Genomic DNA, 141,866 nt, shown 5'->3' with positions numbered 1-141,866 from the left:
GCCTAGTGCCACTCTTGTTGAACGTGGAATGCACTATGTATTGGCGGCGCTTGTCTTAATTGGCTTGGATGCCGAACAGCCACATCACTCATCCAAGATTCCCGACGTCTCACCGATATCCCATGGAGCTCGTACCGCGCTTTCGTGCTGGCAACACTACAAAACGCTTTCCTCCCTCCGTTGGGCCAAACTCGGGGCGAAGCGTAGTGAAGCAGCTGTTGACGGGTGCATTGAAGATCTTGACAAACTAATTGCGACTATCTACACAATGGTGGAGACATTTGCCAGTATATGGGCATCTACTTCTCTGAAGACTGACATCGAAGCAACCCAAAACCTTCTCATGGGAAGACAACAATCTGCCGAAGAAGTAGTCAGGTTGACTGTAGGCTTGGAACGGCTTCAAGAAGCTTACAGTGAAATCAAAGTAGAGTATACTAACATACCAGCCCTAGTCGCCTTTCTCTGTTGTGGTGTCAAGGGGTTGATGATCTACCCTACGGATATTCGAGTATATAGTCCTTTACGCGCCATAAATTTGCTACTAGTGACAAGCCACCTTGCCCAATGTGATCAATCAATCTCCGAGCCAATGTGGAGGAGGACTCAATCATACATAGTCAGTTTTTTGGAATCTATCACTCAAGCGACGGACAAGTGGGTACCGCAAGAATTGAACCGATACCATCTGGCCAAGGCTCTCTTCCTCGATTTCGCAGACTACTGTATCTCACGTAAAATGACGGAAATTCATATTCCCAAGTGTAGAAACTACAAAGTAAACACCGGAACATACATTTGATATGTAATTTCATTTCTTCATTTCATCCTCGATTCTTGTGGTACTCTTGTTGAAAGATGTATCCGATCTTCAATTTCTAAGATCTTGTAATCATCTTTACCACACTTTGTGCCAAGCGATCTTGAAACTAATCTATTCAGTAAAAATGATGTATTGGATTGTAGTTGATCCTTTTTTGCGTTTGCGCTTTTATCTCATATCTGTGTTGCGTGACTAAAGACCCAGATGCATCATCTTTCATGATACGCCGAAGATCATTATACCACTTATGCTCGACCATGTGCATCATTAGAGCCTAAGCCACAATCTTGGCTACATGTGTGACCCTACACTTGTGAAATCTTCCTCAAGGAGCTAGCATTTGGACCTATTTGGACTTCCGACGGAATTGGATGGTCACGGTTGTCGACAACCGGGGCCATCATTTGTCAAACTTGGACTCAGTCAACTCGGGAAACACTGAGTTTGAGTGAGACGTTGCATGTCTGAGATATGAAAAAAATTACTACCTGACATGCCAGTCACAATGGTCAAGTAAAAGCTCGTAGGTTTCATGATTGATCTAGTTTAATGAAGATTGTACATCATGCATGGCTCTTTAAAATGTGGTTTATATAGTTGTCTGTCTAGTTTCTTCTCCACTTTCTCTTTTGCCAAAATTTTTCTCATCCGATTGTTCTGTTGTTTCTTATCTCATTATTTGCCAAACATCCATTCAACCCATAGCTACACAAAGTCGCCACGACAACAGAGTTCTCATTGAAGAGTGATTGGACTCTACAAGGGTTCTAACAATTTGTTTTTGGTTTTTAAGTTACTCATCTCTCAAGTCTTGTTTGTTATCATGTTTGCTGCAAGGAATATCTTTTATTATCCAAGTTCTACCGATGATGGGTCTTTGTCGGGAGAATGATGTTTTGCAACTTTGATGACCATGTCGTGGTATGCATCATGCTTGGGTTCACTTTGCTCTGTTTACCCTGGAGTATCAATCTTATTGCTGGCATTGTTTCTTCTGATTTCCGCGTCCCAGTTTGTTGGGTTTGGTTTGTAACAAGGAGGTGTCTCTTACTGTTTGTATATGTTTGTATTCATTTGATAGGATCGATGAAAGAAGGGTGAAGGAAAACCCCGAAACCCGAGACGCAACCCCTACGCGTAATCGATTTGAAGCAATTCACACCAACACTCACTTTGAACACGGGAGACCTCCAGGAGTGAGTTCGCTTTGATAACCTTTCAAAGTCAAGCGTAAGCATTCCAATCACTACAAACAACACATGAAAATCAAATGATTAAGCACTCATCGATCTTTTCACATCGTCATAGAAGCTCCCCCAGCTTGTCTTCAAGTCCGAAACGCCTTTGGCACCCAATTCGACAACTATCGCATGAACAACCAAAGCAGCTTTGGCCGGCGAGTGGGTCTGGCAGTCCGACGCGCGATATACCATCTTACGAAGCACACAGCCACTATCGTAGCTGTTGCAGCCCTTGCAGTAGCATTGAGTGTGTAAACTGCTTAGTCAATGTCTTCAATGGATACTAGGACCATGCTGACATCAACCTATCGACAGAAAGTTTTGTTCAGTTGCAACAGATCGATCAAAGATCGGATGTCATAGAGAGCCGGGTTCAATGGGTTGAACAGAGCTATAAGATGCTTATACTTAACACGTTTGCGGAGGATGACCTTGTCTGGCAAGGTGAAATGGATACCAACCACTATCACGCGAGATGGGGGCAGGGAGACATCGCAAGCTTCATCAAAACCGCCAAGGATGTGAAGTTCATGGCGGAAGAATGCATGAAACAATGGACGAAGGACAGAAACTGGCGCCGCGATTTCGCCTTGTGGAAAACCGGAGGTTATATTATCTCGAATCTAACATCAAGCTCTGTGAAGCCCGATACAATTAGGGTTTGGGCTGGCTTCTCCAAAGCAGCCTCAAATTCAGTTGGGCCTGAGATGGCACTACGTGGTGACGCATCGATTGGTGCCTGCTGGGCATTTCCTGGCGTGGTTGGTCAGATTGGAATTGGCTTGAGTCATCAAATTGTAGTCGAAGCAATCACAATCGAGCATATTGGTGCAAAAATGGCGCAGAAAGACATAACCTCGGCGCCAAAGGAGTTTGCCCTTTGGGGGTTACCAGAAGAGGAACAAGATAATGCCGGCCTATTGCTTATCCAAGGGGTCTACGAGATCACTAGCTCTTCAACTATACAAACATTTGAGGCCAAAGAAGGTATTTCCTGGCCAGCTTACCGAAAGGTCCTTTTGAAAATATTATCCAATCATGGGAACGCCGAATACACATGTTTATACCGGGTCAGGGTTCACGGAAAAGAGGTTTGAGGTTGTCGAGATGTTCCAACAACACAATCAATGAAAGTAGTAGTCTGACAAATAATTCAGCCCAAATGATGTAGACTCAACAATCGCCTTTCCTCGTATAATTCTCCCCTACGTGAATTGGTCATAACTTGTCTGGTGAAGATGATAAGGAACTGTTTCATATCCTTTTTAGTGTGTACTATTACTTATATGCTGTGTTCAAGCCGTGCTCAAAGTCTTTCAAAGAATGTCAAATGTGTGAGGGAACAAAATTATAGTGATCATTATATATGAATTGAAATCCAAGTTGAATGGTCAAATGTGTTATTACTGCAAGATCAACTTATAGCCCAAATATTTTAACAAACTAGCCTACGATTCTTTGCACATCTTTTTGAGTTCATCCTTCCACATCGAAGGCGGGGAAAGACCAAGCTTGTCACACCAGTGACTACATTTGTGCATCTTGATGAAAGATCTGAGCCCGTCAAAATTAGTATTTCCACTGCCCCAGGTTTTGCTGTCAAAAACAATTGATTAGCTTTAGAAAGATTCCAGATGAGAAACAGAGACACTTGCTCAAGACCAATCATTACTGGGTCCGTCAGTGTCGCACCAACCCCTTGAAAGTCGCACAGCATTGAACGCCCTTTGTGTTGATGAAGATGCCAATGAGACAGTGTATGGAGCATTAGATGAAGTTCATTACTTGAGTCTTTCACAGTGAAATCCACATTTCCAACATATTTCTCATACTTCCCGATCAATTCCTCCTCAAAGTACCACACTTCCTTTCCAGATTGAACGACAAAGTGATCTACAAACTGTATTGTCACATAAAAATTGTGTGAGAAGTAAACTCTAGGAATGAATGCATGCATTTGCTACGACTCACGCGCAATTGAGCCACTAGTTCTCTCTCTAAATTTCCAAACTTCCTGCTTTCGAGAATGGTGTTCTTGAAGTTCTGTACAGCATGGCTTGCAAGTAAGTATAGTTCAGCCTGTTCCAGGTAATATAACAAAGATGCATCTTTAGAATCCGATTTCTTTGCAACAACCTGATGGACCTTGTGCTTGATTTTGATTTCAGCCTTGTAGCACCTCATGAATCTACCACAACCGATCAAGTTGTTGTCTTCCACTCGGAATCTAACTGGATAAGGCTGGAAAATTGGATTCTTTCGACCTTTCTGGAACATGAGCATCAGTAAGTCTCCATCTTTCCAGCATATGGCAGGCGTTCTAGGAGGCAGGATTTCCAGTTTAATTTTGTTGGACTTCAAACTTTCACTGTCAACCAAGAGATCTGCGTTCCTTGCTAAATGAGGTTAAGACAGAAAAAACCTATTCAGTTTTCCTCATTGATAGTATTAAAATGTTGATTGCGCTGAGGACTCACATTCTCCTTGTATTAACAGTGAGTCGAGTGAATCTGCTAGACTATCAACTTGGCTCGTCAAATCAAATGAGGTTCCTAAGTCATTTTCAGGTATCAATTCTTCCTGTTCGTCGTCTGAGAATGAGATCGTCAAGTTGGAAAAATCAATATCGCAATGGACAGCGATACTTCTTAGGAAGGTCTAATATGCTCACTTTCATCCGTCTCACTGGCTTCAACAGAGGCCAAGCGCTTTTTGCAGCGAGCGCAAACGTTGGACGGCAGTTTCAAAAACCGACAGCTGCACATCTTGCAGGGTACATGGGTGTCAACGGAGTCTGGATGTGACCGATTCCACTTGCAAGGATTGCAAAGGATTGGCTTGAGAGAGGTGGGTGATCTTGCAAGGTATGGGTACTCGATTTTGCATGAATCACATTGAAGCGCATTTTTCTTTGAGGAATTCGACATGGTATACTGATTGCTGGACTGACGATGATTGATAAACAAGATCTAACTTGGATGGGCTTATGTCGCTGCGATATATTGTATAAGGTTGAAGTCCAATGATGGTTTGATATAAATTGACATCTGGGCAGCTGTCTATATATACTTGATATTGGGAGCTGAAGCAGGACATGGGCCGAGCTGGCTGTTTGCCTTTCGAGTAGAAACAAGGGGTGATACCTGAGGATATCAGCCTAGGTGATTGGTATCGCCTCCTCAGGCTCAACAAATGTGTGATTCCAATTCATGTTGAGCCCCATTCGGACTCGATAGCTCAGACCCAACAAAGGGCTTTACTCTTGCGAACCCTGTGAGTGAAGAACAACGGGAAAACCCCGATCAACCAGAATTTGAAATCAGATAACCAAGGGAAATGAGCTAAATAGCCCAGCGGTGTCTTTGGAATGAGTTAGAATAAGTATCAGATGCCTGAGCTCTCTGTCAAGCAAGCTGACAACCTTTCTCTAAAGCATTAAGGAGATCGATCTTTTGATTGAAAACATAGACTCAGACAGTGTTGAGTCTTAATAGGCTCATTCTATATTTATTGCGATCGATTCAGCTTGATGAGTATGCAAATAGGCTCAGTAATCATTTGGGTATCTTTCCAGCCTCAAAAGGGCCGGTATTTGAAGTCATAGTGTGTTTGAACATATCTAGCACCCATAACAGCTTTTAAATCGACGCTTTTACAAAACAAAAACAAAATCAATCTGATAACCTTCATTCATCTAATAACCTTCACCTCTGATGGCAATAAATAATCATGAAGACAGTGAGTTTTCAGCATCTTCGACCATTATGAGAAACAAATATTGATTCTTCCAACTCTTTCATGGAAATCAGAAAAGGGGATGGACCCGACTGTGGTTGAAGTTACAGTCTCGAAAGATAGCCATTCACTAGTCAGGTCAGGTATGCATCCATTTCTCAAACCCTTGTGATTAAGTATATACATATTATCTTTCCAGCTGATCCATCCATCACCAGAAAAACCCTGTAGAAAATCTGAAGAAGAAAGCGCTGGAACTGAGGCTGAGCAGACCTCTGTTATCCTGGCTTCTAATAAATTTTTATCAAAGGAAGACATCGACGTGATTCTGGACGCCTTGCACTGTAAATTACTCGTGATGGAAGCTCAACCACAACTACAGTTGGGACAATTAATTTGGAATGCTTTCAGTTTCTTATTCCTAACTGTTTGTATAGTGGAGAAGATCAAGTGTGCTTGTGATGATTTTGATATTGTTTACGACGCCTTTTCATTCCACATTCTCCTGTGTTCGATCTTTTTCTCTTTGATGATGTGGGTGACAGATACCATGGGCATTACCATAGACATGCTTGTGCTTTCTGATCTGATCCAGTTGTTGGTCAATGTTTTTGGGTGAAACAATTTTCTTATCTGATTACTTCATCAGATCATTCATTCTTGAAATCTTTTTGCAGTCAAATAGATCACATTTTGAAATTTCATATTGCATCGCTTGTTGTGGTTGCCATGAATGCTTTACATCACATGTGCAACAAGCGATACAAAGGTTTGAGTGGCACAGAGGCTAGTGATGCATCTCGATCTCAGCGACATTACATCACATAGAGATACATCACAAGGGATTCATGTGATGTGGAATCACAGCACAGTTGAATCACATGAACCCTTGCCATCCAAACTCACATGCGATGTTGGATCACATCCGGAAAAAGTGACTTAAAATCACATGATCATTACATCACACAGCACTAATGTGAATCAACATCACAAGTCTGAGTGCTTCGTGTTGGTGCATACCACCATGCCATGCAAAAATGTTGCCGGTGTATGTATAAGTATTTACACAGGTTCATCAGCACGCTCATGTTCCAATTGTACACCTCAAATATGTACAAATATCACTGCTCAAGCATCAATCCCACTATAGCACTTTGAATATGAAGAGTTTTGGGTAAATACCATTAATATAGAAGTTGCCTTACTTCAAGTTGAACAATTTCCATTATGCATTTGGTTATCTATCTCTTCATCTTCATCACTTTACATCATGTTTCTCATATTTGGTTATCACATTCTACACTCAAATTTGTAAAAAGTACCCAGATCAAAGGACTATAATGCTTAGTCTTCTGCGTGGGGGATGGAAATACAAAAAAAAATGGCTAGTTTGTTAAGCCAGAAATTTGATTGCTCTTCATCTTCACTGGTTGAGCCCACTTTTTGAATCTTTAGCATTTCCCACTCTTGCCCCAAACTCACCAAAGATACTATTTAAAACTGCAACAGAGGCTGGTTTTTCTCAGGGTAGATAGAGCTGGTAATTTGATGCACAGTTTGATATTGCCAAAAATTGATGGCACCTCATCTTCATGCCTTGTTTTATTTTTTTGTTTTTTGGGTACAACCTACCTGCTCTGAAAGTCGAAGGTGGAGTATACAATTACATATAAGTTCATATGTATGTATATATATACATATGAACATTTAACATATGTTCATATGTATAATTCAATGACGTAAGTTATGTGATACTATTTCCTTTGATATATCAATATTGATATCATCCCGATTCCTAACTTTCCATAAAGATCTATAATTGAAAACTTCACAAACAAGAGTCAGACAGTCAGTTCAATCCCTTCCATCTACTCTTACCGATCATCTCAATTTATCATTTCTAGCACCTTTGATAGACTCCCTATCTCATCGAATCAAATTCCTCCTTCTTCTTCAGATTTCTTCTTCAGATTTTCTTCTTACCTGGCTGGATTATTCTGGAATACATACATACTCTAATGTCTCAAATCGAATGATCGATTCCTTCAAAATTTCCTTTTTAACTAACCCGGATGCCATTAGAGTCAAAATTTCTCCCTAATCAATTGAATCAAATCATCTCTTCAAAAGTTATATTTGGCTTACTAGTTTACCAACTATATCGTGAAAAATCAACCTTTACCTTTTTTCAAGTGAAATAGTTTTGTGCAACTATCTAGTGTCATATTGCTGCAAAATCTCCCTTTTTATCAAATCATCGAATCTTCAATTTCTACTTACTAGTTTCGTATAGCTCAAAGATTGTCAAATTTAACAAATCAAATCAAATCATCGCTTTGTCAAAATTCCATTCTAAAAGTCTTCTCCGAAAATTTGTTTTCAAATTCAAATATCCTACTAATTCCATTATAAAGTCTTATCTAAAAATTCCTAATTAAATTTAGACTTCCTTCTTCATATTACAATATCCAGAATGGCTCCTCGCACTCGGAAGAAAGGAGTATCCGCCGCTTCCAAGTCTTCCAATCAACGTACCCAAGCAGAAGATTTGGCTCCAGGCCCCATTAATTCAAACACCTCAACTCGTGCTACTTTGTCCAAGAGACCTCCACAGGCTGCCCGCTCTACTAACCGATCTAAACGAGTCCGTAACAACACTACCAACCCCGAAGAACCTTCTACCAATGATCTGTCTACCGGTGCCGGATCAAATGACGATCAAACACTCGGCGACACTACGAATCAACCTGAAATCCTTCCAACACTTGACAATTACATGACTATGATGAAATTGTGGCCTCTTGGCCGTATCCGTGAACATCTTGAAGAACATAAGGCCTCGACTCAAAATCGTCTGCCATCTGAAATTCATGATCGTGTCAAATTGGTCTACAATCAATTCAAGAACGAGCTTCTCATGCTGGCTATGATTGGTAAAGTGAGCGAAGCCACCATCAAGTCCTATATGTAAGTATTCATATGTATTGTGAATTTTCTTTTTTTCATGTTATTGATTGTTTTGCATCTTCCTTATCAGACCCGAGATGTCGGCAACAAGAGCAATTAGCCGTTATACCATCTTCCTCCAGTACTGTTTGGATTGCTTATCCGAACCAAGTAAGTGGGGGTCTTGATTTTGAAATTAACATACAAGTGACTGACCTGTTATTGTTCGTTTGAAATTGTTAGTGCCGCTGAGAGGTCAAGAAGAAGGCGGAGATTTCCTGGGTGACCGTAATTGGAAGACCGGGGCCAGGTGGCGAGCGCTCTCAGACGATGAGAAAGCAGTCTTTGAGCCCATTAACTTTTACGCATTGGCTGGTGTGCCTAACCTGTTGTTGGACCCCGAAACTGGAGAATGTGTGGTGGACGATCATCCAGAAGAGCAGGAGCACAGCGGTGACTCCTTTATCCCGATTCCAAAGGTTCACAAGCTGACCGTTGAAGAGGATGAGCTCTATCGGCCGATATATGAACGGTTAGTTGATATGGTCAAAGTCGACAACGAACTGGGCAAGCCTCCAACCAGTCCTTCAACAGCTCAGCTTCAGCGCAAATCCAAGACGGCTATCGAGAAGATTGCTCATCAGGTAAGTGACATTTAGATATATTCATTTCATTTTCATAATACTTACTTCGCTTATATCAATTAGCTCTCATGTGAAGCTAATCGTTTAGATTTTGCCTACTACCTTGTGGCGACGAGCACCGTGACCCCGAACAAATCCTCCGAGTTGGGATGGCTCAAGCAATACACGACTCACCCGCAAATAGGAACTTGGGCCAACAAAACCTGTCACTTTGCAACTGTCTTTGCTACATACTCGCAAGGTGTCTCGATGGCGAAGGCCATTGCCTCGGTTAACAACAAACCAAAACGTCAACGTCCTGATAAACAACAGCCTAGTGACAAGATTAAGGTGGATTTAGGACGCCTCTTGGCAGCTCTTACACGTAAGTTACTTTCCAATACCTTACTAACTTTGTCTTATTTCATATCTGACGCTCTGCTTGTATTGGCCGTCAGACAAAACCTTAGGGTACACTCCCCCACAATCTTTCCCACAGACTGCTGACCCTGCAGCCGAATCGAAAAAAAGGGTGTTACCAATATCTATTGTTCTTACAGAAGGATCAAGACTTACCGACGAAAAGCTGCAAGTTGGATTCAAGAAGATGCAATCTGCGACACGAAATGAGTGGCTCAACGATGTTAAAGACGGTCATTTTCGCTTAACCAAATTGAGGGTCGGGTCTGATGAGGCTATTGGCGAGCCGGTGGTTTTAGATGCGACAGATATCGAAGCAGCTTTGACTACTCCTCCTCGCGCAAGAGACAATGTGATACAATCAAACAACAACAGTGATGAGCCTATTACAAATCAAGCAGCAAACAATGAAAACAAGAAGAAAAACGGAGGTGAAAGTGATACCACTTCAGAAAGCGATAGTGATGAGGAAGATGATTGATTGTCTAACTGGAGAAAACGAGTTTTAAGCTTAATTACACAAATTACAAATCTGGTGATAGAATCAGAATGATCTTTTTGTCTTCTCAGTGTTTCTTTTCAACTTGGTTAAAGGATGCGAAGTTCTATATTGCTACTTATATCAGAGCAAGCTATCGTATATTACAAATCTGCCAATACCGAACTTGTTTCTTTTCAATGATTCGTTTTATATCTTCTTTTTTTTAACTTCATCAAAATATGCAAGTTTTGGATCTTATGTTAGATCAGAGCGCTATCAGAAGTTACAACTCTGCCGATACTGAATATATTCTTCTTTCTTCTCAATGTCTCTTTTTTTATTTTCTTGTTTTTTTAACTGAATCTCGAACGGGAGGGAAAGACATCCCTGGCGATGATGCCATCACGATCAGAGATTGGATTCCGGTAAATGACTTGACGAACGAATGGCCGGAATGGGGGAAAGTTATGGAGAGAGGAAAGGGAAAGCAAGTGTCTGATCTTAAAGAAGTACGATACACTTCACTCTGAAAGTCAAAAAATTTCGAGTTTTTGACTTTCAGAGTAAAATCCGGTGACAACACCACTCTTCAAAAAAATGCCGTTAGATATTACAACGGCTGTACAAGTTTTGGATCTCATGTCAGATCAGAGCGCTATCGGATGTCACAATACTGTCGATACTGAAAATTCCCATTTCTTTTCAATGTTTCTTTTCCTACTTTCTTGTTTTTTCAACTTCATCCAAGGATGCAAGTTTTATATCTTATGTTAGATAAGAGTGATTTATCAGATTCCATCTGATGATACAATTGATTTTTTTTCTTTCATATTTTTATAAGATGATTAATGGTATTTGATTGATGGGGAGTGCAAGAGTGAGACAGCAAGAGATCTAAATGTGAGGGTGGCTGAGTTTGTTTGTGAGAATCAAACGTACAAAGGTCTTATAAAGACAGATGAGTGTAGATGAGAACCCCCCTGAAATCTGTCTGTACAGACGCTTGATCAAAGCTGATGTGTGCAGATGAGGACAGATGAGTTTCCCCCTTGTTTGTTACCACGTGTCAGAAATTTTGGGTCATGTGTGATCAGATGAGTGCAGATGAGTTTTCCCCTGAGGGTAATATGCAGTACACTTGATAATTGAATTTCGAGTGAGAAGTTGTGAGTCTCATCTGAGTTGATAGTGCAGTTGGTGGCAGATGAATCTGTATGCTGGTGCCAGATTGGTCTGCTGCAGTCATAGCTGTGTTAATAGCCGTGACTGTAGCAGATGAGTCTGGCTACAACACGCAGACTCAATCTGATGTCAGGTTTGGCCAGATTTGGTCAGATGAGCCTGACTTGGGCTGTTCTTGTGGATCTTGCACTGTTACAAGTGTCTCAAGGTGTTAGGGGGTAAAGTGGTCTCTGAGACCTTTTTTTGAGTGTTCAGGACATGCATGAACACTCATGAAATGAAGATTAATCATAAGGAAATTTTGATGGAATTGACTTCTGATTTCGAAAGATTTCCTCAGATGACTCTGGCGCATCTGTTCTCATCTGCAGGCGGTTTTTCGGCATCAAGCCGTTGATAATGCGCTACAATATCCTCGGGTATAAGCCGGGCAATCCCGGGGCCACAGGTGATAGAATCATGCACGCTTGTATCATTCTTCATAATATGAATGTGGAAGACCGTGAGGTCCGAGATCCACACATAGATGATTTTCCAACAGACACCAAGATCATTCTGAATCATCGAGATCCTTGATTACGGCTCTCTCCTGCAGCTTTGATGTCAAACTACATTGATTTACAAGATGCAGATATGCATCGTTGTCTGATGAACAATTTAAAGATCCACAATTGGGTGGCTTGAGGGGGGAACAACACAATGCAGAAGAAATTTAGTCTTGAAACTACTTGGATTTCTTTCAAGATTCTTGTATACAAACTATCAGAAATTGATTGATACAAAAGAGATCAATATGATAACTCTTGAAATCATAACAATCTTTGAATTTCATTACAATGTTTGATTTGAGAGAATGTGTCACACCAAAAAAAATGAAACTTCATTGATTTGAAGATATACAAACCATCTGAAACCTGAGATAAAAGTTGATAACCATTTTAAAATGAAATTCTTTGAAACAAGGCTGGCACGCTACACTTTGAAATTTGATTTGTGGAGCAATTTTTCAATCAATTAAGAACACTCAATTTATTACTGTTGGCTCACTGCCTTTGAACAAAAAGATTGACTCAGTAAAAGATGTGATGAAAGTGAATAATATTTGATTTATTGCTGTTGGCTCACTGCCTTTGAACAAAAGGAATAACTTGATGAAAGATATGATAAAGAATAGAGAACATTCAATTCATTGCTGTTGGCTCACTGCCTTCGAACAAAAAGAATGACTCAATAAAAGATGTGATGAAAGTGAATAATATTCGATTTATTGCTGTTGGCTCACTGCCTTTGAACAAAAGGAATAACTTGATAAAAGATGTGATGATTTGAAGCCTGGTGGAAATTTGTTGAGGGCGAAAACAACTTCAACAGGACAGTGTTCATATAGAAAAAGGTTAATCATTGTCGCTTTTGATGGCTTTGCAGCAATCAAAAGCAAGAATGCTATTGATTTTTACAAAAAGCTCTCCAAAGCAAATTGGCTGTGAGCTTTCCATCTCCACTTCAAGATATGATATTTGCTTTTGGCTAAAAACTGAAGCAATTGAAATCTAATGCTCTATAAGCCCAGATTCAAAGGGCTATGTAGCAATCAAAAGCATAAAGCCTGTTGCTTTCAACCAAAAGCATAAAGCCTGTTGCTTTCAACCAAAAGCTCTCCAAACCAAAGCAACTGCAAGCTCTCCATATCAATTTCAAGCAATTACTTTTTCTTGGGTTTGAAGCGAATCTAAAGCAATTGCAAGCTGATAGATCCTTTGAGAACATCTTGGCACTTTGGAATCTGCTTTAGCAAAAAGCAGACGCTTTCAACATGAAGCATTGAAAAATTGATCAAGAATGGTATTATCATTTCAGAAATCAATTGACACAGTAATCATTAATGATGACTTTTGTCATGAATATAAAAACAACTTCTCATTTGATGTCTTTAAATAAACCTGTGACATTCATACAAATTGATTAGAAACGTGTCTTACCCCCCAGTTCCCAGCAGATCAAAAAGTCTATTTGGTGTCTTCCCAAGCCTCATTAAACCCCCAAAATAGTAAAGATTGATAGCTGCCTCAATCAAGTAGCACCAAAGGCGCAAGAACACCAGACCAAGATGGACCGTGCACACCCATTCCTTGAACCTCCACCTTGCCACCATAGTCCAATTTGGTTCCCTCACAATATGGAACATGCTACACAAAACTCACAGTTGTAACACCATGCACAAAACACTCTGATATCATTGCGCACCTCATTTACAAATAGGAACTTTAATTACCATCCAGGTGATACCTTTTGAGACGTGCCGTCCATATACCCCCCAATTGCTCCCCAACTGATACTAGGACTGTTGATACACCAGCCAACAAACAACAGCTACTGAAAATTCAATCCCTGTTAAAAACGATCCACAACCTTAGCAATGTGGTGATCAGACACAAATCGTGAGCATGCTTACCAATCATGGACCCTTCCACAAACACCGAGCAGAATTGAACCTGTTCAGTAACCTTGACAATTGGGCTCGCCCAATATATTCTGTGAGGGGTCGATCCAGACGGTTAAAACTGACCAGTCCAGCTGAGCAAAATCAGAGCATGCTCACCATCATATCACAATACTCACACTGATGCCTGAAATGGCATTGTATCTTATACTTTGCAAAGCAATCAACAATGGCTGGGTCTTGTACTTGATTCTCATACATGATGAAGACAATATGCTTGAAATTAAAAGGCTTTGAGACCATATTTCCATCCCCAAATTGGCTTGGAGGATCCCTTTGGTGACTTGCTTAGAAGAGAACTGGATTAAGAGGAATAAGTTGATTCAGTTTGTAAAATCTGAATTGATTGTTCAAGTTATATAAAAAAACTCACTTCAACTTTAACCACTCTGGCCTTATCAACTTTTTTACGTTTCTTCTTATTAGCAACAACCTGAGGTACATCTGACTTAGGTTTGTTTTCAGTTTCTTCTTTGCTATTGAGTATCACTGTGGCTGATGATTTGGACTTTTTGTAAGTTGGTTTAGGAGGGGCTTTGTCAATTGACACTCTTCGGCAGCTATCAGGAGAAGGCACACCATTCAAGGATTTGAAACAGGATGCTGGGTCCTTTGAGGTCAACTAGGAGTGCCTTGCGTTGAAGAAGGAAATCCTTGTGATTGCTGAGAGCTAGACGCAACAGATAATCAAATGAAGACATTGCTAAAAATCTGTTTGAACAGTCCAATGAAGAATCAATGAAAGAATATCATAATGATGAAGTCGTGATTGGTTGAAGTGGAACAAATGAATCAGAGTTATAGAAAGGATAAGGAAAGAAAATAAAAGATAGTATTATTAGCGAAGTCTTAGATTGGTTGCTTTGATTGGGAAAGGATAGAATCCGGAAGGGGATAACTCACCATCAAAAACATGAGGTCCAAGTGGCTTTGAAAGCCTCCCCTTGTGTCCATCTTGGGACTTGATTGTTCTTGATTGGGTGATTGGTGGCCAAAAGGGTTTCATACAGTGTCTAAATGGGGAATTGCCTGCCCCTGTGTTACATAGGGTTACATAGTTACTTTAACGGGGAGCGGGTCTGGTATGTAGCTTGAAGAAAAAATACCCGTTACCCGGAAGCAACACCTGAACCGCACCGCTGCAATCCGCTTTTCCGGCCAATTTGTGTAACGGTACATCAACCCGCCACAGACACCATCCGCTCTCGCTCCGCTTAGTTTTAAGACCCACTACAGAACTAAGGTAGCGCCGCGGGTTCAAGAGGCGCTCGCGCTCCGCTCACGTTTTTTTAGTGTCATCAGAGCGGCCAGGGTGGTACTATTCACAATTTTTTTTTTATTAAATATGCACAAAGAAAGTTATACATACACGAAGAGCGAGGTAGAAGTAGAAAACACAAACAGGCACCATTTTTCTTGCCAGAAACAGGAACACAGAACAGAAACATATTAAGCAAAAGAAACAAAGGTTACAAAAGCACAAAACTTTTCAAACAAGTGTAGAAGATGACACACAATCAAAGGAAAGAAAAAGAGAAAAAAGAGAACCAGTAAAGAAAAGAAATAGGAGACTTGAGGTAAACTGAGCACGCCCAACATCTAGCCAAGCAGAAGAAGCCAGAATAAAACAGTGACAAAAAATAGAGAATCGATTGAGAAAAACCTATAAGAGACGTAAATGATGTAACAGTCTAATCCGCCTTCTTTTTCTTGGTCATATTGGCTGCAAAGGAGGACACATAAGCAATCGCATCAGCAAATCGGCCCAATACAGGAATGTGTGAATGTAGCCATTGTCTACATCCAACAGCGCGTTGGATAGTCCTGGATTTCAAAGAGCCACGTGCAGGAATTGCAATGTCCGCTGCAGAGGAGAACGTGCGTTCAACACAGCACAAGGTAGCCAAGATTGAAAGGTAATCTCGGGCGATTGTGGCCAGAACAGGGAATTGAGCGGAATTTTCCTAACAAAATGCAACTTTTGATCAGTTTCATTTGCTGAGCTTGAAACTTGAAAAAAATCTCACCTTCCACCACGTGAGTTCACATTGGCCAGGCGTAATCGGCACAGTGCCTTGGAGATAGATTTTGAGCTCGGATGATTGGATGGAATTGGAGGATTGAAAAGTAGCCGACGAGGTGAATATGTCAAAGTGATCAAAAGGGTTACTAGATGTTGTTGGAATGGGAGGAGGAGTCAAAGGAGGAGTTACTGGCCAAGCAGCCAAGAATCTTTGAAACAAATTTTCCATAAGATCTTGAGCCCTCTCGGAATGTTCGCGATAGTGAAGGTCAAAGAAACGAAGCCAATACTTGGGGTTCATGATGGTAGCCAGTACAATCACGTCGGACATAGCAGCTTCTTCTCGATAGCCAGCCAGTTTGCCCAGCATTGTATCAATCATGGTGATCAAGGTGGGGAAGTTGGAAGCATCACGCAACTGGCTAAGCACCTCGGTCACACGCAGGTATTCGGCCAGGAGGACGGAACCCGAAGCAAAGTCTCCCTCCATTCTCTTGGTGGAGAAGTGGAATACCTGAAATTGTAAATTAAGTAGAGTTAGTTTAATTATGTTTGATGGAGATAGCAGATATCAAAAAAGGAAACTTACTTTCAAAACCTTGCATAGCTCCTCCACCGCATCCCATTCCTCCATTGTCATCATTGCCCCTTGATAATACCTTGTCTTTCGATTGGCGATGAGGATGGAATCAATCACCTATAAAAAGAAATTGTAATTTGAGCTGATAGGTACAAAAAAAAAGTGACTTACATCTTGAGCAGAAACCAAGTTGGAATACATTGCTAAGTCAATGTTCCAGCGTACTCCCCATCCAGCAATAGGAGCTGGACCTTCATAACCCATTTGAGCGGCTCAAGCAGCAAATTCGCCCCGTCGAGCATTACTTTGGGTTAGGAGGGCATTGATGTTCTTGAGCTGATGTATAGGTTGTTTTAAGTCAGCATACACCAAATTGGAAAACGGTTGACCAAATTAAAAAATGGAGAGAGACACACCTTGATAGCTCCCTGAACCACCAAGCAACTTTGAGAAGGGACATAATCGTAACCAGGACCGTCTTCGACATCGGAGGTGGTCTCATCATGAGCCTCTGATGAACGTGGGGCGAAGATATCGTCATCTGAGTCGTCTGAGTCACATAGAACCTCGGTCATGTCGTCGTTGAGTACAATTGAGGGGATTGGGATGGAGGTGTTAGGAGGAGTCGTTGGTTTTATATGGCCAGCAGCCAAACCTAAAGAATTCAAGCCATGCTTTACAACCAGTCCGAGCTTATGGGCAAAGCATCGGACGTGATTCTTGGCCGAATCCCATTGGACCTTCTCTTCAGACTGTAAGAACAATTCTTCCATCTCTTGAGCCATGGTGTTGTTGTTGGACCCAGAGTCTGTTGTTTGAGCTATCATGTAAACAATTCAAAATCAAATTAGTTATATGTAAGGATGATAAGCTGAATAAAAGAAAATACATATCTTGGTATGGAGCTTGTGTGCAATCAAGTATCGGGCCACCGGTCTAGCAAGTAGAAAACCCATCTTGTTCCACGCTACCAACTTGAGAGTGAGGTGAATTGAGTGGTACTTCCAATCGTCGTCGATGAAGTTCGCCGAGACTCCAATGAAGGTGTAACGATTACCCTTTGTAGTCCAAACATCGTGGACAAGGGAAAACTTTCCTGAGTTATTCTGAAAACAAAAGGAAATTCAGATAAAGATTCAACCGATTTAAGAAAGTGAAAAGTAATAAAGACTTACGGCTACTAAGTCAATCGCCGCCAAGCTTAAGTGAACATAGAGCTCCTTTGAAATCCCAGCAGCCCATGTTGGGCTCCTCAAGTCAGCTCGCCTATTGGCTAGCTTGAAAGCCGCGCGAAGAGGACAGTCATAGAAGCAATTAAATGGGAGAGCATGCCATAGAATCCAGATGACTAGAACTATGTTGCATAGTTCTACACTGAAGGTGGGTTGCGAGAGGAAAGCATCGAGAGTGTTCTGGCCGTTAGCTTCGGTCAAGAGTTGAGCGTTATCAGCTTGGTCTTGAGCCCAAGTGTTAGGCAGCTTGAGTCCGGATTGAATCTCACGAGCTCGTCGGGGACACGCAGCTCTACCTTTAGCTCCGTCTCAATGAGCATACACGTTGTAGTGGCTACAAGCTCCTCGAATAAAAGTCCCCTTACACCAGCGGCACTTGAAGCTTCGGGGGTCATTCCCAGACTTCAAACAAATGTTGCGGTATCATAGTCAGAGCGTAAACGAAAAAAAGAGATTAACCAGGGAAATAAAACTAAAGAAATTATGTGAATCAAAATAGAAACAACTATCTTACCTCGCCTTTGACGTGAGTCGGGGGAAAGTAGAACTCCAGCAACTTGCCAACTCGTTCCAGTTGAGCACGTCGGACACCAGGTGTTTCGACAATTTCAATCTCAGACTCTTGATCAACATTGATCACTTCGGGAACAACAGCCTAAATCCATCAAAATGAAGCATTAGTAGGAGCATTTGACCTTTCAATCACAGCCCCCAATCACAAGTGACTGGCAGCCCAGTACCTCCCGGCGACCTCAACATGTTTGTAATATGTTATTAATTTGTTTTGAATTGGTTGTTGAGATTTTATCAGACAGTCTTTGACAAGTTTTTGGTTGACCAGTAATCAGGTACATCTTGACTGGTCATTGTAATGTCCTTGACCAGGCATGGACCAGATCTCCACAAGTTGTTAACCCGATCTTGAATATATATGAGTCACAATGAGCTGACAGATTCTATTCACCATATGTGTCCTCTCCAGCAGCATTGGTGAAGTCCAGATAGAATGCCTCTCAAGATTTTAGATACAAATTGGCATCATCTACAAATCAAGAGTGTTCAAACAGAAAGGATACCCAAGCGCAATTGGGTCAGACGATTTACATCATCCTATGACCGTTCAGCAGCAATCATCCATCCATATCCATGCCATCATCCTCATCTCCACCTTGCACAAATCCCTGGTCAAACCAGAAAAGTCAGTCAAAATCCAAAATCCCAATCAATTTGAAACTCAACAGATTCATCAATTCAACTGTTGAGAGTGTTTCGCTTTGAATATCAAAAGTACCTTTTTTGTTCTTGATGAAAACTAGCTGCCCAATGACCTTGTCGCACTCAATGACATGATATCCTCCGTGCTTGTCATATAGCACTGAGGCATTCAGCAAGTCTGGCAAAGAATAGTACGGACTTTTGTGTTTGTCATCATCAGAAAGAGGTAACAATGAATTGACAACAAGGAGTGGATGTTCAGAATTGGGGAGCTTGATAATATCCGTGATACAGCCCTTCCTTTTGCATGAGTTGTGGAAATATGAGATGTAGCTATTTCCAGGTGTCTTCTTGTGAGTACTATGTGGCTTGGTTGAAATGAGGATCCTTGTGGTCACATCAAATGTTGAGCGTGCAGTGTACTCTGCCCCTACATGACCATTCTTTCTAAGGGTCTCAAAGGCAATAGGACTGAGTTGTCTTTCTTTCCACAATGTCTGTCGCTTTCTTAAGAGGTATTCTCCAATAATAGGATCATTCTTGAAGGTGGTGTGATTGTTATTGATCATGGCTTGAAAGAAGCTACGTCTGGAATAGTGCTGAAGTAACGACTCGCCCTGCCGTTCTAGTCATGGAAAAATAAGTTCAGCCGAGTATGGATAGGCCCAATTTTGAGATAAAGACATACCCTTCTTTCCATTTTTACATGCTCCAACTAGGCTACCAATGATCCGCTCGCCTGCCCAGCTAGCCATATAAGCAGGCGGCCCAAGAAGTGTTGAGATGGAGCCTATGTGTTCAGCAAACTGCAAATTGGGCTTTTTCATCATATGGGGCCATCCATCTCCAAGGCTTGCTTGGTGCTTCTCAACCAATTCTGTGAGCTTTTCTCCGTCACCATGTTTGAAAGATTGCAAAGTACATATGTTACCAATTTGAATGAGCTGCAGGAGGCAGTCAAGTATTTTGGCAGAGGTGTCTCCAGCCTCTCCAGAGCTGAAGTGAGGTACCCAAGCAAGTACTATATAGACTTTAAATAGATATTGCCATTTGGCTGCTTTGGGGGTACCAGCACTGGCCATTCCAAAGTTAGGCTTAGGTCGAGTGGTCCAAGAGGGGGCAATGGCATGTTCAAGACAGTGCTGAAGCAGATCCAGTTCGTAGGGGGTGACTGATGGCACAATAGCGGGTACAGGTGGTGGGGGTGTTGGAGATCGTTCCACTCTTGCTCGCTTCTTTCCTTTGATGGTGCGGTCAGATCCACCTGAAGATGATGGTAAATTATGAAGATCTGACGGTGCTGCTGATCTAGTGTCGTGAGAATGGTGTGATTGAGGTCTGCGCGGGGGGCGCATCTCAGATGTCTCTGCTTGCTGGCTGCAAGGTGGGCTAGGAGGAGGAGGTGGTGATAGTCGAGTATTGTACTGACGCCAATTAAACTCCATCTTCTCCTTTTCAGCTGCCAAGCCCTTCCCAGCAGCAGGCACTTGTAGAAGTAACAACTCGCCCTGCTGTTCTAGTCATGGGAACAATCTTTGTAGGTCAGATATTGAAATGGAGACATGCACTGATTTCTGTGTTTACGTGCAGCAAGTTGGCGGCCAGTTGAAGTGATTTGGGTGTTTCCGTCAAGGGTGTCACCTTGGCCTGACATTCCAGAGCTACTCTGATGAGTGGATCACTCTAAAAAAAATGTGATAGTTATGGATGTGGAGCTTCCATAGCTGTCAAACACTTGTTCAACACTCTGTTGAGATCTTGCCGGTAACTGATCAGGATATTTCTGATGACTGGACGAGATCTCTATGATAACTGGTTAAGATATGGTAAATAGCATATTGAAAACAAACCAAAAAAAGGTTGAGGTCATCGGATGTACTGGGCTGCCAGTCACTTGTGATTGGGGGCTGTGAATAATGTCGAAGTGAAAAACTTACCTCAAGTCGACCTTTTTTAGTTTTCTTGGACGGGCGTCGAGACAAGCCAGCTGAAGCTCCAGAGCCACGAGGATGGCCCTGTCTTTTGACAACGTGAACCCTGGCCTTGGACTTCCGAACCGTCTTCTTGGTTTTGGAGTTTGAAGGACCTTCATTGCTAACCACTTCGACACTTCCAATACTTCCGATGCCATCTGTGGTGTCGGATTCATCGTCACTGATCTCGTAAACACTTGGTTCGTCTTCAGACGCAACCAGTTCACGAATAGGAGACGGTTGAAGAGCAGATACACGCAGATCAGGAGACTGAGCGACAAATCCAGGTCTAGGGTGTGTGGGAGTTCTTGGACGAAGAGTGGGACCAGTAGTAGATGGAGCGATAGCAGAAGTTGGGGGTAACATGATGTTTGGTGATTGGAGAGTGGGAAAATAAAAGGAATCGATTGGCTAAGTTTTAACAGAGGATTCAAATCAGCAGGATTTTCAATGGTCAGAAAATGTGCAAGTGAGAGGGTACGAAAAAGTAAAACACTCACTTTATATATACTATCATGGACACAAATTTCAATCATCATCATGGGGTAAGCCATGACCCCAAATTTGAGAAGGCCAACCCCTACGTGATGAGGATAGGTCAAGAAGGTGAACTAGTCAAGTTATCGAATTTGAATCTAAGATTAATATGACAATGAGGTGGGATATCTTCAGCTTCAGCCAAGGCAGGAGAGAAGATGATGGAAGACTTGAAGAGATCAAACTCACTTATAAGGCTGGTGATGGGCGTTTGGTTTTGAAGTGAAGGTGAGATTGAGAGAGTGGTGCGCAGAAAGGATGGTGGAGGTGGTGGTTCCTTTCAGGTCTGATATCTGATATCGGACGATATCCTGAAAGGAATTGGCCTATGTCAAAGGAAGTGACATATGCCGATTTAACCCGCTACATGCAAGATGTGACAGCATGCAGCGCTGCGGTATTTCCTACCGCCCCACTATGTCCGCGCTCCCCTACATCGAAAAAAAATGGGGAGAGCGCAGGCGGGGCGGGGATACCCGCTACACGGGTTTTCCCAAAGCGCGGGCGGGGCGACCCGCTCCTCTTGCGCTCCCCTTCCGCTTTTTGCGGCGGGACGCTTCAGGTGTTGCCGGAAGTGCTAATGTAGCTCATCTGGGGTCAGACCTGTTACGGGGATCTGTGAATGTAACTCAGAGTTACGTTGGTGGTACGCTAGCATTACGGCGAGCGCTGCTGTCTTGGTGTTGACACAAACATGAAGTCTTTATATAGCGGATTATTTCTCTAGACATAGGTTTAGCTAACAATAGTGTTTTGTGAGTCTCATGTGCCGCTTTGGGAAAGGTAGCAACAATGCTCGATTGGGAAAGAACAAGAGATGAAACACAAGTTGGTGAGCACAAGTAGGATAATAACTAGTGTAAAGAGAGAGAGAGAAATACACAACCTCAATAAAGTGCACATGGAAGGAGTGCTGATAACTGGTATGGCTAAGAAGAGATGGTCCATCTTGGAGAGGATGGAGAGATGGTTATGCCAATGCTTAAGTGAGCCACAAGTCCAATCTCCAATTTTTCATTTCAAAGTCATAGAAGGGATTTCATGAATAGTAATGAGTCACATTCAAACCGCCAAGTGTCCAGTTGTGAAGCTGCACAACTGGACACCAAGTATGACTCCAAAAATGATGAGCCATGATAAAATTTCAACTTTGGCTCTTGATAAATTATAGATACATACAAGGACTTCTACTGTGACTTTAAATTGTGTGTAGAATAAAACAATACCTACAGAATCAGTTTGTATCTCTAGTCTTAAGATCATTCAGAAGAAAAACAGTAGACCCTTCAATCAAGCCACAAAGAAGATGTTTCCTTCAGAGAACATTGATTATTACATAGTTGTTGATCTCCACCACTTGAAGTGGGCAACTGAATGCCTCCCCGAGGGAGAGGCAAAGAGATCTCGGCCTCTGAGTGTAAAGGTTCCTCTGGTGGCGTGGAGAACCACACTCGGAGGTGTCTTTCAAGTTGGAAAGGTGATTGATATCTTGCTCATTAGACCCCATTGGTCCTTTGAATGAGATCCATTGAAGGAAGCGCCTGTGCAGCTTACAATATTGTAGCAATTCACGTAATCCCTAAAAAACATTCTCAAATAAATGAGTAGATTCAATTCATCCCAGGTATGATTGCTCCACTTACTTTGAATTGCCTTCTCAATGGCATTTTAACATTAATGCAGATATCGCGATGAATCATCTTCTTAACGTTAATAGATGAGCGGCATAGAGAGGTTGACCTTGGTGACCCCTTAGCAGAATTGGATCTTTTTTCCTTTGAGTTGAGAAGTTGCTCTGGTGGCATGATGAAATACCCTTGGAACATAGCACCAACATATCAAATATTGTTAATTGATCAAGCCGCCAGGTTAATTTAAAGAGACAAAAGATTGGCATACTATGCACTGGGAATTGAAGTATGGTTAAATAGAGCACAAAAGGAATTGTTTGATTGAGAACAAATATATTTTACATGAAATCAAACTGTGACTTACGATCCATAATATTTCCTAGGGAAATTCATTATTGAGTAGTTATCATTTTGGAGAATTAGCTGTACAACAAGCGTTTCCTAAAGATTTTTGGTTTTGTCAGTATGTAAACAATGTCTCTCTGATATTGGTCAAGATGGACTTATCTCATGAAGGCTTTCATGTACATATATATATATATATGAACAAGTTTGTTCCTGTAAAGATCTTGGCTATTGTTGATCAAAGAGTATTTGCTTCAAAGGTCAGCTTGTGATTATTTGAAGCTAGATCAATTATACTTACCATGTCCTCTTCCAACCCATGTAGATGGTATATTTGGAGTCTTTTCTGGACTACATATCTTCAAATTTGCGCGTGCACTTTGATTCAACGGGTGCAATCAAAGATGAGCACAATGAAAGACATTAATAGTGAAGCTGGAAGACATAACTACTAGATTTTCCTCAAAAAATATCAGAGAAAGAGGATCCATAGAGAAAAGTAGGAGAGTGTTGTCAAAAAATGCACAGGTGTCATTTTGTGGCTTTAGACGAAGAGGACTGGATTTTTCGATGCGGATTGAATTTTCATTTTGCACTCTCAAAGACCTCCTTTTATACTCGTATCTCTAGCTGCACGTTCGCACTAGCACCAGCAAGGATAAAGATGACCTGATAGATAACCTTGTAAAGTTGAACTTCTGATCACCTCACATGTTCATGAGCAATTTGTTTGTGGAACTATACGATATATGGCACACAAACACAGGAACATGAGTCGCGAACTTTGACCTCGTGATTCATTTCTTTGGTCCTGCATTAGTGCTGCCTTCTTGACTCCCCGAGAACAAAGAGACTCCACGTGGTAGGCAAGTATTTACAATGTAAGAATGCTGAATGTACACCATACGCCGCAAGCTTGCAAAAAGAGCTATCGAACGTTCACACCTTGATGTCGATGATTGCTCCGGAAACTGCGAATAGGATTTAATGCGCAAGTGGGTCAATTTGAAAGGTTAATCGAGACAGGTGAGGTGGAGGCTGGTGGAGGGATAGCCTTCATCGATGACCTCACCCCGTAATCGAGGGAGTAGAGACCCGATCTGCTGTACAAAGCTCGGACTGCTGTTTGACTCGTTAAAACCTGATGTAAGTTTTGAGTGCGGAGTGTGACTTGGACCAAGAAATTATTTAACCCAATCAACAACCCACCAAATCGACTTCCAAACCACCAAACTATCGTCTTTCTTCCAACTTACCTAACTTATCAAACTATCAACCATGGTCAGTCAGTTTCATTCACTATCATCCTTCCAATTTACGCGTGACTCATCTATCTTGTGACTCTGCTTTTCTCTCTCTTTGTCCGTTCATTCCGTGTGTAGCCCGCATCAGAAGCAGGTCAGTCCATTTTCCTTCATCAAGACTCTCATTCTGTATCAATATAGTCTTTCAAAGCCCTCGAAACATCGCATAACTGACCGCTCGATCACCTTATCTATCTATTTATCTTTAACACCGATTCGAATTCCGGTCAAATCGAAACCAAACAGAGATCAAAGAAGCTTTCGCTCTTTTTGATAAAAAGGGAACTGGTCATATCTCTCGTGAAAATCTTGGGGATCTACTTCGAGCACTCGGACAGAACCCTACACAGGCAGAAGTGGCCGACTTAGCAGCTAGCGCACCACGTGATAGTGAGTGTGACCCGGTCACTCGAATCGACTGGGATTCTTACCAAATCAATTCCGATCGAAACCATATACTCATTGATGATTCGTAATTTAACTTCATTTTATGATTATCTAGTTGATTTTGGAACTTTTGAAGCCATCTTAAACCGACCTGGAGGATTTTCACCTGCTGGAACGGCTGAAGACTTCATTCGAGGTTTTCGAGTGTTTGATAAAGAAGGAAATGGTTATATTGGTGTAGGAGAACTTAGATATGTATTAACGAGTTTAGGAGAGAAATTGAGTGATGAAGAAGTTGATGAACTGATGAAAGGTGTTCAGGTCGGAAAGTTCGTAATAGTTTTTTTTCGTCTAGATCATCGGATCATTTCTTTCGTTTTTTACCTTCTACAAGACATCATTACTGATATGATCTCCCCTCTGCTTTTCTTCAATTATTCATCTAACCGATCGACAATCTGTCCAATCATCTTCACATTTCAAAAACAAAGTGATGGAAACATCGACTACGAGAAATTCGTCCGGAGTATATTGCAACAATAGTCATTTCATCATCGTTTCTAATGTGCTCACTTGATATTTCAAACTCTACCATGTCTTGAGGCCATGTGGTCTGATCAAGTGAATCAAAACGTATCACTCTTTTCTTTCAACACCACCAGCCCAAAACAAAAACTCACTCTTCATAGATGAATGCGATCGATCTAAAGACTTTCTAAAGGATCAATCATATCTAAGAAGCCTTTTACATTGTTCTTTTTCTCTATTGTTTCTATGTACTTATTTTCTAAAATCTCTTCCCTTGAGAGATTTTGTTTTCTTCTTCTTTTGTCTTGCTATCGTTTAATGAACTCAAGCTTGCCAAGAAATCTGACATTTTGCTCAAGATATTGTATCTTAATTAGATGAAAGCCTATCTCAAGTCAAGCACGCAATGATTGGAGATGAAGATATATCATTATAGACTTGATGACCTTTAACGTTCGAGAAGTTTTTGAATTGTTTGGTGTTTCAAGATTCAAGGATTTGTTGACAACACGACTTGTATCTGAAATACAACGGTTTCTCCCAATTCGCTTATCATAACGGAAGATAACTTGGATTTTCTGTTGTCAATTCCTCATCCTCATGGTGTTATGTCAGTTTGGCGAGCTGTTATCTATTGCATTCCGATTTATGAAAAATGCGGTGCCTTGCATTTAATCATATCCAGATGCAGAAAAGTTTTTGACGTCATCACCTCTGTGAACGTATGCATATATCAACTTATCTCCGAGTCCACAAGTCTCTGTATCTTGCTTTGGGGAGCTTAGAAGGTCTCAAATCTCAGCAATTTCCCATTTATTGACAGTACCAGAAAAGATTAATGCCTCATCTAACCCACTTTCTCAACTTCCGGAAATTTTCTCCGCTTGGTTTCCCTACGGAAAGAAGTGTATCATTTGCACAGATGTGATCACAATCTGTAGGAAGTCCACGTATTGGATATGTGCAAATTCTTGTGTACCATTCCATAGAAGATGGCATTGGAGGAGGTAAAGCTAGATAAATACAAAGAAATTAGATCTGGAATGGAATTCATCATCTAGTTTGATTTCGATTTTGTATTGTTTTCTCAAACCTGTATGTATTTCTATTTATACAAGTAAGGCTTTTCTTGCTTGGGACGCTTAGATTACAGTCAAATATCATTTTGAAGTTCGAACCCTTGAAAAAAAAAAAGATGTTTCAAGTTTTTTTGAAATATTTGTCGAGTGTAAGCTCAAAAGAGTTCAAGATGAGAAACATGAATTTTTCCAGAATCGAATACATAAAAAGTTGAACCCTTTGTTTGCTTGAAGAGATTTGATTCCGTGAGTTGATAATCAGTTTCACTTGTAGTTGTCACATTTTACTTTCGCTAACTTTGACTTCCGTTCATCTTCATTCTAGTTTTTCTTTTCATACATTTCACTTTCAAAGCAATATTAATCTGAGTTTTGATACTTGAAGTCCGGATTCTCAAATATATCTGGTGTAGCCTGAAGGGTTTCTTTTCAAAGCTGAACGTATTGCTCCATCGTCGGATTCACTTTGAAGTTGAAATCACACATTGCTCAAAATCACTCAAGGTGTTCTATCGCACAAAAGCATTAACAAATCACTGAACTTGACGAACATTAAGTCTTGATGCAGCCATCAACTCCACCAACTCCCACTATTAACGTTCGTGATGGTAACCAAAATCAACAAGAAAGCTATCGAGGTGTGATTGCCAGTTCGATTGATTTGGTACACAGTTATAGTCGAAGTCAAAGTTTTATAAACGAGAATTTACCAAGTAGTTTCAATTATTCAAGTTTTAGTACTAGTTATCAAACTAATCGACTTCAACCTGATGTTGAAAGTCAATGGGAAGCCGATGATGAGAATGAAGAGAATGAAAGTCTTGCATTATCACATGAAGAGACTGGCTACATTTCGGATGAAGAACCAGATTTATCAAGTATCGATGACCATCAACCTGAAGTTCGACAACTCTTGGAACCATCAACACCTAAACCTAGACGGATGCGACATAGCGCTTCTCATAATCCTCAAACATTGAGAGGTGGATTACAAGATTTTTGGAGTAGAAGGTTATCTATTAATTTTAGAAATCTTAAACCATCCACTTCATCATTAAAAGCATCAAGTCATCTTACAAATTCATCACATCTTGGAAAATCTTCAGAATCTTCATTACGACCTATTCAAAACCTCGAAAGATCGGGTTTGTTAACATCTCCTGTTTCTATTAAACAATATAACACTTTATCCGATTCATCAATAGATCGACAATCAGTTATTACAGATTCTCAATCTGCTCAAGCTTTTCGACCGTATCCTAAACGACGTATAGCTAGTGAAGCTCAACCCGCTTTCAGTTCATCATCAAATGATACAACTTACCATAATCATGTAGAAGGTGATACTTTACCAGCACCACCAGCGATCGGAACAAGTACATTTGGTCAAACTCTTTTCAATAGTTTTAATGTACTTTGTGGTGTGGGATTATTATCAGAACCTTTAGCATTTTCTTCTGCTGGTTGGGTTTCTAGTATATTCCTTTTTTTGTTTTGTGGATTAGCAACCAATTATACGTAAGTTTTTCACAAACAAAAAAAAATGAATTGATTTTGATCGATTTGGTAAACTGATAGGTTTAATCTATGATATCCTTTTCTTAGCGCGAAGATCTTGGCACGATTGATGATGGAAGACAGAACTCTTTTAACGTACAATGATATTTGTTGTAAAGGTAATACATTTATTTTCACTTTCTAGAATTATTCAATGAGCTGATTAATTGATTGGGTCTCTAAACTGATTCTTATGTATAACAATAGCCTTTGGTCGATCAATGCAATACCCAATAGCTGGATTATTTTGTTTAGAACTTTTTGCCTTATCAGTAGCCTTAATGGTAATCTTTGGAGATTCAATGTCCACAATCTTTTCAAATCAATCTCCCACCATCTTTAAATTAATGGCTTTCTTCTTAGTGATCCCTACAATCTTTATGCCATTTAAGATTTTAAGTTATACTAGTTTGATTGGTTTATGTAGTTCTTTAACTTTAGTTAGTGTGGTCATCATCGATGGTTTTTTAAAATCTGATTCACCTGGTAGTATTTTCTTTCCTGCCAAAACTAGTTTATGGCCTAATAGTAAATGGGGACTGAGTGCTGGACTCATGATGAGTGGTGTAAGTAAAGACAAAAACATCTCTCACAACTATACAACATGTGAGTTAAGTACAGGATATGTTCTAACGCTCCTTCTACCCATGTGTGTTTTGCTTCTGATAGTTTTCAGGTCACTCTGTCATCCCAAGTTTGGCTCGTGATATGCGTAACCCTCAAGAATTCAATTGTATGATTGATTACGCTTATTTATTAGCCGGTTCGATGTATGCCATCATTGGAGTAGTTGGATATCTAATGTAAGTTCTTTAACTTTGAATCAAATTAACTACCATCAGACTGATTTGAAACATACTTGAATAATCAATTTTGGTTGAGTTATATAGGTTTGGAGACTCTGTGAGCCAAGAAATCACTCATGATATACTTGTCACCCCTGGTTTTCCGGTTTTTATCAATCAACTTGCTATTTGGATGGTGGCCATTAATCCAATAGCCAAATTCGCACTTTCAACTCGGTCTGTAATATTTTCTATAACTAACTAGCATGACAGTCTTACTGACAATAACTTCAAATCAATTAGTCCTTTGAATTTAACAATCGAACATCTTTTATCACTTGGTACTGGAGAAGTTGATGATCCACATGCAATTCAATCACAACCTTCTAGTTCTGGTACCCATCAAACTATCGAGCATCAAACCGTTTCAAGATCTCAAGATACAAAATCACATATTCCTAAAAGAAAAGCCGTCAAACTTACCAAAGCATTTGGTCGTATTATCTCACGTATTACTGTTACTACACTTGTGGTAGCTGTTTCGATCATCATACCTGATTTTGATAGAGTAATGTCATTCTTAGGAGTTAAGTTAATCCATTTTTTTAAATGATTTGATTTTAATCTTTATTAACCTCAAGCTTTTGTTTTCTTTCTATTTTTTTTTTGGAAAATCATTTTAGGCTTTCGCTGCATTTGTGATTTGTATCGTTTTACCAGTTTCGGCTGAATTATTATTAAACCAAAATCAAAATCGTCATAAGTTTTTTATTGGTTTAGATTTCGTTTTATTAATCCTTTCAATCTTGATGGCTATCATAGGAACTGTTTATTCATTTTTACCCTGATTCATAGATTTATCATCGTATAAATCAATCAATTAGAAACTCATTTACCTTTTTATTTTTCGAATAGATTTTTTCTTCTTTTTATATTACAAATTAGATTTTCATTTCATCTTCTTGGGTTCTTTTCATCTTTGTATGATGATTGTATTTTCACATTTTAAAACAACAGGTTTCTCTTGCTTTTGCACCTTCTTCTTGTTTACTGATGATGATTAATTGAATGAAAATATTTTACGAATTTTGTTTCTGGTTTATGTTGAATGATAAAAATGTCTCAAAAAAATCATCGATCACTAGATACCCGGCCGTCGTGGGAGATCGTAACTGAACAGCTCACTTACAGCCCCGACAGCCAACAAAAAAGAATTCCGGATACGGGAATCGAACCCGTCTCTGCCGCGTGAGAGGCGGCCATACTAGCCGATATACGAACCCGGATTACGTAATTCGAACTTCTGTCTGGTATTTGTACCTGTTTGCAACGATTGTGACACACTCGATCAAAAGCGTCACGACCAAAAGTCGCGTCTTAGCTAAATCTACACAAACATGGCTTACTCTTTGAATGAATCGCCAAGATCAGTCTGAATAGCAACGAAGATTCATTCTCAAGTCAAACTTGCATTAAAGTCTTTGATCTTCAAAATATAACTCAATTTTCATTAATAAAGACTAGAATCAACTTTTAAAACTGATACATATAAGACTGATAAGAAAAACCAATTAAAGAAAACGTCAAGAGAATCATAATTTTACATTCCTAAAGTATTAAAAGTCACCAAAAAGAAGTCCACTAATAGAAAAAAAAACCTTATTGATGGAATTTAACCAAAGAGAAAAAGATAGAATGGTAGAGAAAGTACGAAGAATGTTCCAAAAGAAAACCAAAAAACTAAGATTCAAAAAGATCAATCGAGTTTAGTAGAAAGATATCCCGTTTTCCCAAAAAAAACATCAAACAAGAAAGATGAGTGTTTAACAAGCAGTTAATCTATCCAAGATTTCTTTGACTTCTTCGAGTAAATAAATCTCTCCAAGTCTGCTCGGATCAACGTTAGTACAACGGTTAAAGCAACGATACGGGTTTGGGTTCCCATCGTTAAAACGTGATCTCCAGTCTGTGTCTAAGCAGGTTGCGCAAAAGATATGTCCGCACGATAGATGAATCGGTCGTCTATCTGCGTTTGATGATAATGATCCATATCGTTCGCAACAGATCGGGCAAGTAATCACTCCTGATAAGTTTTCTCGAATCTGATTGAGAAAAATGAAATTAGGATCCATGATGATATACCAAAACAAGACGAATTGAAAGACCTACACTTTGGACTTCAGCTTTAACTTCTGCTTGGGTAGAATGATTCATAGCTTCTAAATCACCAATCCTTTGAAACAAAGCTTCAACAGTTTGAACTTCAGCTTGGATTTCTTCTTTCAAGGTACAATTCTCTTGATTTAAATGTTTTAATTGATTGGTAAGGATCGTTCTTTCTTCTTCTAGTTTACGTGATTGATGCGAATTTTTACTTGAGCATGGTTGGTTTTCTTTTAGTTTTTCACATTCTCCTAATACTCTATCTCTTTCTTGAGTTAATTCTTGAATTTTCTGTAATTTGTGAATAGGTAAGAATTGGTTTTAAGAAAATGTTGGGGTTGAAGAATAAAATTGAGATGGTAGAAAAAAAATACTAACCTTGACCAGGTTACTGATTCTATTTGAAGATGAAAAGCGTGTAGTAGTACTCGAACGCCAATCCATTGATTCTCGATCGGAGTAGTCATCAACACCACTGCTGCTGGAGCTACTATAACTGCTGTAAGCGCCACTGCTGGCACTTCTACCGCTTTCACTACTAGCACTTGTGACAGTCCTGGCGGATTGATTGAAATGTTGATAGAATCCCTCATCGTATGCTGATTCGTGTTCAGATGGACTGGCCATGATCACGGATGGAATTGGTGTAGGAGTTTTAGGTGAGTATCCGTGGGGTCCACCATGAATTGTTGAAGTACTTGAGACTGAGTCAACTGAGAAACATGACGCGCTATAAACCTAGAGGATCGATAGGGAAAAAAATCATCAGTGATTGTTTCCATTGGTCAATATTGGAAACACGAGAGAAAAAAACATACCTCGATTTCAGATGTACAACGGGTTCGATCACGATTTTGAGAAGCAATCAATTTATTCAATCCAGCGGCATCCCAAAGTCTAAACATAAGTTGAGGAGCAAGATAACCTTTGTGATTTGGATTTACATTTGAAAAAGGACCGGAAGAAGAAAAACTAAGGAAAGCATCATGACGATGAGATTCTTTAACAACTAAATCTTGATTAAAACCGATCCCAATGAAATAAGAAATCAATTGTTCCAAGGTTACATTCCAAGTTAAGTTTAATGCTAACCAAACTCCTGAAGGAGATAAAGGAATAGACTCTGGCATTTTAATAAACGTCTTGAGTGATGCGTTTGTATATACGAATAGGATTGATGGTAAGTTAATACCGTTCTTAGAGTGTAATCGAGTGGTTTCATTTGCACTTGGGGAAACTAATGCTAAGATATTAGAATTGAGTGGTACCATCGAAGCCATCATGTGATCGTGTAACAAAGTGCCTCTGCCTATATAAGCAAAGCAGATTAGAATTCAAATAAGGGAAAGACAGAAAAGAGTGATGAGAATATAAAAGAAAGAGTAAACTAACCATCAGGGATGATAAGTGTGATACGAGATGGGTCACTTAGACTGGGGTATCCTTTTTTAATGATAGCCTTCTTGAGTTGACCGATATTAAGACTTTCACCTTGAGTCTTGACTCGAACTCTAAGACGTTCGGATTTAATCTCAGGTCTCTGAGGGGAACTAAAACATTCGTCTATCGTCAAGATAGATTCAGACATATTTGATTAGGTAGTGGTGATAGTGATAGTGATGAGAACGATGACGATACTGATGACGAAGAGGAGTATGATTATTCAAGAGGAATGAAAGAGTATGTTGTGGTAGTGCTTCTAATTATGTTTTGGGAATGGAAGTCAAGAGGATGTAACCTAAGCAAGGAGGCAAGGGGTTTATATATGATCGATAAGAAGTAGAAAACCGAACGATTGACCCAAAGTGATAAAGGTAAAGAGCGATTGATAACCGATCAAAGGAAGTAAAAAAAAATGAGTCAAATCGTTCAGGACGCGACTCAAGAAAAAGTCAGTTGATGAAATTTAATTGTGAAAGGTGTCTCTTTGAGATTCAGAGGAATGGGTTCTTCTCCTTTCTTCTGATGAATTCGAAGTGGAAAACTTCAAGTTCACCTGTTCAAGTCAAGCGAAAGTCAAGCTTCACAAAGGTAATCACGCGTTGGAAGTGTTTCATTCTCATCAAAGAGGTTAATCAAACTGTTTTTTTGATCAGCTTATTTGATCAGTTTCGAGGTTTGATTTTGATTCTTGATGAGGTGAACTTGATGAGTTTCAAGTTGACCTAGTTCAGTTTTAATTTTACACTCGTCCTCATCTCAGCATTTATGTAAAGGCTCATCAAGACAAGTTGACAAAAATCAAAGAACCTCATCAAACAACGATACTCAATCATTCCACCTCATCAACTCAACTGATCAATGCTTATGTAAATTCTTTCGCCAAGACTCTCATCGTAACTCGAAATCACAGTTGCATACAACTCAAACAGAACAAAAGGATCATAAATGTAAGGTTCGATGAGAACCTTCACTGAGGGGTCCGGAAACTAGTCCGGCACGACTTCTCACGAGAGCGATGGACTTGGAACTTCGGTATAAATTACGATCTAGCTCCGAAAAGTCACCCAGTTGGCTCTCTGAGGAGTCAGCAACCATCCAACAACACAAAAGATAAGAAGAAATGAAGAGAACTGAAAGAATCTCACCTAGCTCCGAAAAGTCACCCAGTTGGCTCTCTGAGGAGTGAGGACCTTTCGAAGCCGGGCGTTGAGAATGAAAGGTAAGGAGTTCCTATCTAATCCCATACTGTGTAATCCCATGCCTACTTGTCACGTGTACTCCTTACACCCCCCCTTTCTAAAAATAACTTCTAGCCATCCCTCAAAACCAAAATGAAACTTAATAAGAGAAAAAAACAAAAGAAAACACACCATTGGCATAACTCGCCCCAAAAAGAAAAACTCAAATTAATAATTTGTCTAAGTAAGAGAAAAAGAAGTAGAAAAAAAAGAAAAAGAGGAAACATAACCAAATTGAACTGATAGAAAAGGAAAGGAAGAAAAAAAATTTTCGTCGAAATAAAGTGAAAAAAAATCATTTATCATTATCTGGAAGTCTTGAGGTAATTTCATTATCTTGAAGTCTTGAATCGCTTCATAATATATTGCGTCATTTAAGTTAACTTGATCATGATCTTGAAGTCTTGAGGTAAATTATTTGATCTCCTTGATGTCTTGCGTTTCTTGCTGCATTGTTGTCGTCGTGATTGTTTGAATCTGTATTTTTGAAAAGAATATTGCTTGCCAGCCGTTCACAAAATTTATAGAGAAAAGGTTGATTATCGCACTCACATTGCGGGGGCGTTATTGCATCATATGATACACACCCCCTTGTCAATTAACCTAGCGTGCCCCAAGGGCTCCAATTCAGGACCTGTCGGGGTTGTTTTTGGCCTTGACAAACCCAACTCGGTGGGTGCAATTACTCCGAGATCTTGTTTAGTTTTCTTTCGTCTTGATGATTCGTCCAAAGATGTTAAACTGTTATTTTGGAGAGAGGAATGCTTGCCCAGAATTTCTTTACAACACGGATTGAAAAAATTAGCACACTCACATTGCGGGGGTGTTAGCGCATCAACTTGAATGCACACCCCCTCGTCACAATTCCTAGCATGCCCCATGGGCTCCTCTCGAGTCTCTCCTGGGGGTTGTTCCGGTTGTGACGAGACCAAACTCGTGGTCGCAATCTCTTCTGCACTTGATTCCTCGACTGACGAATGATAAAGTTTGAGCTTGGAGATATGAAAGACCGGATAAGTGAGATCGCCTGGTGGCAATTGAAGGCGGTAGTCTCGGCCTGAATTTAGGACTTCTAAGATCTCGTACGGTCCGTCGTAGCGTGCTCGAAGCTTGCTAGTTCCTTTGAACTTGCCTCCGACAATCTGTTGTCGGTCCGTGCTGTCAATCATGACCCATTCTCCCGCTGAGAATGGTTTACCTTCTCTTCGTCTTTGATTGTATTGAAGTGCTTGTTCTACTCGATTGGTCCACAACTTATCTCTCCACATGGCCCACTCTGATTGTCGCCTTTCAATCCAGTGTTTCACGTCGGCGCCGTCCTCTTCCAATGGGTTTTGAATTGGAAACAGTCGTGGTACGCGTCCGTATACGAATTGAAAGGGTGATACACCCGTTGCCACGTTGACAGCAGAATTGATTGCGAATTCAGCAGAGGGTAAAGATTGAAACCACTTCCTGTGTTTCTCAGCTGCGAGGTGACGCAGGATCTGACCAACAGTTTTATTTGAGCGCTCGCTTCGACCGTCGGACTGAGGATGATAGGATGTTGAGAGATTAACTTTGACACCTAACAATTCGTGCAGCTTTTGCCAAAAGCGCGACGTCCAAGCTTTATCCCGATCCCCAATAATGGAAGCAGGGAGACCAAATACTGATGACCAAGCAGAGAACAGTCTAGCTGCGGAGCGCTCAGCCGTATCACGTTGAGAGGCTGGAATAAGGCGGACAAAACCCGTTAGTCGGCATGTACAAGTAAGAAGCATGTCATAACCTGAAACCTTCGGGAATGGCCCAACACAATCAATCGCAATTGACTCCATAGGGCTAGTAGGTACTTCAGGGGTTTGTAATTTTCCCGTTGTTGACGTTGTTCGTGCCTTGTTGCGTTGACATGAGTCACAGGTTCGTAGTTGCGTTTCCACTTCTTTGGTCATTCCTGGCCAAAAGAAGTTCATTCGTAACCTTGCTAGTGTCTTGAAAGTGCCTAAATGTCCCAGCGCACTGTGAGCTTGTGAAATGAAATCACGGCGAAGGTTACCATAGTTTGGTACCACCAGTCGTCCATCCAGATATAAAAGATTATCCTGTAAAACGCAATCCTCCCGCAAAGGCAAAACTTTGCGAAGCTTGAGACAAAATTTATCCTGTTGGTACCCGTCACGAATCAATTGCAGTTCTTCAGGTGCCAGAGTTCCCCGCACTTCACACAAGGCTATGTCATCTCGGCGAGAGAGAGCGTCGGCGACCGAATTATCTTGACCTCGTAGATATTTGAAGTCAAGATCGAATTGAGACAAGGTTTCGAGCCATCTTGCTTGGCGACGGCTTAGGTTACGCTGTGTCAAAAGAGTAGTGAGCGAATGATGATCAGACATCACGTTCACTCTCATACCCAGAAGTAAGAGTTTCCATTTATTCAGCGCGTTAATAACAGCCAAAAGCTCTTGCTCGTGAACTGGATAGTTCTTCTCAGCAGGATTCATTGTTCGGCTTTCATACGCAATCGGAGATGATGTATCCCACTGCATACCTTGGAATAAAGCTGCTCCAAGACCATTGCCGCTAGCGTCGGTGAAAAGCCATAACGGTTCTTTTGAGTCATAATCCAGATTTCGTAATACCGGCAGAGTTGTAATTAAGCGCTTGATATTGTTGAACGCATGCTCTTCTGCATCACCCCACTGAAATGGCTTACCCTTCAGAGATGTGCTTGTCAAAGGTGTAAGAGTCCCTACATAATGTGAAAGCCCGTCAATGAATTTCTTCATCCATTGGACGGTGCCAAGGAATTTTAGAAGTTGTTTTGAATTCGAAGGTGATTTCCACTTTGAAATCTTCTCTACTTTCTCGTCATCAGGACAGACTCCATCTCGGCTGATTTCATGGCCCAGGAATTTTATGCTCCGTCGAAAAAACTTGCTTTTCTTTAATGAGCAGTATAATTTAGCTTCTCTTAACCTCTCCAATACTTGCCGCACATGTTTTTCATGTTCTTCAACTGTGTCCGAAAATATCACAATATCATCAATATAAACCACGCAGATCTTTCCAATTAATTCTCCTAATATTTCCTCGTTTCTAGCCTGATGAGTTGCTGGACCGTTAGTCAAACCCATAGGCATGACAACCCATTCGTGCAATCCCCAAGGAGTCTTCACTGCTGTTAACGGAATGTCTTCTTCCCGCATTCTGTCTTGGAAGAAAGAATTAATTTGGTCGATACTGGACCATATCTTTCCCTGTGCTACAATTCTGATGGATTCATCCACATTGGGTAGGGGAGTACGATCCTTGACCGTATATTTGTTCAACGTCCGGTAGTCGCACACCCACCTAGGCAGCTCTGTCGGGTCCTTCTTTGGGATAATCATTGAAGGAGAGCCGTATTGACTATGAGACCGTCTCAGGCGTCCTGCCTTTATATGCTGATCAAGAAGTTTACGCCACGCGTCTCGGTGTTTCAACGGATAGCCGTATTGTTTCTCGTTGATCGTGACATTAGGATCAGTGAGAACAATTCGGTGCCTTGCATGCCGCTTCACGTCTGGTAAGCCATCAGGAAAAACTTCATCCGGCCCTTCACCGTCTTCAACAGGTGGAAGTTCAGCCGGGAACATATCTTCAAACTCTCTCAAGATTGACGCCTCTCGCTCACTCAAGTCTTGAACCTCATCAATTTTGTGCAAATTCTGAATAACACAAAGCAGCCTATTCAACTCAGATTGCATTTCTTTTTCATAAAGGATTTTTCCCGTTGTTGTATGCAATACAGCTCGACGATGAAGAGAAACATCCAACTTGAATTTTGTTAAAAACGGTGATCCTAATATCATATCATAGTTTGAACCAAGCGGTGCCAGCTTGAAAAATACGGCTCCAAAGCGAATACTGGGTTGTTCAGATTGCAAGTTAGCAATTGCAAATTCTTGCAACACCAAAGGTGCGCCTTCAGTTGGGATTGCTAAGCGTACCTCGACAGGTGCCACCAACGGTCTACGGCATACACGTAACTCACGCGCCATCTTCTCGGATAATAGATTGGTGCCCGCTCCTGAATCAATCAAAGCCCGTACCCGTTTCCCATTACATGTCAGCTCTAGGATAATAGGAGTGGTTGATGATGCAGGCACGCACCCTTCATCCTGATCCGCTGCGTCTTCAATTAATTCAGCTCGACATCGATCGGCCTCTTCATATGCTGCGATGTCTTCAGCTAACAAGTCCGGGAAGGTTTTGACGGCGGCAACGCGAGTGGATGCAGCGGCTGGTCGGCCTGCAGGTTTTTGAGTTGGGGCTCCTGGGGGCGCTGATGGTGTACTGCTGCCGTTTAATCGAGAAGGTCGTGGGCCGGGGTTGAAATCTAATGGAACCGAAATGAACCGCATGCTCTTCTTGTTGCAGTTCAGATTGTTGCATTTGTCTTTACAAGTTGAACAAATTCCTGAGCGTCTGAGGTACTCGTGATATCGCCACGCGTTGTCAGCGCGCTCGTCATCTGATTTAATTCTGCCGACAGGGGTACGTGTCGACGCCGAGACAGATGAAGAGGTGGCAGTAGAGTTGCCTACAGGTTGTTGTCGTTTCAGTGTTGCCTCAGATAACAGTTTGGCATTCGTAAGAAATCTCCATATGGCATCTGCCGCCTCTTTAAATTCCGGAAATGAAAAAGGGACCTTGAATAGAAGTTTGTCCCGGTCTACCATGTCTCTGAACAGTTGAGGAGCTCCCCAAGTAATAAATTCAGCCAGGTTGTGATCGGTCACTCTCCCCACTCGCTTCACTAGTCGGTGCAAACTTTGCGCCCGATTTACGAAGGCATCAAGGGATTCGGAGGGTTTCATCTCGATTCGTCGCAAGGCTACTTCAGAGTCCGTCAACCACGCATGAGGCAAGGTACCTAAAGCCATCGTTTTCATAGCTTCATTCCATGATTGTTGACGCAGATTTTCTTTGTTTGACCGATACCATGCCGACATCTCTTCGTTGTTGAGAAGCGAGCCGAGTAGTTTGAGTTTTTCGCGATCATCAGTGAGGTTTTTGACTTCAAATGTCTCTTCAATCATATCCTGCCAGTGAAATAGGTCGGCAGGTCGCCCAAATTTGCCATTAAACTTCGGTAGATCGCTCAACTTAATCCGATCAGCCGTCACAGGTGTTGGAACAGAAACCGTTGGCATCCCTTGAAAAGGTGGATAATATGCTTGCATGTAAGGTGCGTACATCGCGGCTGCGGCTTGTGGTGACAGGGGCGTGGTTGGTGGGTATGTCATTTGAGGTGGTGCATTCGGCGTTGACTGATGAGCCTCTCGACCAACTTGCCCAGCATATTGATCCTGAGCTTCTCGTGATCCATCCTCAAGCCCCGCAGGTTGACCGTTTCCAGGTGTCGACATGAGATTGACGGTCGCCGCTGGGTCAGAGGTGGTCGGACCTTGTCTGGTTTGATCACGAGGTAACGGCGAGGGCGAATCGGGCGTTTGGCGTGTGTACTTCGCGAAAGGGTGCGTAGCACTAGTTGATGGGCCCACCGTTTCTTGGTTACCCTCAGATCGAAGACCAGTGTTGGTTGCAGCAGCCGATTTTTCTGCCATAAGTTCTCGTACTAACTTTTGTAAACTTAAGGTCTCCTGTCGAGTTTGAGCCAGCGTTTCGTTCTGGAGTTTAAGGCTCTCGACTTGTTGTCGTAGAGACTCAATCGTGTCTTGATCGTTCGACATCGTGTTTGATGATACGCACGTCAAGGTTGGTGCAGATAGAGTCGCGTCGAGAGGGTTAGATTCAGGAGTCTCGGTAGAAAAATGACCGGGTGGATGAGGCGTTTCGGTGAGCTGTTGTGTCCCAAAGAGTTTCTTGAAATGTGAATGATCAACGGTTCTTTCTGATGCTGAAGGCGAGATAAGCGGGGGCGAGAAATGAACAGCAGAGACCGTTGCAGGACTGGGGCGATGGCTTGACGCGTATAAAATACGGTCCGTCGGTGCTGGGGATCCCGATACGAACGCTTCAGGTCTCCAGGAAAACCTTGCTGGAGGTGGTGCTGGTGGCGATTCGACTTCGACTGATTGTTTTTGTTTTTGTTTTTCTTTTCGAGCTTCTCGAAGCAAAACGTCAGGGTCGTCAAGAAAGTTCTCAGGTTTCAAAGACGCGCCGCCGATCATCCGGATAGTCCACTGTTGGACAATTGCGCTGGTTGTTGACTGGACTGAGTTTAGACCGAATTTATAAGGTTCGATCGACAGAGGTGGATTGATGGCAGATTGGCAGATTGACAGGTGGCAGATTTTGCAGAGTGACAGAAAAAAGGATAAAAATAGAGTGAAAAAAATTGTGAAAGTGTGTTGTTGTAGATGATTTAAGTTTTGATTATTATGTTCGAAGTGAACAAGTCAAAAAAAGTGTAAGGTTCGATGAGAACCTTCACTGAGGGGTCCGGAAACTAGTCCGGCACGACTTCTCACGAGAGCGATGGACTTGGAACTTCGGTATAAATTACGATCTAGCTCCGAAAAGTCACCCAGTTGGCTCTCTGAGGAGTCAGCAACCATCCAACAACACAAAAGATAAGAAGAAATGAAGAGAACTGAAAGAATCTCACCTAGCTCCGAAAAGTCACCCAGTTGGCTCTCTGAGGAGTGAGGACCTTTCGAAGCCGGGCGTTGAGAATGAAAGGTAAGGAGTTCCTATCTAATCCCATACTGTGTAATCCCATGCCTACTTGTCACGTGTACTCCTTACAATAAACCAACGAGATAATTGCATACATATCTTGATTAGCCCTTTGATGCAAAAGTCATCAATTCGGTTAGCCACTCAACAACTGATTTCAATGCTGATTCATAATACAATATCAAACTCATCTCCCTGGACAAAAGAGCTTGCAAAAGCGCTCCCTGACGCTTAGAGATGCACAAAATGCCATTGTTCAGATTCCTACAGGCTCAGGTGACTTGTTCACGTTTGATGTACTCTTTGAAGTCGGTTTCAAATTCTAGTCATGAGGCACTCCACCCCGAACTTCCTTAGCTTACATATCTCTCCCAGAGTTGCTTCCCTTTGTTTGGGTGCAACTGTTTCTATCTGCACTAAAATTTACATAAAATCAATACCAATAGGAGGTGAACTGTTTGATTGCACCTAAATGTGAAATGTTTTAGTATACCTAAATAGTCATCACGTTGATAAGGAACATATATCTCACAAGAAGCTAGAGTTAAGGCAAATGAAAGAGCCACTCTGAGTGGAGAGAAGCTGCTACAGATTCCAAGCAACAATCAAAGCTTGGACGGTGACACTATGACCATATGCAGAGACAAGAGACATAGTGGCGAACAGGAGAAGACAAAAAGACATCAAGAGCATATAAAACAGTGGGTGTAAGCTTCACTGCTTCGTACATAGAGGGTTCAAAAATATTGATCATGAAGGCAGTTAAAACTTTGATTTTGGAAGCTCTGTTGAGGTCTCCTAGATTCTAGTTTCGTAGTCCATCTTCTAACACAAAATCATCATCCACAATTACTGCAATCCTGAATTCATAACTCTGCCGAGTTGATGGTTTGTTTTCTTGACCTTTTAGAACCACAGCAGCATGTGGCACATTCATTCCATGCTCTCCTTGTCCCTTACTGTCATGCTGTACAAACACAAAGACATCTTCTGGTTTCTGATGACTCATATAATACCATCTTTGATGACTCCCATACTTCCATGGTTGGACTGAATTCATCAGGTCTGTAGGCTCGATTTCTAAATCCGGAAGGTCTGTTTTCTTTAGCGATTTCCAATCACAGAAAGCAAGTGGATTATCTTCGACAACTTTAACCGGTCTCCAAACATTGAAGACAACAACACGCTTTTCAGCTCGGATTGCTTCCCAAGTGTCAAGATCATCAAACGAATAACGTGTTGAGCTCTTGAGTTGGCTTTTCAAGTATTCTGCCCCTTTTGGTGATAAATCAGAGTGTATGATTGGTGTAGGCGGGATAGATTGTTCACCAGAGCGACCTCTGATAGTCATTGAATAACAGAATGCGCTACGTGATCTTGTCCTGAGTAAATGGCCAAAACTGGTAAGTCCTCATCCTAATTATGTATTTAAGACAAATTTTCAAAGGAAATTTCCTTACAGTTGCTTGACGAGTGCAACAGAATCGGCTTGCAGAGATTCTGTGTAGTCATCCGAGAATGGTTCGTAGTGACGAAGCCATGGTATATTCCGCGTCTCAACAGTGAATCCGTTTGTTCTCAGTTGGGGATCGATTTCATGCTGATTCCTAAGGTCGTGAAGCATGATTTTTTCTCGGGAAGGGCTTTTTTCAAAATGATTATTGCTCACCCCTGTATAAGAGTGAACGTACGCCTTAGTCAAACTCCGATCTAAACAGAAAGACTTCAGGTCAATTTGAATCATCATGAAAAGAATTGTCCTCTGCTTGGGTGAAGAACTTGGTGAAAGCTGACCTGACTTCATCTTTTTGAAGAAAGGCTTGCATTCTATAAAAGAATGACAAGATAAAATGAGAAAGAGGTAAATACGAATGGACGATAAATGCATAATGATTGTTCAAAAATGAATGATTATTCTCTTGGAGGTACATTAGAGAGCTGAAAGGATCGTGGACTTTATAGTTTGTATGAGTTAAATTTAACATGAAACTCCAATGTGTTTTGTTGCAAAAAAATTGCGAGAGGCGCGACAAGCGGAGAAAGTTGTGAATTTATAGGTCGAGCTCCGAGTAAAGCCTTTATGAAGTTTTCTGGAAATGAAACCGTTTGTAGATGACTGCATAATTGCTGTAGAAAGATAAAAAGGATCACAAACGTGTACATACCTCACACGCCGAGATCTGACTCCGGAACCACCTGTGCGGTGGTTTTGTATCAAATCTCACAAAGGTTCAAAGCCTGCGCGCAGGGTAGAAGCTTTGCGCGCAGAAAGTGAAACATTATTGTTAAACAAGCGAGGAGATATGATATTTTTTTAATCTTGATTAGTCTTGTGGGCCTCTGTAAGGTTCGATGAGAACCTTCACTGGATACTTCGGACGGGACGCTGTGAGGCACAGCGGTAGGGTTTTCTAGAACCCAAGAGATCTAATCTTTAATTACTAAAGCCTACGAGAAACCAGCTGGTTCCGAAGGATAGAGGGCGGATGATTAGTCCCGATATCTCTCGACTACAATAAGATGATAAAAGATAGAAAGAAATAAAGAATGAAAGAAAACTGTTCTCATACCTGGTTCCGAAGGATAGAGGGCGGATGATTAGTCCCGATATCTCTAAGGAACCATTCGAGATGAGATGTGAAAAACAAATATATATGAATCTAATTTAGGTCTAAGTAGTTTTGTATTAAGTGTTTGTACTTGGTGTTTAAGTAATGACCAAAGGTCTTACAGTCTCCCCTCCATTAAAAGAATCGAGCATGCCTTGTGAGTAAACCAAAGAAACAGAGAGAAAATTGAAAAAAAAGTAAAGCGCTGCTAATGTTGAAAAGTAAAAGAACAAGGAAAGAAAAAAAGAACTGAAAAGAAATTAAAATTAACATTGAAAGCCAACCATGTAGCTGCAAAGGAAAAAGAAAAGAAAAAAAAAGGAAACAGAGAAAAAAAGAAAAGAAAGGAAAAAAGGAACTTGAGGTGAAAAGTTGTTGATCGTGGTCAATGGTCGTTGAATTCTATGCTTGCCCGCGTAATCCTAAGACGTCGTCGCCACCTAGGGAATGAAGTCGAAATGTATGTGCTCACAAAGTGGCCTAGGTATTGTTTTCTTGACAATTTTCGTAGTATACTACGGCGGTGCATACAAGGGAGAGGAACTTACTTCCGTACCCTTTCAACTAACGTGTTGACCCCGTCGCCATTGCGTTCTACATACGCCTTGACCTTCGAAATGTGAAAGACGTTGTGCCGTCGATCCCCCTCTGGCAATTCCAACTCCACATTTTGACCATGGTTCGTTGATTTGACTACCCGATAAGGCCCTTCGTAGCGCTCTTTCAATTTATTGACGCCTCCTTGATGTCTCCCCCGCCAGTCGGCTGAGTCTAGAAGCGCCCAGGAATCCGGTTGAAGCGGTTCTGCCGAGCGACAATGCTTGTTGTGCTGCAACGCCTGCTGTATTCGGCTAGTCCACAACGCGTCACGTGCCGTTGACCACGCGTCGTGTCTCATACTGAACCACTTGGTGAGAGCCGTCGGGTCTGATTCTTCAGCATCTTGGGTCGAAAGTAATCGTTGTTGACGACCGAAGATCAGCTCAAAAGGAGATTTGCCCGTCGCAATATTAAGCGCGCCGTTGATGGCGTACTCTACCGCCGCCAAGGACTCTAGCCACTTGCCTTGTCGTTTGGCGGTGAAAGTCCTCAAAATTTGACCAACTGTACGATTCGTGCGTTCGCTTCGGCCATCTGCTTGCGGATGAAAAGCTGTTGACATGTGAAAATTTGTACCGCATCTTTTCATAAGCGTTTTCCAGAATAAAGAAGTCCAAGTCTTGTCTCTGTCGCTGATGATGGAGCTAGGCGCACCGAAAGTGCCGATCCAGGCCGAAAAGAATCTGGAAGCCGTCTTCTCGGCGGTATCAGTTTGACCACAAGGGATGATTTTTGTGAACCCTGTCAATCTACACGTACACGTGAGTAACATATCATAGTTATTCACTTTCGGCAGCGGTCCGACGAAGTCAATGGCTAGACAGTCCAATGGTAGTTGTGGAATGGCGGGTGTTAGCATCTTCCCCACCGGTGCTTGCGTTGGTGCCTTTGTTCGTTGACAGACATCGCAAGACCGCACGAATTCCTTCACGTCCGTTGCCATTCGAGGCCAAAAGAAATCTCGACGTAAGTCTTCAATGGTCTTCAGATAGCCAAGATGTCCTAGTCGGGAGTGTGTCTCGTTCACTAATTCCAATCTCAGCTCATCAGTACATGGAATATATAATCTGTTCTCAATAAATAATAAACCTTCAACTATCACACAATCGTCTCGTAGCGGTAGTACCGATAGAATAGTGCTATAAAATGAATCCCCTTCATAGCCGTCCTTGATCTTCTTACGGACTTGAGGTGATAAAGTCGGACCTGCTTCCACCAATGCTGCCACACACTCTACACCCACCTGCTCTATGCCTTCGTCTTCAACATCTTTCCGCGATAATGCGTCTGCAACTGAGTTATCTTCCCCTTTTACGTACTTAAATTCAACATCAAAGTCTGCCAATGTTTCTATCCACCTAGCCTGACGCCTGCTGAGATTCCGTTGCTTGAGAAGGTAAGTCAATGAGTGATGATCGCTCATGACATTGATTTTCATACCTAAAAGTAGCATTCTCCATTTATGTAACGCATGAATGACCGCGAGCAGCTCTTGTTCGTGTACCGGATAGTTCCTCTCTGCAGGAGTCATTTGCCTTGATTCATAAGCTACCGGTGATGCCCATTTCCATTCTTTACCCTGAAACAATGCCGCTCCTAACCCAGCACCACTCGCATCCGTAAAGAGCCATAAAGGATCTTCAGAATCAAAATCAATATTTTTTAAGTGAGGCAACGATGTCATGAGTTGTTTAATATTGTTGAAAGCATCATCTTCTGCCTTACCCCATTTGAATTTTTTCGGGTCTAATTTTGTGCTTGTAAGAGGTGTTAGTTTATTGACGTGTTTCTCGAGTCCCCATATGAATTTTTTCATCCATTGTACGGTCCCAAGAAACTTCTTGATCCCTTTTGCTGATTTAGGAGTTTTCCAATTCAAAACCTGCTCTATCTTTTCATTGTCTGCTCGAATACCTTCACCTGAGATCCAATGTCCTAGGAACTTAATTTCGGTCCTGAACAGCTTAGTTTTCTTCTTGCTGCAATATAGATTTGCTTCTCTTAGACGTTGAAGAACTTGTCGGGTATGTAAAGCATGCTCCTCGGGTGAGTTGGAGAAAACTACTATGTCGTCCAAGTATACGACACAGATGGAGTTGAGATAGTCTCCTAGGGCTTCTTCAAGTCGACCTTGATGTGTGCTTGGTGCGTTTGTAAGACCCATCGGCATAACGCACCATTCATACAATCCCCAGGGCGTGTGGACTGCCGTCAAGGGAATATCTTCACTTCTCATTCGTGTTTGAAAAAATGCGTTGGTGAGATCAATAATCGAGAAAATTTTTCCAGTTGCTACAAGTCTGACCAACCTGTCCACGTTGGGTAACGGCGCACGGTCCCTCACGGTCAGGCTATTCAAGACGCGGTAGTCACATACCCATCTCGGAAGTTCGGAAGGGTCCTTCTTCGGAATGATCAAGCTCGGAGAGGCATACTGGCTAGTTGACCGTCGAATTCGTCCTGCTGCAAGGTGTTGATCCACAAGCTTTTTCCACGCATTCATGTGTTTTGGTGGGTAATTATACTGTTTTTCATTGATTACTGCTCCTGGATCTTTCAATACTATCTTGTGACGAATCCTTGAGCTTTCATTCTGCAGTTTCTCAGGAAAGGAACCATCAACAAATAATCCCTCCTCTTCTGCTTCATCAGACACCGCTGGTATGTCCGTTGGAAAAAGGTCTTGAAACTGTTCAAATAATTCCAGCTCAGATTGTTCATAGTCACTCAATGATGTCATTCGTTCTTTCTCCGAAACCCGGCTCTCCCAGGTGGCACTGCACTCTCTCGATGGCTCAGTGAGACGAGGAATTAGCGCCTTAGCGACTTTTTCATTAAGCTCTTCCATCACACGATAATCATAAAGTTTAACCCCCGTACGCTCACAAAACACAGCACGCTGATTAATTGAAACAGATAATTGAAAAAGATGAAAGAAAGGTGTCCCGAGGATCATATCAAAGTCTCCCCCAACATCTCCCAACTTGCAATACACCCTATCGAATGACTTCCCCGAATTAGGGTCTGATAAGCTTATTGTCGTGAAATGTGTTAATGTTGGAGCTGGTGAGTCGGTATTGACTGCAAGACTGAGTTGTGTTGGTCGTACAAGCTTCCGGCGTCGAAGATTAAGCCGCTCGGCCGCCTGATCTGTAAGGAGATTGATTTCAGCGCCGGGATCAGCCAATGCTCGGAGCTTCTTGCCGTTATGATTGAATTCAAGAATCACTCGGGGAGGTTTGGGAGGGGCGACGTACCCTTCAGCTTCAGCTAGGTCGAGTTCTTCGTCTAGAGCTTGCAACGCCGCTACCGACGCTTCATCCAGGTCTGGGAATTCACTAGCGGCGGCGACCTTCGCATAAGAAGGCGTTGGTCGTCCAGCAGGTCTTTGAGTAGCTCGTCCAGCTTGATTGTACCCGGCTGGAGGCGATGACTTTGCTCGTGGAGGTACGTAGTTCGCCGGCTTAGGTGGTGCGACGTACCCTGGCGGAAAAAAAACTTTCTCTTTGACATACGGTCCCTTGCATGCGCGATGTTCACTGCCGCAGAAGCCTTTGCAGAAATGGCACTGTCCTATACTATCACGATAAGAATGAATCTTCCAAGTGAATTCTTCATCAGATAGTCGCTGAGGAGCACTGGTGGTAGTGAAACGAGACCGGTTCTGAATTGTCGCAGGAAAGCTCGGCGTTCGCGTTTTCTTCGTGATGGCGTGAGATGCGACTAAGGAGTTGTAGAGAGTTTCGCAGTGATTTTCGAAATCGTGGTAAGTGAAGTCTTTGGTATACTTAGAGAAACCCCACAATACAACTCCAGCCTTCAGTTCATCTATCATGCCATACTCTACATACTTCGCTAATTGGTGATCATCCAGAGCGATTGTGTGGAAGTTGATGAGGATTTGAATTCCCCGGGCACGAGTACTATAAGTTATGAAGTCTTCGTATGGCGACATTTTAAGGTGTTGGGCCTTTTCATACAATCGATCTTTCCAATCACCCGGTAGACAAGAGGCGAAGAGCTGATTGAGAAAGTCTTTCCAGCTACCTTTGATAAATTTCTCAAAACCGCCTTCGTAGAAGGCATGAGCATTCGGCTCTTCTAAAAAATTGCCGACTAGAGTGATTCGATCTTTATCTAGTATGACACCTTTAGTGCGGTAAAAGGTTTTTAAAGAAGAGTACCACGTGAGGAATGCTTCCGTCTCACGGTAAGGACCTTTATAGATCGGTCCATCTGAGGTGCGGAATTTCGTGAGATCGATCTGACCATCTGGCTTGGACTCTGCAGGTGTCGAAGTACTCTGATTCGATTCGTTCTCCTTTGAAACGAGAAGTTTCATCATGAGGTCCTCAAACTTCTCCATGCGTCGATTACTAGCGATCTGAGATTCGGCAATGGCCTTCATGAGGTCCGAACCCGAGGTGTCGGCAGCCGGTTGTTTGTCGGTCATTCTGGGGAACAGAGTATTAGATGTTGTCTGGCGTGTAGGAGATGGAGGTAAAGATGATAGTGGAGACGACTCGTCGGATTCCGGCAGAGACGGTAGCGTGGTCGATTCAATACGAGCCTGTACTGGCGTAGCTTGCGGTGCGAAGTCTGTTCGACTTCGTGATGGTGTAGCTGGCGGTGCGTCTAGAGGAGCGACTTGTCTGGCGATATTAGGTCTAGAGAGTTTTTTCTGGCGATTATTTGCTCGGATTATAGCTTCTGGGTCTGGCAGTGGTTGAGGCGGGCCTGGCTGAGTGGGTTGAAGAGCTTGATTTGATCGTCGCGTATTCATGCACGCCGATCAATCGAGGTGTGGGGTAGTGGTAAGATTTAGCGTCAACGATGTATGATAAGTTCAGTACGATCGGAGTGGCGCATTTGTAATTGAAGTATCAGAAAGTTTAAGTGAATTGAAAAAAAATTAAGTTTCGAATGAAATGATTTAAGTTTGAAGGAGTCGATCGATTTTAGTCTCAGTGTGGGTTTGAGAAAAAAAAAGTGTAAGGTTCGATGAGAACCTTCACTGGATACTTCGGACGGGACGCTGTGAGGCACAGCGGTAGGGTTTTCTAGAACCCAAGAGATCTAATCTTTAATTACTAAAGCCTACGAGAAACCAGCTGGTTCCGAAGGATAGAGGGCGGATGATTAGTCCCGATATCTCTCGACTACAATAAGATGATAAAAGATAGAAAGAAATAAAGAATGAAAGAAAACTGTTCTCATACCTGGTTCCGAAGGATAGAGGGCGGATGATTAGTCCCGATATCTCTAAGGAACCATTCGAGATGAGATGTGAAAAAACAAATATATATGAATCTAATTTAGGTCTAAGTAGTTTTGTATTAAGTGTTTGTACTTGGTGTTTAAGTAATGACCAAAGGTCTTACAGCCTCTTGATGACCAAGATCAGGAATTCAAAGTATTCTAAATCAAATTAATTGCTCAAATGATGAAGCTGGTGATTTTCATCACATTGCACAACCATGGATCCTTGCTTTCTAGCTATCCTGTCAATACTAAATCTCAACTATCACCATCCCATGAAACTTCAATCTAGTTTTGTCATCAAAAACTGATCTCCATCAGTTGATGATCATAAGTGATTATTAATTTGAGTTGATTTCAATAGATTTTTTTTCAAAAGCCCCCCGTCGCTCGTAGAGATACACAGCACAAAGTACCCTTCAAGATGATCCAACTCTGGACTTGAAATTCGCAGGCTCAAACTTCCATTTTCTGCATTGCTACATGCTCGCGAGAAATGAGCTGTGCATATGTTGATGCTTTGATTAAAGCTTTCTGACCATAAGCCCCGCATCCAAACTTCATGGGTTTACACTTCTTCTCCCAAAAGGCTGTTTCTATTCTCAAAGGAACTTAGAAAATCAATACCAAAAGTAGGTGAGATATTTTCATGCATCTAAATAGTCATCACAACGTGTAATAAGAAACGCATATGTCACAAGAAAGTCACATCATGGCAAATAATTATTTCAATCGAAGAGAAGCTACTTCAGAGTGTAAGCATCAATGAACTCATGGAAAGTCACACAATGACCATATGTAGAGACAAGAGATGCAGTGACAATGGGGAACAATAGAATTATCCTTGGACACTTTCATACGTAGAGAGTTCAAAAAGTTTGGTTACATGAGAAGACGGTCAAACATTGTCCCTTCTAGTCTTGGTCTTTCAAAGAGCAAATTTTTGAAAATGACAAAAGAAGTTTGTGGAAGAGTCCTGGTTCATCATCCATGATGACTGCAATCCTGAATTCATAGCTTTGGCGGGTGGATGGTTTGCCTTCTTGGCCTTGCAGGACAACAGAAGCATGTGGCACATTCACTCCATGTCCTCCCTTTCCCTTACTGTCATGCTGCATGAAGACAAATGCCTCTTCCGGTTTCTGGTTTGACAAGTATGCCCATTTTTGATGATCCTTGAAATTCCATGTCTGGATTGCGTTCGCACGGCTTGTAGGCTCGAGTACGAATTCTGATGTATCTCCTTCCTTGATTGAATCCCAATAACAAATAGCAAGAGGATTGTCTTCCACGATCTTAACAGGTCTCCAAACGTTGAACACGACAAGACGCTTTCCATCCTTGATGGCTTGACCAATCTCATTCTCATTGTCATCAGATGACCCATGATAACGATTCTGAAGGTACTTTCTCACGTACTTTGCCCCTTCCGGTGACAAATCAGAGTGGATGAGTGGATAGGGCTCAAAGGTGTGTTGACCTGGAGCACCTCTATGTCCATATGAGTAGCAGATCGCCATGCTTGCCCCAGTCCTGATTAGATGACCAGAGCTAGTAAGTCACCGGTTTAACTGTGTATTAGGAAACATTTTGCTTTGAAATTTTCTTACAGCTCTTTCACCAGACTGACAGAATCATCTAGCAACATGTTCATGTAATCATTGGAAAATGGTTTGAGGTAGCAAAGATATTCTACAGGCCGAGTGACCCAAGTGAATCCGTTTTCTTTCAGTGTCGGATGTGGTGCGGCCGACTTCCGAAGGTCGTGAAGCTTAATTGTTGTTGGAGCAAGGCTCTTTATGGATTGACGGTCTGACCCCAACTCTGAACAGGTTTTGGCAAAACCCCAAGTAGTCCCAGGATCTGATCAGAAAGAATTCATATCAACTGGACATCTTGGCGTCAATCATCCTCAATTCGGGTCAAGAATGGAAGACAAACCTGGTAAATTTTTCTCAGAGATAGGCCCGCATCTTATAAAAGAATGACAAAATGGAAGCAGAAAAATGTGGATCCGAATAAACGATAAATGCATAAAGATCGTTAAGTTGCCTGGAAATGAATTATCTTTTCTTCTGGCGACGAATCTTATAGATGTAAAATCATCTTGAAATAAGACGAGCTGGATTCAAGATGGATCTTCACTGTATATGTGATCTGCCTCAAAACTGCGAGAGGTTCGACAAGCCGAGAAACTGGTGGATCTACAGGTGCTGTTCCGAGTCTGAAAGCCCTCGGCTTTGCAAGGTTTTCTAGAAGTGAAACCACTTGGAGACGACTGCAGACTGTTTAAGAAAGATAAAGCAATGATGAAGTTAAAGTGATAAGGACCTCGAGTCCCATGGATCCGATGTGAGCTGTTGCAAAGATACTGCGAGATCAGGCTCCACAAGCCAATCGCGCTGCGGGACCCGTCAAGCCTGAAAATGACGCCCTTTTTTGGATCCCATGAAAACGTGAAACAGTCAACTCAGACCCTTCTGAGGAAGATAAGATGGAAGAGTAAAAGATTCAGAAGGAAGAACACAACATGGAAAAATCCAAGATGGATTGAAGTGTGTTCTGTGGATATTTTCTCCCTTCAATTGTGTTAAAAAAATCTTATGATGATATCATTGGTTTTTGAAGTAAAGTTAAATCCACATGAAACTCCTAGCAGTCAAATTAAAGGAAAGAAGACATTTTCATTCAGATTGATACAATTTTTTAGATAATGCACATGTCATATACAACTGGGACACCAACAATATAAGAATCATCAAATTGTTTGAAAATATCAACTCATTTGCACCAGACCAAAACCTGACAAAAATGGCAGCTTTCTTTCGGAGTTTATGTCAATCTATTCTATGAGAAGGCTTATCATTTGAAGTGTTGCAAGTGATTAGTTCTGGTTTATGTCAGATCACAGGAACAACAGTAGCACCCAATTGGAAGTACAGTCAAACCTGTTGTATGGCATACCTGTATACATATTGGCTTAAACTGCCAAATTGCATAAATTTTGGCCTGGACAAGCATAGTCAGGGCCAAATTATGCCTTCTCTGTCTAATGCCTTAGAGCATCCGCAACCGTTTGCATTAAATTTGGAGTTAGTTAACTTTAGGTTAAAGATCTTTAGCCGGAGCTAAGTAATCTGACACAAAATTCCACAGTGGCTGTCTTTAACTCCAAGTTAAAAACTGGGCCTACAGTCGTCAGCTCTAGCTTGGAGCTAAGCTGTCCTCACTTTTGAAGCCAACCCAATTGGTCCTTTCTGATTGTCTGTGTGCTCAAAAATGTTTGACTTCGCATCTGATTGACTGTTTTGTTTTCATCAGAGGCCCCTTTTTATAACTTTTCATCACATATTGATTCTTTACAAGTGCTCCTGTGTTTGTATTTCATCCATCAATGTGAGCTTGATCTTTCCCTTTTGATCAATTACCATCTTCTAATTTTGATCCCACACATCCATTACTCAATCAATTCCATCATGAGCATGTTTTTTTGAACAACTCTATTATCATCTAAGATAACATGCAACTAATTGATTGAGATTGATGCAAAAAGAAAAATGAAATTGAGGTGAAACTTGAAGTGGGAGTCATGGACAAAGAGTCAGCAAAGCTTCAAGTTGGGATCAAGGTACATTGTTGAAGTTGTGTAGGGTTGGTGAGTGACTTGATGTGTGGAAGTGTAGTGTGGTGGGTGTTGTGTTTTCAAAATTCGAGGGCACGGAGTTAGCTACCGCGTCGGTAGGCTGGGATAACTTTGTCCCAGCCTACTGATTTTTTGTCAAAAAGCTAACTAACGATTGGTTGAAATTTGACCATTGTGGAAATTTTGAGATCGGTAAGTTAAATACTTAGCTATTCTCGCGACTTAACCCAACAATTGCGGATGCTCTTATGGCATACTTTTTTTTTGGACATTAGTATGGTATTAAGGCATAAAATACCCCACAAAGTGTACATAGTGTGTAAATACATATGTTATGTGTACTTTATTTGATCCATCTTGTGTGCCCTTGATCCCATTCCCATTCAAGTATCATGAAATGGAGCAATTAGGCATACTCAAAAGCTGTGCTATCAGAAAAAACCTGTCTTATGACATGAAAATATGTGATTATAGAGATAATTTGAAAGGCATACAATTATGCCATATGACATAACCTGCTATAAGGCATGCCAAATTGGTTGGACCAAGGGGTATGTCTTAAGACAGGTTTGACTGTATCATGTTGACTTCTGGAACAAGTTTTGAGGAATCACACAAGTTGGTCATAACAAATGTGTAAGGTGATCCAGAAACTCAAAGATGAAGATTGATTAAACAATAGAATAGACTGTAAGCTGTGTTGTGGGTTGGCTTACCCATATCATTGCACAAAAACTCAGATAAATTATCGATGTTTCAGCTTAATACAGGATTAGGGAAATATGGTGTATGGAAGTCTGGTTGGTGAGTGTTTTTCAGTAGATCAAAAGGCCCTGTTTCAATTTTGGCTACATGGGAAGCCTCCCTATGATATAGCATATTCACCCACGCTCTTCACTATTACAGTGGGCAATGTGACAGCTGAATGCCTGATGCCTAGTGAGTTACATTACACCAGATTGCAAAATTACCACTGAGTTTAGAAAAGTAAGAAAGCATAGGAAATTATACACAAGCAGGAAGGGGTCAGAAAAATATGAAAAATGATGATTGAATCCTATAGTGCATTTCAATCATCTTGCACATTTTTGAGGGTACACAAAAATTAAAAACCTGTTCCAACCCATTTGAATTTTGGGTTTTTGCATAGAAATCTTGAAATTCAAACGGGTTTGCACAGGTTTTTGATATGGGTTTTTGATGTTTGTAAATCCTCAATATCAGAAAGCCAATTTTGGTTCAAAACCGGCAGGCATTGAAACAGTGAACTTGCAAGACATATCAAATTGCCAACTTTGCTCCAACACATGTAAGGCTTTGACATTATGAAAGCCTCATTTTGGCTCTATAATCTGCATCCAAGGATCATTTGTGTGTCTTGAAGAATGAGTAATTTACAACAAAAGCTGTACACAGCAGGAAACCTAGAATAGCTCAGAACATATTACTTCAATGCCTTTGGCACCTTGATGAACATTATAGAAACATTATTTGGCTTTCAAAACTTGCAAGTATTTGATTGATTGAACAAAAACTCTCACATCTGTGGGTGTTCAAGGTTTTTGCCCAGATCTTGTGTGTTTTGGACATAATTTGAGTTTCTGACATGATATTCCCTGTGATCATTTTTCTTAAGGCGCTCTTCAAAACTAAAGGTAATGGGTACATACATATGTACATAGGGCTGACACACACCTTGGAGTTTGATTCAAGCCTGAGAATTCTGAAACATCCTTCTTCAGGAACCTCAAGGTGACTAGATTGAGCCCAACTTACACATTTGAGTCCCTAATGGAGTTAGTCACTGACCATCTATTGCTTGTGTTGAACAATGAGATAACTTGACACAGTTTGACATCATAAGAGCTGAGTTATGATATCAACAGATGTTGACTTTTATTATTTGTCAGAAAGACAGTTTTTGGGTGTGTCACGTCTCACTGGGGAGATCCCTGTGCAACAGTAAGCACTGATTCGTCAGAAAGAAACACTGTCTGACCAATGGAGTATAAATCTAGTGTTTGGGGCATTTGGACAAAGGGCTTGGAGGAAGGGGGATAAATTGATGTTATTTTGTCAAGTGGATTATCCCATAGGCAGGCCTTGGGCGCCAGCACCCTTTCAGAAACAAAGTGTTGAGGTTCAATGATCGGTAAATTAGGAGATGTGGCCTTTTCAGGGATTGCCGCATGGGCTTGGTCTCTGATGGTAGATGAGTCTAAATTTTTGAAAGGATTCAAGGTGAGGGTGATGAGGTGATCATTTGGCAAAATAGCTGATGGTTTCCAAGAAACCCTTTGAAAAGTTGTTTCAAACGTTTCAAGCAAGCATTCTGCAGACATCATTACCATACAGTTCCTGCTACTAGTACTAGCCTTATGGGGAAAATTGATATTAACAGTGCCACAATCAAAATGTATTGGGGAATTAAACTTTGATAGACTAATATGGCCAAAAGCATCAGTGAAACATGTCTCGTAATATATGGACAGCCATTTAGTTAAAAAATTCACACTGAGGGGAAATTGAATCAAACACAAACTCCGATATGGATTGTGAGAGAGTCTGGTACATATTTAGTTGAGCATATGTTGTTTCAATTCTGTGCAATCTAAGAAGGTATTCTGAATTGGGGTTCAATTTCTCATCTCTTCTTGAAGCTTCTCATAATAATTATCCATAGTTTTTTCAAGTTTTTTTGATTTCTTTTGATCAAGCTCACAGTTATATTATTGGATAGTAAAAAAACAGCAGCTGAAGTCCTTGAGATTGGTAGGCATCCCTATTGACATTCTTCTATCATTTGCCACTTCTTCTTTAAATCATCACCCTATAAATTTTTCTCAATATGCCATGCATGAGAACTAGTCACAGATCAACTTACAATCCACTGTTCTTTCATTTTGTCCCAATTATCTTGAAAACTCCAAGATTGTCCAGCACCTATATTTGTTTAAGAAAAAAAAATTGACATATTCTTCTCAGATAGGATTGTAAGTAAATTCAACCCTTTTTATCACTTGATCTTTTTCTTCATTGACATTCATTGAATGTGAAGTCTGTTGAATTTTCTTCTCCGCCCTAACCCCTCTAGATTTGTCATTAGACTTCAGGATGAGATTCCAGCAGATATTCATTGGTCTCAATCTCTTGATAGATCACCAGGTTTTTGGACGCTTTGTTAGCATTCCTGAAATTTCTCATTCTACAACAAGTAACACACTGTATAGCCAAAAAGCCACAGAATCAAAAAATACCGTGGTATTCCCTGTTACACATGAACAATTAGTGAACAGGATAAAGAATTCTAAACACATCCAAGAAGAGGTAAAGAAACAGTATGGAAGTTCATCAACTCTCAGTTCATCTACACCAATGCCAGAACCACATCCTAGAAAGTTGGGCCACTTTGACAAAAAAGAGGTGGCGGTTCCAGTGTCACCACCCATTCAGGATTCTGTACCCAAAGGAGAAAATACATCCATGGCACCAGGAAGTTCATTGCAACCAAATATATTTCAAAGAACAACTGCCACAGATCTAATGATTGCATCATGCCAAATTTTCAGAGGAGTGTTGGTGGGGTGGCTGGCCCGGGAGTTGTATCAAACTTGGGCACCAGACATTAATCGACTTGTGTATGGAATTCTCTAATCTGAATAGGTTTGTAGCCAAATACTGATAAGCCTTTGATCTATATATTTATATATATAGTGAAAAAGTAAGAAGAATTGTGTGGCCTAGTAGACGGAGAGCAGAGAGAGCATCACAGACAGGTTGAGGTAGAAAGTATGCAAGCATCAAACTCCAATAAACCCAATATATCAAGTACCATTAAGAGACTTGGACTTATATCATCTGTTATTCATGAAATTGAGGGAAATCACCTAGATTTTCATAGTGTCCTTTTGTCAGGTCTTACTTAGATATACAATCTCACAGAAGATCTGCAAATGTGGAGTTGTTCACCTCCAGAGTTATCTATAAATAACTGTAGTGCTGAAATTGAATGTTTTTCACATGTGGAATGAGACATAGATCTCACATTTTGAGATGCAACTCAATATCATTCCCTAGAGATTTCTTGCAGCAAAATGAATATTTGTATCACACCTGGGAGTGACTATTTGGGGGTTTTGATTTCTAAACTTTTTTGTGCAGGACTTCTGCTGCAAGATCTGCAAGTCTAAGCTCTAGAGGCAGTGTCCTGCAGACATGTTGCATTTGGCTTGGCCATTTGAATAGGCATGCAACTGAGCTCTGTGGGTGGTGAGGAAGTGATGGTCAAAGGGAAGGAGCCAGTCACAAGCACTGAGCCTGTACCTTTTGAATTCTAAAAAAACAGCAGATTTCAGCATCAAGCTGGGTATCAAGTGTTCCAATTTTTTGATTTTAGGTGGTGGCTTGAGTGAAATCAAACAGACATCTGGAACACTGTAACTCAAGTTGTGACTTGTGATGTTGTGCCAAAGATTGGGTGAATTGTCCAGCTACATTGAGCTCGAATTCATAGAGCATATTGACTTGGGTATTCTGTTAGTGCTGAGCAATTGATTCAGCTTGATTGGCGCAACCCATATCATTGGTAATTGGGAGTTGGTGATTCAGGTCAAGGCAGTAGACGCATCAATTGGGCAATGAACAAGGGAATTGTAAATTGTTTTTCATTGTGCCACCGGGTTAAACCAATAGTCAATACTCAGAGTGAGAAAGGATGAAAAAAATAAGAACATTTACACTTCACATTGGTTGTGTAAAAGCAAAACCAAACCGCTATAGCTAATATTGTAGTAAGAAGCCTTGTGAGCACTTCCTTTTCAATTTACAAATCATTGTTGTTGAACATGGGAGTGACTACCTTGAGACATTGTTGGGGTCTTGTGCCCAATTTACAGCTTTCTGGAAAAAGCAAGATTGATCTCATTTTTGTTCTTGGGTTTAGCTCTGGTTTTTTGTAGACAGACTAAAGACAACCAAAAAGTGAGCCTTATCAGTGAATGAGAAGATCCAATATTGAGGTAAAAACTTACCTTGATATCTTGTGGGGGTTGTCTGCACATCATTTACCTTGCTTTACAAAGCAGAGTTGGTCTTGTTCTTGCTTTTGGGGTGGAGCTGAAGCGCTGCAGCAGAAATTGTCTGTTTCACTGCTCTGAAACAGACAAATGAAAAATAAAGGAAAAATCAATTTACCTGGCAAATTTGTTGGGGTCGCCTGTAGAACCTCATTGTAATCTGGCTGGCGGGAATACTCAAGGAGGAACTCTTGACTATTGTTGCTGAAAGATTGCACATCCGGTCTGACATTGGCCCAATTATATTGTGGAACTAGGTCATTCCAACTATAAGAATGAACCAGAGTCATGGCCCTACTTGGTAAGACAACATTGAGCAACCAGGTAGTTTGTGTTGGTGCAACTGGAAGCTCAAGCACACAGGCACACTAGCTCCATGACGTGTGGTGAAAAAGCCAACCAGCATCAAGTAAGCTCAAACTGAAATCCAACCAAAAGAAAACCACAAATCCAAAACAAGAACAAAATAAAACAAAAAAGGGCTTATGGGTTGGCGGTTGGAGAGGACCTCATCAGAGGGGGTGAGTGTCTTTTGTTCATGATGTTGAAGGTCTGGCCAACAAGCAAGCGGTGAAACGGTTGGATTTTTGATTTGGAAACTGATGATGGAGGTAGTTGGTTGGTGGTGCAACAGCAGCCTGGCCAAAAAAGTGATCAGGCCTTCCATATTGGTCATCTGGAAGGAAAAGAGTTGAGTCATGGTTAGAAGAAACACAAATCTTTGGTTAGAACTAGGGATTAGTGAGAATGAATTGAGATTTCTTCTAGCCATGGTATCCAACCAAAGGACCAGGTGGTTTTGGTGGTATTAGGCTTGCAGAAATCAGGCTACATGCACAGCTTGCACAGACCACATCACCAAAATTATTTGGACGTGTTTCAACCCTTTTGAAAACAACTGTACAAGGTACACAAGGGATCTCAAGGTGGCTTTACAGGACACAGGGGTCCTAGAAAGCTCTCCTCAGACATGGTCTAAGCAGTATCCAAGAAATGTTCAATTTCAAGCCAACCAATTCTGTTCAGATCCAACAGTTTTCCTTTCATCATCTCACATTACCAAAAATGATCCCAGCATCTCCAACTTCCAAACTTGTCCAATTTGCTAAACTCCACAAAGGTTTTCCTCTTCCCTTTTGTCTTTTACTCATTCAAAAAAAAGATTACTATGTATGTACATCTTTTCATTCCAATTCAAATTCTCATCATCACACACGTTTATGAAACTGCATTCAACTCACAACATACAAGACAGAGATCTCAAGTAAGAAATATAAAACTTCTTGTTCTTCCTTTTCAACTAATTCAAGAAAGTTTTTCTATTATGATTCTTTTTTTAAAGGATTGGTGAAGGTAAAAAGTCTGCAGAGCTAGTTGGTACACTAACAACTCTCATAGTCTAAAAACCGAAAAAAAAACGAAAACAAATCAATTAGCATTTACTTTTCCCTGTTCCCGAACCAACAAAATCAAGACCAAGGCTTTCAAAACAAACTGAAAAACTTACGTTAGTATGAGTAGAACCAGATCTCCATCCTTGAATAGCAACAATTTGATCACCAGGTTTAACAATCCCAAGTGCCAAGGCCTTTGAAAGTCCGTATTTAATTCGATTATCTACATCAGCTTGCCATCCTTCTGCATTGGTGGGTCTAGCATCTTGATAATAAAATGGATAGCATCCTCGATGTAAATGGATCTGTCGTGCTGTTTGAGCTGATCTGGTGATGGTGATAATTGGGCACGATGGTCTGTATTTTGATACAAGTCTGGCGGTGTTTCCACTGTAAGATTTCACGATTTTCGAAAAAAAAAACGTTCTTGTTAGCTCTTTCTCCCGAGTTCGCGATGAGTTGGTTGTAGTTAAATTTACTTACGAGGTTGACATAACAATGATAGCACCGGCGCTTTGTTCTAAGCTTGCGGCTACTGCTGCCATGGCTACTGTCTCAGTAGTAGAAGTAGGTTTAGGTTGTAAAGATCTCAAGTTGTTGAAGAGAGGTGAATAAGAGATTGTAGATTCAGCCAAGTAACAAGTCTCAGCCATCATCGCTACCGCAAGTTCCGGATATGTTCCTTTGGCGGTCTCTCCTGAAAGCATCACACAATCGGCTCCATCTAAGACAGCGTTGGCCACATCGGAAACTTCAGCACGGGTTGGTCGAGGGTTGTACTAACAAAGCAAGTTGATTCAGGGTGGGCTTGATAAGAAGAGTGTAGAGAAGATTACTAACAGTCATGGATTCGAGCATCTGAGTAGCACAGATACAAGGTTTTCCAGCCAAGTTACACTTAGCGATCATCATCTTTTGAGCCATAAAGACTTGACTAGCCGGAATTTCGATTCCAAGATCACCACGAGCGACCATGACACCATCAGTTTCTCTCAAGATTTCATCAAAGTTTGCACAACCTTGTAAATTTTCAATCTTGACAATGATTTTAATATTTCGACCAGCTTCTCCCAAGGTTGTTCGGATATCAATCACATCTTGAGCTCGTCGAATGAAAGATGCAAAGATCATATCTACATTATTCTTCACTCCGAATAATAGATCATCTTTATCTTTTTGTGAAAGGGCTGGTAGATCGACATCGGTACCGGGTAAGTTGACACCCTTCTTGGATGATAAGGTTCCGTTGTTAATCGCTTCAACATCAATGGCATGTCCTGATGGATCTTTACCAATTACCTGAAAAATCAAACCCTCGCATATCAGTATCAATAAGTAAAGTGGTGAATGATGAGAAAGCAACAAACCTTGAAACTCAAGATTCCATCATCTACGTAGATGGGTTTGTTGACCTCAATGATGTTAGGTAAGTTATGATAATCAACATACATGTATTCAGCATCACACTTTTCAGCATAAGCAGGATCAACAGTGATTTTCATTCGATGACCAGCATTGATTTTGATCTACAAACGAAAAAGTCAAATCCAAAGCAAAAATAGATCAGAATGGATGAATTGTTGAAATTCGACGATGGTGAAACTTACATCAATTCCGTTGACCATTAAACCAGTTCTAATCTCTGGCCCTTTGGTATCAAGAGCAATAGCAAGAGGACGACCAGGAGCAGCTATCAAAGGAGATTGGTAAATCAGTTAAGCTATTCGATCGCCAAGATGAATTGAATTTTATGATCTCACCGGCTTCAGCTGCTCTTGCGTTATCGATCACACTTTGATGGTATTCGTAAGATCCATGAGAAAAGTTCATTCGTACTAAATGAAATTCAAAGTCATTAATTAGTGAAATTGGTTTTTTGATCAAAGGAAAAGAGAAAAGTATCTTACCAATGTTGAGACCTTGAACTCTAAGTTTGTTCATCATTTCAACTGAATTAGTGTTAGGACCAATAGTACCAATGATGGCAGTCTAAACAAGAAGAAAAGATCAAAAAATAAAGAATACAATTGGCTACGTTAATACAATATATAAAAAGATGAATGAAGAACAGGTTTTCTTTACCTTTCGTAAGTTTTGAGGGTTTAGGTTAGCTTGAGGGACAGGTGGGATTTGTAAACCAGCAATCCATTCCAATTGGGTTTTGTTCTAAAGAAAGAAAAGATGAATAATAAGGAATAGTTTAGTGATCTGTTGTATGAGGTTCAAGAGAATGAGATCAAGACACTAACCTCTGGAGCAGAATACATTGTTGATAAGGTATATCTGTTTGATTTGATTTGATTTATAAAAGGGTATAAGGATTGTTGATTATGATTTGTTATGAAGTGAAAGTCTGGTTGATTTCAGGGTGAAGTTGAGGGAAAGAGGAAATCAAGAGAAAAGGTTTTGTAAGTTTGAAGGGTGGGTGTATGGGTACTAAATCTGTCCAAGTGTTAATCGTTTGGGGTTTCAGTCGGGTGGGGTCGGAAGAGTCAACCTCAAACTTAATTTGACCATACCACACTTGGCAATCTGAAGAAAATACACATCATCCTTGCCAAGGATCATTCTAAAAAAATGCGAGGTTCGGTTTCATGATCGAACCACTTTTTAACCATTCAACTCAGTCTCACACGTGGACCCTTCAAAAAATCACTCAAGCAGATGTAGATAAACCCACTGAGAACAAAACACGTTCAACCTCAGAGAAACATCAACATTTCAGGGTTTAGAGTTCATTCACTCTTCCAATCGAATCAACTTTCACTTCTATCAACAGAGCTTACAACCTTTAGAACCCTGGATGAAAGCTAAGTCAATAATCTCAATACTTCTTGAGAAATTCCTCCAACCAATGCTGCATGCGTGTGCGGATTTCAGGAAGCTTGGGAATTCTGATTGGTTTGATTCTTTGTTGATCATCAATCTTCACAAAAAGTCTTCTAACATCATTTCTGCTCCTATTGTCGACAAATTTTTGTCTGGATTGATCATGATGGACTCAAGTAAGTCTACGTACCGCCCCGGCGCACGGGCTGGTTTGATGGTGGGACCGCCACTGGCAGTCACGTCCGAATGTCAAAATGCAGTGACCTTTTTATGAAAGTGTGGCAGTGGCACCACATAAATTTTGTGATGACATGTTGATGTGCACACACAAATGAATTGTTATAGACACTGAACATAAGCTTAAAACAGTCTTTGGATGTCATTTCACATAGAAAGCCTGATTGCCCTTGTTCAGATTTTTTTCTGACAACTGGTGTGCTTAAAAGTTCCATCAAGTTTTCTAAAAATCAAATCACACCCAATAATTATGGTGTTCAAACCTGTGCAAGACCGACGTGCAAGATTCATGCAAGATCTGTGCAAGATTTTTTGCACTAATCTTGCACATTATTTTTTCAAAAAGTATGTGTGGTGGATGACTTACTTGTCCACCTTGTGCTTGGCTCTATCTCTTCAGTCTGGAGAATTGACTTGATCTATTTGAAAATTTCAAAATATTACTTCTATGTAAATCTGTGTGGATTGCAGATATTGAGAATAGCACATTTGACACAACTTATGAGAAGCAAAAATTAGAAGTTGTTTTGGGAAATAAACCAATGACACTTGCTATGCTTCCTGTCATCTGGAAAGAGATGTACACCAGGTTTTCATCAGACTAAACCTCAAGCTCTACAACACATAGCAAGACTGGAACTGATTCTTGATTGGGGATATTTCTTTTTGTGTTGAGCAAGCATCATCTTGAATCAGCTACTGACAATAGGGAGGTTCAAGTTGGCCACAAAGTGCCTAAAAGCTTGTGCACTTTGGACCTACAAAACCTTCAAAGTTTTTCTTTTTGCAAGAGAAAAACTCAGCATTTGCTTCCCAGGTGGTGCCTTCTCAGGGTATTTTGGAGCTTTATAAATTTCAAGAAGCAAATGGAAGAAGATTTTCAGGTTGGTAGGGAATTAAATGATGATCCTCTCAAAGACAACTGATAGAGTGCAAACATGTCTTGAGATTTACAGCAAAAATGAGTTGAATTTGAGATGAAATTCTGCTGGACTCAAAGTGATTGGTTTTGAGAAGACTGTGACAGGCCCAACAAAACGACAAGCTTGAACATTCTAGGACAAGCTTTGAGTCTGGAAACCCTGGTTTTTTGAAGTTTTCTGGAAATCAAGAGGATCACAATCAAAGAACTATCAATTGTTTCTGAGATTGACAGGCTTCTTGTATTGTTTATTGTAAACAATACCGTTCCACTTCTGCACTTTGGGTAGCCTTAAATTCATTGTGAAATTTGATAGGAAGCTGGTGTTCCACAATTAGATCTTGGCCCTTGACTTGTTGTACAGTTGAAGACAAGGAAGCTAGCTTTGCAGAATTTGGCAGTGATTGGCTTGTGACAGCCTCTTGCAATCTTTATGTAACAGGTCATCTTTGATTCAGTGCAACTCTGACATTTCTGCACAATTTTGAAGTATGAAATAGGATCTTTTTTGTCTTTAATGAGGCAAGGAACTTCATGCAAGCTTGAATGTCAAAGTGGAGGAGATCAAATGGGTTTCAAGGGGATGCAGGACCTTGTGGGATTGGAAAAATCAGACACAAGGGGGTTGGCTGTACCACCACCACCACTGAAGTTCTTAAGGACCATGAATACAAACACTGTTTGTGATGACATGTTGATGTGCACACACAAACAAATTGTTACAGACCTTGAACATGAGCTTAAAACAGTCTTTGGATCCCAAGACCAAAACACCTTTGTCTTTCTTCTCAGACAACAAAACCATTTCACATAGAAAGCCTGATTGCCCTTGTCCATTTTTTTTTCTAACAGTCGCTGTGCTTAAAAGTTCTGTCAAGTTTTTTAAAAAACAAATCACACCCAAAATGGGTATAAAAAAAGGAATGGTTAAATGAACTATGTTGAAGAAAGGCCATCACAAATCTTTCTAGATGTAACTGGCAATCAAGTGTCATTCACCTGGAATTATTTTTAATTGACAGAGGACTGCTTAGCCTTGAATCTCATTCTACTAATACCACCACTGATGTTCTTAAGGACCACAAATACAAACACTGTTTACCGTCTTCTTTCACTCTTCCTCTCAAAAAAACAAAAAAACTACAAAAATCACCTTAAGACATGTATCAAAGAACACATGTACCTAGGAAACCACACAAGGTGAACACACTCTTAGTACCAGTCCTTTTCCTTTAAATGTTCAGAGGTGTATTTCAAAGCTATTTATATTATATTATGTTGTCAGCTTTACTTTGTTGAGCTTTGTTGTACAAAACATTGGAGTAGCTAGCAATTTTTACTCTTTCGACTGTCATCATCTCAAAAGTTTAAATAACAAGTAGAATTATGTCGCATGTAAAATTTACACCAATTTACATACTTGAAACAAGTTAATCTTTGTTGTCAAAGTTTCTGAAGATAAATATTGAGATCTTTAATATTTATGTCATAAGTTCAGATTAAACTTACATTATATTCCATTTCCGTGATATTTAAAATTTTAACAATAACAAAAAAGCATGTGCGAATCAAGAGTGAAACTGATATTTTTTACTTTAACCAAATACTTTCACGAGTATAAGGATATGTTGCCAGGTTCAAAATAACGCCTACCCAATCAAATCCATCAAACCATGGATGATGTGAAACTTGAAATAAAGAAGAATATCTTGTACTTGAATTTTTATTTGTTAACTTACTTATCAAATCGATTTCTTGAGACGTAATTTCTTTTGGATATGAAATTTTACCATGAATGATTTCTTTAGAAATTCCAAACACGTCGTGATTATCTATACCAATGAAAAAGTATTAGTTATTATACCATCAAAGTAGACAAAAGAAGTTGATAAAGGAAAAGAAGAATTTGACTTACTTTTACCTTTAAAAGGAGGTTCACCAGTTAGCATTTCAAACATAATAATTCCAAGTGAATACCAATCAATAGAATAAGAGTAATCATTACCTAATAATATTTCAGGTGCAAGATAAAATGAAGTACCTATCAAACCATTTGTTCTATGATTTTTGTTGCTGAGATCTTTTGATAAACCAAAATCTGTTAGCTTTATATATCCATCTTTACCTATTAAAATATTTTCTGGTTTTAAATCACCATGTAAAATCGATTTATATTCTAAATAGTCTAGTACAATTGCTAGTTGTGCGACATAAAATCTTATCAAGTTCTTATCAAAAGTCTATAAATAAAAACCAATATCAGTATGTTGAACTTTTATAATGAGAAGAAATTATACTTGGATTTTTATCGACTGACTTTTGATCGGATTTTTTGTAAGAGGTTTCCATCTGGTAAATAGTCTAAAGAAAGAAAAAAAGCATGCTGATTTGAGAATTGACTTTTTAAATTAATTATCCAATGATGTTTAGATAACTTTTTTAGAATATTTATCTCGTTCAATAAGTCTTCATGAGCCAAAGTTTCGTGGAGATAAGATTTAGTGATAATCTAAGAAAAAAATCAACTTAGACTCGAAAAGTAAGACTGAAGGATTCAAAGATAGAAGAAGATGCTTACTTTGATTGCGGATGTCTCTTGAGTCGTTTTATTTTTACAAAGCCAGACTTCTGATGTTGTACCTTTTCCTATCATCTTAATAAGTTCATAATTGGTGATTTTATCATACTGCTTCTTCTTCAAGACGAAAGTAGAATGATACATGGGTGTTTTTGAGGTTTATCGTTGAAATTAAGAACGTGAGGCGTGCTTTTGAAGAAGTGTTGGAAAAGGCGTGGTGAGCAATCATGAAGCGTAAAGGGCAGCTGGACATAGTGAAGGATTATATAGAAGATTTCTTCGAAAGCTGAGGAGTTCATCTTCAGCTTTTGCTTTATCAGGATTTTTAAAAGCACAAAAATGTGAATCGTGAAAAAGGCCTCAGTGAAGTGTTCAAAGACGTAGCAATGTTTCGTATTATAAATGAGTAAAACTTGTTGATAAAATTGGTCAAAAGCTCCGTCGACTGCCACATTTCCACATTTACTACTTTGACATTGTTTTTCAAGGCTAGATGTCATAGATTTAAAAGGCTCAAGATGAAAATGATGTAACTTCGCAGCTGACTAAGAAATAGATTGTAAATAGTGATCAAATCATTGAGGCGAATTGAGATGCTGGAATGGAATTCATCATCAACATATGCTTGATATAACTGGGTCGAGATATATATTTTCGTAACATGTGAAATTAGTTTACGTTGTGGTATCGTAGCAACAACGTAAATAAACTCGAAAGATGCCAGACCAAGGTGAGGTGATTATCGAAGATGCTCGAAATAAATGATGGCTTTGTTGAGGTTCTTGGTTATCTTTAGAATATCACAGCTTTTCTTCATATGCCATTTTCTAATGCACTTTGTTCACCATGCTGATCAATTTTTTTATCTTATGATCCACCAAGTTGTACCAAGAACGGGTGATCTACTGCTATCTGACGGATTTTCGGGTCAATTCGATAGGTTGGAACCCTTGCAGACGCGTTGATTCCGCACAGTGGGCTTTTCGAAACCCACTCCGGGTCCCCTCGTGGGTCTGACTCTGACTTACCAAAGGCCTTCCTCCTCCAACGGGGGACGACTCTGCTTTGGTGGGGTTTGTGTTAAGCTAGCTCGTGGGCCACGGGTAGACTGGGTAGGCTATATCTGGCCGGCCACTCACCATCGGCTCTCGGGTGTCTCCTGACTGATCTCAGCACCACAACCCAAGTGCAACTGGATTCCCCTCGTCCTTTCTTCCCCCCCACACGCATCAAGCGCCCGATGGACTCCTGTTGGCTATTCTTTCCATTTGTTTCCTAGGTGAAACTTTCAAGTGGCTTGGAAGGCGGTGTATCTCGGTGTATACGTGATGCTGACCGCAATCCTTCAAATCCTTTCTGCTATAAGACAAGTTATCTAGGATGGAAACACTCCATTACATTATCTGACTATGGACCCACATCATATGGATTCTGATTATGGCGGAAGTTTTGAACCAATCGACGGCAGAGTACGTCAAATCAACCATTTGCTGTTCAGTTTCATTCTCATCTGATCCAATGTTTCTGATAGGTATGGCAGCCACCTACGTGTCCATCCTTGATTGCCCTCTGGAGGAACTGAGCCTCTTCGGGAACACCGGCCAAAAAGGCAAGTTCTTCCAGCAATGCACCATTTTTTGAAGGACATTGTGATTCTCTTCTACCATATCGAATGATACACTAATTTAGACAAATGCCTTACCGCAAATCAAAGAAGGGACTCGCCAATATTTTCGCGTGCTGTCTGATGAAGAAAATAACCGAGTTCTTCAGTCTCGATATACGCAATCAAAGACCTGGCTTGCAGAAGCTGAGAACTGGAGTAATATGCCTAATGGAACGGAGGAGCACGATGCTGAGCTCCGAAGAATTATTGCAGTAGTCAAACTAGAGGAAGTTTCAAGTTTCTTGAACATATCTTTTTGACTGACAAAGCCCTACTGTCCCAGCTCTGACCAACTCTCAGGGATACAATCCGCGTAATCCAATACTGGTTGGTCTCAGACTCTCCGAATGGCTCATAAGGAGGTCCGTATGATGCAGAAGGAACAATCATTCTTGGCGGAGGATTATCGCGAAGCGTTTGCAACCAAATCTTCCCGTCGAGCCCACTCGGAAGTCAAAGAAGGAAACTTTATTGCGCCCAAGGGTAAGAAAGTGCAGCATTCAGCTTCATCCAAGGCAGACACGTTCATGCACAAAGTGATATCAATCACCGGTGATGTGGGTCGCGCCAATCGAGCTGCATCATTTGCTCAGCACAAACAGAACACCCGAGTCAATATGCTCTATGAATGTGAGCTTGATGTAGCTAAACAATCCGCCCAATCTCTGGCACAGAATCGCAAGTCGGAACTCGAGCTACAGCGTTCCAGACGTCTGTTTGATTCCACTCAAGCCACCACCTAAAATTGTAAAAATTGGAGCACTTGATACCAAGCTTGATGCTAAAATGTGCCGGTTTTTTTAAAATTTGGAAAGTACAGGCTCAGCGCTTTTGACTGGCTCCTTCACTTTGATCATCACATCCTCACCACCCACACAGCTCAGTAGCATACCTATTCAGATGGCCAAGCCAAATGCAACATGTCTGCAGGACGCTCCCTCTAAAGCTTAAAGTTGCAGATCTTGTGGCAGAAGTTCTGCACAAAGATTTTTGAAAATCAAAACTCCCAAAGATTCAATCCAAAGAATGAAACTCAACCCAGGTGTGATATGTACAAACATCTATTTTGCTGCAAGAAATTTTCAGGGAATATTGAATTGCATCTCAAAATGTGAGATTTATGTCTCATTCCACATTTAAACATTCAATTTCAGCACTACAGTTATTTATAAATAACGTCACCTCTGGAGGTCAACAAATCCACATTTGTAGATCCCTGGACCACCTCTGTGAGACTGTATATGTAAGCAAGACCTGATAAAAGGAGACTATGGAGATCTAGGTGATTTCCCTTAATCTTCATGAACAACAGATGATATAAGTCCAAGTCTCTTAATGGTACTTGATATATTGGCTTTGTTGGAGTTTGATGCCTGTATACCTTCTACCTCAATCTGTCTGTGATGCTCTCTCTACTCTCTGTCTACTAGGCCACACGATTCTTCTAACTTTTCCGCTACATACATATATGAAAGTCTTATCAGTATTTGGCTACAAACCTATTCAGATTAGAGAATTTCCATACACAAGTCGATAAAAGTCTGGTGCCCAAGTTTGATACCACCACCCCAGAAACATTCCTCTGAAAATTAGGCATGCTGCAATCATCATATCTCTTTTTTTTGTTCTTTGGAAGGTATTTGGTTGCAATGAAGCTCCTGGTACCATGGATTTGTTTTCTCCTTTAGGTACAGAATTCTGAATGGGTGGTGACACTGGAACCACCACCTCTTTTTGGGCAAAATGGCCTGAATTCCTAGGATGTGGTTCAACTTCTGGGATTGGTGGAGATGAGCTCATAGTTGATGAACTTCCATACTGTTTCTTTACCTCTTCCTGGATCTGTTTGGAATTCTTCATCCTGTTCACTAATTGTTCATGTGTAACAGGGAATACCACAGTGTTTGTTGATTCTGTGGCCTTTTGGCTATATAGTGTGTTACTGGTTGTAGAATGAGAAATTTCAGGAATGCTAACAAAGCGTCCAAAGACTTGGTGATCTATCAAGAGATTGAGACCAATGAATATCTGCTGGAATCTGATCCTGAAGTCTGATGATAAATCTAGGGGTATGAGGGTGAAGAAGAAGATTCAACAAACTTTACATCTGATGAATGTCAATGAAGACAAAGTTTAAGTGATAAAGTCTAAGAGGGATGAATTTACTTACAATGCAATCTGAGAAGAATATGTCAATGATTTCTTCTTAAACAAATATTGGCGCTGGATGATTCTGGAGAGTTTTCAAGATCATTGGTGATAAAATGAAAGAACAGTGGATTGTAAGTTGATTTGTGACTAGTTCTCATGCACAGCATATTGAGAAAAATTTATAGGGTGATGCTTTCAAGAAGAAGTGGCAAATGATAGAAGTATGTCAATAGGGAGGCCTACCAACCTCAAGGACTTCAGCTGCTGTTTTTTCACTCTCCAATAATCTGACTGTGAGCTTGATCAAAAGAAAGCAAAAAAAAAACTTGAAAAAAATATGGATAATTTTTATGAGAAGCTCCCAAAAGAGACCAGAAATTGAAATCCAATTCAGAACAAGTTATCAGATTGCACAGAATTGAAACAATATATGTCCAACATGAACAGAATATGTATCAGACTCTCTTAAAATCTATATCTGAGTATGTGTTTGATTTCCCTCAGCTTGAACTTTCTAAATGAATGGTTGTCCATATGAGACATGTTTCACTGATGGTTTTGGCTATAGTACATCAAAGTTTTATTCTCCAATATCTTTTGATTGTGGCACTGTGAATACCAAATTTCCCCATAGAGCTAGTACCAGTAGCAGGCACTGTAAGGTAACAATGTCTCCAGCATGCTTGCTTGAAACATTTGAAACAACTTGCCAAAGGGTTTCTTGGAGACCATCAGCTATCTTGCCAATTGATCACCTCATCACCCTCACCTTGATTCCATTCAAAGCTCTAGACCCCTCTACCATCAGAGAAAGGAATGCTGCCATCAATTTAACATGGACAACAGGTGTACAACTGCTGTGGTTAGACCATCAAAAACCCGACCAAGCCCTTGCAGTGATCCATGGGAAGGCCACCCACCATGTAAATATCCTTGTAGCACGCCAACGTGCACACACAAAAGACTTTCTTTAGACCCTGTAAAGACCCATCACACAGGTGCCACAACAGGTGCATCTTCCCCTTATCAACTGGGACGTTGAAAGTCAGTTGACCCCAGCTGATGACAAATGATTCTGAAAATCCTATGAATAAACCACTGTTCATAAAGGGCGCTCAACAAAAATTTCAGTCTAAATCTGACCAAAAGACTTTGAGATCTGTTTCAGAACTCTCTGTGTGTGCACGTCAACATGCTACACAAATATTGACACGGTGACCATTCCTAATTCTGCTGTAATTGAACCTCAACACTTCAATTCTGAAGGGGTACTGGAGCCCAAGGCCTGCCTACAGGATAGGTCACTTAACAAAATAAAAGCAATTTATCCCCCTTCCTTCAAGGGACCAATGAAGAGGAACTTAAGAATTATAGCTTTTTCCCTTGCAGTTCAAAACCTTTGATGGGAATAGACCTTTGGTCATCCCATGGGTCACCAGAACAGATTGACCTGTGTGAATTTTGCATGTTACTCATCCTACTTTAATTGGCAATGGTGATCTGTTTTCAAATACCAGAGACAGTCTAGAGTAAGATGATGAATTGAGCTATCATCCCCATCAGATAATCTTAGAACATATCACAATCTTTTGACCTATAAAACCTGAGTAGAGAGTGGTTTACATCCTTATAAGATTTGTCTGTATCTACAGCCAGCAAAGATTTTTATGAAATGGAATTGAAGCTTCAAGAGGCTATGTGATACACTGACAACTCTTCAAGTCTGATGCATTTCTCTCAGATACAGAGGATTTCAGCACTTTAGTATTGGTCTTTTGGCCTCATTTTTTTCCAGATAAAACTAAGAGAACTGAGAGACTTTTGTCTTTCAAAAGTCTGGTCTTTCACAGTTATGGCATCTCATTAAACTTCCAAGAATTTTCTTTTCCAGGTTGATGTGATTTGCTTAAAGTCATAACTTGTAAATGGGACACTGACAGCACTGCAAGATCATCATCTCAATGGTATACGAATCAGATTCACACAATGATCACACTCTTGATCAAGGAGTCTGAAGGACAAATCAAATCCATATATCTATATATCTGTCTCTTTCAATGAAGTAGATAATTCATAAGTTTTCCATGTTGATGACATCAAAGTGAAAAGATCCCAAAAACACATTCTATTATCACGATCAACAGGTTGCAAACAGTCTAGAGTTTCACAGAGAAAAATATTATTACAGTATTAAATTTTTCAAAGTCCAGAAACCATACAATTAAGACATGTTGAATGCAAAAGCATTTGATTTCTCTAGGGTATGAACAGAAATGAAGACGTCGCGTTGGATTACCTTTGATGATGATCATCAATCTTCATCATCCGAAGCAATGATCAATAATTTCTTCTTACTTCTCTTCTCTTCAACTTCCTCACCTCTTCTATCATCATCTCTCTCGGTTCTTTTCTTCTTTGAAGATTGTTCTAATCTTTGATCAGCCAATTCAAGGTCAGTTAACCTATTTCTAACCGATTTACTTGGTGATTCATCTTCAACAATCTCTTCTTCTTCTTCTTCTTCCTCTTCTTCATACTCATCTTCCGGTTCTTCTTCTTCAATTTCTTCATCAGCTTCTTCAGATAAAACAGGAGCATTAAATCGATTGGTTCGACTTTTACCAAACGTATCGGTTTGATCATTAGAATTCGATTGGTTTCGATTCCGTTTACTTTCTTCTTTCTTATTCTTTTTAAACTGTTTAGATTCTTCTAATTCTTTTCCAAGTTTTTCCATTTCTGGATCCACTGTGACCACCACACTTTGAGTTTGTCTTTGTGAATAAGTTTTGTTCATCGATCGATTGGCTACCAGGTTTCGATGGGTAATCGAATTTAAACTATACGGTCTTAGACTGATCTGTCCTGTGATGGAAGTTTGTGATTCTAAGACTTGTGATTCTCCTTGTCTTACAAATAAATAAGTTAGACCTTGTGTGTTGGGTGTTAGATCGGGTTTAGGTTGTGATAATGATCCTGGTTTCGAATCATGTTGTGGTGTGTTTTGGTTTTGATGATCGTGAATGAAAACCATATCGAATAATTCCGATCCGACTTGTAATGACTTGGATCCATCACTCCAAGAAACCACTCGACTATTAGATTGTTTAACCTAAAGATCATCCCAAATCACCATCCAATCAAGTCATCTTGTCAATTCCTTTGACCCAATCCACAACAGATCTGAAGAAAGCCGTAACCATCTCTCACCGGTTTTCCATCCCGACCCATCACCCAACGCCAACGAATCGTATTATGATCAGGAAACACTGAACTCGATTTCGATGGGTTTCCTTCTTCTTCCGTTGTAGAACGTTTCACTTCATTTAAAAACTTTTGGTCGGTAAAGGCTTGTGAATCAAGTTCCAAAAAGTTAGGTAATCGAAAATCCCAATACTAGATTTGTTTTCCAAAAAAAATTCATCAATTCAATCAACCCAAAAAAAGTTTTGAATAGATTTTTCGGTTTCTTTCGACTTACTTTTTCATCTGATGCATATGGTAATGGTAAATTTAAAAGTGTAGCTTCTGCAATCAATCGATCACGAGCTTGATGTTGAAGCTGTGAAGGATCTTCAAGATATTCCATTTCTTCTCGTTTCTTAAGTTCATTTTCATCCATCATCACTTCTCCTTCTCCTTCACCTCCTTCATCTTCTCCATCTTCATCTCCACCAAACAAATCTTCTTCTAATTCTTGATTGATCTCATTCACATCTTCACTTTGATGATCTTCTGTTTCTGGTGCTTCTTCGTTCATTTCTGTATCTTCTACTTGAGATTCTTGATGGGTTTCGGTTTCTTCATCGGCTTGTGGTGCTGGGTTTAGTGGTGGATTGGATTCGCCACTGTGAGACATGATGTGCTTTTTTGAATGATGATCTAACTGAATAAGTTGATGAATTGGCTATCAGAAGAAATGTTCAAGTCAGTTTGATTGTTATTTGATTGATAAATACAAAATCCAATTGAAACTTTAAACTCACTTTCTCTTTCCTCTTGAGGACGTCTTTTCAAATCTGACCTTCATGAAGAGTGCGTGAACTGAGGTTGGCCCCGAAACTATCCGCCCAATTCAGCTCGGACCGGGTTATGGAGTGGTTTATTGCCAGCAGTTGACTGGACTCTGGAGTGGGTGAGTGCCATTGCAATGCTCTGATTTGATGTTCTCTTCAAGAAGACCACCAAAGTAGAAATGTAAAGAAAGAAAGAAATCAAGAACAGAAAGAATGTCAAACCCATCAATTCCTCAATCCAATCAAAACATACCAACATCTCAACACCATTTACTATCACTAAAAGTCTTAAGAGCAGCAAGACCAACATTCAAACAACCACCACTACATCCAACAATCAATCCAATCAACCCATCAAACTCAATCTCAACCATCACATTCGAATCAGCACCCAAGAGTTCAACACTCACTTTACCCGATTCCTTTGGTGTCATCTATCTTGGTCAAACCTTTCATGGTTTATTATCAGTTCAATATGAAGGAAATCAACTGGATTCAATCGTAGAGAATGTAGCTTTAAAAGTCGAATTACATACAGCTTCTCATAAAGCTTTTTTGGATGAAATTAAAACTCATCAGATCGGATTCGGTCAAAACGGATTAGAATTATCGGTTAAACATGAGATTAAAGAACTTGGTATGTTGAAGAGAATTGGATGTGTTTCTAGATTGTCTCATGATGATTGATGCTCAGTTTGAATTGGTCTGGTTTCATTTAAAGGTCTTCATACTTTGGTTTGTACTGTTTTTTATGATCAAATCCAATCTGTAAACTCTCAAGATCTCGACCCAACGAATCCTTCTCCAGATCCTACTGTTCGAGTCCCAAGAAGTTTTAGAAAGGGTACTGTTCAGCTCTCGAAAATAAACTCTAATCTAATCTCATTGGACACTGATGGCTTGCTTTTTCTAACAATCCAACTGATCTATCACGATCGTATCCCCGATCACTTAAATTTCTCGATCGACTTATGAATCACTTCCAGTCTACAAATTCCAAGTTTTGAATCCATTATCAGTGAAAACCAAAGTTCTAGTCCCATCAAGCGCTCAACCCTCATTCCAAACAAGTCCATTACCTTCTACAATCAATGCGATCTTTTCACCTACAATCCGTGAACAACTTTACTTAGAAGTTCAAATCCAAAACCAATCCACCCAACCTATCATCTTCCAACACGTCAAACTGATCCCACCTCAAGCTGAAACCAATCCAGAAGAAGAAGCAGAAGAAGACAAACTAGAATATCTTGATTTAAACCTAGATTCTAAAACTAATTTATTATCCAACTCATTGACTCATCTATCAACAAATGATTCCAATCAATTCTTATTCCTAATCATCAGTCAATCAGTCAACCCTTCTTCCTTAAAGAAACCCATTCAAATTCTAGGAAGATTAGAAATTTCTTGGAATAGTATGATGGGAGAATCAGGAAGATTAATGACCAATCCATTAACACGAAAACGTTTACCAGGACCGATTCCATCAATCCCAAATTGGAAACCTGAAGAAACCCGTTTCAATCGATTTGAATCGATTAAATTTGATTTGCTGATTGAAAGTTTAAATGAATCTTCAAATATAAAAGTAGGAATCCCCTTCAAAGTGATTTATTTAATTAACTTATCATCTTTACCTATTTTAGAAAACCCAAGTTCATGGGTTTTAGTTTTCCAACATTTATCAATTGATGATGATCATTCTTCAATCGAAGTAGATCAAACCCCCACAAACCTTTCCAATGTTTCTTCTAATCCTGATTGGTCATTAAAAGAAAGTCTGGTTTCATTCTCATCTAATTTATTATCTAACACTAGTACCAAAAGATCATCTACCATTGAAACCAAAAGCCCAAATAAATCAACTTGGAACGACCCACCTCAAAAACCTAATCGATGGACCCTTAATGGGAACTTCAAACCTAATAGTCTTACTACTGATTTATCAACACCTCGTCCTTTGATTCGTAAGGATCAAATTAGATCTGATCAAGTTGGAATGGTCAGATTAGGACCTGATCAAGTTCGAGTGTCGGAAATCGGGTTGGAGAATCGGGTTTCGGTTGAGTATTTAGCTTTGGAAGACGGATTGAAAGCTTTAGGTGGGATTAGATTGGTACTTGAAGAATTGAATGATGATACTGAAGAAAGGTCTAGAAGAAGTGTGGTGGTGGGTGAATGGAATGAAACTGGTTATGTTTGGTGTAAATTATAATTAACTAGTTGATGTAATACATATCGAGAGTCTTGCTTATAGAATGCCATTTGTTTTTTGGAATGAGAGTCTATGAGAGTTCAAAGTGCTCATGAATTGGATTGAGTTTGAGTTGTAGTTTGTTAAATTCAACTACGCGCTACTTCTCGCACGCTTCGAGCGCATACATACAACTTTGTAGTTTTCGAGTGAGGTTCAATTGCATTTGAGTCTTGAGATAAGGGTTAGGTTTGAGAGTCTGAGTGGTGCTACTCAGACTCTCACTCCTCAGACTCACTCACTCAGTCTCAACACTTCAACTCAGCATTTCAATCAAAACTACTTAAACCAATCCATCTCATTCTCAATCAAATCAAATCATTCATCATATCATTCATCAGAAACACTCAATCATCATGTCAAGCTCAACCCAACCTAATAGAGCCATGTACGAAACAGTTCATGCGCTCAAAAAACAACTAACAACAGCAGTCTCAGCTTCAAACACTCAAGTAAGTCTCATTTCATCTAAACTCCTTCTTGCTTGATCTATCACTCATTCTTCTCTATTATGAATTTTATTAGGAGGTTAAAAATATTTTGAATCGATTACGTAAAGAAGTGGTACCTACTGAAGAATTAATTCGAGTTGAGTTTTTGCAAAAACCCTCCCTCCCCCCCGCCGAAAAATTCCACCCATTAAACTTTTTGGGTTTATTTGATTCCGATCGGACATCGATTTTCCTTTTCCTTCACATGATAAACCACGTGATGATCATTTACTGAATCGTTTTTTTTTTTTTTGTTTATACATCTCATTAGACTACGAAGATTGGAATTTCAGTTGGAAAACAAAGACAAAATCCTGATCATGAGATATCTAAATTAGCCAAATTGATTGTAAACGAATGGAAGAATGGAGTGAAGAAAGAACCTAATCATCCTACACATTCGAGTACTCCTACTCATCTTGCCAGTGGAAGTCAACCCCAAAAAAGTTTGTTTTATTTCCGAAAAAACCCACCCAACCACATGATTTATTCTTGTATGGATTAACATGAACTAAATGGTTTTTGGTTTTGGTTTTTTGGGTTTTTATAGGTCCTACACATTCACTGAAAGATCTTAAATCACCACCCCCACCAGTAGCGATGGCTAAAACATCGATTCCAAGTTCATCAAGTTCAAAAAAACCATCACCATCAAGTTCAAGTAACCTAACACCTAATCCATCTAGTACTAAACGTACTGGACCAAGAAGTTCGAAAACCGAAACTCATTTGAAATTCGAATCTTTACAAGATAAAGTTAGAGATGGAAGTATGAAATCCGTCTTTGATGCATTAATCTTTGATTCAGATGCTCGTGAGTTTTTTTTTTCTCAATCTTCTGCCTAGTTTCTTTCGGATCGATCGTTTCCAAGAGGACCGGAATCGATCGAGATTTCATGAGATGGAATAGGTGTTTTGAGAACGCGTTTATGAAATGAGCCTCGCGTCAATCTTTACCATCCTTACTCTAGACATTCTTATGTTGATGAGAAAAGGTATGGTAAAGGTTGAAGCGAGGCTCGATCTGCGTTTAAGAAACTTGACTCTATAAAAACCCAAACCAAACCCACGTTGATGAAAAGAAAAAATCAATTGATTAATTTCATTCCTGTGTCTTTTTCTTCTTTTCGATAGCTGCTGATTTAGTTTATGAAAGAGCTAAATCGATCGAATCAGAAGTCAATCGAACAAACGATTCAAACGGATACAAAAACAAGATGAGAAGTTTAATTTTTAATTTAAAAGACAAAAACAATCCAGGTTTAAGAGAAGCTGTGGTAAGTGGAGAGATCAGTTCGATGAAGTTATGTAGTATGGGACCAGCTGTAAGTCAAACCATTCGCTTTCTCCGAGAGAGAGTGACTGATTTTGTTGGGGGGGAATGAATAGGATATGGCAAGTGAAGAAAGGAAAGCTCAGGATCGGAAATTGGCTGAAGAGAATTTGTTTAAAGCTAGAGGTGCTGGACCTCAACAAGCTGAAACGGACGCGTTTAGGTGTGGTAGATGTGGTCAAAGGAAATGTACTTATGTATGTCATTCGATCCGATTCGATCATCACTTTATCATCTTTCGGTTATCTTACTTTGATCTGTTTGGTTGATGATTTCTTTTTGGTTTTTTTAGTATCAAATGCAAACTAGATCGGCTGATGAACCTATGACTGTAAGTTTTGAGTTCTTTTTTTACATGACATCTTTTTTTGGATATTATATTGACTGATGTGATGATGGTTTTATCGGGTTTGTACACAGACTTTCGTGACGTGAGGATTGATTTCTTTTGATTTTCTTATTTTTTGAGAAATCGTCTTAGGATAAGATGGATTTTTTCTTTATTTGAATTCGATTACTCACGGTCTTTTTGTTTTGTTTTTCTGATTCCGATTCGGATTGAATGATGACCGGAATTGATGATGATTTTTTTACAGATGTGTGAATGTAAGTAACTCGTTTTTTTGAAACTCTTCGGTCTAGATTCTGATGTGAGATGTTTTTGAATTGGTTTTTCGTTTTCTGATCATGTTTTGTAGTGTAATAATAGATGGAAAGTAAGTAGATTCAATTTCTTTTTTTTGGGAATCTTGAGTTTTGAGTTTAAAATTGATTGGGATTTGTTTTTTGGATTGGTAGTTTTCTTGAAAACGATCTTTCAAACCAAAGGAATCAAGAAAAAGATGGAAAATTGATCAGTAGTAGTAGTAGTAGTTGATAAGAACTCATTTTACATTTGTTTTGGGTTTCTATAAAATTTGAACTACATACATACATACATAGGGGTAGATGCTATTGAAAATTTCTGATGACTTTAAAAGCAACACCTCCCCAAAAAGAAATAAAATCCTTCGGTTTTCTTTTTACATAACCGTTTCTTTTTTATTTTATTTTATACATATATATCACTTTTTTGTTTTGATTCTTTGTATGGGTTTCTTCTTTGGTTTTGGTTTTGGTCTGTGAATTCTGTGAAGAATGTATGTGTTTGTTTTTGATTGATCTGTGTTTTTTTTTTCTTTCCAGAGGGATGGTCATGGGGTTTTTGGTGTTTTGAACTTGATCATCATTTTCTTTGGTTTTGGTTGAATTATGAAATTTGTTTAAAAGAGTTTTGAGATTTTTTTTATAAACACACCGGCATGAGAGTTTGTAAGTTTCTAGGGTATTTTTGAGAAGTTTTTGGGTTGGTTTATGGGTTTGATTTGTAGGTTTGTGGTTTGTTGATTGGAATTCTTTTGGGATGAGGTTTTGATTTGGTTTGACGGCTCTTGAGCAGTGAGACGTGAGTTTTGTGAGGTATGTATAACGACCGTATTAAACTTTTCTTTTGATCAAAATGGTATATACAATGAGATTTCTAGTTCAGGTTCTTTCTGCTCACTTGAATCTGATCATCATGTTCTAAATAGCGAGCCATTTCCTCCATTCAATAAGCTTTGTTTTTTCTTTCGGAATAAGATAAGCAAATTCTATGAAAACATTTTGTTTGAATGGAGTTTGAGCTTTGGTTTTAAAGTGAACATATGAGAAATGAAACTTGCGTTCCTGTGACCAAACCATTCAGTAGATTTGTCTTATGATATTTATGTACCAGGAGGAAGTCAAGAGATTGCAAGAAAGATATTTTGTAGTTTGGATTTGAGCTTAAGCTAGGATTGATTTGAGGAGTCAGAATTTTGGAGGTTGTGATGTTGAATCATGGGTTATTCAGAAGCTAAGTATGGTATTAGAAAGGTATTTCCAGTTTACTTCTTGATATATGCATATTTCGAACGGCTCACTACGGGTTTACATATCGAATTCGAGAAGACCGAATCCACCTTTCAAGAACCAATCAACAATCAACTTTCAATACCAAACCAACTACACATCCAACTTCCAATCTCATTCATATCATATCGGTTTAAAGAATCTTCCAAGGAGCAGGAATGGGTCTATTAACTTATACTGCTGGTTGGGCAACTGTTGGGTTTGGAGTACGAGTTTATCAACTTGGTGTGATGCGAAGAGGTTTATTCGAAAGTGAGTAACTAAGAAATCTATATGGTTTATGATCTATATAGATACTAATTATCAACTTCTTCAAAATGAATGAATGATTGGGGTTTTCTTAGATCTTGGTGGTCATTTTGTTGCTGCTGGTGTATTTGGTTCGCTTGGTTATTACTTTCATGGTCTTAAAGAACGTCAACGTATGTCATACATTCAAATCTTTCAAGAAAATATATCTTATAAACCGATTTGAAATCATTAAAACTCATGAGATGCTTTGGGGGTTTCTTTTGTTTGTGTTAGGTGAAATGTTAAAGATCAAGAGAGAAGAGGTTAGACAGTATCAAGAAGCACAGCATATTAGAGATTCGATTCGAGATAATACAATGTTAGCTTAGATTGATGAACTTGATAAACAACAACGACTTTTTTTTTGGTAATACAATCTTGTGGTTTTAACTTTTGCAAGACTTTTTTTTGTCCATTTTGGAACTGAGGGCCATATTGTATTGAGATTATCTTTAGGCCCGGTTCAAGGCAAAGAACTCGATCGATTGCACCAACTTGACCGATGAAGCTCCCTTCGACATCTTCAATCTGACTATCATCCATCACTTACGTCATCACAGTTTGATCCCTGCCTTAAGATGGTCTTTTGTTGGGTGGTAAACAGTGTATAAGAATCGGGGAGCTCGTACCTTCGCACCTGATAACATAATCCTAAGCTGTGTAACGATACCCTTTCCTCTCTTCACTGACATTCACGGGCCTTTCAAACTGGAGCACAACTTTGTAATGTATTGAGACGACTTTTGCCTAGATGCAAATAGATCATCAATATTGAACAGTGGCAATCTTGAGATTCTTTTGAGCAGCTAATGCCATCAAAGTTATGTGAGGGAATCGGCACAAGGAGTCTAATGGTTAGCCAAAGTTGAAAGAAATTTCTTTTAGAATGACAAGAGATGATCATGAGGAAAAAGTAGAAAACTTGATCAGTCCCTCTGGTCCAACCAACAAATCGAGATTATGATCAGTTTCACAAGTCGGTAGCTCAAGACCGATAGGTAAGATTTGTTCAGTTAGTCCTAAGCCAACTAGTAATGGCATTGGTGTTTGGGAATCATTAGAACTTGCTTTGAGTTTAGAAAGATAACGATCATAGTATCCACGACCATGACCAAGTCTTCCACCTGATCGATCGAAGCCAAGACCTGAAATCAAAGAGAAAGTATCTCGTCAGTCACAATTCTATTTTAATGGTTTGTTTATAGTTTACCTGGCATCAGAAGTAAATCTAGTGATTCATCGACCGATTCTGAACAGAATGAAAAAGAATATAAGGTGATTAATAAAATGAAAGAAATCAAAGACAAGGATAGTAATAATTGTATACCAAAAGTAGAAACCTGACTAGGTAAATATTCTCGAACTCCCCATCGATTGATCAATAGATTTGAAAATCCACTTTGGTTTTCTAATCTTAACATTCTCATTTCGGTTTTCGAAGAACAATATGGAATATAAACTTCTTTACCTAAAAAATTCATCATTGAGATTCCATCAGATTTAAGAAATGAGTCACACATGAAAGTTTGAGAGAGAATTGAGGAAAATGAGACATGAACCTGAAGAGAATGCATCTAAAATTATTTCATCGGTTCTTAATTCACCATTTTTCATGGAAAGATAACAACCAATTTTTTTAGATGAGGTATACCAATTTGATTCTTTTATAATCTTACAAACTGATTTAGCTATTCAATATCGGAAAACAAAAAGAAAAAAAAAAAAAACAGGAAATGCAGATACCAAGAACAAAAAACGATCTGAAGATTAGCTTGTGATAAGAAATAGTTAGATTGAAATGGAAAAGGCTTGGGAACCGTTACCGACATTGTTGAATGATTGAAGTTTCATCTAATTGTGATAAATTGGTTCGGATTTGTTTGCGTAAGACTGATTTTAGAGTAGTCACGCCCATGCCCATGGCGGATGATGAGGTAGCCATTGATTTCTCAATGATTGAGAAATAGTAAGAAATATGAATGTTCTGAAGGGTATTGTGGAAATTAAAAGTGGTGAAACTGTTGAAACAAAAATGCTTGAGAATTGACTTAAGCCAATATGCTTATAGAATGCTAGGATGATGTAAGGTCGAACCCCTCAATATCCTTCAAATCATCAAGAACTTGTCAACGAAGCATTTCCAAAATCAGGTGATTTAAGCTCTCTCCCTCTTCTGATGTCTTATACAAAACCCAGCAATCTCAGTTGCCTCACACCAAGATTTCTACATTTGTCAAAATCTAGCCTCAGCTCTTTACAATCAAGCTAGACCAACTTATCCACTTCAATCAATCAATCAAATCTTTGGTCATTCACATACCTGATCATGATGCTACTTTAGTTGATCTTGGAGCAGGAACTGGGATCTTCACTCGAGCACTTTTGCACACTGTAACACTAGAAACACATGTATTAGGCTGTGGCTGTGAACTCTTGCGCCCTCTGCGAGTCTTGAGGATTTCTTGAGCTAAAAGAGTCAAAGATAATCACACTTGACTGACACAGGAGGATTCTTGAAACAAAGACCTTGTGTTACTTGGGTATGTTGATGTGCTTTGAAAAACTTATGACCAATACCAACATGATGAGCATATAAATGTATGTAAAGCTTCTCTTTGAAAAGGATACCTAAATTTGATGAGTATGTACCATGATTTTGTAGGATTATTGCTTGAACATCTTTGGGTTTCAAAGTCACATTTGAGTCTTTATAAATCTGGAGGACTTTTGGATGCTTCATGGTAAGTCAAAAGTCATGTGTTGGCAGATTTTTTGAGGCACTGAGATACTTGGAATCAGGTATAAATATCAATCTCATCCCTTGAGACATCCTTTTGAATTGCTGCATTAGAAGCATCGTCTTCAGTCAGGTAAGATGAAAGATGTGCAAATTTCCATCATAAAATACTTGGAAAATCATCCAGAAAATCAAAACATTCATTCCTCCAGCACAAAAATATCTTCAAACAAATCCAGACCAAAAAATTACTTCAGCCGACTTTTTGTAGCAGTTATCCTCAAAAATATATGGTTGATCTTGATTGACTTCTATTTGGTTCATATTCAGTAAGTCAAAATTCATGTGTTGGCATAAGTTTTGACGCACTGAGATATTTGGAATCAGGTATATCAATCCTTATCAATCCTATTCCTTGAGGCATCCTTTTGAATTGCTGCACAGATGCATTGCCTTTAATCTGGTAAGCTGAAAAATGTGCAAATTTATAGCGAAAAAACATTTGGCAAATCGTCCAAAGCATGAAATCATCCAAATATTCCTGCAAAGATTCGGACAAGCTCAGACAAAAATTCACTTCAGCCCACTTTTTGTAGCAGTTTACCTCCAAAACCTTTTGTAGATCATGACTTTTGTTCGGTCCAAATTACTTCAGAGGATTATCATTGCAGGACGATCCGGAGTTCTGGGTTTTTTTCATTGTTAATTTTTCATTTTATGTAAATGTGAAGAAATTGAACTATTTTGGGAAAAGAGAACCAAAGGTTGTGAGAAAATGAACCAATCGATTCAAAGCCACTGATAATTTGGACTACACCCTAGTTCTTTTTTGTGTAAAGCAGCAAGCTCAGTTTAAAATTCAAATCAATAACCAAACTTTTTAGTTCCATTGATTGAACTTTCTACTTTCTTCTACTCATTTCATTCAATTCACACACAAACACGTATTTTTTTTTTCGCTAAACCTTTGACCCGCCATTAACGAGATTTGTGTATCAAATTTGTAGAAAAAACAAGTTATTTGATTTGATCCTTACAAACAACAGAAACTCATTTTTGTTATCTTTTGATTGAGCTTTGAGTTCGTATTTGAAGAGTTCATGATCATCAGGCTTTATACTTTTCAAAACTTGAAGCCTTTATGTTGAAAAACTTGATTAATTTTATCAACTGATCTCCTTCAACATCGATTTATCAAAACATCTTAAAACTATCGAATTTACAACGACCAAAGACCTACAAGGAACCGCCAAACGAAAACCCCCAAGCGAACCTACTTATTCACTATGACACTCTCTACTCGACTTATCACTCTTATCACTCTCATTGTCTCAACCTCAATCTCTTACACACTCGCTCTTACTTGTCCTGAAGAAGCTCCATTAGAAGAATCACACGATGGATACTTTGATCAGGTTTGTCGGCCATTCTCTTCTTGATCTTGACCAATGAAACATTCATTCAACGGATGAACCTAATCTTTGATTTTATGTTGGTTTACTTTAACTTTTTAGAGTCTACATATTCAATGGGATAAACATCATATTGGTTGGGTAAATATATGACTTTTTCAAAGATTAGGGTCAATGAACAAGTTTCTGATTTGATTTGATTTTTGCCGATCAAAGACTATTGCAGGTGGAGCTGCTCTATTGGCAACACTTCTAAGCTTTACCAATATCTTGTTGAGTTCTTTCCCTTTCTCAATTTCTCTTTTACCTTTAATATACACTAATACCTTCTTTCGTTCTTGATTCTCGATTTTTTTTATCAAATTAATAGCTTACATTGTACACATTATCAAAAACCATTAGAACAAAGACAAATCGTTCGAATCTTACTAATGGCACCATTATATTCGATAATCTCTTTCTTCGGTTACCGATACTACAAAGAATACATATCATTTGGGATCATCCGAGACTGTTACGAAGCATTCGTCTTAGCTTCATTTTTGATTTTATGTTTACTTTATGTTGGACGTTCACCCTTAGAACAACGTGAAGTGATGACACGTAAAGAGAAAACTAAACTTTCTTTTCCGTTCTGTTGTTGGTATTTTAGACCTTCTAAACCTTACTTTCTGTTTGCTGTCAAATGGAGTGTGATGCAATATGTGATCTTAAGACCGATCATTTCACTCGTTTCGATTATTACTAATAGTTTTGATGTCTTCTGTGGTGCTTCTTATGATTATCGTTTTGCTAATGTAAGTTTTCTTTCATATAGTCAGTTCTCTTGAATTGATTCGGTTGACTGATTTATCTTCTTTTGCTTTTCTTGGGGGGTTTTGGTTGTGTTTGTTTAATAGGTTTGGCTTACAGTTATCACCTTCATATCTGTATCTGTTGCACTTTATGGGTTACTTTTGTTTTACCATCTAGTAGCAGATGATCTAGCAGGCCATAGACCAATGATGAAGTTTTTATCTATCAAGTTGAGTTACTTACCAAACCTCAAACTCCTTCCTCATCAGTATCATATCTAATCAAACGTTTTGAATCTCTTAGAGTGGCTATCTTCTTGGTCTTTTATCAAACTTTTGTTTTCTCGGTTCTTAGTGGACTTGGTTACATTAAAGCTACAAGGTCTTGGACATCTGATAATATTGCAGATGGACTGAATGCACTTTGTGTGACGATCGAGATGGCTATCGTTAGTATCGTTCAACTCTTTGCTTTGTAAGTCTTTCGATGTCTCTTTTTATCATTTCTCATGATCAATCTGATAATTGGCTTTTGTAATCGAATTAGTCCTTATACAGAATATGCAATTGTTATTAAAGGTTCTGGAAAGGATAAAACACCATTTTGGTCTAGTTTTGCTCACTCACAAGAGTTTGTTTACCGTTTTTGCTCTGTTCAATCCTCATCTTTTTTTCGAAGCAAGTATTGATCTCCTTTTTTTACGATACTTTGTATAGTTATCGTGATTTTCTTTATGATATTACTTCTTCTATTCGTTTCTTTATTGATAGATGGAGAGGAAAAGCCTACACAAGATCACCTAGTACACAACAACAAGGTCATGCCCTCGATTTCCAAGCAGCTGTAAGTTCTCTTTTCATGTGCTCTAATTGCTTTCTTTAGATTGACTAACGTTTGTTTTTTTCTTGGGGGGAACTTTAGTTTGGATTAGGTAGAGGTCTGAGACATGTGGGAGGAGGATTAGCCGAATTCGCTTTACCTAAAGTTCCATTAGAACGTAGATCTGATGAAGATGAATTTGATGATGGATCTGAAGATTTCGATCAGACTAAAGAAGCACATCATTTACATCATCAACATACTTATTCATCTGTTTCTAAAGATCATAATCATCATGAAGTTTAAACCAAATTCCAGAAAAACCTAATCACTTTTTGAAAACTTGGAATGCATCGTAAACTGAAATTATGACTTGGTTTCTTTCTTTTTGGTTGAAGTGTGGGTTCGTTCTACTTGGATTGTTCTTTGATTTTTTTTTGTTTTGTAATAGATTTTTGTACGCATCAATATCTTTTTTTTTCTTTTTTCATTCTTTATCACTCTTCTGGAATAGAAACCATCTTTTTCTTATCTTTCAATTAGACTTTTTCTTTTTTTCTATTCAAGCTTTTGAGCATGGTTCTTTTTCTCTCTCTTTCTCTCTCTTACCTTTTAAATTCTCTAGAATAGTTTTTTTTTCTTATCTGTTTTTTTTGCAATTTTTAAATCAAGAAATCAATTACAGTATGTTTTGTTTTTCTCATGCTGGTCATTTTTTTCTCTTTTGCAAAATGTTTAATTTTATGTCTGTTTTTTTTCTTTGGTTTTTTGGAATTGTTAACATTTTGTAATTAATCTTGCATACAATGAATCCTATTAAAATTTCATCCCTTTTTTGAAGAAAAACAATTGACACTTGAGCTTACACTTGTCATTGTGCAGGTCTTTGAATGTATGTTTCAGGTGTTAAAGTAGATGCATCAGTGGATGGGGGCCAGAAAATCAAAACTCGAATCCAAGGCTTTATTCGTTCATGATCATTTCGAAGATGTCATTATATTTGTGATAGAACAATGAGGACTAGAAGTTCACATCGCTCTTGCGCGCAGTGACCAAGAACTATTGTTCTTTATCTCCATGCTTAAAATAACATTTTTTTGCCCGTAACTAAGAACTTCAATTTCTGAGACTTCTTCGTCTGAGTGACAGCGACAGACTACAATAAGAATGATGAGAAAAGGTATACAGGACCGGAGGCAGAGCACATGTTGAAAGGCCTTTCGAAAGTGGAACAGTGATTTTGGAAGAATTTGGCGCTGAATTTGAAAACACGATACCCAAAATTGCTTATTATTATTGTTCTTTTGAAAGCACTACTACGAATCTTTCAAGGTAGGATTCATTCATCTTAGAAATACAAGTAGATGAAACCGAAGAAAACTGATTCTTGAGACTGAGAATACTAGCCAAGACTAGAGAGATGGAAAAAAACAAACGGAATTGAAAAGTTTAATACAATTTGAGATTTTTGATTGCGAGGTTCGATTAAAAGGAAGATTCAAAAATTAAGGTAAACAAAAGATAAAAAATCTTCAAACCAACGACAAAAAAAGAACCAAAAACATTGTAATGTCACAATTTTCCTTCAGGTTGGGAGAGTTTATTCATTCGATTGTCCTTTTACCGGAAACATTAAAGATTGAAAGCGTTTGGGGGGATCAAAGATCGAGAATTTGAACTTTGATTGAACCTGATTTGATATCTGCTGCAGTTTCAAATGCTTCCACAGCCTTTTCTAGTGCAAAACGGTGAGTGACCAATGGTTTGAGATCGATCAGACCATCTTCCAATAACCTGATGGCTTTTGGGTATTGGTTTGCGTATCGGAATCTAGAGAAAAGAAAGAAAGAAAAGAGTCAGTCTCTGTTGTTGACAAAACAGATCACCTCCTCAACGTACTGGAATTGTAAGTCGATCTCGTTGGCACTCATGTGCATGAATGGGTAAACTTGTTCATCCTTTCCTACTCCAATCACAAACACTTTACCACCGAATTTCATACTCTGGAAGAGCAAATACGATGCAGCGTGAGTAATTCAAGAAATGATGCATGGTTCGGATCGAGATTGTTACGCACAAAGATAGCTGCATTGATCGAGGATTCAAATCCACTGCATTCAATGGCGATTGAGGGCTTTAAACCCATAACTTCTACTACTTGATCTGCAACCTCTTTTGAAGTTGAAGATCGACCAACTTTGACAGTCTTGACAGTTGGGACGAGTTGTTTAGCAAAGTTGAGACGGTCATCGGAAAGATCGGTGATCGCAATGGGTGATGCACCTGCTGCACGACAAGCGAGTAGGGTGACTAGACCGATTGGACCAGCTCCACAGATTAAGACTGGGTCACCCAGTCGAAGACCAGAACGTTCAATACCGGCCAGAGAGACAGCCAAGGGTTCGAGTAATGATCCTTCTTCATAGGAAATCGAAGGTGGAAGTTTGTGAAGCCAACATGCTGGATGAGCGTGAAACCGAGTGAGGAGTCCATGGAATGGTGGAGTCGAGAAAAAGACTATATCGGGACAAGCGTTGTATCGACCTGAGAATCAAGCAAGGAGGTAAGAAATTCTGAATATACAAGAACTTGCCAGGAAAACAGGGGCGCAGGGAGAGTTCTTACCTGTGAGGCACATCTCACAAGTTGGCTTGGAACATGGAATACCAGCCTCGATCGCGACACGATCACCTATGGTAAGGAAATAATCAAAGCCGGAAAATGAGCCATCGGAACACGAGATGTCAATTCAATAGGGACTTTTCAACGTACCGACTTTGAGGTGAGTGACACCTTCTCCAACCTGGATAACTTCACCGGCTGATTCATGACCACCACCGCACTGAAGATAGAAATTGAAAATGATAAGTTTACGTCTCAACTTGGGTGTAGAAAGAATTTGAAAAAGGTTGCTTACCTCATCTTTTACAACCATGGTGTCACCAACCTAATCCAAAACACAACACGCAGCGTTGATAAAATTAGACATGAGAACTGACGATGAATTATAGTTTGTAGAGATGTGAGACAAACTCGGGAGTGTTTCCAGAAATGAACATCAGATCCACAGATACCGGTGGCTCTTACATGAAGTAAGACTTGACCAGGATGAACTTCTGGCATAGGTTTCTGTACCATATGAATCTAAGAGTCAAAACATGATCGAGATTAGTAAGGTACTTTGATGATCATAGAGAGATAAGTAGAAGGAAGAGACAAACCTGTTTCTTGTCATTGTAAAAGCACGCAATGTTAGTTGAAGGAGAGACGTGTTTAACTTCATCTGCTTTGAGGATTTTAAAGTCAGGATGTTTGAGTACATGATCGGGGTGGTAGAGATTAGCGTTGATAGAAGTGAAGACAGGGTCTGATAACATCTTGAATGATATGTTTGTGTTGGGAATTTAAAAAGACGCTTGGATTTTGATGAAAAGGCTTATATGAAAGGGACGAAGATGGTCAAGAGGAGGAAAGATAGATATGTAAAACAGTGATGTGTTTTGATATGTTGAGTGAATCGGTTCAAAGAAGATGAGATGAAGGGAGCTAAGTTATAAATTCGAATGAGATGATATGGTTGAGGATGAGAATGGATACTGTGTGTTTGACAAATGTTCAAAGGGGTTGAGATGGGAATGAAGAGATAGGGAATATGACGAGAATTGATGAGTTCTTATATCTTTTTGGGATGGTAAACTGATGGGTCCCTCTTGACCTTTTCTCTCTCTCTCTCTCTCTTTATCAATGATCTCCAAACTGAATTCAATTCAACTCTGATTTTTAAAGCGTACCCCGGATTTTTTATTATACACATTCGATTCACACAACCGACCGTGGTTCCCTTGCAAAATCAACTCAAGAGCCAAGACTGAGTTCTCTACAGTCTCATTAACCTTTGCATCCTTGCCATCGTGCTCGTCTCCCATCGTCGGTGCTCCTCGTAACGGGGTGTTTCTTGTTGAATGTACAGACTCCACTCTTTCAAAATAGGGGACGCCATGTTGAAAATTATGCGGGGTGAGGCGGGGTTGACCTGTAGATGTCAACTGTACAATTGATTTTGAAATTGTGGGGTCAGACTTTAGTTTCCCCATACTATTTTTACATATTTTGAGTTTTGACTTTCTTCTTCGATCGCTTGTGGGGTGAGAGATTTATTCAAGCGCTAAGATGGTCAGATGATTGGGGAAGTTGAGATGGGCACCACACCAGCCCATCGTTAAGCTATCATCGAAGGGGTTTGGTTTCGGATGTTTCTTTGTCCAATCTGACTCTTTCAACTTTCCTCTATGACTCTTATGACTCTCATGTTCAATTCATCATCCCTTGCTCCGTCCGCTTCGTCCTGCACTGCACCCCCTGATCTACCAAGAATCCTCGCTTTATCCTTCCATCCACTCTGGGTTTTCGTGATCAAATAGCTAGAAGTTGTGTCTCTTCTATAGACAACCTACATACATACAAATCAGGTGAGCCTCGGGAAGCGCTCCCGGTTGTTATGTACTTAGAAATAGACGTACTTAATACTTATCGACACAGCTTGCGAGATTCCACGGTGGAGGACCAACTTACATCCCAATACTGAAATCTACTGTAGTGCTACTTTTGTTGCTCCTGAAAAAAATCCACACAAGGAGTCCTTGATCCGCGGTATGTTGGTCCATCTAAAATCTTGTATATCATAAGTTTGATCCACTTTGTAGATCCCTAACTCGTTCACGGTTTAACGGACTGTGGACTTTCCTCTACTTTCCTTCTTTGATCACACTTGTTGATCAGTAGCAGCAGATAAACACAAAGATGGCTAAGAGCTTGCTTACCAGGCTTTTAACTAGGATGATGTGAAATGTAAAAAGTGACTTCACATTTGAAATCTGATGAACATCGCGTGTTTCTTCATTCTATCCCCGCCGTCGTGTGTTTCCTATCTCCCAACAGCTCCCAACTCTTTCTGTGCACATATCTTGGCAATCATAAGCAAACAATAGGAGTTAATCTTATTGGCTGGTTAATTTCTTGGAGACGTTCGTCACTAATCTTATACTTGGGTTATGTTAACTTCTCATGGTCGAGGTCGTTCTTGGTCAGTTCAGGAAGGGACCAAACCATCACTCAAACTCTTCTATTTATGTTTGTGCTTGATTCTATTTCCGTTATCATCAAACTACATACTTTATGCCAAATTCACCGGTGATCAGATTGCATCCCATCACATACCCATTTTATGTAAGGGTACCACAAAGGAAGAGCTATAGAATGATATCTATAACTATAAATCATCAGCCCTTGTAGATTTGATAAAGAGAACAGCCTAGATGCATGAGAGAGATCACAAGAAGACACAAGATTCGTTTCTGTTTGTTTACGCTTACTTACAGCTGCAGTGGTTGGCGGTTGATTGCGTTTCCGTTGGATCAAAGTTGGAGTTTTTGTAAATGCTGCTTTAAGTTTAACTCGCATTGCATCCGAGATTAAAGTTGGGGATGGTCCCTTGACTTTCAACTCTGCCACTCGCGATTTTTTTGGGATTCGGTATTTTTCATATGTATCGTTTTGCTTTGTACGAGTTTTTTTAAACCCATGAGTGAAGCCCATGATTCTAAAGATGAATTTCTTAATCACAATCATGGAACTATATTTTGCCTATTCAGACCCTATGTCTCTTCAACCACTGTGTGCGGACTTACGGTTGGTTCTGCAAATCGGATCAGATTTGGGTGTAGAGATCCGCCCTTACGTGAATTGAATCCCTCACCTTCCTTGGGCACTGGGGGCATTGAACGATTCAAATGAGCAGGAAAACTGCCTACTTGCGTGGGGTACAAGAATTCTCCTGCGGTTGAAGACCCAGGACGATCGTGTGGATTTTGGATCGCGTCTAAAGAGACTGCCTTTGTTGGTCCAGCTCTCAAATAGATTGGTCATTAAACGTTTTGTAGAACAAAATGCCGTGCCCAGAGCGATTGGTACTTGTTGAGTAATTATCTACAAGGTCTTTTTGCCTTCTATCATGGTTATGATACTTCAGGGACAAGGATTATACAACGCAATAGTGTTTTATCTGGTGCCACGGCAAGGAATTATTATTCCACGTACAACCCGTGTCAATGATTTTAAACTCTTTGCCCATCACTACCTTTGCGCTCGTCTCAGCTTGGCTTCAATCCATCAATTCTTTTTTATGTATCCATGGACTTCAAATAATAGCAACTTGTTTCTCTCAACAATCCCGTTTATCAACATCTTCATGAAGGCAATCTCAACTCATTACATCGATCAACTACACCTTCTGATATAAAAGCTAAGGACGTCGTCACAGTGGAGCAACTTACGAACATCTTGAAATACATGCTCGATTCATCATTTTCTTTTCTAGGTGTCCATGCACTCACAATGATAGCAACCAATCTTTCACATCTATCCCGGTTATCAACGTTTTTCTCAAGATAATCTCGACACATAACATTTTCCAACTACCATATTTGAAAGCTAACTCCATCGTCATAGTCCAGGGTACTCAACACCTGATGAACTCCCTAAAGATATACCCTTGATGATTCGAGAAAGTACCAAGGAAGAGAAGAGATCATGATTAGCAATTTCGACAACACGAGCTTTAGGTAATTATTCCCCCCAGGGTGTTGCGAGGTCCAAAGACAAGATACACCAAAAGCAAATAGCGACCGCCGACATGAAAATCTTTTGTACATCGCTCTGAGGAAGTCGGGAACCGTACGTGTGGCACCTATAGCAATGGATGAACACTACCACCACAAAACGGGAAGAGATTCGGGTTCTAACAGTTACAAAGGGCATAAATCTTGGAATGATACTCAAACAAGGATGCTAGGCGTTTTATGAAGATAAAGAAGTATTGAAGTAAGGACGTACACAAGGTCCGAAATTGTCGACTAATATTCTCATAGGGGCAAGGCGTTATTCGTATACATCGGAACGTTCACAAGCACCAAGGGAAGAAATTCAGCCAAGGGACCGAGGAACTTACAAATCACTGGGTGCGTGACATCTCACAGGAAGACAAAATGTAACATAAATTTTCCTCTAAAGGATATCAACGTGATAATTTGAGGCACGAATGTCATTCGAAGTCGAGTAAGTCGCAAATCATACGTCGGGCTCTTGGATCAACTGGTGAAAGCTGCATCAGAAGACAGGCAGAAAGCGGGTTACATCAATAATTTCCGGAAGTAAACAAGTTTTATGACGAAAAGGTACGTTGGCAAGGGGAACAAAGTCATCCAACCAATAATCGCAAAGTAACAAAAGTAACCAGGCATTATGGATTATTGAATGCGGAATATTTTGTTGAACTATACAAAGACTTCGCGACAACACGGGTGGGCACAGGTGGATATCTCACAGGACGCCAAAAGCTAACAATAATCATACCCGGAAGAATACCAAGGTAATAGCACAAGAGTAGGGTCAATCGAAAAGGTGATGTTATGAAATCATATGGAGCATACATCACGGTTTGTCAAGGAAAGCAACGTTATCAGGCTGTACAAAGTTGTAAGTCTTTTACTTATATTCAAAGTAACGGGGCACCATGGTTATACACGATTTCAAGTGGATCATTGTCGATCATGATCAACAACACAAGAATATGGTAAGATGAATAAGACACGTAGTGACTTCTCAGACAATATTCAAGAATTGTCACTTTGCTCCATAGCATAACAGATGATATTCTGAGGGTAGGTTTAGTAACATTGGCGGTTTCCAAATGGACTGGATTATTAGGAAAGCTTGACTGTGGCTGATGAGTAGTATAAGTTGATTAACATCACAGGAGCTTGGCGTCGCTAGTAGAGGGTCATCTCAAGCAACATGCTCTTACACAAGGGTATTGACATCACAAGTGCAGATAAAACTTCGCATTAGAACATACAGCAAAGCATTCACAAAAATCAGATTTAGTTTCAGGGTGACCCTTTTTCAACAGGGACGTGAATAGTCAAATTGATAGATTGACCAGAAGTCTCTGAATGTCAGGTTTTCAGGATGAATGCGGCCGGATTGTCAAATTACTCTGGGCAAAAGTTGAGTAAATGGCCAGCGCGCGGCGCGGTCAGCATCAGAATATGAGGGAATCCAAGGATGAAGGAAACAAAAGTTACGGCAGCGGCGAATGGATTCATGAGCTTTCACGAACCTGATCAGGATCAATTATCTGAATACTTGTTTAGGTTGAATCCACGCCGAGTTGGTTTATCGCTTCAAGATCCTTGAGGAAATGAAATTATCATCATAATTACACTGATTTGACTGGAGTAATGAAAAAACGGTCGAGGGGGGAGAATATAATCGAGATTCATCCAGTCAACTTGTCAATTTTGTCAGAATGAGGGGAGAAGTAATATCCTGAATTAACAAGAAAAGCCGTTGGAAATGTACCTCAGTCGTATCGTGTAGCTGGTCTTATTGTGTGATTGTAGATTATCAAGAGATGGAAGATGACTTTGCTGAGGTATAAGAACCAATCGTTGGCTCCTTCGACCCTCAAATCATTCTTCCCATCTCCATAATCTTTCTATTGACAATTGGACATTTCTTGAATACAAATCTTGAATACAAATCACCTCCTCACTTCTCAATCTAAAAGCTCTTCTTACTTCCTCGGAAATAATACCTCATCGTCAATCATGTTGTCACTCAGCAAGATCAACAACTTGGTCAACTACGCACTTTACTACGCTAATGTCATCAACGCCATCATAGCTTTATTTGGCGTAGATGCCACAGTCACTTTCAACTATCGCCTTTCTCCACAGTTTTGGTGTCTTTTGGTCACCATTGTCTTCCTAGCATTACGATTCCAACAAGAAACCGTCATCAACATCTCCAAGTACCGCATACTTGGATTGGTCTCGCTTTCTTGTTTTGGTACGATCTCGCCTTCGGTGCCTCAAATGATCACAGGCTGTTGTTGGGTTGGACAAAAGCTCGGACTGGTTTCGAGTTCAGCTCCTGAAGCCCGTCCTGAGATTGATGATTTACCCGAGTGCTCAGAGGTTAGTAGGATACTTTTCAAAATTCTCCCTGATTTATCATCAGATACTGATTCCTTTTCTTCATTTAGACACAACCTCTCGCTCTCAGCCTCAATAAAGTCTTATATGGCAGTATGGGCACTACACCTCTTACACCTTGTGAAGTAATCCTCGAATGTGATCCTGAAGAAACTATCGGATTCATTCCTTTTGACGATGAAGTTGATATTGAGATTGTGGTATGCTAAAAATGACACCCAAGATGAATCGGTAAGTTACTAAATTCTTTGTTATCACCGGAATTTTTGCTTTGCTGGGTGCTAACCATAACTTGCTTTCTTCGCAGTTGGATCATTCTTCTTGGTGCCCGTTCACCTGAGCGCGTTACTCAAAAAATACCCAATGAAGCTCCCCCACTCGGATCGAGCTCTCTGCGTACTACTTCACCCTGGGTCTATTCGTCCCAGTGGCCTTACTCACCACTATCGCTCCAAATTCTCTTCAGCTGTTCTATGAACCTTTGCGCTGGCAAGAAAATCTCTCCAACAATTAAAATTTCCCCCGTTTAGGACTCTCTCAAAATCGACAATGAACATTCAAGTTCAGGCGAAAACTTTTACTACATCAGATTCATAACCTCACATCATCTTGTTCTCAAAATATCCCCAAATTGCGACCTACTCATTACTTGCGAAGCGGATAGATCTATCCAAAAAACCTGATCATCTCTACATCAGCCTCCGAAAATATCAAGTCTACCACATCTCGAACTCAGATTTGCAACATCACCACCATTTTTCCTTTCACATCTTGTTTGAAGACTCACAATTTGAAGCAGTCCACACCGTGATTCACAAAATTAAAAGTATCACTCCTCAAGTTTTGGCACACCTTGGATAGTTTTTCTCGATTTTTATCTATCATCTTATCTCAGTACTTCTTCCTGTCTATGGGCGGTTCTCAAGATTTCTCCAGCTTCATTTTCAATTTGATTTTCTATCTTTCGATTCTTCTTCAGTCTCTCTGGTTTTTCATGGTCATATGTCATCTGTATTAGTCAATTTTCTCTGTGGTTGTTTTTGAGATGGATCAATTTGGGTTTCTGCGTTTCTTTACTTTTCCTCTTCTCTCAATTTCTTCAATATCTTCTCGTGGTTTTTTTCTTTTATCAATTTTGTTTCACTTAGTACTATTCTGTTCTTGGGTTTTGGCTCCTGAATATCTGTTATTGTACATTCCTCGCCGGGTGTATTCATTGTTGGGTTCTGAGTTGTTTTTTTTATCTGGTTCTGCATTTTTTATTATCTCACTTGGGTTTTGTAATTGTTTTGATGAAAAAAATTGGTTAAAAATGATATTTTATCTCTCTGACATAGATATATGACCTCTGCGCCATGAATTTCCACAGTGAGGTCCACAAACTACTGGTGCTTGACTGGGTTGAATGTTGGACAAGATACCATGATAAACCGATAAATCCATCATGCAAGCTTTTCTAAGAAATAAGATGTGACACATCGAAACATGGTTCATTCCAAATTCCAATGAGAAAAGTGAATTGGTTGTGATCATATGTGGGGTCGACTGAGGCTTGAGCTGACTGGGAGGGTGAAGTGTGTTGAATATTAATGTAGTTTATCAAACTGTATTGTTATTACTCGCTTCCATCTGTGATCTTGGATCTGTGAACTTCTTGACCACTTCACTTGTTTCAGCTCAACCGGTCAACTTCAACTTCAACTTCAATCCTCAACTTCTCAACCCCAACAAACTACAGTTCAGTCTCATCCTATCACGAAAGAATCTTAATTGTTTCAATGCAATATGTCATCTATCATCCATCGAACTCAGGTAAGGAAACTCACACTGTCTACATATGAAACTGAAATACTGACTCTTCACTATCTTTCCTTAGCCCAAACCTCAGTTATATGCTCGTTATCTGGATACTGTCAGATCTGCAGCTCTCTGGGATCACAAAGCACCAATCACCATCAAAGGTCAACTTATCACCGCATCATCTGACTCGCAAGAATGTATGACATCACATCTTTCATGATCATGCTACGCTCATTTGAACTACTGGTCACTTACAAACTGTTGATTTGTAGCTAGTGGAGCGCTTCTCTGGTCCGAACTCATTCGCAAGTTCCTCAAGCATAACCCTGAACGACCACGTCAGTCGAAACTAAACCCTCAATTTTGAATTCCACAATTCCTGGCTGAACTTATCTCGAACATTTCTCGTTCTACAGTCACAGCCGAATCTGCAACTATCGACCAAGCCCTGAGAGCTAAACTGACAGCCTCTTCTCAAAAAATTGACTATGATCATGATCGATATCATCTCGTCGATCAACCTGAAGTACACTTCTTCGACATATTCTTCTGGCTTTCAGATCTGATACTTACATGTGTCTCCTGGCAGATCGGTCGTGTAGCATTGGCCCCGCTGATCCTAGATCAAGATAAAGATAAAATTCTCGAGATGGTCAACAAATTGAAGACCTCCATTGAGAGTCATACTTCTAATTCGACTCAAGCGCCCTCCAGAACATTATCCGATATTAATGTGAGGCTTGTTTCATAATTCTCAAGCTTCTAGACAAAAATCTTATAAATGTGATCGATCATTTAAAAACTTCAGTCTGCAAAGATCATTGTGGGATTTTCTCAATACACAATCGGTGATTTTACACAGTCGATCACTATACTTGAAGAATGTAATTATGATCTGCCAAAACCTGATCTGACCATTCATACTGAGAAGTACGATATAGTATTACAAGTACTGGCTCATACTGTTCTTGGTGAATCTCATATCCTCACTTTACGTAAAAGACCTTCGCTGGAAACTGATCTATTTATCCGATCTCTGGCCCCGATCTAGCACTCTCTTATGAATCAAGTGAAGCAGCCTTTGCTACCACTTTGGATTCGTACAAAAAAGCTGCTTCGACTTATGGAAGATGTCTTAGCCATCTGGCTATCACAGCTGGGAACGAAGGTAATGAAGAGATGCATTCGTGGGCTGAAGTAGGACTCTATAGATATGCTCTCATCAGTCGAAAGGCTTCGTGAGTTTTTTTCGTCTTAAACTTTTTTTCAAACAAAATATCTAATTCTCGCGGTTGGGATTGATTTCAGGGATGATCAAATTACTTTAGAGGCTCATCGACTCTATCATTCTTATTCTCGCTATTGGCCTAATTCGTTCCGATATGGAAAGAGATGTGTGTTCTATAAGTCGTACCTGAGGATACTTATTGATTCACGGAAATCGGGAAAGTGGACACCTGCGATCATGGCTTCAGTCTCAAACTTTGCGTCTTCGAATATGACTTTATCGAGTGAGATAGGATCCATACAAAACAAAACTTACTGGCAAGCTTGGCGAACCGAGGTATTTGGGGTTCAACGCGCTTATGAACATGTACTCAAACTGAGTGGCAGTTTTCCCAAGTCCGGGGCTATCAATCAACCTGTCCTGGAGTTTTGTGATTTGCTCTTTGAAGCTTGGAGGGTGGACGGTTGTGAAAGCGAAGAAGCGAAACATATCATTGAGATGCTCTATCGTGCTACTCGTCAAACATTTCATTCACATAAGATCTTGAGATATCTCGTACGGCTCTTGAGCGCTCAACATGCTTTTGAAGAAGCCAGTCAAGCTCTAGATCTCTATGTACAACTCTTCACCAAGGCTAAAGAGATCGAATCACCCAAAGGTTCTCCTGATCCGACTCATCTGGATCCTGGAGTAGGATCACCAACCGACGCAATCGAACCGAATGATCAAAATGGCAACTCGATGGAAGCATCTGATCATGACTCGGATGAAGATTTCATTGAAACTCTTGTCTTTGGTTGCAGACTTTGGATTAAGTTTTTGTCTGATCCCGAAAAGGCTTTTAAACTGATCACACGCGCATCAGAATTGATTGAAGCCAATAAGGCAAAATCACGTGCTATTGATGTATCACTGGAGGCCCAGGTGGAGCGATTTTTAGGCCTCGCTGCCGGAGCGCAAGCTCAAATTGGTGAGTATTCATTATTTTCCGCTCATCATTTTTCTATCATTATGTCACAACTAGAGCTATATCTGATCAACTTCAACCTATCTTAGCGGACAGCGAGACGCGACCGGAGTTGCACGCAACTTATTTGAAACACTTGATTCGGGCAGCTGAATTGGACCCCAACTCATATGAGAATCTTTATCATCTTGCCTTTGCTCAAGCTGAATTGAGAGACATTGAATCAGCACTCGTATCAGCAAGAAAGGCAGTGGATATCAACTCGAACAAGAAGATTGGTTGGCATTTACTTGGTTTACTTACTAGTGCATCTAAAGAACCTCGATTGGCTTTAGATATCATTGATATTGGGTTGAATGATGAAGGTGATGATGGATCGGAAAACGGAAGTGGCACGAGAACTCCGAAGAGGAGTGATGTGAGTGGCACACCGATTCTTGGAACGCTCACGCCTCCGATCAATACAGAATCTCCATCTGATATTGGAGGAACCAGTAATGGAATTCCATCACCTGAGGGTAATGCTTATTCAAGTACTAATGGCAGTCCTGCCCATGGAGTATCTGAATCGAATTCTGATGCACTAAGTACACCGCGTCGAGATACGTTCTTGAATGTACCAAGTCATACGAAATCAAGCAGTCGGACAAGTCCGATTAGTACAGGTAGTCCAGCTCTAGAACAACATCCAAACGCATTGAATGATGATCGTCTTGAAGAGTTAGAAGCCATGATGCAGTTAAGGATTACGAAGAATGTGATACTAGAGTCTATGGATGGTCCTGAGGTTGCTTTGACTGATCAACAAGCTTTATTCTCATACTTTGCTCAGATCGCTCCTCAACTTAGAAGAGGTAAGACTTCACGTTTTCTAACTACTGACTAGATGTATACTAAAGAAGATCTACATTTGAGTTTGCTTCGCTTTTTCAGGCTCTTCCCAACAAATGTCGCCTTATGGCATTGCCTCAAAATCAGGAATGGCCTCAAATGCTTCTGTGATAACTGCCGCTGATCGGTCTGAAGCAGCGAATGTGGGTGATCATCTTGGATCACGTTCGAGATCAACTATCATCAGAAGAAAATTGATTGGAAAAAAGGGAAGTACTGATACCAGTACTACTCCGGCTGGCTCACGTAAGACACAGAGGGATTCTTTCTTTTGATGTTGGGGTATCTGACTGACGCTTCTTTGCTATACGGTATAATCTTGGGATCAAAGCTAATAAGCCAGTAAGCCGGGCTATATCCTTATCACTCCGACATCCTCGACACGGGTCAAATTCAGTAAGCGAGAAACGTAGCGTCATGGCCTCTAAAACATCCCTATTGAAATCCGAGTCTGGAAATGTAGCCTTGAATGAAAATCAAGATCAATCCGGGAACGAGCTAATTGAAGGAAAAGTTTCAAAAGCAGATAAATTATTGCAGTCACTCTGGTTGATGTCAGCAGCTACGTTTAGAAGATGGGGTAAGATGGATGAATGTCTCGGAGCGATCCAAGAAGCCGAAAGTTTAGATAGTGATGAAGCAGATGTATGGGTACAATATGCACTTTATAAATTATCAATAAGTGATTTAAACAGTGCGATTGAATCATTAAGTAAAGCTTTATCATTTACAGATGATCATATTAGTGCAATAGTTCATATTTCTAGAATTTTAAAAGAAGAAGGATCGCTAGAAGTTTCAGAAGGATTATTGGAAACTTTGACGATCTCGAATGGTTGGGATGTACCGGAAGCTTGGTTTCTTTTGTCTGAGATCTATTCTCTTACCGATCGGAAGAAAAGATCAAGAGATTCTTTGATTTATGCTTTAAATTTAGAACAAACTAAACCTATAAGACCTCTTCGTTTTGCTTTACCTAGATGTTTATGAAACCTTGTTGTTGTGTTTATAATTGAATTATTTATTTTTGATGATCATCGTGATAGAGAAGCATTTGTTAATTTATTCTGTTACGTTTTGGTTGGATCACACTTTATCATTGATTTCATTAGACAATCATTTGTTTTCGTTTTATTTTTTTTCTCATCCATTTAAATAAGTCATAGCATTCTTTGTTTTTTGTTTTTCATCTTTTGTTTTTTTGTATATTGTTTACTTGACTTTTTTTTATCTCAGACTCTACCAGATTCTTTGTTATCTTCTAACCTTTCTTTTTTTCTTTTAATATGACTTTTTCGATCATTTGCATTTATTGAAGTATGTGTGGATTGAGGGATTATGAGTGAACGCTTTCTTAGTATGATGAATTCAATTCTATCAGAGCAATTGATCAGCCTTTGCGTTGAGAATAATCTCATCTAGATCATACGAGATTTGTGGTAGATTGCAATGTACTTGATTCAATGGATTCTTTCAATTCTATTATGTTTGTTCTATCAGGTCTACACCAGTAACGAAGCTTTTTTCTTCAAAAAATGAGGATATTTGAACTGCAAGGCCCTAGGGAACCCAATGTAACAACAAGGTATAGCGCGACATGACTGATGTTGAGAAATTGAGAAATTGAGAAATTGACGACTGACTGATGGGAGGACGTGGCTCATGCTGGCTCTCAGCGATGATGAGAGTAAGAAGTAGAGTTCAAGTTTGTATTTCAAACATGCTTATTGATGAGATTCTGGCAAGATTAGACAACCCATGGTTAACATCACGTTAGTATATGTGGCAATATATCTGGGAAGGTTTCAGCTGGTCTTATAATAAATTTAAACTTGTGTATATTTAGTTCGGGATGTCTAACAAAGATAATGTTGGTGTCATGATGCGACAAAGAAACGGAAAACAACTAGGAATTAACTTGAATAACATTCTTTCCCAAGTAGTGATTATGATGAAGAAATACATTTTTTAGGATAGCAATGGTCGCTTTTGAGTGAATAAGGAATTTCGATTTTTGTTGGAGTTTGAATCACTGTTGTAGAAGTGCGACAAAGAAAAGATGGTAAACGTTTTGTTCTACTACACATTCAATAACATTGGTTGCAAAAAAACTTCATACTTACAGATAGTTCCTTGAGGTCGTTCGGCTTGCAGAAGACCAGCTTTGAGTTTAACTCCAAATATTAGGAACCCATCCGGTCACTTTCGTCCTCTGACGTAACAACACCGAAGCTCTTTCATTTACATAGTTCACATCTAGATTGCCATAAATATCTTGGAAAAATCTCTTCAAAGCGGCATACGTAGTAATACGAGCTACATCTCCTCCACTACCTACTGGTAAAATGTCTTTCAGGGCTTTGATATCTACAGCACCTTGACGGAAATCGATAATCCCAGAGAGTAGACCGGCTGGCTTGTTGAAAACATGAGAACTAACGGTCTTATAAGCTCTTGCATATTTCTCTGCGATATCATAAGGAATTCCATTGAGAAGTAATTGCATATGAACTAAAACTCGAAACTCTTTATTTAAATCAAGCTGTTCACCATTCTGATTGTTCAAAAAGATCTTGATTTTTGCAATCTCACCATGTTGAGGTCCAATCAATTTGAGTTTCTCATCAAAGTCAGGATAATCAGTTTTTAATTTAGATGCTTTATTCGCTCCGGTAACTTCATGTAGTGCTTCAGCTATCGCTCCGCGAGATTGGATTTTGTTACCTTCAATGTTTTCTTCAATATCATTGTGAGCGGCAAAGTGATCGAGGACAGTTAAGATTTCACTTCTAACATTATTGAGTTCTTCTGGTGACATAGAATCCTTGACTTTACGCTCCAAGATGCTACCGACTCGAGTGATGGTTTCCCAAGGCATGTTTGTAGTTTGCCAAGCTTTCATGTTATCTTCGGTCCACCAAGGTCGATGATCTAAGTTTGCGATTGCAAGGTTGAAATCCAGGACTTGTTGCTGATCAGGAGCTAATGAAGCCACTTTGTTGGTTCGGTACCACTCGAGCACCTGAGCCGTTTCCAACTTCGCTTGCTTTTCATCCCAGCCCAACTCAGAGGGTAAGGCTTTTAAAACATCAAATGATTGTCCTGTCAAAGGCTTTACTTCTTTGTTGTCGATTCCTAAGGCTTCTCCAAATCGGATCATTACATCAGGTAAAAGGTCTTTGCTCGACCATTCTTTTGAATAGATTTGTAAACCCGTCTTGCTGTCGATGTGGTTGTCGGAGGATGAGACCTCAGAGGAGGATTTTTGTGGATCAGATGTATCATCTCGAAGCTGACGTTCTATAGTTTCTGCGTTAATTTTGTCTGCGGCCGGGGATTCTACAGGAACATGTCCTCCATTGATGTAAGTGAATACACGAGGGCGTCTTTTGACTGAGCCTTTGTAGGAAACGACCCCATCAGCACTAAAGATTGAATCGAAGGATTCTAAGCTTGTTTCCTTTTTTATCTGAGCAAGCTGATCAAGCTGATCAACAGCGTCTACCGCTCGCCTATGAATAGAGCGGCTAAGATGAGATTGAGGAGATGACTCAATACCATTAGTGGGAAAGGAGAGAACTGATGTAAAAGAATATCTAAAAGCTAGAGCAATGAGTGCAAGTTGTAAACGCATGATGTAGAATGAGTGTATAAAAAATTATTTATAGAATATTGATTGATTAAGGAAGGAAGGAAGGAAAGTATGGATTTTGTTGATTACAGCTCTAGAAAAGTCACTTTAGATGTCTAGCCAGATGAGTTTTTATGTATTGAGGAATATCGCAAAAAGGCCTGCGTTCTTATAGCCTGCGGACTTCATAACCATCGATGTCCTCACCGAAGCCTGTTCAATGACCATATGCAATCTCATCTTTAGATCGAAAACGATGTTAGGATCAGTTTCAAGCAAGTTGACATGAGTCATGATATGTTACAAGGGTCGTAAGCCTGGATTATCATCACACTTTCCTTTAGTCGCCGGGATAGTGTCACTCTAACAGAGAGTGCCTCAGCCGAGACACGCGCACAGGCGGCCTAAACTCGATGGTGAGTGTGCGGTAAAACCCTGAGAGCACAAATCGCATGTCCCAGAAGAAGTTATGAGAAGCACCTCAAGTGAGTCCATTGGCTGGTTTCCTTCTTCATCTACTGCTCAAAGCTACTTCAGACATCGTGTAAGCTGAGAGTGGGGTTAATATTCCGTGCAGGATATCATCAAGCTTGAGTGAAAATAGCGGCGAATTTAAATATCTAACCACGAGCCATCCGGGTGATCGACCATTGATGGAGAAAGGTTTCAGCTGCACATTTATCGACATGTCACCCGGTTATTTTGGACTCAGAGTCCCAAGGATACTGGACGCTCTTGAGGTACATAACACGAAGAGAGTTTGATTTGTTTCAGAACACGATCTTCCGAAACCAAAGTTAATTCTTCAAGTCTGATACATATCATCTGGTATCCTGATTCCTGATAGCCAAATTAGAGTCAAACTTACTACGGGCATTAGGAGTAAGCTTCTAGATACGAGAATAGGATACGGCATAGGTTACAGGTGCCAAGGTAGCCACGACGAACGATGTGTAAGCCATCGCGTCGCGTGTGATTTGCACTGCTGTGCTCTTCACCATCTCCAAATTATTAAATCCCTCATTACCGCTTACATTGAGGATGCTCTTTACCAGTCTTTACACTCTGGATAATCATGTATATATTGTGGATGATTTCGAACTTCGGTTCTTCCCACTTTTAGTTTTCACTCTCAAAGGAAATCAAAAAGATACTTCTCCTAATAAGTGTTCTCACAATAAGGACCAGGCATAATTTTCATGCTTTGTTACTATTCAGAGGAGGTTTTGACTTTGGGATCAGCGCAAAAGCTCATTAGGGTATGAGAGACAAACCCCTAGGTGTCACTTGCTTCTCTATCTAATCCAATGCTCACCAATTGAGATGTTTTGAATAACAGTGCGTTTAAATTACACGTTTATTCCAACGGGTTGGATTCTTGTATCTTCAAGATGATTTATGATTGATGTCATAGCCTATTTACCACCCCTCTGTCCATCTTTCTTATCTTTCAAATCCATCCTATTCTCACTATCACTCTCACAAACGTTTCCAGTCAAGTCTTTGCTATTTGTGATTTTTATCTTCCCACCTGCGCCACCCATTGTGTTTGGTTTTGTGTTTTTACTTTAGTTGGTATAATTATCATTGGTATTCCTTTTAGCTTTTTTAGCAGTTTTTATTTCTGGTTTTTTACATGATTATGATTATTATTTTATTTTATCTATCATTTTTCTTTAAGAAATTATTAAATTATTACACCACGAACCCCCTCTAACGGGTCCTCAGCCGGGGTCGAGTCACGGTTGAGGACCAGGTTTTTCTTTGGTGGTGACCATCGTTGGCCACACGTGGCCGTTTTACGGTGTTGTAACCCGTGTTTTGCAAGACTGGTGATTCAACCAGTTGTCACTTGCTCGAAACTGGTTGAGGCCATCAACCATCATTGGTCGCAAGGACATGAATGCCTCGATTTATTGACTCAATAAATTTTGTCACTTTGTAATTGTTTAATGAAACACAAACAGAATATAATATTGCAGATGACTTCGTGTTAATTGCTATAATTGAGTCGACTCAAATACATAAAAATCCACATTGAGATTAATGAGAAATCAAAATAAGAGTTGACAATGATATACAAAAAAAAAGACGAGGGAAAAGACTTATGTACAAATGAGCCATTGATAAGAGATAAAATAAGAGATAAAATAAGAGTTAAGAGAGATCAAAGAAGAGTTAAAATAAGAGTTAAAATAAGAAATCAAAGAAGAAATGAAAACATAGACCGAAGTAGTCTGTATGTCATAGAACCATGCATCAAACCTAGACTTCGTGTACATGCAACACCTCGTCTGCTGACTGTTCCGTACCAAAAGTTTGATTCAAATACTCGATTTCTTCTTGAATTTGTGTCTCAGTTGGCATAGAGAAGTCAGTAGATTCCTTCAATTGGGCAAAATTCTTGGTACCATCGATTCGATTGATGTCATTTTGGTCACATAACGTAAAAAACCTGTGAAATTCCCCCAGTAAGTATTTGGAAGGTGGTAGTATTTCAAGGAGATAGTATCACTTACGCGTGACGGTATCGTGTGGATTTAGTGCGTAAGTGTTCCAATTGTTCATCGATGACATCCCACAACGATCGGGAGCCATACTTAAAATTCTTTGTATTACGGTTTAACCCCCAGTGGATTGCTTGCATCCTCTGATAGGCGGACATAGACAGGGGTAAGTTATAAGGTATGAGTTGCACATAGATAAACAACATGGTGAACTGACCAGCCATGCATATTGTGATGATCGAAGGTAGCCTACCTGGTCGAGTACCTCTTTGGTGACTAGAACTTGCCCACTGACACCGTGTTCCTTTTGGTACAGCTGTGCATACGGGGAATACACAGGTTCAGCATGTAACCACATGCCACGATCAAAAGTTACTTACTTTGACAATTATAGTGTCCAGAATTGGTACCGGGGCATCGAAACGTGGTGTTTTTCGATCCGGAAGATAGATGTTTTGAAGGAGCTTATGATGGTTGGTCAGATAGGTGGACAAGTCAAGCAGGCATAACGGAATGGCTTACCACAGTTTCAAAATCTTTTCTGACCTCCTTCAATACAGTATTTACCAAGGAATGAAATGCACGGCTGGATTTGTTGTCTGGGTCAACACCATATCGTGGTGGAAGATGTTCCTTCTTCCATTCGGTTGGTTTACCTAAGATGTCAGTCTATTTTGTTAAACAAATTATTAGTTCTTGAAGAAACACTTGAAGACATGGGAAGCGCATTTACCATAACTTTTCCATACAAACAGAAGGGAAGCGGGTCCTCATTGATGAATTTGTTCTCCTTAGCGGTGTATGCCTGAAGATCACCGTCCATGATTTTCTTGAGCGCTGTAGATCGAACAACTGCCTATAGAGATGATGACAATGCATTCAGCAAATGTCAGATTGGTTCAAATGCAAATTGGAAATATTATTTTCCAAATGGGACTTAGCAGACGACTTACTTTGAGTTCAGTGTGCTCTTGTTCTTTCCAAGCACAGCCTCCTCCACAAGGTATTTTGCTTATTTGCCTCTTGATTTCTTCCAGCTGATTTGATAACACTATCATTTCTTGGCGCATCGATAGAGTGGCCACCATGCAGGCATGGAATTGCTCCTCACTACCAGTAACCTGTCAGATACGAAAATCAGTAACGGTTATTAAGGTTTCATTGGTTTGTCTAACTCACGTTACATAGCTTTCGTCCAACTGTGCGAGCATCTTGATCGAGATCCGCCCAAGTAGCAATTCTTTCGAAGGATTGGGATTGAGGTCCGGTCATATGGGAAGAGAAAGCAGTCTGTCTGCTATGGTTGTTCAACATAGTTCGAGACGTGTTCCGGACTGTGACACCTTCGGAGGCTAAGATCACAGAAATCAATATGATCAATTTCGATCTAATTCAAAATCGATGGATAACTTACGATGATTGTCTTCATGTTCATCCTGTTCACTGCTATCACGATCACTGCTTTCTTCGGGTTTATAAGCACTGTGGTCGGTTCCGTTGTTATCATCAGAGCCAGCGTTGAATAATTTTAAATCATTCTGATTGAAAGGTTCTTCGGAGTCTTCCCTCTGTGAATCCTCAGCGGCCTTTTGAGGAGATCCATCATGTCCTTCTAAGTTTTTCTGATTTTCTTCGACAGGATTGGACCTTTGGGAATCGTGAGTTTCGAGGTCTTCCGTTGTTTCACGCTGTTGATGTCTGTTTTGATATCGAGTAGATCTTGAAACCGAGGACCTTGGAGTGTTGCGATGAGTCGAGTGATGAGCTGGAAGACTTGGCTGTGAAGCAATTGGACGTTGGTACGGCTTATATTGTTGAGGACGAGTCGAACCGGGCGAAGGCGAGGATGGTTGGTTTTGTGTGAGTTTCCTTTTTTGAGAACGTGTGGATGCACGAGAGCCTGAAACGCTGGGAGTGTTGTGATTCGAGTGCTGTTGTTGAGGACTGGTTTGCGATTTGGTGGCCCGTTGGTAGGTCTTAGATCGTTGACTGCGAGAAGACATTGGTGACGGGGAAGATGGTTGGTCTTGAGTGTGAGGGAAGATGCGAGGAAACGAAAAGAGAAATGACATGAAGGAAATGGAAGTTGAAGTCGGTGCCCAAAGACAATTTCAAATTATAGGGTCCGGCCCCGCGGTAGAAGGATGTGAACGTTTGAGATTTCCTCACTCAGTCGATGTGGCACAAAAGATGATGTTTTTGAAGAATGCAAGGCATTGGAGAAGTTATAAGATTGGACAAGTATAAGAGAAACTGTGATAAGGTGTGCGCGAAAGGAATGTTATATAATATCAAAGAAGTTCATCGTTCAAAAGGAATATTATTGTTCCTTAAATAATAATGTTGACGATATCGATGAATCTTTCTGATATCTTCAATTTCTCTTGCCCTTTGAACACCGATTGACTTGATATCTTTGCAAGTTAAAGGAGGTACTTGATTTGATATCTTAAAAATTTAAAGGATATCTTATCCTTTGAACGCCCAAAGGATAAGATGTCATCGGATATCTTTTCCTTTGAAGGTGAAAGGATTGTTATTGTCATGCTGATCTTGTGGTGTAACCTTTACCTTTGAAAGTTAAAGGTTATATTTTCTTTTTAACACCGAGATGATCTGAGATGAACTTAATGGAATGCTCATCTTCTTGTAAATAGCAAGTGACCCAATTAGTCGGTGTTTGAAACATTCAAAGGTTATCTTTTAAGTCAAACAAATCTAATATTGGGTTACAGGATATCTTGGCAATATAACGAATTAGATGGTGTTTGAACCATGCATTTTGTATTTATCTTTTAAATAAATAACAAAACGTTTGTTTGAGTGTTTGATTGATTTCTTTGCTCTTGCGAAGATAAAAGATGAAGTTGAAATTGATCATATGTTGCACGATAAAAAACAATTAGACAAAAGTGAGAATAAAGGTTGATTAAAAATATTGTGACTTTGATCAAATTCTTAATCATACATTACAGTCATGAAATAATGTGAGAATTGAAACAAACCCTTGCATTTATGTTTTCAGGTAGAATTGGAAGGGCCAGGTACAGGTTGTCTGCTTGATAAATACCTATCAATAAGCTTGGAGTTGGAAGGTCCAAACTGTGCCGGGTTTTGATTTTGATTGCGTTTCCTTTTCTTGTGTGCAGCAAATTGACCCGTTTGGCTACCTAACAATTTATCTTTTTCTTTTTGCCGCTTCTTTTCTTTTGAATCGTCTTTTTTTTTAACGGCAGCTTCCCAAGTCGCAAGGCCTTTTTCCACAGCCACAACCCAATCATCGGATTGGCTGTCTTCCAATTGTATCCTAGAATACTTACGATGCATCTCCGCTGAATAGAAGGCGCCCGAGTTTAAGATGTGATCCATGGTACTTTCGTGAACAACAGCAAAATCCAACCTTTTTGACACACGTCGTTCAATCATGGTCGGCCTCACTTTCTTAATGTTACATTTGCTTTTATAGCAGTCGTGTTGGACATTGATAACACCTTCTATGTCCTACGTGTCAAATACAAATCACAAGTTAGTGATTCACTTTAAAATCAAAACAGTCAATATCACCAGTTTATGACCCATTTATATCGGTCTTAACTCACCTCAACTTTAATCCAGACATTTGTATCAGTCTGCTGTAGTTCGCGCATTCCATAGTATGAGCTCACCTGACCGATTTGACAATACACTGCCTCAATCATTGTTTGTGAAATAGCACATCCTCCTACACCCCATATTCGTTGAACTCGAGCAATGCTTCCAATTTGATCATTTGAGTTGTTGAAACAAATAAAACAATCCGCTGTTACTTTTTGTTGAGTCGATAAGGTGACATCTTCAAGGACTTTCCAGTCCTCAGCGGAAAAATTGTTGAATATGTGAGTTGGAATGAGATCACCGGGTGCAAGCGGCTGTGAGCGTGATTTCTCTTCCATTGAAAAAATTGCAGAAAAATTGAAATAATTCAATACAACCTGATATTTCCTTTGCAGAGGAAGGAAATATCAGCTTACTTCCAACTTCTAATATAGGTTCCGTGTTCCATGAAGCATTGAAACCTAACGCCTTTTGAAACAGTTTATTATTTCGAAATAGTTCTTGAACTTTTAATCCGGAACGTATGTATGTTTTCAATTTTTGATCATATAACATTGCTCCGCAAGCTAGTGCCCTAATAAGTTTATAACTGTTGAAAGAGTTAGAGATATCTCGTCCTGGACTTAGATGGTTCGAATGAATAGAAGAGCTTCTAGTGATTCTGTTGTAAGATTCAAAGTTCTCCGTTGCAAATAAACAGGCAGGTCCAAATCTTCGAATTGATTCACATAGATGAATCAACATGTGAAACTTTGGCTTATTGCACCATTGTGCCGAAAGCTTCACAATTGAAATCAAAAAACGCTGGATGAGTTTCTCGAGTTCCTTCAAATACAGATCCATGTTAGTAATTTCAGTCTGAAAGAGATATGGTGCCAAGTGAGCCAAAGCCGTCCATGCTTCACGTTCCTCATCTGAAATCTTAGAGTCCATAAAAATAAATGGAGCCGCCTGCAAAACCACACGAAACTCTTTTCCATTCAGGCTTTGAAAATGCTGAATCATGTATTTTGGCTGAATTGGAGGAATATTTAGACCGGAAGTGTCAAAGGACCTCCAGCGCCCCCATAGTTTCTCCTTTTCGGCGGGGCTGCAACCATTCATTTGATGACGCAAAAGGTATTTTGCAATACCTAACAAAATAACGTGTAAAATTTCCACTGGAGTATCAAGATGTCCGTTGAAGCCTGGGAAAAAGAGAGATGTATTTTCAGCTTACAAACAATCTAAATCAAAAGAATGATACACAAAATCACCTTTCAAACGTAGAAATGGGTTAAATAGGCGATCCCCAAACTTTTCATTCAGCTCACGACACATGTCGGCTACATCATCTTTAGATACAGTACAATTTTTATGTAGCTCTTGAGCTTGTTTAACAAAGTATGTATTCAAAGAATCTCGTAATCCAAGTGATGCTGAATCTGATTCAAAGTGCGAGATCGGTCCAGGCTGTTGGGCTTTTTTCCAAAGATCCTTAGTACCATTTGCAGTTGCGGTCCAATCACGAGTCGGGAGGGAAATCTAAAGCAAATATACAATCATCAAAGTAAGCAGGAGATCATTTGGGGGACAATGTGTATTACATCATTACTTCTCACCCGTTCTCCAGCCTCATCTATGCCCAGGAAGTTGCATACATACTTGGATGACCGCTTTTCTGTCAAAGATTTGACCTTCAAGTGACAAATCCTACAAGGGGTCAGAGAGGATGTTGGATTCATTGTGTTGGTTACTTCCGCGTGCATAGGAGAGTCTCCTAGATGGCATAGGATCGTAGTCATCACAAAAACTTCTTTTTGCGCTTTGTGATCAAAGGCCACAAAGCCATCTTCAGTCAATTGGCTGAAAGACCTTTTCAGTTTTCCTCATTAACATGTTAGTTATAAAAGAACGTGGTAATCTCACTTCAACTCGTCTATCAAAGGGTCTGCCAATTCTAAGGCACCTGCGGTGTTCGAAGTCGATAAAAAATGACAATTGAATTCTTGATTTGCTAACTTAGGCGGCAGACCGGCTAAAGTGAAATAGAAAGCCAAATGCTTGTTCCATCTCTTGGACACATTACCCGAAAGGTCATCACAGTACAAGACCAAAGGGAGATGTCGAATAATTTGACTATTTGCTTTTATTCGCCAAGGGTTGAGATATGGCACTTCCATAAAATCGTCTCCTTTTTGGGCTTTGACATCAAACCAAATGTTATTACAAAGCAAAATTGCAGAATCAATCCTATCAACTCACAATACATGACGTTGCTACAATAGGATTTCATTAATTGTCCATCAGGCAATTCAATTTGGTCAAACGTCCTCCAGAAAGTTTTGATGTTGATTGTCGAACAAGAAGGTGAATCAAATGCGGAGACAGCATTAAATTCAGTTCTAATTTTAGAATCTCTACCTACTTTGACAAACTTTTGGACCGCATTGACACACTTGGCCAGGACTTCTTTACCAGATTTATAAAAATAGAAAGGAATGATGATTTTTTTTGACTGCAATTGAACCAATTCAAACAAGTAGAAATGATTATCTCCCTGTTCAACCATCTGAACTCTAATATCTTCATCAAGTTCCTCACGCCACTTCTTTGACTGGGAGAGGCGATGAACTTTAGATTGAGCATCGGGCAGCTCCGGTATGAACTCAAGGAAATCGACAACGTATGGGTTTGCCAGTTCCTACAAAGACAGAGATTCATAACACATTAATAACCTGCTTATAGGCGTGAGATATGAGTTATCCTTGCCTGTCTCAAAGTTTCCTTAAGTGTTAAACCAAAGCACGGATTTTCGAGTGGGCTCAGTGTTTCACAAACATTGAAATTAAAACGTTTCTTCAAACGTTGACGATGTTTTTGGACCGTTTTGTATGCCGGAATTTTAGCTCCAAGTAGGCTGATGAAACAGCGCAAACGCTCATAATCTAACAAGGACCTCGTAGTCCTTGTTGACCCAAGAATAAGCGAACCAACAACTTGCTAAATATGATAACAAATGTTGTCAGCAGAAAGAAGATATTTGGAAAATTTCCATTACGGACGTGCCTCAAGATTTGCAAAAGGAGCCCATGACGAATCGTCTTTGTCCTTGTCGTTTTCAAGGGGGTCTTCTTCGTCTGACCCAATTGATTCATCCTTTTCTGAATCGGAATGAAGTGTATGATCTAAAGCATCATTGATAGAAGTATTGGTGTCACTATTGATGCTTAACGCTGGTGAGCAAAAGAGAGCGGATAAGTCTTTGGTCCACGAGTCTAATAGCCTTTTTCGACGATCTTCTAAGATCTCGTGATCTGGTTCCACATCAGTGAAATCGGGATTGTACGCTGGAAACTGATTATGATCATCCGGACTTGGTGGATCAGGTTCTACTTCCGGTGCCTCCGTTGTTGATAAATCGACTCGTCTCGCTGCTTCTTGTTCCAGCCATATCTTGTGAAACTTCCGATGATTAGCGGATCTGTTATGTTTTGCAATCGCATTGGATACCATCGGTCGACTGAGGGGACAAGCAACGCAAGTAAAAGATGAGGTTGTGCCTTCGATTGTCTCGTGATAACCTTGAATTATCACTGCATCAGTCATCTCGTTTGTCATCACATTGAGACAGTATAAATGGTTCACATTCATCAAGCCCATTAGTTGGGTCCATAATATTGTTGATGATGTCGATTAAGGTTGTTTGGCTTTGATGTGAAGGCCGTGGATTTGTGAGCAATCCTCCTTTTAAGAAAGGGAAAAAATTAAAAATCGAGTATAATGATGAGATTGATGGCTCCTTGAAAAATGCCAAGGGTATGCCTTCCTTCGATGGTTTGAAGGGAAATGCTTCAATATAACATCTTCCTTCATTTAATTGAAGGGAAAATCCCATTCCGGATAGGAGATCATTATCGATCTTTCAACCATTGGGGATGAGGTTTCCCTGCGGTGATCTGTGTTAAGATGCAAAACGGGTGACAGTGACCTCGTTATTGCGCGCGGTGACTTTTAATACAGTTGTTCAACCACTTAGCCAATGGTTGAACAACTGTATCGGGCTTCACTGCGTGGAGACCGGATCAAAACCCGAGAGGCCGACTTTAAAACGCTGGGCTGTCACCGGTTTGTCTCCCAAACTTCCTGACACCGGGTCTCTAACGAAAACAGGCTTCGTGGTGTACACTCTTTCAACATCACAGACAAATCTCAATCAATTTTTGTCTCACCTTTCCAAAATCAAAGGCACTCACATTCTGACTGACTTGGTGAACAGACAAACAATTATCTGTGCTCGATGTTCATACAAATTCAATGACAAGCAATACCATTCCCTCCAGGTTTGACTTTTTTACATAAAAACTCTGGTACAAAGAAGGCTTGATTCCCATTGCGTAACAACTTCCTATTTTCACAGAGGGACGCCGCGAGAGGGACTTTGTTAAGTTAACATCTGATAGATGTTCAGTTTCTTTCTTGTGCAATGATACCGAATAGGAAAATCTCAAAGTTTGAGTCCAATACAAGAGTTGAAAATTCAACATTGATGTCGAAACAAAGATCAGAAACAGACTCAGAAATAGAAATCCAACCCAAGAGACTAATTGCATTTGAAGTAGTGAATTTCATGCCTTGCTCTCCTGATCATCTGGTCAAAAGACAAAACTTTTGATGTCTTCGATTATAAACTCAAATCAATTAAACTTGTAGTTGATTCCTGGATGTTTGTTGGGTTTTTGCAAAACTTGTTGAGTGATCTGGATTGTTTCTACGACGTTTTGGCGAGGTTTGATCAGACCTACTCGAAAATCGAGTATCTGTACAGGGCAATACAGGTTTGTGTTTCGGGTTTTGAGGTTTGTCCTCCACCCTCCTCTCTCGTCCATCGTATATGCTTTGGTTCCAACATCTAGAGCATTGGCAAACTTTTTTTTCATTGATTGATTGCCCACAACTAGAAAATATATATATATCAGATAACTCTGACTTGGTTCTGGGGCAAAAACTGGTGGTTATAATTCTTTTTCAGATCAAAGTATATGTCTATTATTGATGTTCGAGAAAAAAAACCAATCACAAAAGGAAAAAAATGTAGAGATCATTGAAATGGAGACCAAAAATCCATGCCTATACAACAAACTAATTAAGATGTATGAGTGCGTGATTCATCAGGCTTGTGTGCAGAAAGGAAGCATGTGTATGAAATCGTAAAACAGGTTGCAACAAGAATGCTATTACGTGACCCAGCACCCAACACAGAGAAGAAGAAAAAGTTTTGCAACCAGAAGCAAAGCCGATGTTCACAAAAGCTGAGAATTGATCCTGAAAAAGACGGAGCTGATCTAAAAGAGTCTTGCGTGGGCACTCCAGCTTTTTGCTCGGCACATGTGTGGTGAACGAGACTCGACCAAGCCTCCAGTGCGAAAAGGTCGACCATAACCCATGTAATTCATTCCGCCATAACCCATACCAGGATGCATGCCGCCCATTCCATATCCCATTCCATACCCCATATAACCCATGCCCATCACAGAGCTCGGTCGACAGCCCATCCCTAAGTCGTACATTCCACCAGCGCCAGCGTATCGCGACATGGGAGAACGAAAGAGAGGGCCACCCATCATAGGGTAATCATAGCGAGGGCCAAAGTGACCACCCATCATCTGGGCTCGTAACATTTCCTCTCGGGGAGATACAGAGCCAGCGTAGAGGGAAGCAGATCTTCGGTGGTGCAAATCAGAATACATTGGTATAGGTGGTAGAGTATTGGGACGGCGGTGACTTGCGACGCTTTCAATGTCAGAGAAATCAAAGGAGGACTCAGAGTCGGCACGCTCGTGACGAAAGTTATTGGAAGAGTAATTCTGATTTCGTTGGAATTGGTTGTTCAGCTGTCGCGCTTGATTGTGCGAATAGTTTGACTCGAAATTTCGTTGTTGATCAAAATGACGATTACGCTCAAATTGTTGGTGCCTTTGATTTTGAACTCCTGTGAATCAGAGAAAGAAGAGGAAGCCGCTTGTCAATATTTAGTCTTTGGCTTCATGGTATCACGTATGTATGTTAGATCTGAGAGATTGACAGGTGCTCAATGGACATCAAAAGCCTGATCTATGAGCTAGTTCAGTGAGCTCCCGTGTGAATATTTTTGAGCTGTGCCTGGTTCATACATAAGTGCTCAAGGTATGACCACCATGCAGACTTCATCAGAGCTAGCTTTGGGCATAAGCGCGTCATGATCTCTGTTTGAGATGTGTAAAAGAAATGGCTGAGGAAGGAAAGGAATTGAGGTGTGCACAAGAGTTGAAAACGAGGCTGACCGAATATATGCAGTAGGTCGGTATCAAAAATCACAGCAAGTTTTGTTGTGAATGTACGCAGGAAATGTAAAAATGGACAAGCAAAAAAGGATCAACCGAGTGTTTCAAACGTTTGATTTACGGTGGATAGTTGCTTCCAGAGCTTTAGCAAATGATTCTAGAAAGAAAGTGTAAGAATCAATGGATGGGGGAACAGAAGGAATTGACTGAGCGAGGATGGGCTTAAGTACCATCATGATATGATCTCGATCATTTCCCCGCCCTAACCATGCTGCTTCGTACGAGGTTACAGACTATGAGGTCTAGAGCGTCTTTCACGCGGTCGGTCTAGGATACGCAAGGTAGGCGATCGATAAAGGCAACGGAGGGGAGTCGAAAGAAACCGATGTATGCAGAAAAATGATTCGTCACCACATAATGTCAAGTGTTCAAGAAGCGAAGAGACCGAGGAATGCAAAGTGAAGATGAGGATCGTAAAAAGTTGCAGCCCTTCAGGCTCAGAGGCAACCTCGTCCGTCTCTCGTCGTCTCCTAGCTTTTACGCAGATATGCTGATACGCTAGTCTCTCAAGAACTGCACTAAAGCAGATAAAGATTGTGAAGATCATATTGATATCGATGGCAACAGTAGGGAAAGTCGCTCGAGACGCGGCAAAGAGGGACTCCTTCAAGCTGGAGAAAAATCCGTAGGCTCTCCACGCTTGCTGCCCCCGGTAGTGGGGACCTTGATGTTAAGCAACCTCATGGACCATATAGATGAAAAGTTGACCAGGAGAAGAGATCGCAGACTCACCAATATCGTTGTAAATGTCGTGAGTAGGATACTGATCCAGCTGTGGTCTATTAGATTGATAGGTCTGATTCGCACTGTTAAGATGCATTCGGTCTTGTTGATAACCGGTGTTGGGACGATAGGCGGTGGCTGGAGAATGGGAACGATAAGCAGTATTCATGGTGAAGCTCGATGAGAGGAAATTTGGGAAAAACGAAATGGGAGACAAATTGAAGTCGTGAATATAAAGTTCGAATGATTTATCAACTTATTTTGCTTCCGATTGATCAAGGGCAAAATAGCTCATCAGCGAGTGAGACAATTGGTCTTCAAGCACAGAAAGTATGTCATACCACTCCTCAAACTCAATGCTGAGCTCGCAACATCTCATACTAAATATGGACGCGGTGGTACACCCTATTTTTCACTTCTGCAAAATCAGTCCCGCAATTGCCCCTCTTGCAAGTGGGCAGTGGCCAGTAGCATGACAGCCCAGGGTTGCGCGAAAATCATCAAACTCAACTTGTGACTGATCGCTGTCGAAGAAACGCGACTGGACTGCGGACTCAAACCTTCCATCACAAGCAGTTTCGCTCACTACGACAGATCACACCTTGGTCACGATCACTTCTTAAGCAGTCGAACCCCTCACACCCCCCAGTGAATCAGTCTGGGATTTCGTCATGAAGGGGTGGACTTCCTGGTTGACCCGAGAGAAATGCGTAGGCGGGACGTGAGTCCCTCAAACCGCGGCGTCCTTTTGAGCCATCGGTCCCGCTGGAACCAGCAGAGATCCCTTGGAGCCAACGTAAATGGGTTAGGATTGAGATTTTCCCCTGCATGGGTGGGGTATCGTCAAGCTAAATGTGACCTTTGATATTACTTCCAAAATATGCCTCAAACAATATAGCAAATATCCTATTGTCAATACAAACCATGACCATAGTAGCAACAGCAGCAGATGTTACAGTAGACTCCCAGGCAACAGAAAGGACAGCAGTGGGCTGCTCAGATTATCTCTTTTAGGAATGGCATACCTTGCCAAGCTACTCTATACCATGTCTATCTTGAGTTTGGACCACTACACTACACTACAGTGCCAAAGTTCTTATGGCTAGGGATCCAACAAGCCCCAAGAAAATGTTGCATAGCAAGGCTGAGTCATGAATTATGAGGAAGCTGTCTCACATCTGGGTGTGTAGAAGATAGAAATTCATGAAATGGGGTACTGATTATTTAGTACTACTACAATGGATTGACAGATTGATACACCAGAACAGATTATCACACTACCACAAAGTGCACTCTTCCACAGGTAATCCTTCTCATACATTGAGTACACTGGCAGCATTGATGTCAAGATGATTGCTCTACAAATGGTCCACAATTATGATCAATGACAAGATGGATTGGACAAGATGAGGTGAAGATTACACAGTTTATTTCACAATGTATGGAGACAACTCCACACCAATCTGCTTGAGCTGTGGAGGCCAAGGTTTCTGAGCTTTCTGAAATTGACTGTATACTGTTCTAAGCCTAAATTCAATGCAGCTGTATATGAACAGCATGTAAGTACATAACTGCCCAAGATGTTTTCAGCCACAGAGCAGCTTTAGTGGTGTGTTTGGTTCTTCAGTAATATTTGGGGTAGCTATGTTACATTAGGCCAAGATTTATCACTATTAGGGTAGATGCCTTGCATCAGGTAAAGACTTGCCGTCTGTGAAGATCACACTTCTCTTGAACGTACTCTTCAGGGAGATTAAGTGTAGAAAGGGAAAGAGTAGACTTAATATGGTTCACCCAAGTGAGACTGCAGCTAGTTGACAACTATGAAGAGGATTTGAGAAAGGAAAAGTAATTAGGGCAAGAGCAGGATGTAGCTATTACACTAAAACCTTGTGAGCCTGTGAGGGGCAGGTGTCATGGCTTGGATTCAGGGGTCTTTGGCAGCCATAGAGAGGTCTCAAGGTTGTATCCAGATCTATCATGTAGATTGTCTCATGAAGGAAAGAGACAACATTAAGCTAGTGCCATATGAACAAATATAACTTTGAGTCTGTGACATGTGTATTTGATCTTTCAAAAAATTTACTTATGACAGCAGGCTTTACAGCTGGGTTAACCAAAGATCCTGAGGCTATGTTGGACTATGTAAGACAGAGGTAGATTACTGATTTAAGGTTTATATCTAGAGACAATAGCTTCCTTGGGCTCATAAGAATCAGTACCTGGTGCTCAGCAATGGTACCAATGATGCTTTGGACTACACAACTAATCACATAGTCAAGGATCCTCTCAATAGTATTTCAAGTATAATGTGATTCTGCTGTTGTGATGTGTAAAGACGGGGGATGATTCAAGGGAAGAAGGGCACTATATATATTCACAGGTCAAGCATCAACTTGTGGTTGGCATGTGTGGCTTGTCTAACTACATGTCAACTTGTGGTGGACACTACATTTAGGTCTATGATGTATCTCATACATTACATACATGTTTTTGAGTGGCTTTTGATAGGGCTGTTCCCCAGAACTATGAGTTTGGGGACGGCTCCACAGCCAGGCCTGGAACTGATGCAACCCAAGGGCTTCCAAAAACAGCTTGGCCTGGTCAGGTCAGGTCAGGCAGACAAGGGCATTGTGGATTGGTGATGACAACACACAGATAGATGCCGTGCAGCGCCGCTGCCACACCACCTTCACAACCATAGTGCAGAAATTCACCACAGTGTCATGCTAACCTATTGCAGTCTCATTGCAGTGATCAAAGATTGGATAGCAAAGGTGGCATGGCTGAAAAAATTGCCGCACACTGTTTCAGCAGGCCTAATTGCAGCAGGTTGCAGGCCACTGTCAAAGCAACAAAATGCTTACAAAGATGACACAAGATCACACCTGACACATATTTATTGGTTAAATAGGGCATATCAAATTGATATTAGCTGACATAAGACACAAAGGACTCGTATTATGATACAAAGAACATATATCAAATAGCCTTATCCCTGCGGTCTCCTCACAGTGATTGTAACCCCGTGAAACCGCAGTGAATCCAACACAGAGGCCCGGCTGTACCACAGGGATGGTTTGGCCCACTTTGAACACAACACAACCACAGTGCTGTTGCAGTCTTCTGTAGGATGGTTTGCAGGTAAGTTGATTGTCCATCAAATTTAGTTGATCCACTCATTGTTGAGTTGGATTACCTGAAAAAACTGTTGCAAACCTGGCCAGGTTGGCTGCCAGGGATGCCTGCAGGCCCTCTGTGAGGCTCACCAGGTTAGGCTTTGTGGCCTCAGGCCCAGCCATGTAGGCTCTGAGATTATGCTTGGGCAGATTGGTTTGGTCAGGTTTGTGCCTGGGTCACAGCCCTAGAGCCTCTTGACAATGAGATGTGAGGTGTAGCTTATGGCTTTATACAATATAGTGATATTACATATGGTACTGACACTGTCAGCCTGTGGTACTGTAATCAGGTATCAGGGCTGACACTCTACACCACAGGGACACTTGGATGTCCATCGGATGCCTGATTTTTCTTGGTGGGGGATGGACGTCCTCGGACAGCACACCGAGAAACATTCGTCGGACTCCAGCTTTCAGACGCCTGGGCAGAGCCCATTGGGCTGCCCAGAACCGGCGATTTGACATCCACAAGACATCCTTCAAGGTATGCCGTGAGGGCAGGCGCAGCCCTGATGCCAATGAGATCCCAATACTTCAAGTTACACAAATGCTATCCATGATGCCCTGGGGAATTTGGTGGTTGATGTGGTCTGAGACAAGCCTGAGAGCTCCATTTCTCCTTTCAAGTCAAATTCTCCAAGCCTGGGACTTGAACCCAAGTTACATTCTTAGTCAATAGTCTAAACCACTAGACTATGACCACTTGCTAGCATTCTCCATCTTGGAAATTTCCTCGAGCAATCTGATTCAAATCATTCTAAACTTCAGGATCACTAATCAGAAACTGTCTTCACACGCTGCTGGCCAATATTTCATGAACAATACAATTCAGATAAATCATCTTGATCTTTAGTCCATCAAAGAGTGACAACTTTTAGAAGTCATTCCTGCAGTAGAAGACTTGGTAAAGATTTACGAGTGTCAAGTTTAGGGTTTTGATCATTGACTTGATCAGACAAGCTCTAGTTGATTCATAGCTGGAATCAGATATCGAGATTTGATTTGGAAGATAAGGAAATCAAGAGTTATCAAGAGTGATCATGAAGTTAAGGAAATCGAGAGTTATCAAGATTTGATTATGAAGTTGTGAAGATCAAGGAAGATTCAAATTCAAGGTCAGATTTCAGAAAAGAAGAAAGCAGAGAGAGGATGAAGAAAGTACGTACAGTGGTTCAAAGGTGGTGTGAAGCAAAAAGGACCATCAGGTGGTGGGAAGCAAAAATAACCACCTGGATGTGAGAGCAATAGCTTCCCAGCATCTGGCCGGTCCACTGTTGTGGTGCTCTTTGGATACCTGGGCCTGCTACACCTATGTGGACAACGGATACTGGATCACTGCTGGTTGCCCAGGTGTTGCCCTATGGATGATCCATTGATTGGACATCTGTAGGGCATCCAAGCTCGTTGTGCTCAAATTGCATCCTGGCAAGGACGATGTAGAACTTAAAGCTCAACAAGAGCTTTACAGAGCTTAAAGAGGGATAATCTACTAATATAACTAACTAGTAGAAGTTGCCTAAGACTGCCTCTTTGAAAGAATCAACACGGGGTTTTGCTGAATTCTTTGGGATAAGGCACCAGAGAAATTTGTCTCAATACTTAATTCAAGTATTATTCCCGTGAATTTTAATTATAAAGAAATCTCAACACTATTGTAGTGTTATTCCAATTTGAACACAACAAAAACACAACTTTTAATTACTAGCAAAGCAACAATCAGTTTGATTGTTATTCCAATGAAGACTTGTAGTCTTATCACACGTAAAGAAATCTCTCCTTTGATGTAAAGGGGCAATTTAGTAAACTTAGTACTGCTAAAGTAATTTAATAATGATTAAAAACACTCTAACAAAAGTATAAGATGAGTAAAAAAGGGAACAAAGGCCCGTAAAATCCCTAACAATAGTATATAACCCTCTAACAAACTTCAACAATGGTCAACAACCTCCAAAAACCCCCAAAAACCGTCAAAATCAACAGAAAATCTTCCAATGTAACCATATGATGTCATTATTATTATTGTTTGTAATGATTCAAGGCGTGAATTTGATCAATTGATGTGAATAAATGATGAACAGATCTTCTTATGATGAATACAGGTGATTTTTTCGTAATATTCATAGCTGAAATCCACTTTTGGAATTACAAATTTTTTGTAAAGTTGTTCAATTTTGGATTACTATAGCTCATTTGATAGCCCTCGTGATTCTGATCATTTATCACCCCCATATCACCTATTTCTGATGTGTGATGAATAAGCTATTGAGTTGTAAAGATTGCAAAAATAAAGTTTTGTCATGTAAATGTCACATGTAACCTCCAAATTCGAAATTCACTCCGGTTTCTTTGTTGCCTTATAACTGTTTCACTACTCCTCCGTTACTAATGATTTAAAGGTGGTACATTAGGAAACCAATGATTCTGCGTCGAATGAACTATCACACACCTAATTCTGACAAGTTTTACCATATGTAATTAACTAAAAACCTCCAATTTTGATGAATTTTGACTATTTTCACGTCTAATAATGATTTTTCTTCTATCAAAAGATCATTCCACAGCACTCCAATCAATCACACAGCATTAAAATCAATCTGAAAAACTCTTGGCGCAATCAATCCATCAATGACATCACTACACAGGAATTAATACCATAGTACCCTTCTTTGAAATTTCCCTTTTCTTGAATAACTTCACACCTCCCTTATCAATCCTCATGATTAAAGTTGTTGCTGACTAATATAATGCTCCTCTTTCACAATAAAACCTTCCTGAACCAATATCTCTTATAATAATAACCTAAAAACCACTTTCCAATCTTTCGTACCCATATTTTCAAATTTTTCTCCAACTTTCTTAATATTCTTCTTCTTCTTTCATTCTTTTCATAACATTTTCCATTCCTAAAGATCCAAACTAAATGTTCTTCTTCCTCAAATACCTTCTTACTAATTCTCTTAATTTAATTTTCACTCTTATACTATTTTATTGATCTTTTCGAATTTTTCTTCACTCTTAAATGTTCTTATCAATTGATTATGTAAATATATGATTTGAAAGTTAATGAAATGAAGATTATGAATCAAATTTGATACCCTTGATGACTAATAACTTCAATAATAATTTTGCCTTTGACCAAAAATACAAATTTTCACATAATTTTTAAATTTTTTGCTTAAGTAGAGATCTTGCTCACCACAACGACGCCAGAGCATTGTCAGGATGCAGCACAGATATATGTGCATCTAGGCATCGAGCCAGCACCCCATCAGGTGACGTCGGGGCGTGGCCCCCATCTCGGACACGTCCGACGCCCTGACACAAATAAGTGTCTTCGTGGTGTACTATTGAGTCCATCCTAACTCAGCCAGGTTCCTTCACAATTCACAGATGCTTCCTCTGGAGCCTGCAGATGAGGGACTTACAACTTAGTGGTGCTTTTCAGTCCAATTAGATTGCAGTTTAGCAGGAGCTATCTCAAATTCACAATTACACGGTCTTACCTAAAATACATACCTTGATTACTTCTGGACATATTGTAGAACAACATCTTCTCTGCCTTTTGGCCTGTTCAGATTCTTCTGAGAAGTTTAAAATTCAAGGATTCAAAGGACCCCAATTGAATTCTGGATTGTTCTTCATTGCTGCCAAACAGCACAAGCACATGGTGTACATATCTCGGCTCCCATACAATTGAGCTTGACAAATGTTACACAACTTCTTCTCCTTCTTGAAGCAAAAACTTACCCTTCAACTTTATGTCAGTTTCTGTGAAACTATGTGAAAGATTTCTCAGAATTGTTTGGAGCTGATGGCAGATGGTGTACAGTAACGGTACTCAAAGTAACTAGGTGGTTTCTGCCTAGTTGGGAAACCTAAGGAAACTTACTTCCAAAAAGCAAGCGCCACCCGGAAAAATTAGGCAAGCACTCTTTGTACCGCCGTGCCGGCTGCCTAATCTCAAGCTCATCATGTCCATCGGATCAACCACCACCACCATCCTATTCTGAAGTTCAAACCCTTGGTCTCCCTTTATCATTCACAAACTGATCTACGTGTTCAACTACTTCAATCAACTCACCTACTCATTCTAAAGATTCAATTCAACAAATTCTACTTATCATCTCAGTCTAGCTTTGCATCCCGTTTGATTCCAATCTTTTCATTTGATAAACTCAAATCAATTTCCATCAAGTCCTTACCCTAGATTTTCAACTGATGCAAATTGATTCTAACTTGTGAGAGTTGTGACATACAATCAATTTTAGAAACAATCGATTGTTCAAAAGCTTTAACCCCGTGCGAGTTGTGAAGATTGATTATTTTAAAAACAATCAATCAGTTAAAGGGATCTGTTGTGAATGTGACGCGTTTCCTTTTCTAGGCGTCTCTGAAATAAAAATTGAACAAAAGCCTGAGTTGAGAGTGCTCAGTGCAAATCTTGTAGAAAGTGAGAGTTGGAACGATCAATTGTTTCAAAAAACAATTGATCGTTCTCAAATCAAAAGTTGACATGATTTAGAGGTGAAGGTAGGCATGTAAGCCTACATAAGTTAGAGGAGGTTGGAGGTTGTTGTTTGGACACAAAATGGTTTACTATGAACTAATTCTAATTTAGGTGATCAAACACAAACAAACACAACATCTATGTACATTTTATATAGAAATAGGGGCATGGCATTGGTGAGGATAGCCGCCACGCTAATGCTGAAACACAGCCTCAAGGACCCTGGAAACCCTTGACCCTAACACCCCCCCCTCAACAATGCCATGATACTCATGTGGGGGGCGCGGCGCGACTTTGGCGACCTTGGACGCGCCTGGCGCGGGCGCGCCCGGGCGCGTCTTTTTTTTTGAAATTGGGGGGGGCGCGCCCTATGAAACCTAACGCTATGATCCTCGTCAATCTCCTCTTTCTCAGATATATTTTATGTTTCACACGCGCCCTTCCCTACCCAACACCACATTTACTTACTATGAACCTTCAACCAGCACCCATAGAACAGCCTACTGTTTGGATAGAGCCTCCCCAAGGTAGCACTAACAACTGGGTAGGATTTAAAGCAGACAGTGTTCGAAATCATGGCCGTCGTCGCGCTAAGTGCAATCACTGCAGAGAAGAAATGGATGGCAAGACAGCAAAACTCTACCGTCACATGAGTCAAGAATGCAAATCCATCTCAGCCTCCAACCAATCAGCTTACGAAGAACTCAATGCACCAACTCCAAAAAGCGCTACACAAGCACACGAAGGATCAAAAACGCTTCTGTCCACGAAACGCCCAAGAATAGAGCACAATTTTGATATTCGACCTCACTTCCAGCAACGAGACAAGGAGAAGGCGATGCAAATCAATGAAGAACTTCTAAAAGCACTTATCACCGGCCATGTACCCTTTCGTTTCCTCCACAACAAATTCTTTCGGGGTTTTCAACACATGCTTTCTGTTACACCACACACACCAGCTTCGCGACATGTAATGATGGACACCGTACTTCCTCGTCTTCATGGACAATACTCAAAATTAACCAAAGCAGAACTCAAGCGCCACACAAACCTAACCATCTCGCTAGATGGATGGACAGATTGCTCACAAAATAGTGTCTATGCTGTCCTGCTCCTGCGTGGAACTGAACTCAAGAAGATGATTGATGTTCTTGACTTAGACAATGTTCGACATACCTCGGAAAATACGCTGGAGGCATTGAAGAAAGCTTTGACCGGTCAACATGTCTTGTGGGAGCAGATTGGTGCCATTGTGACCGATTCTCCAAATGCCATGATCAAGTTACGGGTACGTCTTCTTTTGGATATCTCATTTCTCCTTTTTTGTCATACTGATTTTTCAATTTTTTTCATATCGTTGTTATCTGTTAGAGACTTGTCACAACCAAATACCCACATGTGATCCCTTTAGCATGCTGTTTACATGTCTTCAATCTAATTGCAAAGAAGTGTGTTGATCATCCCGACATGAAAGAGACCGTTTCAAACGATAAGGCTCTGGTAAATTTTTTCAGCTCATCAAGTTTCTGGGGCCGCAAGTTGTTCAATTGGAGGATGAAGGAGGGGATATCACACGGAATTCGAACGTTCTGCGAATCTAGATGGTTTTCGATGTCGAAAGTGGCTTTGTCAGTTGAATCACACGAACAAGGGTTTTCTATGTGTCTTTCTATGTTGAAAGACAGGTCGGTTCCCACACCAACAATCAAGAAGAGTTTACAACTCATAATTGAAAATCGTGATCATTTCACATCAAACTCTATCCTAGTCAAACTGCTTCAACCGGTTGTCAATGCCATCGGTCGATTAGAACGAGCTAAAACCTCAGTCGGCGATATCTGGCATGAAATTCTCACCGTTTACAAGCAACTTCAAAACATCGATCTCTCTCTTTATCCACGATTCATGTCTTACAAATCCCACTGTATCAAAGTTTTGAACGAGCAAGCCAAGATCTTTGACGAGCCAGTATACATCGTTGGGTTCTTCTTAAATCCATTTAACTGTCGAGTGGCTGTCTCTCGCGCATACACAATCGAACAAATGACAAAGCTTATCTTATCAATAGCCAGATTATGGAAATATAAAAAGGTTGATGCCATCACTCTTAAAAATCAAGTACTACATTACTATAGTGGAGAAGGAGCCTTTCGATCCGGTGGCAAAGGTAAGATATTTCACTCTTCTCTCAGTACCAATTTGCAAATTTTGACGCTGCATGCTGGTCTTGTAGTCTCTACAGCTCGCGACTACTGGCTTGCAATTCCGACAACTCCCCATACAACTATTGTGAAAAACTTCGCACTTAGGATCCACGAGCTGGTGGCACATGCAGCTGGTGTAGAAGGTGTTTTCAATGTAATGGGAGCAACCAAAACTAAGTATCGTAATCATATGACTGTGACACACCTGAAGATGATATCGCAGATTGAGCTCGAATTGAAAGCTGAAGACGCTGCTTGTGAAGATGCAAAAGGAGAAGAAATAACTACCATAGATTACGAGGATGAGTCCAATACTGGAATTTTCTCAGGCGTTGATGATCTGCAAGAATTTGAGGACGGTGTTTTTGCTCGACATGACTCGCATGAGGAAACTGACATTGATGTGCATGAGGACGGTTTCATCGATTGTCTATTTGATCTCAACGTTTTTGGTCATACACCAGATGCTCATACCAGCCAAGCAGAAGATGATGGCAACATTAGTGAAGGCGACTCTTGGGATGAGAATGACCTCTGTGGATAGTCACTGTACAGTGTATATACTTGTTTTAGTTGAAGGTGATATCCAGGACCATGATTATAAAAATTGTTTTTGTCTTTCAATATCGCGCCCCTCGCGCCCACTCGCGTCCCCAGCCAAAAACAGGCGCGCCCGACCCCCTCCAGGCGCGCCCAGGCGCGTCTTTTTTTCCAACCTCGCGCCCACCACATGACATGATACATGGGTACAACACAAGAGACAAAACAAAAAGAAAAAATATTGTTGAACATAGAGAACTACACAAGAAAAGAGATTCTGTAATCACCCCCCAAGGCCCGATCACTCTGTAAAGCCAATATCCAACTCAGCAAATTGCACCGAAGCTAGATCAATGTTGCGAGTAGATTCTGCTTCATCCTTTTCCTTTTCACGAAGCTCCTTCCTGGCTCTTTTTTCACAATCAGTGATAACATGACCTGGCTCCTTACAGTAAAAGCAGAGTTTCTTAATGTCTACTTGCATAATGGATGACTCTCCAGTAGTTGATCCAATGGAAACAGCAGCAGCTGACAGTGAGCGAGACATCTCACCCGATGAGATAGAAGAAGTTTTATTTGAGTCGATTTTGTATTCAAAAGTGTGTTCGAGAAATTTAAAATTTTCGGGCATACTGATTAGTTGTAATATTGCCAAAGTGTCATCTCCGATGGTGAGACCAATTCTGGAAAGTCTATCAGTAATGTCTCTCATCGAAGCTAGGTGTGCGTTGATAGTTGTAGTGTTTGAATCGAACTTCATCGAGATAATTTGTCTAAGATTGGCTACTCTAGCCGCAAACGAGATACCAGAGAATTGAGCCTTCAAAGCTGCATACTTTGCCGACGGAGTTTCTAGATGGCGTATGGATAATCCTAATGACCGGTCAATTGTCCAACTCAAGACACCATCTACATAATCAGCTTTCTCCTCATCATAAGATCTGTGAGTCTTGACCATCAAAGGATCGAGGTAAGATTTGGCGCCAGGCGTGAAAAACAAAAATCGTTCGATGTCGTAGTCCCATTCATCCCAATTGGACCCATCACGAGTAAGAGTCTTCACCTGATCGAGTTTGATGACTTTTGAAAGTAGAACTGCTCCGGCAGACGGAGTCGGAGATTTGCTGGAATCGGACATGGCGGGTTCTTCAGAATTTGAACTAGATACTTGTCACAACAAGTAAAACGAAAAAGTGCGAGGACGTCAATCACACAAGATTGACCGGAAGACGAGAAAGCCACAAAGTGACACGAAAAAAAAAAAAAACGAATTTATTCAAGAGAAAGAAGTAAGGTTGCAGTACCTTTAGACTGAGTGGTTAACAAAGCTGGAGTAGGTGAAGAAGAATTTGGAACTAGTAAGGCAACAACATTTAAATTTTCTGATTCTTGTGCGCGAGTAAGCGGAGGGCTCATAACCTGTTTGGACACAAAATGGTTTACTATGAACTAATTCTAATTTAGGTGATCAAACACAAACAAACACAACATCTATGTACATTTTATATAGAAATAGGGGCATGGCGTTGGTGAGGATAGCCGCCACGCTAATGCTGAAACACAGCCTCAAGGACCCTGGAAACCCTTGACCTTAACAGTTGTGAGGTGGACTACATGACAGATAGCACCTTTCTGGATGCTTGATCCAGGTCTACCGACGGTTCTTGCCGAGGGCCGATTCGAAGAGGCCAAAGCTATGTTTAGAGTAGAGAAAGGGTCCTCAAAGCTACCCAGTCGCGCCAAACATACTTAGAAAGAAAATCACCGCCAAAAAAAAAAGTAGGTTCTAGGTTTCAAAGTAGTCAGAAACCACCTAGTTACTTTGAGTACCGTTAGTGTCTAATCACACAGAGGTGCTGATAAGCTATGAGTCCCTCTTCTGTTGATGAGTTTACTCTTCCGTAGGCTTCAGAGGATGCCTGTGCTTTGGAGAAGGATTTGGTTGAAATAGAGTGCACCCGTTCTGATCAATGGCCCATACCAAATATTGCTTCGAACATGAATCTATCTTTCTAATGTCAATGGTTCATTAACAATCCTGCTACTTAACTCACTTGCACACGATATCACACCACAACATGAACCAAGAAGTATGCTTGAAAGATATAACGAACTAAAAGGCAGCCACGTACTCCGCGATTTGGCTTCGAACAGCGATCGCATCCTGCCTTCACTGTGTAATCTATCGAAGAGCGTTCTCCGAAATGACTTCAGTTGGCATGGGGCTGTATGTGCGAGCATTGCTCAGCAGACAGGCTCAAATATGTTTTGGTCAATTTCAGCCAATTTCGAGGGGGCGGTTCAAGAGCTGTGGTGTGACGAAATCCAATATTTCATTTCATACAAGAATATGAGTAACAAAAGAAAAGTAAAGGAAGACGACCGATACACAAAGATGTTGCCCTCCTGGTAAGGAGATAATTCGTCAAGTCAAATTCACATTTTCATGAGAATTCGATCCGGTTCACCAGCTGGAGGTACAATTAAACAATCAATCTTTGCAAAGCTGGTAGGGACGAGTATGGAAAACTTCATTAAATGAAGGTGATGTCCGCCGAATCAAAGATGTTTGACCCTAAATGGACTGCCCATAGTCGTCTACAATAAAGCCGCAAGAAATGAGTGAGGAAACAGCCACGGATCCAAACGGTCGAGGTTTTTATAGCCAGTCGGACAGTGACCAAAGGTACGCGGGCTGCGGTGGTTAGTCGATCTTCATGGGCTTACATATGCTCACCCCTATAATCAACCCATAATGATAAACAGCAGTTGTTCCATGAACGCAAAATGCTGTGCAACAATGTAGTTTGAGATAGACTTTGAAGAGAGATCAGCGTTTTGAGACTAGACTTCAGCTTCAAGGCCGATCACACTGAGAGCTTCCTTGCACCAACTTCGACTCAGCAGCACATTCAGCCATCTGGATTCATGGATCATGTCGAGTGTACTTTCCGCGGTGAGACCGTTGACGACTTACAGGTGGGCGACCTTTGTTGTACTCAAGTTACTGGCAGTTAACTGACGTCATCGAATGTATCCTTATCAATCATGCTTCTGGATGTAGTTACCACCGGCCATGACCGTAAATTCCGAAACAATCATTGCAAAGGCCTTGGAATGTTAGCAGGTGTTCACGTCTCGTCCACTTATCTGTCTCATGTGCAAAAGCTGGCTGGAAGAACCTTGAGCAGATATTCCTTGTCGTTGAGGAGCGGATCCAGCCAGCGAGCGAACACAGGATGTTTGTTCAAACGAGATACTTATCATCTTTCTCATCTTACTTCAGTTGCCTCGATGCGGGAGTTCGACATTCTACCGGTGATTGATTCTCAAACTCGAAGGTAAATGATCATTCAGATCCGAAGAACATAATGATCTAATATATGCTTTTGTCTCCTAAAAATCATTCACACAAACTTACGCAGACCACTTGGCTATCTCGACACGAGCAAGCTAGCTTCTTCCATTGATCTTCAAGCTCCAGCACAACAGCTCATGACCAAGTTTCGCCGTCAAAAGGCTTATCAAAGTGTGCATCTGATTCCACTTCACCTCTAGAACACGATGCACATGGCGCTGTATCTCAATTCATTTCTTTTCCTGAAAACACAGCCATCTCCCCTGGAACGCCTCTCGAAGAACTCGCCAAATTCTTCAAGTCAGAGAGGTTTGCCATTGTTACGGACACCGAACGTCGGTTTGTGTTAGCTATCGTAGTACGAGAGGATCTAGAGAAGTAAATCATGTTTGAAGTACTCTAACAAGAAGGCAGACGAGTAGCTGAGAAATTAACTAATACTGTTTTCTACTTTTCTTCTAGATATATCAAGCGAAGATATGGTACACAATGAGGAAAAATGGAAATTGTGGATCTTTATTTTGATACGTTTTTTCCATTGATTGGTGCCTTCAGAAGATGTCCACATACATAGTATTCATGACGATGAGGTCGTAAGCAGGATGATTTGTAAGTTAAATGATGTGTTTTTGATTTGTTGTTTCAAATGAGCTGCCTCGTAGATGAAGATTTACTTGTATAATCATATCCTGGGACAATGTTATTCAAGCACGCCATGTTGATTTGGTATGGTATTTGATCCGCTGATCCTGTGAGAAAACATGCATGTCTTCCAGAATCAGAAATTGCCATACAGGACAAACTTTCCAATACCAGTCAACCCTTTGGTAGTAACAGAGGTGATGTAATAAGGTGATGCATCAAAATCAAATTGCACCAATAGATAATTGGACCTGAGCTTGTAGTGTTTGTACTCCATCATGATTTTGGAGAGCAAGAACCCTGATTTTGCTGCCTATGTTATTTTGGAACATCACGATGAAGTAGACTCAAGAAGATTATCATGTAGGATGTCAAACCAGAAGCAGCCAGAAGCGCTTCTTCCCTCCAGAATGTTTTTCAGCCAAATAGGTTCATAATATCACTCCAGTAGCTTGCTAGAATATTCAATAGAACCTGCAGATATAAGTAAAAAGAGCCCCTTAGAATGGATGTGAACATATCTTTCACTTTGCCCTTGGCACTGGTTCAAATGGTGATCATTATGAATAAGTTGTGATGCATCACTCAACAATTCACTAATCCCAGTCTTGGTAATACCACTAGCTGGATACTCTTGATACTGAGCACCAGGTGATATTGTGCTGCATATTACAATCCTATGGTTGCAGTAAATCATGATTCAGGTACTCATACTAATAGCAAGCTCATAAGCAAATACATGTCGAGGTAGAAAATGTCTTAAATCTGTAATCAGATTTGATAGGATGTAAGCATGCTGAAGAGTTCCTTAGGTCAAACAAGTGCAGGAACACCACGAGTTCAACAGTGTGATGGTGCCATGTCATACGAGTTAAAAACTCGGTGCAAGTATGTATCAAGTCTCCAGTATCATTGCTTCAATATACCAATACCATGGATAATCAGAAAACCACCAGAAACTTATGATTCAGCTATGATGCCTCCTAGTGTAAATCATCAACATAACAATGAGTGATCAGATTCCTCATCAAACCAATGAAGAGGCACACCTTGACATTGAAGTCCAAAGACCATCATAAAATGAGTTTGATTCAAATGAGATCAATAAAGAGGAATAAATTATGCTTGAGAACAACACTTGTTTGACTTCAAAGGATTCTATGTAAACCTTTAGAGATCATTGGAATGCAGAAATACGAAAATCAAACCCGAGACCTCAACCTCTAGAAGCCCAAGATGAGTGTTGTAGGTTAGGTTACCGTCCTAGATGGATCACTACTGATACCCAACCATCTGCACTACACATCACTGTTCCAAGCCATCCCAGTTCAGTTTCAAGTGGTATATGAATCCCTTGTACAAAGGCACGTGCAAGCCTATGTTTCGAATTTGATTGTGAACCAGGAAAGAGAAGTGGGATCAAATTCACAAGTGTTGTTCCCAGAGTAGCAGGTCGACCTAAAAACACCGTCATCAACAAAAAATCAAGTGACATAAAACAAATATTGATTTGAAAGATTCTTACCCTGATTGTCAATTGGAGAAGAGTGATCTTGCATCACAGGTCCACCATGAGGAAGATAGACCCTGATGGGTACATTCCTTACACCATTCCCATCTGGCATCCTATCCATCGTTGAATTAGCAGACTGTGATGGAATGAGAGGTGCAGAGGTAGGGGAATGTCGAGGTGGTGGTGTAGGAATAAGTTTACTAGCTACCGACCAAAACTTATCAAAATCGTCTGAATGATCATTATCAGCGATTTTGATCATATCGAGTAGAATGAAATCTCGAGGAGTGTGGTATGTAAGAAGTTGAATATGCTCCAAATACAAACTTTAGACTGACGTTGTGATACTCCTTCCCATAGTGATTCTGCTTCTCGTTGTCTTAAATTAGTCACTCTCCTCGTACTGCCCCATCTTACAAAATCAGCCTCTTTGACCTAAATGCCTTTGCGGATCACATTAGCTAAGACTGAGAGTTTGAAAGCTACCAAGAGGAGATCATCTTCAGCTGACCTGACTCATGAACGCATCCCGACAAACTTCAATGGTGTTAGGTAAAAGGAGCTTTTCAAGAGGTGGGGGGGCGAGGTGAACAGTGACCTGTAATGGTAATGTAATTGAAGAAGACGGAAGAGAAGCAACCAGTGTATCGTATATCAAGCCAACGGGCCAATGCCTGTATCAAGTGGTTAAAAATCGATCAAGGTTGATGAAGCTTTGAAAGTTTCTGTTTGAAATACGGACCATTTCAAAGGTGTATGACTTTCTAGATGTTCGAACCAGATGTTTTCATCCTTAAGTGAAAATAGACCTCCTTGATCGAGAACCAGACAGATAAGATTTGATTTAACAGTAGGAACGATCAGTGAAAGGTAAGATAATCGAGGTACGGCTAGCTTTTTGATGTTGTGGGATTTCAAGTTTCGGTTCAGTTCGGTTCGGTTCGTGTTTCGTTGTTTTGTTTTAGGTTCGAAGTGAAGTCGTTAGCTTTCGTCTAAATAAGAATCGACCTGACCTCACCAACGTAGAAAGCTTCAACTCCACGATCTGAACCTGATGGTAATTCGCTCGTTTCTAATGAAAAACAGAATGGAATGGATCCTTCCCATACTAAACTACGTAAAGCTGTAGGAGAGGTTTTGATGATCGAGTCTGACTTGTTGTCCATCGGCTTGGAATGATGATGATGATAAGTTAATATGATGAGATGATTGATGATAATGATGTTGGTGGTGGTGGATTACCCGAGGACTGGCGTTCATGCGACTCGTCAGTCTAGCAACTCGACTCGCTTGGATGCTCCGATCCCGAGTCTGCTATCAGCCCCGCCTACTGTAACTGCAAACTCTCTCCAAACTTCAAAGCATGCTGGATGTTGGCAGTGCACTTTGTCTTCATACCGCATCTCTGCATCTGTGGTTCGGCAGATCTCCCAAAGGTAAAGGATAAAGTGAGATATTCTCAAGTCTATATCTTACCACTTCCGCACAGAGACACAGGAGATTATTCAATTAATGGGCGTCTACCCTGATCAGGAGTTATCTAGTACTTGTGTTGTTCACCATACTTGACTCAGACTGATCAAGCACATGGTAAGATTGATAACTCTAAAATAAAAGCTCACATGATCCGTCAAGAATCTTGAATCGTTCAAATCAATCTCATTGAAACCTTTGAATTTGTTTACCTTTTTTGATTCCAGAATTATTCATCTGAATAATCTATTTCTTTCATCATATGATTTACTCAAAAATTATGCATATCAGGATTTCAAGAACATTTGTTTCCTGAAATAACAAAACTCTTCATGAGAGAAGATCCAGAAGCTTTGTTACGGTAGAGCTATATATATATATATCACTTCTTTCATCATGAAAGCTAAATGTTGATCTTTTGGGGTTTTATCTGAATGGTGATAGCCTTTCCAGCAGGTTCAAGTATTGACGGTCAATATACATATTTTTAGAAATCAAACAAGCTTAATATAAAAACAACCAAAGTTCTGCACCCCGGTTCTTTATAACCAAAGATGTTGAAACCATCTCAACATTTTATTAAGCTCAGGGGTCGTCTAATTTATTAAGAAAAGATGACTAACAAAAAACCCCCAAACAAAATCTACTTTTACTAATATATCTTAGCTCCTTAATATTCTTGACCCATGGTATAAGTATTCAAGTCATTTTCTTTTCAAAAATGAAGCAATTACTTGTGTTGGTAATGGTACACACATAGTCAGTTGATCATATGTACACCTTTCCAAAAAAAATGTTGATGGTTGTTTTCTCATACATACAAAATATGATGATGATCAGGAGACAGATAAACTGATCAATCATGAGTTTCATCTGATTTTGTATGTACAATCAGATAAAGTTACGTTACAATTTTTTTAAAGAAACTGAAAACATCAAATGTCATTGAAATTTGACACACACATCATCTTCATATATGTATGTACATATATGTGGAGGCACTTGTTGAAGATGAAGATGAATGAGACATAATCAAAGATTAAACTTCTCGAGTTAAGTCTAAGATTTGATGATTTCACACTGGTGACTGGACGCACAGCATCTTATGTATGTGTATTTGTTTGATGAGTTCGTTCATGTTTGTAAGAATGAAATCAGTCTTTTCTATGAGTCGGGTTTCAAGGAAAAAATATATGTTCTTATCAACCGGCCAGTTTTGGGTGATGTTTTGTTTTACCGGTATCCTTGGAGTTACGTTACGGCTCTGATTCGATTTGTGTTTGTTTGTAAGACCTTCACTACCGAAGCAAGAAAATATGAATTAGGTTTTGGGTACGGTCTTTAAACCACTCTTTAAATCCTTAAAACTTCATTCATAGATTGATTGTTATACACTTCTTCCTTGTTTTACACCTCGGCCAGTGTACTGTTTAGCTTGAGGTTGGGTTAAAGGATAAGGTTCATTTGATCAACTTGATGGGACCCTTTCTTTGTGTGTTACTCTGAATCTGGTGACTGTTTTTGTCGTGTTTCATCTGTTCTGTACAGTGGGTAAACCCGAGTACGTGTTCCAAGTCAGTCCGCATAGAGGTTTGGGTCCGAAATTTTTGAGAAATTTTTGCCATTTTTTCTGCTTTTTTTGGCGGGAGAGTAAGGTTGAGGGGTGGTGTTAGGCTGCAAAACTTTTGGTTTTTTTTTGAAAAAAAAGCAAATTTGGTTGTTATTTGCCACTTGAGCAGCCATATTCATTAAATTATAGGCCTAGTGCGCCGCTAAGTAGCTAGATAGGTACCTAATTGAGGCCTAGGTCCGAAAATCCAAACCTCTAAAAGAGTAAAATCATATTTTTGGTCTCCAAAACCATATTCCTAGATTCATCAAAGCAATGCCTTTTCAATGGTCTGGGTGCCAGTCTCAAACATTCAAATTGAGTGCCCCGACATTGACCCGAAAGGTGAAATTTGATTTTGCAGGGCAGGTCGGAACACGTACTCGGGTTTACCCACTGTACTTGTCATGTAAAACTGATCATTCGATCTCTCTGCGCTGAGTGAGAGTGAGAGTGAGAGTGAGTGTGAGTGAGAGTGTGCTGTGTACCGGCTTTAACACTTTTTCCCTTGGTTTTACGGGATATGATACAATTCTGATTTCAATTCAAGTCTTTGACTAGATCAAAACCATTTCTATCAATCTTCCGGTTTCCTCCTTCTGATTGATTCACGCCAATTCTTGGACATCCAACGTGGTGTGGTAGCTGTTGGTGGTGGTGGTGGTGGTGGTGGTACGAGATGAATTACTAATGACAAGATACTTCTCCTGTAGAGTTTCCTTGCCACTTTTCAGCCTCCTTGGATAGATGATGAAATATTAACTGTTATGATTACGATTTCTCGATCAACAGAATTGGATGATGAAATAAAACTTTGACTTTAAAACCAAGATTTCAAGATGATTTGATTTCAAACTTGATCCAAAAGTTAAAACTGTGAGCTATAGAAGATTATGGCATACAATTTGAAAGGTTTGATTAGGTAAAAAACACAAAACTAAATTTAGTATTTTAAACTTGAACTGAAATTAGAATTGGAGAATTGGTATGTGTTTGTTTGAGAATTGTACACTTTTGACTTAAGAATTTCTTCATTTCTCAACCACTTTTTTCAGTTCAATCCGTCATCATTCAATCAAATCACCCCTTTTTTTTGATTTTCTGTGTCTTCTTACCCTATTTTCCCCATTTTTTCCATTTCGTCCCCTCTTAACTTTTAAGTTAGTTTAAGTACCCACCAACCACCCATCTCAATCTTCAATCTTCTTTACTTCTCAATCTCTTTCTCTCTCTCTCTCCTTTTTTGGTTTTTTGTTTTTTGAATTTGATTCATTTGACCATAGATATACTTACTTCAACTTACTTCTTCATCTTCAAAAAACCTATCAACTTCAATTCTACATTCGATCTGATTTTTCATTTACCAACTTACAACCTTTAAAAGTGGATTGGTTGGTTTTTTTGGGGTGGTATTTGAGTTTGGTGTTTGTTAATTCAAAGTAAAACTCTGTTGTCCTGCTGGTTGGTTTCCTTCAAACTTCAATTGGGCGAGATCGACTTTCCTCATTCGAAACTTTTCATTGGTGCTCTTCCTCTCACCCTACCGGCTTGACTTCTTTTTTTTTCGTCTTTCCTTTCAATACTCCCTTTTCTTTCTTTTAGGGGGGTCGGAACATTCGATCAATCCATCAATCTATCACTCAACTTGATCCATTAATCAATTTGCAAACTCCTGAATCACACTTCTTTGTTTGTCTTTTTTTTGTTTTTGTTCCTTTTTTTTTGACTTGATTGGTTGTGCGTTCAGTTTTGTAATTCGGTTCAAGAAAGAGTGATTACCTTCTTTTTCATCAAAATCGAAACTTACCATCAAACCAAATCCAATTCAAAGGGTTTTCTTTCCTTCATTGAAAAAGTTGAACTCAACCAAATCGAAATCGACTGATGATCATGTCTGAAGTTTATCCTCAATCACAATATCAATACGCCAATGACGGTACGAATGGTTACGATTCAAATAACAATGGTCCTAATCAATCGACTGCTCCAGGTGGTGTGATGGAAGAGATGGATATCATCAAATCTGCTAATCCCGATAAGAAGACTCGATTTGCACCTACTCCAACTCATCATGGAGATCATTCGTCTCCTTCTGCTACTCAACAAGCCTTTAATGCATCATCAATGTATAACGCTCAAAACGGTTTCGGAGGTCAGCAGCATCAACAGCAGCAGAATAATATGGTCGCCATGGCTGCCATGTTGGGTCAAATGCAACAGCAACAACAGACCGGTCAAGCAGCTGGATATGGTCAAATGTTGGGTCAGAATGGTATGAATGGAATGGGCATCAACACTTCTATCGCTGGTGTAAATGGCTATACTCAACAGGTCTGTTTCTCATTCTTGAGTATTTTTCAGTTCTGATTTTGATCGAGGAATTGACTCTCTCCCTTACCTCATATCGAAGCAGACTTCACCCTTCTTAAACAGTCCACATGTTGCTCAATTCACATCACCAAGCATGACTCAGTTCTCTCCGAATTTGACCATTGGCAACGGTGGTCTTTCGGCTGTACAAACCAACTTTCCGTCTCCATTACTCGGTGCTTTCCCTACTCCGAATTCAGCCGCTTACGCCAACTTTCCGTCGCCTGGCTTAAGTCAGGGTAGTTATGGCACGATCCAATCTGCTCAAAATGCGACTTTTGGTCCAGGTGAGGCCTTTGTTGCATTTTTGTCATGAGTTTCTAGCACTGCATGTCTCGATCTGACCTTCTTATCACCCGTTTCTAGATGGTATTCAGACTGGTGTAGCTCAAGGGGGTGCTGGTGGTAATGGTCAAACAGGTCGCACGGTCTATGTTGGAAATTTACCTGCTGATGCAGCCGTCGATGAACTCCTGAGTCAAGTCCGATTCGGTCCAATCGATACAGTCAAAGTTCTCCCGGAGAAGAATTGCGCATTCATCTCCTTTTTGGATCCCACCACCGCTGCAGCTTTTCACTCAGATGCTCTGATGCGAAAGGTTCAACTTCACGGGCAAGAACTGAAGATCGGATGGGGAAAGCCAAGTGCAGTGCCTACTAATGTTGTGATGGCTGTGCAACAGAATGGAGCGACGAGGAATGTATATCTGGGCAATTTGGAAGAAAATGAGACCGAGCAGAGTTTGAGGGATGATTTGAGTCGGTTTGGTCCGATCGATCAAGTGAAGATTGTACGAGACAAGAATATTGGGTTCATTCACTTTCTGTCTATAGCAACTGCTATCAAAGTGGTCCAGAGTTTGGCGACTGAACCCGCTTGGGCCGGGAAGCGTGTGCACTATGGTAATTACATTTCACAGGCGTTGCTCAACTTCAAGAGGTCAATGACTGATAAGATTGCGCTTGTCGACAGGTAAGGATCGATGTGCATATGTTCCGAAAAACCAGCACCAGCAACAGCAACACAACATGGCCGCTGCCGCCATGGCTGCTACCGCTGCTGGATACGTAGGTTTCAGTAACACATTGGCTGGTATCAACCTTGATCCTACTCAGGTCCAACCTGGCAATCGGACCGTCTACCTTGGTAACATCCATCCTGAGACTACCCTCGAAGAGATCTGCAACACCATTCGCGGTGGGATCTTACAACAGATTCGATATATACAAGACAAACACATTGCCTTTGTTACTTTTGTTGACTCGAAGTAAGTCGTCTGGCCCTGCTGCTTTATAAACATATATTCATGATATCCTGCTTCTTCCCTGTAACAGTGCTGCAGTTGCGTTCTTCCATACTGCAACCTTTCAAGGTATTGCATTGCATAACCGTCGCCTTAAGGTTGGATGGGGTAAACATTCTGGACCACCCTCTCCCGGTATTGCCATGGTGGTGCAAGCGGGCGGTTCTCGTAATGTTTACATTGGTCAAATTGAAGACTTTGAGGCATTTGACGAGGTATTTCCACTATCAATGCTCACATCTATAGCTGGAAGATAGATTCTGACCCAGTCGGTTTCCCACAGGCCAAGATCAGGCAAGACTTCTCACAGTACGGTGAGATCGAGTTGGTCAACTTGCTTAAAGAGAAGAATTGCGCCTTTGTAAAGTAAGCTGAGGCCCTGCACACTTTCTCACAGTATTCGTTTCTTTGTTGACGCTTGATTGATTGAATTTGTGACACGCATTCAGTTTCACGAACATTGCCAATTCGATCAAGGCGATCGAAGGTATCAAACAGAATGAAGAATACTCAAAGTTCAAGTGAGTTTTCCCTTATTTCATCTCCATCTGGTCCGATACTGATGTCTAGCTGCCTTTTGTAGGATCGCGTACGGTAAAGATCGATGTGCCAATGCCCCGCGTAACGCACCTTGGGCTCAACTCTTCTCACCTACCACCCCGACTCCTGGTGCCGGTCCCCGAAGTGCTCCTGCCCAGATGACAGGTTTTAACCATCACATGCTTGGTGAAACATCCCCTGTGTACAGTGCCAATGGATTCTCGCCCAACCCGACTGCTGAGGACTTTGCGCATATCGTGGTGACAGCTGATGGTGGAAGTGTCCATCCGGGTCAGGAAGTTGCACATGGCGAGGCTTAGTCAAGACCTCTCAAATCACCACCACTCATATCTTGTCTAGACTTTTTACAATTTCATGGTGATATATGGATGTAGTTTTGTTTCGTGTCAATTTTTGGGCAAGTGGCTGATCGGTATAGAGCCTTTTAAAGTTAATTTCGGCATCATCGACAACAAGTTTTTTCGTTTCTTCTCCACAAACATCATGGGTTGATACTAGTGGGGTGAATAGAGGACGCTTGAAGTCTTATCTTACAATTCCAATCAGGGTTTTTGACTCGCCACAATCTTCACATTTAAACCTCTTGTTAACTCAGCATTTTATTTTTCAGACAAAACCTTTCAGAAAGTGGCAAGTCGTTGGTGACAAGCAAACAAAATGTGTATTGGAGCTTTTTCATTTTTTCATTTTTTGTTTTTGCTCTCAGTATTTCATCTTCCTACCCAAAAAAAACCCTTTTTCCTCTTGATCGTCCCACTCAAAAAGCAAAAAAAAAACTCAAAGAATTACATGAAAGATGTTGATCGATGTAGTAGTTTTGATAATGGTTTCTTATTTTAGATAACTTCATTCCCGCTAATCGAATCTCTAGATGTATCCATTCTCTTCATCATTCCTATCAACACATAGTACTGCTCTACCATTCTCCATTTGATCACAAACCATCATTTTGTTCCATGATGTTTTTTTTGTGGATCATATCAAATTGCATACACCATTGGTCTTTGGTCTTTTTATTTTACTTCTCTAGCTCTGCTGTTTTTTTTGTGAATTGATTTATCAAAAGCTGATGATCAGTTTCTTCAGAAAAACAAAAACCCCAAATGTGAATTCAAAAACTTGCTTCTTAATCATATCTCTGATTTTAGATAATTCATTTTTAATTTCAATTTTCTTTTGTGTTTGACTCCCTTGATCCAAGAACCACACCTATCATCATTATCATCATCATCATCCCAAAAATCAATTTAGTCAGTTTATGTTATTTTGAATGTGTGTGTCTCGTTGTCTCGTCTGGTTTGGTCTCGTCTCGTATTCGATTTTCATTTTATTTAAAATTGAATTTTTCTTTAATTTGAAAAAGAAACAAAAAGAAATTGAGTGGTTGAATTAATTGAAATTTAAGAAAATGATTGATGTGTTTGGGTGAAGATTGTTTGAGATGTTTGGAAATTGTGAGTGATGAACTAGAGGATGTGTGTCATGAACTGCTATCTGTCAGGAACTATATTTACTATGAACGGTTTTACATGACATGGTAGTTGCATTACAAATTTATTATTTACTGATGAGATGATTGGTAATCAGGAACAAGTTTGAACAGGAACCTTTTCGGTACCTGAATTGTATTATTACTATTATATATATTACATTGTTGTTCATGATTGTTTTTGCTTTTTCTTCATCAGAATAATTATTCTCTTTCTCTCTCTTTTCGTTTTGACATCTCCGATCTTGAGATAAAACCGTGCTTTGAGAGATTTGCTTTAAAAGCCGAAACGCTAGACTCTCCGATTGAGATTTCTAAATTATCCCAAATTTGGATTACATCCCCAGCCATCACAATGTGTCTTGATTGATTGATTGATCAAAGGATTCTGGTATTATCAAGTGGTTAGATATGTGATACAGTCAGTTACAGTATAAGCAATTCATTCCTATTGATTAACTTGAAGATGTGAGGAGTTGAGTTGGAGATTGTATTGAGAATGAACAAACTTTGAAGAATTGTAAAAGAGAGCTCATGAGAGGGTATATATAGTAGTCAGTAGTCTTTGGATGTTGGATCTGAGAAAAGCTTTAGAGATAATATATATGTCAACTGAGAGAAATGATCAAAAAAGTATTTCATGTCCATAGATTCACTGGATCTCTCATAAGCTCTCTT

General features: G+C 40.1%; 28 protein-coding genes across 28 annotated transcripts; 14 read left to right on the top strand and 14 right to left on the bottom strand.

Moving 5' to 3' along the window:
• Nucleotides 1-2,193: 2,193 nt before the first annotated feature.
• On the top strand, nt 2,194-3,161 carry MELLADRAFT_94437 (uncharacterized protein; the record flags this gene model as incomplete). Its single annotated transcript, XM_007406594.1, has 2 exons — nt 2,194-2,311; nt 2,380-3,161. 2 exons carry the CDS (start codon nt 2,194-2,196, stop codon nt 3,159-3,161), a joined length of 900 nt encoding a protein of 299 aa, XP_007406656.1.
• Nucleotides 3,162-7,619: 4,458 nt separating this feature from the next.
• MELLADRAFT_76934 (uncharacterized protein) lies at nt 7,620-10,713 on the top strand (the record flags this gene model as incomplete). The annotated part of the gene is made up of 6 exons (XM_007406595.1): nt 7,620-8,766; nt 8,837-8,916; nt 8,989-9,198; nt 9,340-9,389; nt 9,453-9,753; nt 9,827-10,713. 6 exons carry the CDS (start codon nt 8,273-8,275, stop codon nt 10,267-10,269), a joined length of 1,578 nt encoding a protein of 525 aa, XP_007406657.1.
• Nucleotides 10,714-24,720: 14,007 nt separating this feature from the next.
• Nucleotides 24,721-26,062, top strand: MELLADRAFT_71049 (uncharacterized protein; the record flags this gene model as incomplete). Its single annotated transcript, XM_007406596.1, has 5 exons — nt 24,721-24,768; nt 24,870-24,885; nt 25,038-25,181; nt 25,294-25,507; nt 25,670-26,062. The coding sequence occupies 5 exons, from the start codon at nt 24,766-24,768 to the stop codon at nt 25,719-25,721; spliced, it is 429 nt and encodes a 142-aa protein (XP_007406658.1).
• Nucleotides 26,063-27,347: 1,285 nt separating this feature from the next.
• On the top strand, nt 27,348-29,975 carry MELLADRAFT_94434 (uncharacterized protein; the record flags this gene model as incomplete). Its single annotated transcript, XM_007406597.1, has 8 exons — nt 27,348-27,930; nt 27,991-28,303; nt 28,391-28,461; nt 28,550-28,948; nt 29,019-29,145; nt 29,233-29,364; nt 29,431-29,713; nt 29,811-29,975. The coding sequence occupies 8 exons, from the start codon at nt 27,348-27,350 to the stop codon at nt 29,973-29,975; spliced, it is 2,073 nt and encodes a 690-aa protein (XP_007406659.1).
• A 975-nt stretch (nt 29,976-30,950) lies between these two features.
• MELLADRAFT_94433 (uncharacterized protein) lies at nt 30,951-32,878 on the bottom strand (the record flags this gene model as incomplete). The annotated part of the gene is made up of 5 exons (XM_007406330.1): nt 30,951-31,229; nt 31,297-31,581; nt 31,669-32,028; nt 32,109-32,599; nt 32,683-32,878. The coding sequence occupies 5 exons, from the start codon at nt 32,876-32,878 to the stop codon at nt 30,951-30,953; spliced, it is 1,611 nt and encodes a 536-aa protein (XP_007406392.1).
• An 8,618-nt stretch (nt 32,879-41,496) lies between these two features.
• MELLADRAFT_30944 (uncharacterized protein) lies at nt 41,497-41,823 on the bottom strand (the record flags this gene model as incomplete). Its single annotated transcript, XM_007406329.1, has 1 exon — nt 41,497-41,823. A coding segment is annotated over one exon (327 nt), but the record flags the coding sequence as incomplete, so codon positions are not given.
• Nucleotides 41,824-50,082: 8,259 nt separating this feature from the next.
• On the bottom strand, nt 50,083-50,436 carry MELLADRAFT_30138 (uncharacterized protein; the record flags this gene model as incomplete). Its single annotated transcript, XM_007406328.1, has 1 exon — nt 50,083-50,436. A coding segment is annotated over one exon (354 nt), but the record flags the coding sequence as incomplete, so codon positions are not given.
• A 4,457-nt stretch (nt 50,437-54,893) lies between these two features.
• On the top strand, nt 54,894-56,402 carry MELLADRAFT_103450 (uncharacterized protein; the record flags this gene model as incomplete). The annotated part of the gene is made up of 3 exons (XM_007406598.1): nt 54,894-54,989; nt 55,734-55,741; nt 55,979-56,402. 3 exons carry the CDS (start codon nt 54,894-54,896, stop codon nt 56,400-56,402), a joined length of 528 nt encoding a protein of 175 aa, XP_007406660.1.
• A 2,849-nt stretch (nt 56,403-59,251) lies between these two features.
• MELLADRAFT_94432 (uncharacterized protein) lies at nt 59,252-61,484 on the bottom strand (the record flags this gene model as incomplete). The annotated part of the gene is made up of 10 exons (XM_007406327.1): nt 59,252-59,272; nt 59,331-59,607; nt 59,701-59,996; nt 60,058-60,531; nt 60,585-60,743; nt 60,825-60,907; nt 60,978-61,052; nt 61,125-61,206; nt 61,300-61,383; nt 61,467-61,484. The coding sequence occupies 10 exons, from the start codon at nt 61,482-61,484 to the stop codon at nt 59,252-59,254; spliced, it is 1,569 nt and encodes a 522-aa protein (XP_007406389.1).
• Nucleotides 61,485-64,795: 3,311 nt separating this feature from the next.
• Nucleotides 64,796-65,927, bottom strand: MELLADRAFT_33818 (uncharacterized protein; the record flags this gene model as incomplete). Its single annotated transcript, XM_007406326.1, has 4 exons — nt 64,796-65,037; nt 65,127-65,445; nt 65,523-65,714; nt 65,784-65,927. 4 exons carry the CDS (start codon nt 65,925-65,927, stop codon nt 64,796-64,798), a joined length of 897 nt encoding a protein of 298 aa, XP_007406388.1.
• A 1,265-nt stretch (nt 65,928-67,192) lies between these two features.
• On the top strand, nt 67,193-68,192 carry MELLADRAFT_103447 (uncharacterized protein; the record flags this gene model as incomplete). Its single annotated transcript, XM_007406599.1, has 2 exons — nt 67,193-67,252; nt 67,788-68,192. 2 exons carry the CDS (start codon nt 67,193-67,195, stop codon nt 68,190-68,192), a joined length of 465 nt encoding a protein of 154 aa, XP_007406661.1.
• A 760-nt stretch (nt 68,193-68,952) lies between these two features.
• On the bottom strand, nt 68,953-70,426 carry MELLADRAFT_103446 (uncharacterized protein; the record flags this gene model as incomplete). The annotated part of the gene is made up of 4 exons (XM_007406325.1): nt 68,953-69,376; nt 69,620-69,672; nt 69,848-69,898; nt 70,370-70,426. 4 exons carry the CDS (start codon nt 70,424-70,426, stop codon nt 68,953-68,955), a joined length of 585 nt encoding a protein of 194 aa, XP_007406387.1.
• Nucleotides 70,427-71,911: 1,485 nt separating this feature from the next.
• Nucleotides 71,912-73,459, bottom strand: MELLADRAFT_94430 (uncharacterized protein; the record flags this gene model as incomplete). The annotated part of the gene is made up of 3 exons (XM_007406324.1): nt 71,912-72,712; nt 72,811-72,996; nt 73,082-73,459. 3 exons carry the CDS (start codon nt 73,457-73,459, stop codon nt 71,912-71,914), a joined length of 1,365 nt encoding a protein of 454 aa, XP_007406386.1.
• A 370-nt stretch (nt 73,460-73,829) lies between these two features.
• MELLADRAFT_94429 (uncharacterized protein) lies at nt 73,830-75,834 on the top strand (the record flags this gene model as incomplete). Its single annotated transcript, XM_007406600.1, has 3 exons — nt 73,830-74,253; nt 74,338-74,460; nt 74,603-75,834. 3 exons carry the CDS (start codon nt 73,830-73,832, stop codon nt 75,832-75,834), a joined length of 1,779 nt encoding a protein of 592 aa, XP_007406662.1.
• A 567-nt stretch (nt 75,835-76,401) lies between these two features.
• On the top strand, nt 76,402-78,085 carry MELLADRAFT_33850 (uncharacterized protein; the record flags this gene model as incomplete). The annotated part of the gene is made up of 6 exons (XM_007406601.1): nt 76,402-76,461; nt 76,636-76,814; nt 77,051-77,178; nt 77,499-77,689; nt 77,754-77,894; nt 77,990-78,085. Coding segments are annotated over 6 exons (795 nt in total), but the record flags the coding sequence as incomplete, so codon positions are not given.
• Nucleotides 78,086-80,820: 2,735 nt separating this feature from the next.
• MELLADRAFT_103442 (uncharacterized protein) lies at nt 80,821-81,862 on the bottom strand (the record flags this gene model as incomplete). Its single annotated transcript, XM_007406323.1, has 5 exons — nt 80,821-81,065; nt 81,131-81,169; nt 81,248-81,388; nt 81,480-81,608; nt 81,748-81,862. The coding sequence occupies 5 exons, from the start codon at nt 81,860-81,862 to the stop codon at nt 80,821-80,823; spliced, it is 669 nt and encodes a 222-aa protein (XP_007406385.1).
• A 1,718-nt stretch (nt 81,863-83,580) lies between these two features.
• On the top strand, nt 83,581-86,514 carry MELLADRAFT_115541 (uncharacterized protein; the record flags this gene model as incomplete). Its single annotated transcript, XM_007406602.1, has 7 exons — nt 83,581-84,072; nt 84,440-84,866; nt 84,969-85,093; nt 85,168-85,338; nt 85,411-85,494; nt 85,581-85,707; nt 85,786-86,514. 7 exons carry the CDS (start codon nt 84,056-84,058, stop codon nt 85,987-85,989), a joined length of 1,155 nt encoding a protein of 384 aa, XP_007406664.1.
• A 427-nt stretch (nt 86,515-86,941) lies between these two features.
• MELLADRAFT_74240 (uncharacterized protein) lies at nt 86,942-89,369 on the bottom strand (the record flags this gene model as incomplete). The annotated part of the gene is made up of 8 exons (XM_007406322.1): nt 86,942-87,513; nt 87,583-87,686; nt 87,761-88,227; nt 88,309-88,374; nt 88,456-88,525; nt 88,601-88,630; nt 88,717-88,827; nt 88,905-89,369. The coding sequence occupies 8 exons, from the start codon at nt 89,058-89,060 to the stop codon at nt 87,342-87,344; spliced, it is 1,176 nt and encodes a 391-aa protein (XP_007406384.1).
• Nucleotides 89,370-89,959: 590 nt separating this feature from the next.
• On the bottom strand, nt 89,960-92,144 carry MELLADRAFT_103439 (uncharacterized protein; the record flags this gene model as incomplete). Its single annotated transcript, XM_007406321.1, has 4 exons — nt 89,960-90,133; nt 91,060-91,326; nt 91,371-91,574; nt 92,016-92,144. The coding sequence occupies 4 exons, from the start codon at nt 92,142-92,144 to the stop codon at nt 89,960-89,962; spliced, it is 774 nt and encodes a 257-aa protein (XP_007406383.1).
• A 2,205-nt stretch (nt 92,145-94,349) lies between these two features.
• On the top strand, nt 94,350-95,266 carry MELLADRAFT_60511 (uncharacterized protein; the record flags this gene model as incomplete). Its single annotated transcript, XM_007406603.1, has 4 exons — nt 94,350-94,718; nt 94,787-94,936; nt 94,960-94,967; nt 95,044-95,266. 4 exons carry the CDS (start codon nt 94,350-94,352, stop codon nt 95,264-95,266), a joined length of 750 nt encoding a protein of 249 aa, XP_007406665.1.
• Nucleotides 95,267-96,521: 1,255 nt separating this feature from the next.
• On the top strand, nt 96,522-100,612 carry MELLADRAFT_94423 (uncharacterized protein; the record flags this gene model as incomplete). Its single annotated transcript, XM_007406604.1, has 10 exons — nt 96,522-96,548; nt 96,613-96,733; nt 96,809-96,874; nt 96,953-97,269; nt 97,345-97,507; nt 97,588-97,774; nt 97,845-98,734; nt 98,821-99,585; nt 99,665-99,868; nt 99,954-100,612. The coding sequence occupies 10 exons, from the start codon at nt 96,522-96,524 to the stop codon at nt 100,610-100,612; spliced, it is 3,399 nt and encodes a 1,132-aa protein (XP_007406666.1).
• A 1,180-nt stretch (nt 100,613-101,792) lies between these two features.
• On the bottom strand, nt 101,793-103,256 carry MELLADRAFT_103436 (uncharacterized protein; the record flags this gene model as incomplete). Its single annotated transcript, XM_007406320.1, has 1 exon — nt 101,793-103,256. One exon carries the CDS (start codon nt 103,254-103,256, stop codon nt 101,793-101,795), a length of 1,464 nt encoding a protein of 487 aa, XP_007406382.1.
• Nucleotides 103,257-114,678: 11,422 nt separating this feature from the next.
• Nucleotides 114,679-115,083, bottom strand: MELLADRAFT_94420 (uncharacterized protein; the record flags this gene model as incomplete). Its single annotated transcript, XM_007406319.1, has 1 exon — nt 114,679-115,083. The coding sequence occupies one exon, from the start codon at nt 115,081-115,083 to the stop codon at nt 114,679-114,681; it is 405 nt and encodes a 134-aa protein (XP_007406381.1).
• An 11,064-nt stretch (nt 115,084-126,147) lies between these two features.
• Nucleotides 126,148-126,951, top strand: MELLADRAFT_55137 (uncharacterized protein; the record flags this gene model as incomplete). Its single annotated transcript, XM_007406605.1, has 2 exons — nt 126,148-126,292; nt 126,359-126,951. 2 exons carry the CDS (start codon nt 126,169-126,171, stop codon nt 126,871-126,873), a joined length of 639 nt encoding a protein of 212 aa, XP_007406667.1.
• Nucleotides 126,952-127,336: 385 nt separating this feature from the next.
• On the bottom strand, nt 127,337-128,285 carry MELLADRAFT_94418 (uncharacterized protein; the record flags this gene model as incomplete). The annotated part of the gene is made up of 3 exons (XM_007406318.1): nt 127,337-127,362; nt 127,422-128,036; nt 128,174-128,285. The coding sequence occupies 3 exons, from the start codon at nt 128,283-128,285 to the stop codon at nt 127,337-127,339; spliced, it is 753 nt and encodes a 250-aa protein (XP_007406380.1).
• Nucleotides 128,286-129,917: 1,632 nt separating this feature from the next.
• On the top strand, nt 129,918-130,609 carry MELLADRAFT_103434 (uncharacterized protein; the record flags this gene model as incomplete). Its single annotated transcript, XM_007406606.1, has 2 exons — nt 129,918-130,210; nt 130,348-130,609. 2 exons carry the CDS (start codon nt 129,918-129,920, stop codon nt 130,607-130,609), a joined length of 555 nt encoding a protein of 184 aa, XP_007406668.1.
• A 484-nt stretch (nt 130,610-131,093) lies between these two features.
• MELLADRAFT_115539 (uncharacterized protein) lies at nt 131,094-133,548 on the bottom strand (the record flags this gene model as incomplete). The annotated part of the gene is made up of 8 exons (XM_007406317.1): nt 131,094-131,182; nt 131,398-131,531; nt 132,129-132,327; nt 132,395-132,613; nt 132,721-132,817; nt 132,894-133,056; nt 133,125-133,276; nt 133,396-133,548. 8 exons carry the CDS (start codon nt 133,546-133,548, stop codon nt 131,094-131,096), a joined length of 1,206 nt encoding a protein of 401 aa, XP_007406379.1.
• Nucleotides 133,549-137,544: 3,996 nt separating this feature from the next.
• MELLADRAFT_47180 (uncharacterized protein) lies at nt 137,545-140,870 on the top strand (the record flags this gene model as incomplete). The annotated part of the gene is made up of 8 exons (XM_007406607.1): nt 137,545-137,795; nt 137,875-138,121; nt 138,201-138,737; nt 138,808-139,102; nt 139,170-139,353; nt 139,422-139,504; nt 139,588-139,659; nt 139,722-140,870. 8 exons carry the CDS (start codon nt 137,589-137,591, stop codon nt 139,996-139,998), a joined length of 1,902 nt encoding a protein of 633 aa, XP_007406669.1.
• Between the last annotated feature and the right edge of the window lie 996 nt (nt 140,871-141,866).

This window comes from Melampsora larici-populina (assembly GCF_000204055.1).
Source record: "Melampsora larici-populina 98AG31 unplaced genomic scaffold MELLAscaffold_6, whole genome shotgun sequence".
NCBI classification, from domain to species: domain Eukaryota; kingdom Fungi; phylum Basidiomycota; class Pucciniomycetes; order Pucciniales; family Melampsoraceae; genus Melampsora; species Melampsora laricis-populina.
The sequence above is the reverse complement of the archived record's forward strand: the minus strand, read 5'-3'. Positions and strand labels throughout refer to the sequence as shown.